At 40.4% G+C, this 114,449-nt stretch overlaps 1 protein-coding gene across 2 annotated transcripts; it reads right to left on the bottom strand.

Annotated features, from left to right (window-relative positions):
* Positions 1–13,731: 13,731 nt before the first annotated feature.
* sema3g (semaphorin 3G) lies at positions 13,732–86,212 on the bottom strand. Of its 2 annotated transcripts, none has more exons than XM_085442890.1 (16): positions 85,866–86,212; positions 64,133–64,293; positions 58,591–58,653; positions 50,481–50,600; positions 41,665–41,755; positions 39,559–39,675; positions 39,229–39,371; positions 37,457–37,571; positions 37,258–37,327; positions 36,991–37,135; positions 27,748–27,979; positions 27,522–27,613; positions 23,876–23,917; positions 23,538–23,763; positions 21,196–21,326; positions 13,732–19,836 (listed from the first exon to the last, which is right to left on the bottom strand). In XM_085442890.1, the coding sequence occupies exons 1-16, from the start codon at positions 85,972–85,974 to the stop codon at positions 19,324–19,326; spliced, it is 2,370 nt and encodes a 789-aa protein (XP_085299016.1). In that variant the 5' UTR covers positions 85,975–86,212; the 3' UTR covers positions 13,732–19,323. The 2 variants fall into 2 exon arrangements, with proteins under 2 accessions (XP_085299016.1, XP_085299017.1); XM_085442891.1 differs by having other exon boundaries at positions 21,196–21,323.
* Positions 86,213–114,449: the final 28,237 nt, after the last annotated feature.

Here is a 114,449-nt window from a genome sequence, read left to right as displayed (position 1 = left end):
TATTTGTGTGTCATCTGCATAGCTGTGATAGTTTATTTTGTTGTTCTTTATAATCTGTGCCAGTGGGAGCATGTAGATGTTAAACAGAAGGGGTCCCAAGATGGAACCTTGGGGAACTCCACATGTGATACTTGTCTGCTCAGATGTGAAGTTACCTATTGATACAAAGTATTTCCTGTTTTCTACGTATGTTTTGAACCAGTTTAGTACAGTTCCTGAAAGACCTGTCCAGTTCTCCAGTCGTTTGAGTAATATGTTGTGGTCAACTGTATCAAATGCTGCACTGAGATCCAGTAAAACTAGGACTGACATTTTTCCACTGTCTGTATTCAGACATATGTCATTAAACACTTTGGTCAGAGCGGTTTCAGTGCTGTGGTTCTGTCTAAAACCTGACTGGAAGGCATCGTAGCAATTATTCTGTTTTAAGAAGTAACTGAGCTGTTGAGAAACTGCTTTTTCAATGATCTTACTTAAAAACGGGAGATTTGAGATCGGCCTGTAGTTGTTCATTTGTGTCTTGTCAAGATTGTCCTTTTTCGGTATAGGTTTGATTACAGCAGTTTTTAGTGATTCTGGAAACACACCTGATAATAAAGAAAAGTTGACGATCTGTAACAGGTCTGACTCTAAAGTCTTTGAGACCTTTTTGAAAAAACTTGTTGGCAGGACATCTAAACAGCAGGAGGAGGAGTTCAGTTGACCTAAGATGTCCTCCAGGTCTTTGCTGTTAATAGGTTGAAACTGTTTCATGGTGTTTAAACAGTTTTTTGGTGGACACAGTACATATCCTGGATCTGCTGTTGATGTACCAATTGCTTGTCTAATTTTTTGGATTTTTTCAGTGAAGAATTTGGCAAAGTCATTGCAGGCCATGGTCGAATGAAGTTCAGCTGCCACTGACACAGGAGGGTTTGTTAGCCTGTCAACTGTAGAAAATAAGACCCGAGCATTATGGCTGTTTTTAGTGATGATGTCAGAGAAGTAGGACCTCCTTGCATTCCTCAGTTGTAAATTATAATTGTGAAGTTTCTCTTTATAAATGTCATAATGAACCTGGAGGTTTGTTTTTCTCCATCTGCGCTCAGCTTTCCTACAATCTCTTTTTTCATTTTTCACCAGTGTGGAGTTTCTCCATGGAGACTTTTTCCTTCCAGAGATAACCTTCACCTTAATGGGAGCAATAGTGTCCATTACATTTACAGTTTTTTACAGTCGCTAACAAGCGCCTACCCATACTTCAGATACTTTTTCTAAACTCTTAACACAGACCCACACCTACAAAACACAATTGGCCAAATGGATAATATCCTTCCCAAAAATACACTTTGTTAAATATATACTAACTCCTCATTTCAAAATTAGAACACATCGTTCTCTGCACACACTAACTGTACAAAAACACTATAAATCTGACTCAAAATGAAATTAGTCTGTCAAAGAATAACACTTGTTTTCACTTCACAAGGTACATGCAGTCAATCAAAGTACACCAGGTTTCAAAATACTGGCTATTATTGACATTACAAAAACTGCATAGACTTTTATGTTTCAGTTTCACAGGTATTTGCATGCGAAACATGCAATCCACCATATTGACACCAGAAATGTCTTGGTTGGTAACTGTATGTCCACATGTACAGTAATGTTCACATTCAAAAGCATTCCAGTAAAAAGCAAACAAGTTTTTGTTTCTTTACTGTTTACCACAGGAGGTACAGTAGAAACACGGTATGATAGGACAGAGAAAGTTTTACAGTATTGCTTACAGTGAACAAAATATCCATGAAACACACAAGAGCATTCTGAACAAAAAAACAACAGCAAAAAGCCAAGATAAAAAGGGGGGGGAGGGGGAGGGGGGCTAAAAAAAGGCAAAAGATTTGCATCTAATCTCTGCGATCTTCAGGGTTAGGCCACATGTTTTCATCAACATCACATCTGATGTTATCCAAGTCGATGCACCTGGGATAAAACCGCCTGGTATGTCGGATCCACCGACATATCATTGCAGAAGCAGAGGTTTTTATACTGTATCTAAGGTTTGGAATATTGTTTTTGCTATTGTGGGATGTTGTGTGTTAACATTCGTAGATACTACAAGAACAGTCCATAGTTTTGTTGGGAGGTATAACTTGTCTGTTAAGAAAATGTAAGCATTGTGGAAATGTGTTCACTGACTGCATATTGGGTGAACACGACATGAAATGTGTGAATGGTATGGCCACAACAGACCGATGCTGTGCTAATTGTGTTTAGAGTTTTGCAAATGTGACAACTGTTTGGACAAACGCTTGTTAGCGACTGTAAAAAACTGTAACATGTTAGCATTGAAGCTATTGACGAGCTCATTGACTGACCCTCTGGGCAGGTCAGGTGTTAATGGGAAGACCTGGTTAAAAATTGCACTACTGTGTTCAGTTATACACCGTTTTGTGATCACTGTTGTTGATATATTTGTGTGGGCTGAGATTTTACTTTCAAAGAAAACACAGTAATGATCAGACAGGCCCACATCAGACACAGTAACCTTTGAAATGCTCAGGCCTTTGGAGATCAGTAGGTCAAGAGTGTGTCCTCTATTATGTGTGGCCTCTGTTACATGCTGAGTCAGCCCAAAGTTGCCCAGAGTGTTACTCAGGTCTTTAGTCCCTTTGTCCTGAGGGTTGTCCACATGAATGTTAAAATCCCCAGCAATAATTACACAGTCAAAATGTACCAGATTTTATAGTTATTCACTCACACACACACACACACACACACACACACACACACACACACACACACACACACACACACACACACACACACACACACACACACACACAAAGAAAAGAAAAGCAACTTTCAGTCATTTACAGGGTATAGCTGAAATAAGCTACCAAGGTCACTAAAAGGCAGTAGGTAGTGCAAGAGTTAAAAGGAGGGAAAAGAAGAAGACAATCAAAATATTCTTTGAAACAAAGCTTGACAATAACACATCACAGAAGAGAAACACTAAGTGGACGGTGTATTAGTGTATGTATCTAAATATGGAATGATATGTTTCAGAAAACCATATAACATAAAAATAGCAATAAGTCAACAACTAGCATGCACTGACACAAAGCTGCACACAAATCTCTGGATGACAAATATCTTTACAAGTACTTATAGGAAGCAACATTTCCTGTTGATCAAGGTGTGACTGTCCCTACAGGAAGGAAACAGCTGAATGACCGCTGCGTTCTATACAAGACACTTCCCTTGACAGACGCACGTATATAAACGTGGATAATGGATTACACTTATATACACAAAGCACATGGCAGTTGAACACACAGCTGAACTTCACTGAAATGTAAAAGAAAACACATCTGCATGGACTGTAAGGCTTTTGAAAGAGGAAAAACAAGGGACAAGAGGAAAACAAGCAGATAAGCTTATTAAATCACTATATGAATCCTTATTTAGATAATTATCCAATATGTTTTGATCAAAACATTACAGCAGTGAACTGTGTACTGAATTATATGCGAGACGGTGGGAAAATAATGCGGGGTTTTTCTTCTTCTTCTCTTCATCACCATATCTGCTCTCTTACCAGGTACAGTTGTTGTAGCAATCAAACACACACACAACTGCCCAGTGCTCTGAGACTGTTCATTACCTTTGACATAATAAGGACAATCTGGAAAGGACAAAATCCTAATGCAGCACTGATCCCAAACAGGAAAAAGAGCAGGAAGTAGACTGAAAGTGTGTGTGACGGTAAACAACCAGTGGTATGTCTGTTATTCACCGGAGTTTCCAGATTTATTCAAACATTTGGCACGAACATGTGTGTTGTTGTACTGTTTACTTCCACTTTAAATAACCAGGTGTTTGTTCTTCTCTGAGATGTGTTTTGCGTAACTACAGTATTACTTTGTCTCCGATCCAATCAGTTTCCAATGCCTAACAGATGACTCTCCTTGCCAACCCACATGAAAACACATTTTCTTTTTATCCGTGCAGCAAACATCTGTTCAAGGGTCAAAAACAAAACAAAAAATCTTGCTAATATCAGGAAATTAAAAAGCCCAAACATCATCATGTATATCTCTTGATGACAGGCTGCGTTATACAGTGATGATACAAAAGCCCTGTCATCTGCTTGGTAAACAGTGCAAATGAAGTGCTAACCTCAGTGATGACTCATAAACGCTGATGTGCTATAAATCATGTTCAGGATCAGGTATGCAAGGGGTGGGTGAATATTCTGAGTCTGGATTCTGGACTATTAATAATCTGTTTTGCTTTAAGTCTACACGTCCAGACATGAACTCAGCGCGGAGCAGGAACGGGCCACAGTGTCACTACACCCCAGATGCAGCCAAGTTAGCGCCTCACCACCACAGAGGTGAAGCAAATTGCTCTGTCTCTCATATTTTCTTTCAATACCAGCAGATAAACTGAAATGGTGCAGTAGTAAATCTATCCTATGCTTCCTTACTCATCTTACCCAGGTCCATAACTTCAAGTCTATCACCACAATCAGGACAACGTTTACACCCTCCCTCTCCTCGCCTTTGCCACTGACCCAGACAGCATATCTACAGCAGCAACTGTTAATGTAAAGTCTTGTGCTTTACTATTGAAGTATTAGACTTTCACCTTTCACCCAAACACAAATCCACTAATCTATTCCTCCTGCCTAGTGACCAGATTTGAATGGATGTTTTATTTTGTTTATTAATAAGTTGAAGTTGTTAGTTAGAATTCACTTGCCTTATTTGTGCTCTTCAGAAGTCATTAAGCCTTTATAATCCATCTGTGCTTCCAGGAACTAAGAAATTCTCACAATTTACAGACATGTAGACTCTTCATAAAGTGTGACTAAGAAAGTGGGTGGAAACGTCAGCATCTAATATGATGTTTTTCATATTCAAAAGAGATGTTGGTCTCAGTGAGATTTCCAGAAGAAGTCAAATTCAACATCAAATAAATGTGTCACAGCGAATTATGATCAACTTGATTCCAGCAGCAGAATGACTCCAGACGTCTCCATATCGGGGATAGTCTTAAAGTCAAGAGGTTTGTCGTGGGTTTCCTGTCACTCATCAAAGACACAAACAAAATGATTCAAAAGATTCTTGCTTCCTTGTGCTTCTCTCCAAGGTCACTAACATAAGACAAAAGAAACTGCTGGGATTGAATTTAACAGTCCTAGTTTATCTTCAAGACAGTAAAATCTGATTTTTTTTTTTTTTTTTTACACCAAACACAACCTTTTACTAAATTCGGAGAGATCTGAGTAATTAAACTGGAGCACATGCTCATGGGAAAGGTTTTCAGTTAGGGATGTGCATTTAATGGAATTTTTTAGCAAGTGATGACAGACTAATCCACAGCATCTATTTCCACAGGAAGTTAAACTTGATATTAGTTATAAATATGGGGGAAAACATTAAAAAAATGTTGCTTGGGATTGAGTTAACAACTTGAACTACATTATTCATTAAACAGAAAATCGATCAACTCTGTGTTTTTCAGCCAGATGTTCCTTGCCCCCTTTTTCTATAGGATACATCTTTGGTGACCCTGCAACAAACCTATTATTTGTCTTATTAACTTTGAAGCTGCAATCAAGTCTTGTCATCTTAAATCTTAAAAAGGAAAAAAAACTTCTCAGCGAACAGATTATGTGTCTGGAGGATTTTTTTTAGAGCTCTGTTCTTTTTCAAATGAAACTTAAGTCCGCACGGATTAAAAAAAAACGATTTCCACACTATTTTAATTAAGCATCCTTTCAAGTTGCATCAGTGACTTCTTTTGTGGTTTTATGAAGTATGCAAGCCTAAGGACGTTCTTTGGTTATGTGAAACATCAAGGAGGGTCAGTGAGAGATAAATGAACCTGGACTGTGTACTGAAAGATAAGTAATATATAGTCCAGCTGAAAGTGGGCCACAGTGTTTAAGTGCATCCAGGGACTGCGTTTCCTGTAACACCGTGGGATAATGACATTAATGAGTGATGGTTCTGTTGTATACAGAGTCCCACTCCCATTCTGCTAAAGGCTTTGACACAAAATAATCTTTTATTTTGAAATGTCTTTTATTTCTTTCCTTCGGGATGACTGAGACCAAACATAAAAGACTGATGCTCAAGCTCGGCTTCATTTCTCATGAGTCTTCCTTCTTCCCTTGGCCATTTCCCTTGTTTGCCCTTGATCATCACTTTCTTTTCAAAAATTTACTATCAAGTGTACCCCACCCATACCCCCACACACATACTATTATGTTTTCCTCCTCCGTTTCCTTTGTGTACTATTTCTCTCCTGCTAGTCCAAACTTGTTGCTTTGATACAATTAGGATGATATGTGCATATCCACAGTCCACTGGTTTACAGTTAAGAAAAAATAGCAGTCATGTATGCATGTTGGGAGAGATCCTGACATGTGGAAGTTAAAGACAATGTGACATTTCATTTGGCTTTGTTCTGTTTTCATAGCTGCTTTAAGTTGAGCTGTAAAAAAGTAGTCTGTTGAGAGCTTCCCTTACAAAAAGAAAAAAGAAAATGAAAAGTGGTTATTCTAAAAATGGGATTTTATCAAAATGTTCAAAAAACGAGTCAGAAAAAATATTAGAAACATCCTTTTAAATTGACACATATGAATGAAAGCTCCCCATTTCACAATAACTACCATGGTAGTAACAGGAAAAAATGTTTTAGAATGAAGACAGATGTCATCCACTTCAGCGTACTACAAACACATGTGGATTTTTAGACTTGTTTTTTTAAAGTGTTGCTGATGTCAAGTCCCCAGGGCAGCCTGGTTTTGCTGCTGATGGGTGATATTTTACTTTAGAGGAAAGTTATACAAAAACCAGAATGTTCCAAAATGAAATATCACTTCACCATCTATCCAGCACAGCCGGCCCCGTCTCTGTGGATTAATCTTCATCAGTCAAAATGGAGCCTCCACATCTATAGCCAGCTCCCTGTAGATTGCTTGAGCATGCCAGTACTTCACACACACACACACACACACACACACACACACACACACACACACACACACACACACCTGTGTCTCTTTATGATTTCCTCTCAGAATGTAATCACTACCAGCCTAATCTAAAGCTCACAAAAGCTTCTCATCTGCTTTTAGCAAAGTGCAATCAGCATACATTTTCTAGTGAGAGCCAATACATCTAATGCAGATAGCTCTGTTTGAAGATATTGTATTATATCCTTACTGCAAAGGTATGTTTTGCACAAAACGCAGAACATAATAAAGAAATAAGTAAGTCAGTAAAATATGGCTCTCCAAAGACAAATACTGGAAAGCTCAACGGTAGTGAATCTGCCCACATGTGAAACATGCTGCTGTTATGAAAGAAGGATAGGACAGCAGGGATGCAGATAATCTGAAATAATACAGGCACCATAGTAAATGTGTACTGATCTTTTCAAAATCTCTTTTTTGTAAACAGGTTGCTAAACTTGGAAGCAAAACGTGGATTCGAGGCAGAAAAAAATCACAATGAAGCCAAAAATTAAAATGAAATTAAATTGTTTAATATATCATTTAATATGATGTTATAGAAATGGTGGCAGTATTGGGCAGGTCATGCTCTGCAGTCAGTCCGGGTGACACTTTCCAGCGCACAGAATTTAAAAGACAGCCTAACCCATTATGATCAGTGAGTTTAGACTGCTCCTGAAACAGCAAAATAAGCTCAACAAGTGGACACTTGTTTGTAGTCCTCCAGACAAAAAAGTGGACCTACTGAGGCCAACATGGTGAGGTGGGAAAACTGAGCTATAAAGTTGTTGTTGAGGTGCTGTGGTAAAGTTAAATCAGAGGCTATAAAGCTGCTTAGCCCAACCTATTTGAACGCAAATGACACCTCAACACCGGACTGTGGCTAAATCCATCCTGGGAAAGTTGAAGAGACAGTATCGCAACATATTTTGGGTCTTAGCAAAAGGAAACAGTGGTGGCAGAAACATGAAGGTTCATCTATTACCGAGATAATATATACCTTTTCTAGAAATGCAGCAAAAGCATAAAACAGCAGTCGTGTGCTGTATTTTCTTTCCAACGTTTACTACTTTTAAAACATGTTTATTGCCCCGGGAGCCGCCAGCCTTCAGCAGCAATCTTTTCACTGGAATAAATGATTGCTCTTGATTATATGAATTTAACCACAGTGGTGTCAAATATTGTTCTATTATATTTGTCTCTCTTTTCCTTTTTATTCTTTTTACTGGTAAAAAGTGATGCATTGCATTAACTGCTCAGCAGTGGGCATGTTATTATTAAGATAATTAAAGTCCTTCCAGTGTGATCCATTATAGCTATTAAATATATCCCTGATCAGCTAATTTAATATCAGTATATAAGTATATAAACATACCCAAAATTTGACTTTAACAGGCCAAGTGTTTTTCCATATGGTCACAGTTTAGTCAGGCATAAGAGGGCTGTGTACAACAGTTTCAAATGAAACATTATATGTGTGCATATGTGAATCAGATCTGTAATGGTGGCCAAGCTGATCCATGTAGATTCTTGCTTCTAAAAAATTCAACTGCGAACTAGAAAAAAAGCTTTAATCCATCTAAGCGAAACAATGCAGTCCGAGCTGATGAAGACATGGAAACTCAGACATTCCTCTTTTTAATCTAAAGTGGCTTCAATCAGTCAGCTTTAAATCATCTGATGGATTTTTATGGCGTGTAATTTATAACAAAGTGTTATCATTCAGATTCACATTATAAATTTTATGGTTACAGGAACTGTGAATAGAGGAAACGAATACAACATGATCAAAAACACTATTTTCAATAGTTAATTGTCTGTGAATATGGGAAACTGTCTGAGCCCTGGTCATTAAAGTTCATTTCATTCCTCATAAACATGTTAATATGTTTGTCAAGACTGTTGATACCAGTGCATGTAATGGTTATTTTCTCTGAGAGAGAAAAAGCTTTAGTATTAGTATGCAGTGCATACACAAAGAAAATTTTAAAAAGTACAAATAACTTATTGTAAGATCTGAAAGACCTGAAAGAATAGAAGTACCAAGGGCTAAGAGAAGAGCTCAAGAAGATGTGGAGGATGAAGGTAACAGTGGTCCCAGTGGTGATTGGAGCACTTGGTGCAGTGACTCCCAAGATAGGCGAGTGGCTCCAGCAGATCCCAGGAACAACATCCGAGATCTCTGTCCAGAAGAGCACAGACCTAGGAACAGCAGAGATACTGCGCAGGACTCTCAAGCTCCCAGGTCTGTGGTAGAGGACCTGAGCTTGAAGGATAAAGACCACCCACAGGAGTGACAGAGGAATTAATTATGTATATAGTTGTTGATGCATCTATTTTCAAATTAAAATTAAGTTTTCTTTTACAAAATATTGTAGAAATGCAAAGTTGCATTTAAGCTAAAAAAAAAAAAAGACACATATCTAGTTCTATACAGTCCAATCGTTTCTGCAAAATTTCTATGTACTAAAAATCTCAGAATATTTCAGATCTCAGTGACCTCAACACTCAAGGTCAGGGGTCAGATTTCAAGATTTCAGAAAATCTTGTGAATGCTAAGATTTTGAAACTGATACCAAAGGTGTATATGCACACATATGTATTCGTACATATGTACACATTTTTAGGAGGCTGAAAGGTACCACTGGCTGCTGCAAGTAGTTTCTTTCTTTTTTTTCCTTTTTTTCACTGAAAAGTAGGACATGAGTGTTATAGTAAAATGCAAATAATGCAAATGGTATCTGGGACATAAACAATCATGTTATGCTCCTAACAGAGCTTCAGCTCTTTGCAAGTACACACAGCATGCTACCACAAAGCTAGCAAAGAACCAAGAACGATGAGCCATTATATTTAAACATCTGTTGGGAGGCACATTGAAATCTGTAGCATTATATAACAGGACAGATTTTGTTATGATTTAAATGTCTAGGATACACCTGAACATGTCACAGACAAAAGAATATAAATATTATTTTACCATTTTAGCACTTGAATTTAATTGTTATTACAGGAGACAGCAACAGCTCCCTCTGAGCTGTAGTCATAACAGGAAGCAAATGTAGGTCATAACTCAACGTAGAGAGATGGGGCTGGCGGTGGCAGTGCAGCAGCATCAATAATGCTGTTGTGGATCAGGATTATTTTAGTTAACTAAAATTAAAGTAAAGTGTAAAACAACAATTTAGTTAACTGATATAAAAAAGACAGTAAAATAAAGTAAAATATAATAAACATATACTGGAAATATCCTTAGCTTTAGCCTTTGCTTAGACTTGATTTATATGTTTAATACTGGGAAGTCTATTGTGTTTGTTACACTTGTACAATAATCAATAGGGGAGAGTGAGGTAAGATGAGCCAGTGGGTAAGTTGAACCACCCCTTGTATCTAGGTAACTGTGTACATGTTTTGTCATGTGACCATAAATCCAGGAAGCACTCATCATTTCCATCCTGCTATATTAAAGAGGAGCACATTGGAGAAGGGGTAAGTCTGTATTACACAAAAAAATGTTTTTTGCTTGTCAAAGTAAAATTTCTGCATATCAGGTAAATTGACTGTAATATTAAAACAAACGTATCTGTGTCTAAAATGATATATTATACATGTTGGTGGGTTTCTAAAATATAATATCATCTGAAGAAGTTTTCTAAAGATTAGCCTAAATTGCTAAGCTAGCCCGTTTTTTTCAAAATGGTGGCTATGGGGCAAAGTGAGCCAAAGGCTATGGGGTAAATTGATCCAATGGTTCAACCTACCCCACCATAAGGCACTGAAATTTATTTAAGGCTCTGACTTATTAAATAGTATTTTAGTTCAGTATACTGAACCCTTTTGTTGTATTTGTCATATGTTAACTATTATAGAAAAGATATCATGCCAAGGACCTACAGACGGAAGACCAGCTGGGGCTCAACACCCCTGGAGGAGATTGAAAGGGCAGCGAGTGTAGTCAAGGGAGGAAAGTCCATAAGATCAGTGGCTAAAGAAAGACAAATTGACAGGTCAACACTCAGGAGATATATTAAAAAGAGGGACACACAGGAGGTCAAATCGGTTGGCTATAGTGGAACAGCTTCAGCAAAGAGAGTCTTCTCTGAGGAGGTGGAGAAGGAGCTAGCAGAGCATATCAAGAAGCTTGCAGAGCAGTTCCAGATTTTTACCAGACCCTGTACATGCATGTGGTTCACGAAGTGACCCCAACCATGCTCGATATGTGTCTCCCACTGATATTCTACCCTTACCCAAAAGTCAGCAGCCCAGGAAACAAACAAATCGAAAGCGTGTGAAGACACGAATCCTGACTGATACACCTGAAAAGCAGGCAATTGAGAGAGAGAGCCCATGAAGAAAGGACAAATAAACTGAAAGGCAAAAAAGAAATAATCCACAAAAAGCAAGGAATGTGGAAGAGGAAACAAACCCAGACAAAAATTGCAGTGGAAAGCAGCTCTGAGGAGAGTGATGTTCCCATCCCATTTGAAGACACTTCTGAGTACACTTCTGACACGCTGAGTTCCAGCGATGAAAGAAGTGAACCAGATGTCTCAGACCTGGTAGTTGGTGACTTTGTCATCGTAAGATTTGCATCCAAATCCAGGAGCCACCATTACATTGGCCTGGTTGACAGCTTTGCAGACAACGAAGTGAGTGCCAGATTTCTCAGAAGAATCCGAGGGATCACTAGCAGTAAGAAACCCACGTTTGTGTTCAAGGAAAATGATGAGGCATCTTTCCCACGCAAGGATGTGCTGAAGAAGCTACCTCAACCTCAACAGGCTGGAGGAACTGCAAGGAGGGAGCAACAGTTCATATTCCCCTGCAACCTTGATCATTGGAATATTGAATAGTTCTTTTGAATAAATGGTTTTGAACTGGTGGTTTGTTTAGAAACCACCAGTTTCCAGGTTTGTTCTCACAGGTTTACAACTGTTAAAATGGTTTTTTTCACAATATGATCAGTTTTACATTTTAAAAACTACATGGTCAGTTTGCCCCAAGATGGCTCAGTTTACCCACTGACTAGGTTCAATTTACCCCTAATCTGGGGCAAGTTGAGCCAAAGGAGCATTTTTTTTTAATAGGTCATTATTTTGGGCAGCGTCATCAGACATAGATTCTGATCATTACATTTGAAAGGAGACATCCTGAAATAAAGGAATATGTTATCATTCTATTTCTGTGTCATTTTTTCTCACATCCAGGGCAACATGAGTAAAAAGTGGCTCATCTTACCTCACTCTCCCCTATATAGTCAATAATAGAGGTTAAACAGCCAAGGTGAATTTGATCATTAGAAAATTTATATCTCTTTTTTCAGTAATAGCTGACCATGTTTATGTCTATCAGTGATACAAAGATGGATGTGGCCAGTGTCATGGCATCCATTGGTTTTGTGGGCTCTCATTTTGAACCCTTGAGCTTGTTATTTCAGTTCACCTTTATTATTTTCAAAACAGGACATCGCTGTATTTGGATAAAATCATTTTAATCTGCCAGTTAATATTCCCCCATGCTAGTTTTCCATAAGTCGCTGTGACATTAAACGTAATATGCAAGACTCAAAACAAAATGTACCTTCCTGACAAAGTTAACTTAACTTTTCAACCTCAGAGATTTCTGCTTGATGTGCCCATAGCCTGGAGGTAAATCTCTGCACAACTAAATGAAATCTCCCATTAAATCACTGGAAACCAAAGCATAAAGCTATTTTCTGCAGGCTGTAAGACTTTTACATGTTAATGAGATGTGTCCAGAATTTGAACATTTTGGAATCCGCAGACAGGAACCTCCTGAGGCTCCTGTTGGTTTCCCTTTGTTGATTTCTTGCACATCAGTAAATCCTCAAACTTACTTCAACAAACCGAGGCCGCTTTACTCTCTTTTACACGTTGACTGACGTCAGAACTGGTATTTTGAAGTTTTATAGCGAGCTGTGTGCACGCTAGAATTTCTCATCTGCACGTCAAACGCACGAGCCAACGTTCACTCGGGCTTGTTTGCTCTGTGGTTGTAGTAATTGACAGGGTGTGAAGTCGTTTAGTGGGTTCAGTTGCAGGTTTGATTTTTATGAGATGGTCTGTTTGCTGAAGCGACAAGCAGCCATTGTTACCCCACATTTCCAGTGATGTTACAGCCCAATTACCCTCCAATCACACGCATGGCCAGAACCAGTAACCGGGCAGTAAAATAGGCAGACACTTGGTCTCTAAGTCTCCAATGACCCACATATGTTTTCCTGCTATTATGAAGACTTTTGAGCGAGTGCACACACACACATACACACACGCACACACTCATGAGCATGTGAAGAGCGTATACAATTGCACTGAGATATTTGTTATAGTATGAAAACCTCTTTTAGCTGTATGTATTTTCTAACTTTAAGGTTGGGTTGAGCTAAAAAACAATGCTTTAGGTCTTAACAATATTAAAATAGAGTCAGTGTCTTGTACTGTGACATTTAGTGCTTCATCGCCAGTGTGCTCCATGGTGCTTGTTGCTGAGTATGAAATAGAGCATGTCTTGGTTTCAGTACAGTAAATGTTGCCGTCTAGATGAGTGATTAGATTTAAGGCATTGCTATTTATCCACATTTATGTCACTGGTCCCATTAGTCTAATCCTCCCACAACACTACAAAGTCAACCAAAGTCAAAGTATGTTCACTGCAGTCTGTGAATAAAGTTAAAGTAAAGCAGCCAGTCATGGATCACCTGATGTTAAAAACTTTTAATTGTGTTAAATAGCTTACAAGTTCATAGCATGCAGGATAGAAAGACATTTAAATAGTATTTAAATATACATTTAAATAAGACTCTTTCTGCCAGAGTCTAAAACCAGCACACTTTTTTAAACCACATAATAATGGGAAACTTCACAAAGCAAAGTATTATTAGCTGAAGAATCCTTACGGTTAAAAACATGCTTCAAGAACCCTTCAGGTTTAAAATGATTATGTGCTAGCTGGACTGCAACTACTGAACTACAGGCTTTTCTATTGTATAACTGATAAACCACATTTTGCATTTTGTTTCTTAATGCACTTTAACTGTGGAGTTTAGAGCATGTGCAGACTTCTGTCAAATTCAGGAGGAGCAGCTACAGCCCCCGGCAAAACTATGGTATCACGGCACAATAATAAATCAGAGATATGACACAGAACTATTTTATTCATTAGCTGAACATTCTGGCTTCATGAATCATACCTCAAACAAATTAATTTCAACTATTTTAATACATGACATTTCTGTTCAAGATCATGTGGAGGGGAAAAAAATGGAATCACTGTTGAGGAAATCATCTCAATTTAGTACCTCCTCAGGCTTTTATGACGCCCCAAAAGGTTTGAGGCATGGAGCTCACTAATGAAAAGCAATACTCTCCATCTGGTTAATTCCAACTTTTTCAAATAACAGCTGAGCTCAGTTTTTCACCTTAAATTTTCAGTCAGATTGAAATCTCAACCCTTTTTTTGTGTCCATAGCACTGAGGTAATGGGCCTTTTCTGATTAAATGACTCTATTATCATCACCAAACCGGCTTTCTGATTAGAATGGTACGAAAATCTGAGTGTACACTTCTGCATTTACTGCTGAAGTAATGATTGCCATCTTCCCCGGGCCTTTTATTTGATAAAGTTTGCTTGTTTTCATCAAGCAGTCATCTTCATATATGTGTCATTGGAACAGCATCAGGGTATCTTTTCCTTGCCTAGTTGGCTGACTTTGTGATTTATCACTGGAGTCACTTACATCCAATCATCTATAGTCCCAAGATTGAGAGAGAGAGAGAGCGAGATAGCCTTTCATTCTCTTTTTAGCTCACTGTAACCTTGTTTCTGTATGGATGTTAGTGCTGGTTTTCCTTTTGGTTTTCTGTATGTAGATCCCATTTAATTTTTATAATTCTGTCACAAACATTACGGCCCATTTGTTAACATTTTTGAACATTTTCCATATTCAGGGCGTACTGCTCTGATTTTCTATCCTGACACTTTGACATCTCCTGTCTACCTGCAAGTTTTCCCCCTAGAACTTTCCCATTTCGGTTGTACTTACTCCAAGTTATAGACACGGTTGACTGGGAACAAACATCTTTAGCTACACTTAGTGTTGGATTCTTCTGGCAATGAGTTTGATTTAACTGACAGCTCTCTTGTTGGGGGCTTGCCTCCTTTCAATCAGCCAGGTGCAACAGCTTCTCTTCCACTACTTGATTTTGAAAAAACCAAATACATTAATTACAATTATTTAATGTGCTTGAGGTATCTTTCATGTTCCACTATTAAACAAAAACAGTTTTGTGACACAGTTTGTTTATTTGCTACAAGGTAAAGGAGTTGAATGAAGATCCTCCACATGCAATGATGCTATAATTTTTTGCCAGAGGGTGTAAACACTGAAACAAGCCTCCTGCCTCAGAAAGGTTCATTTTGACAGATTGTTTCTGCTTAAACACAGGTGTAATTAATAGCATTAGTTATAGCCCATTTCAATTTATATATGTCATGGTGCTATACATAGAATGGGATGAAAAGTTTTGCACTTACATCTATTTGCATGTCAGAATGAAGACTGTGAAAAAGGTGTCTTAAAACACAAGTATCATGATGTTAACTGGTGAATCCCCATCAAATGAAAATGAAATGATCTCGAGAGCATGGGATAGCTATAGAAAGTGAACATCATAAGAACATCATCCTAAGAAGATAAAAATAGAAAATATCACATGCAATAACAAAACACACTTTGTGCAAATCTGAAAAGCACTGAATGGATTTACATTGTTTATGAACCATGCACAAATAACTGCATTTAGTCAGTCACGGCACATTTGTCTGTAAATATGGAGTCCACACTTGTTAAATTTCAATATATAAGTTAAGTAACAGCAAGTTTTAGCATTTATTTTTGGCAATTTCCTCTTCCTGACAGTTACTGTTAGATGGAAATTTGCATGTTTGTACAATTTTACTATGTTTACAATCACGATTACAAATCAACTACACCTTAAAAACATTTTAAAATGTCGCAGTGGTAGTAATTCATGCCTTACTTAGATAAGCAGAAGCTCAAACAAAAGACACCACGGCAAGAAAAGGAAAAAAGTTCACACTAAAATAGGAAGCTTTGAGAAAAAAAACCCTCTTCCATCCTAACAGTGCAGTAGAAGAAGAGTTTATAGAGAAAACACAAGTAATAGGTGTCATTTAATAGGCTTTCTCATACTCTCAAACTAAGAAAATAAACTTCGATGGATTAAAAATGATCATTTGCTGCAAAACTGGGGTTGGAGTTCGGGGGGATCACATTTTAGAAATATTATACAATGATGTATTAAAAAAATAATATTATGGGTTAGGATCTTTAGGAATTCCAAATACAGCCTTCATAAGATGCTTATAGTACCTCTTTAATTAACAACACCCTGACTCTTTTTTCTGCTTTTGTCACTTCTGTCATTTCCTTTCTGTTTTGAAAAGCCATCGACACAGACCACAGAGCTTCCCATTTAACTGTAAATACTGGAAGGACTATAAGAATAAGTACATTGTTGTCGTTATACGTATAGCACACGCTCCCTGTGTTTGTGAAGAATTGCCTTTTGCTAAGCGTACTTGATTACCTGGTCTTTTTATACAGTTCTTTACCAGTCCAAAAACAGTGTTTATGTTGAAGAGATCACTGGCCTTGAGGAATATAACTGGTGTCTCTAGATAATAGTCTGAATAAATATGAGGCTGGTGTTAACAGAGAAGTTATCCCAACACTCATGTCTCACCCAAGTTCAACAAACAGATTTTGTCTTGTTATGAGGGATTTTTACATTTTGTTCATGAATATTTTATCAGAATCAGAATCGCAATACTTTGATAATCCTAACAGAAATTATGTTTTTTACCCAAATATATAATGCTTATATTTCACCTTATTCGGTATTTGTAGTTTTTCAGACAACACTCAATGGTTAGAAACCAAAAGCAAAGCGAAGCCTTAGGAGGACCTGGGGCAGATGGAGATTGAGATCTCGTCATTACTGCTACACCAACACAGGGAGGATAAACGTGAGTGTGAAATTCACTTATTTCCAGACTATGTTTGTTCAGTGTCAATCCCTTCTGTCTTGAGATATGTGCTCTGTTCCATGATGTCAACCATATTTTCTCTTTTCCACCCTCGATTTTAGAAAAGAATTTTTTCTCAGCATTCATAAGTCATATTTTAACGACAAAGCTACTCTTAAAACTAGTGTTTACACTGCAGAAAACTAGAGGAGCCAGCCAATACACTTGACCCCTTTCTATCGTTCCCTCCATTATCAGCGGAGAGCTTCAGCACACAGAGAAACTGTGGGAAAATTAGTTTAGTGGGTGGCTTAAGTGTGAGGCAGGATCCCCCACAGAGAGGTCAAGTTACGTAATTTTGACTTGAATAGCTCCTTTTAACCAGCACTTGAAAAGAAAAAAAGAAGCTATTTAAAGATGTTTATGAGATTGTCACACAGACAAATTGAAAGCATAATGCTGAGTCATTTTGTACAGACACAATAAATGCATAAATTAATTAAGAGGTTATTAAAATAATTGTTATTTGTATGGCAAAATAAATCAGGGTCCTCATTCAGACACGATGCTGACATGTGCCAGTGACTTTAGCTTGATGGAAAGGACTAAAAAGGAGCTTTAGTGAGAGCACTTAGTGCACAGAGACGTATAAAGTTCACAGAGCTAAATATCAGAGACAAGTATCATGCAGGTTCTTTCTAAGAGGTGTTATGGCATGTAACCAAAATCATGAAAAATAAACCACCATTTTGTTTAATGGAAAGTTCAACCCAGTGGAATAAACATAAAGCCATGTGCCTTTAATCTGCTGAACCATCAACAGTCGTCTTATGGTAGCTTCTGGTTTGAGCTTATGCATTTAGCCATTTGAGTGAGACTTCCATTAATGTAAGACTTGGCACAAATGGAGCCAGACAGACCAAGATCAGATACAGCAATTGCCTAAACATGTTTACAAGTTGCACTTTCCTTCTGCAAATATACTGCAAAGTCATTTATGAGCTGAAGTCACACATGAATATGTAATAACAAGCAAGGTAAGAGACACAGGTCATTAAATGTAAAACAAGAAGGAAATGAATCCAGTGAACTGCATCGTATGAAATTCTTGCAAAAAAAAAAAAAGTGTGTGTGTGTGTGTGTGTGTGTGTGTGTGTGTGTGGTGTGTGTGTGTGTGTGTGTGTGTGTGTGTGTGTGTGTGTGTGTATCCTGGTGGGGACCAAAATCTGATATTTATTATACTGGTGGGGACTTTCTGCACCGTGGGGACCAAAATCCAGGTCCCCTTGGGGTTGAAAGCAATTTTCACACTCAAAATGTGGTTTTAGTGTCAGGGTTACAATTAGGTTATGGTTAGGTTTAGGGTAAGGATCAGGGCTAGGCATTCCTTTTTGATGGTTAGGGTTAGGGTAAGGGGCTAGGGAAAGCATTATGTCAATGGGATGTCCCCACGAGGATAGCAAACCAGACATGAGTGTGTGTGTGCTCTTTGCAAAAGAAAATTAACAATTCCATACAAGTAATCACAAACCACCATTGAAGAGTCAATGAGGCTGAAAAGCAGGAAACCAGCTGTAACTAAAATCACCCTGCAGGTACGTGTATGTCACTTAAATCAGAGAATGAGAAGTTTTGCAGGTTTTCTCAGTGAAGACAGAAGTTGATTAAATCAAAACATTTCCTGCCATTTCAGTGACACTAGAAATACGAAAGAACAAAGGTGGGGAAGGCAGACAACTCCTCAGTGACTGGGATTTTAAAAAGCATCCTCAGAGTGTAGTTGAAAAATTGTCTCTGATCTCTTTTTTTAAACTACAGTCAACATCAGGATTAGCAACAACTTGTTTAGTTCAGTTGGAGTCTCTTTTTGTGCCATCCCTCCAGACAGGTGAACACTTCGGTCTATTTTCGGGTGACAGCCAGAAACACACGAGTTATGCACTAACCTCATAATACCCCAAACTTCCCATACACTTTCACATGCAGTTTTTCAGCTCAAGTTGTGCTTCCATCCAACATGACTGTCATTTTTTCAGATTCTTTATACACTAATTTTCTTTACACACTAAAATTCATTTTGTTAAAATGAGCAAAAGAGACACGCTGCTTTGATCTACCATGGTTTTACAAAAAACTATTAGGCTGGTCTTTATGCCTGTCTATTTATCTTGTCCTGAACTAACATTTGTCTTTTTTCCCACTTTCATTTTTGCTCTCATATTCCACTCCTCGCCTTCTTTTTGTCACTCCTCCCACGCCCTTAGATCCCGCGGCGTCCTGTTGCGTTCACCAGAGCTCTTGCTACGAGCCTTCCTGGCGCTCTCCTGTGTTTGGCGGTACTTCTCTATCATGCTTTTGTGTTTCCTCCTCAGCTTGTCATTGCACCACATCCTCTCGCAGTACTCCTCCACGTGCGGCAGATTCGACGGCCCGATGAGCTGCATGATATCCTTGAACCATATGCGCGACTGGCCGATTTGGCTTGATGAACCGCCCCTGCTGTACGCGCTGCAAGGCATCCAGGCTCTGAAAGTCCCTGTAGACCGGTCTTTGATTGAGTCAGAGTTTCCTGTGTGTCCACGCGACATGAGCTCATCCACGGTCTCCCCTTGGAGGACTTCGAGGGTGATGCGGGCCAAAGTCTGCGTGAAGCCGTGCTCTCGAGAGCGGCAGATGTAGACGCCTTCATCTTGGTGGAAAAGGTTACGAAACAGGAGACCCTGATCCGTGGACATCACACGATCATCTAGCTTCACCTAAGTGTGGCAGATAGAAAATATGTGTCTGATATTTGATACAACAACATATTAATGACCTCACTAAGTCAATTCAACCATCACTGCTTTTCACTTGAAGTTTGCTTCAATTTGTCAAGTCATAATGATGCAACGTGATGGAAATAACTTTTCACAGATTTGGTTAAATCTCCACTGACTAATGCAAAGAGCTACATGTGCTAATCAAAAAAGCATGAAAAAGTTAACTGGCACTTTATATATAACTGCAATCAGACCCTTAACCTAACATTTATCTTTTTAATTTATTGCTATATATAGAGAGATTTGTTTGTTGGTTGGTTAATTCTTGATTTCTGTTTAAAGTTTTAGGATTTCTGTCCCTAAAGGAGTTCTGACCAGGATTTGACCTTAAATAGCACATGTTTCTCAGCGCAAATACCACAGAGGCATTGTTCTTTAAAGAACTAAACACTGAAGACTGCCCAACAATGTGTAAACACAGTACAAAGAAATCGGGACAAGAAAGCTTTCAGTCTTCACTTCACATTATGAGAAAAGAGAAAGGGAGAACTGTTTGTATTGTTTTCTCAACTTGGTTTGCAACATCAAAAATATATCATGGGATCAGTCACTGTTTTTATTTTTTATTTTTCTTCCGTTTTCTTTCCTCACATTCTCTAATCTTTCCATACTGCCACCCAAAGTCTCTCTGCCAACCCTATTCATTTCTATATTTTCCTCCATCTACCTCCCAACTCCCCCGTCAGATCCTATCTTTCAACCATCCTTTGATGCCAACAAAAACATGGCAGCCTTGTCAGATAGAGTGGCAGCCAGATGTTTATTTGCAGGGAAATGGAGAAGGGTGGTAATGCTTTAATACTTGCATGGCTGACCACGACACTCAGTTTAGCTTGGAGGAGCATGACCTCAAACAGTTGAATGATTACTGTGGGTTTGGGCATACAGAGCAACATAATTTTCTGACTTAAAAAGAAAAGAAAAAAAGACTGTATTTAAGTCTCAGTGACCAGCAGACAGTGAGTGACACTTTCAGTGGCATATGGTCAAGTTTTGCAGAGAATTCACAGTTTATGGAAGAGAGAGAGAATGATTGGGCATTTTGCTTTGAAATGCAGCTGCTTAATTTCAACCACATGTCAAATGGTTGTCAACTGTATCAACCACGTGCCAAACTCACACTCAAGTCTAACTTTTAAAGGCAATTACTCAGAACATTCTTTGCCAGAAGTTTTATACCACCCCTTGACTGTTTGCCAAAACCTTCCCACCTTCATCCTATTTTGGATGCAGTGACATCGACAGGCCTTTTATTGTGTTGATTCTAACCTGAATGTTGTTCACTGGGAATCTTACCTCTTCCTTGTGGTCATCACGTTGGACCAGCCAGGTGACAGTTGCTTGTGGGGAGCGAGGAACACACTCTAGGAAGGTGCTGTTGTTCTCAGTACCAAAGACCACTCTGTCTTCTGTTACATCAAGGTCTTCTTTTTTTAAAACAGAGAGTGACAAATAGTTTATTAAAGAATGAAATCTATCCAACCATCCATCCGTCCATCCATCCAACATCTTCAGTCTGTCCTGGGTCTAATCATCTCAGCTGGTTTCTTTTGTGGCAGGGGACAGTGACTCTACATTCATTCCCTCCTGAATGACTGAGCTCTTCACCATTATCTGACAATGTGAGCCCAGACCTTTGAAGGGAAGTACCACTACCTATATCCGGGTTACATTCTCCACAAGGACACCTTCTACTGTACAGCATTAACAGAATGAATATAAAAATAAATATAAAGACCTGAATATTAGGTGTGTAGTCACAGACAATATAGTGAATAAAATAAAACTCTGACTGACTTAGTCAAGAGTTTGTCATGTGACTACACATAAACAATGAAGAGATGGAATCTGAAGACGTCTGCCCCTTGAGTACTTATGTAAACAACCTCACACTTGGGCACAAAGAAACTTTGGTTCACCAGGTGGGTGTTAGGGAGGCATCTTTCATCTGTGCACTCCCTTACATTGTGTGCCCTTAGGTAAGAAAACACACTCTTTCTATCCCAATTCTCAATGATGTAATTCCTTTTTCTTGTCTGTCTTCACATTTTCTCACCCTGATCTCCAGTATCAACTCAGCCATTTTCTGCCAAGAACTCAGTATGTTAGCTGATATTTCTACTTCACAAATCCCAAAGCTTACACTATGAGAACTAGTTTTAAATGAATCCTAGGTTGTTTTCTGCATGCACTAACATATTGTAAAACCTTTGTCTCATATACTTGGCAAATATGTCTCAGTCACATGAGTAAAAATAGGACAGCTTACCCTGAGATAGTATAGTATTTTTTGTAGTCAGAGACCAACTGCAAATAGTTGAGATGACCACTTTAATTTACAAGCTGATTGTACAGGTTACCTGGTGGGACCTGTCTTCAAACAATCACAGTCCAGCTTAGACTGGCTGGACTCTTAAATAACTGCAGTCCAATTTATAAACACAGACAGATTGCCAGCAAGTTGCAACCAGTGTGAGTCTGTCTGCACTGGGATGCAGACTGACTCACCTGACTCCACTCATTTGTTTTGCAGTAGGCGACTCGATTCAGCTAGTTGTTATCTGGTTATATTCTTATAAAGTTATAAGCAAAGTTTCCAATTTTCCATTTGAAAACAGATAAAATGTTTGTTTCACATCTGTCAGCTCCTGGTTGGACTCTGCATGTGACTAGTTAATGTTGATTTCTATGCAGGGTAACAAGATTTAATCAGAGTACATGTAACTGACAATTTAACCATTTCAACTAATGCAAACAGCTTGATGACTGACTCTGATAGCTTTTCATTTTATTGCTACACCAAAGTTCCTTTGAAGATGGCAACTGACTGGTCACTGACATGGTAAAGCAACCATTTCAAAGGCAATGAGATCAAATTCATTGGACCAAGAATCATTTTGGTTGAGCTGCGGTCTTCAATCACTGTTTTAATGATCTCCTACTGTAATCGCTATGGTTGTCATCCTGTGGAAGAAGTCTCACAAACATAATCTGACCCAGACAGGCACAGCCACGTTCATTTATTCTTTCAAACTAAAAGAAGCCGGCCTTTGATTTCTAAAGAGATGTGCAGTATACAGGAGACTGACATCTCACTGGTGTCCTTCCTGTCTACTCCTAAATCTCTTAAAATCAGTGAAAAGAGGTCATGCATTTTTCAGCTGATTGCCACTTTGATGTGGAATGATCAGCAACTTCAATGTTTTTCTGGGTTGTCCTACAAAAGTCTGAAATATTGCCATACCTTACACTTCGTTAAGACGCGGTTGTAGCTAACATAGTTTAAAAACCACTCCGTCTCAGGTTTCAGCTCTCCCATGATGGATTGGTTAACCACTAGTCCATGATGTCATGTGGGTTCCTTTTTTAATCATGACAGCTAGCCCTACTAGAATATGAAAATATCAATTTAGTAAGCTTTTGTTTATCCAGTGATTGTAATGCACACTAGATGACAAAAACAAAGACTACTTGATTCAGTGAAGCCCAGTCAATGAAGGGGTATGTGACAGATGATTCAATTGTTTGACTTTCAGAGAAAAGCCTTACAGTGGTTACTTCAAGAAGTCACTGTGGCCAGTCCCACATAATCAACAAAGAAGAAACAAAGAAAGGGGCAGAGTTACAGCCAAGCTTACCACTGAGATTCTGATCCACACACTGCAGTGCAGGGTTTCCATGTCTGATGTCCTGTCTGCGGTAGCGTCGTTTGCTGTTGGGAATGAATCGCGTACAGGACGATCCATCCCATGCACAGTAAGGGTCTCTGGCAAGACAGCATTCAGCACAGGCTTTCCCGTAAGTTTCACAGCGATGGAGCTTCACCTGCGCCACACCTAGTGGAGAGCTTGCATACAAGGCTTGCTGTTTGAAATTATGAGGAGAAAAAAGGAAGTAAGGCATCATGTAGACAACACTGCATGTCAACTGACAGAAGCAGGCACTGAAAGTAGCAGCTACAGTTGGATTAACTCACCCTTTTCACAGATATATCCAGTGACGTAATTGGAGTTGGCACCTGCAATGTTGAAAATAATTAACTTCTGTTGTTGCACTTAGAGGCTTAAAGAAGGGTTGAAATAGAAGAGCAGAATCATAGATTTTACAATTTATGAACCAGCTTTTTGCACAATTCTTGCATACTATCATCTGCAAATAAATCTTAAAAGATAAAGTAAACGAGATGCTGACAAGATGGCGCGGCCACGTCCAGACGCCTTCCTGACCGCTCCGCTCCGACTATCCACTTTTCTTGTTTTTTACTTATTTTTTGCTCTGGTTTACATCCCAAAATCCTCTAGTCTTATAGTATACGACAGCGGATCACTTGTAAACATCGGTGCCAAGGTTGCACATCTAATCTTGGACACTTTTAAACCTGACCCTTCGTGGCCGCCAGAGATTCTACGCGGCGCGGAGAACAACAAAGGACGGGCCGCTCATCCGAGGCGCAGAACAAAGAAGCGCCGGGGAAAACACGCTGGTATTAGGAACAGACTGAGACAGCAGGCGCATCGCGCACCACTGCCCAGTATCCTACTGGCCAATGTACAATCCATGGAGAACAAGCTCGATGACCTAAGAGCAAGGGTCACCTTCCAACGTGACATGAGGGACTGCAACATTCTGTGCTTCACGGAGACATGGCTGACCCCCACCGTGCCGTAACTCCGTCGGATTCATTCTTTGTGCTCCGCGCGGACAGAACGGCAGAGTCGAACAAAACCAAAGGTGGAGGAGTATGTTTCATGGTAAACAGAAAGTGGTGTGATGCCAGGAGCATTTCTACTCTCTCCAGCGGCTGCTCGCCACATCTGGAGTTCCTGAGCAGTAAGTGCCGCCCTTTCTATCTGCCCCGTGAGTTCACCTCAGTCATCGCCACGGCGGTCTACATCCCACCCCAAGCGGACACAGGTATGGCTTTGTCCGAATTACATGATGTGCTGAGCTCGCTTCAAAACAAGGACCCGGGCGCAGCCCTCATTGTAGCAGGAGACTTTAACAAAGCGAACCTCAGACAAGTCATGCCAAACTTTTACCAGCATGTCTCGTGTCCAACGAGAGGGGATCGGAGTTTGGATCACTGCTACACGCCATACAAGCAGGGCTACAAAGCTGTCTCACACCCGGCTTTTGGGAAGTCTGACCACAACGCCATCTTCCTCATTCCCCAGTATAAACAAAGCATACGGAGGGAAGACGTGACCACGAAGGAAGTAAAACGGTGGACTGCCCAATCAGAAGCTACGCTACAGGACGCACTCAACGACGTAGACTGGGACATGTTCAGAGCATGCGCAGTCGACATCAACGAGTTTACGGAAGTAGCAGTATGCTTCGTCAATATGCTAGCGGAGGAGATTATCCCCACTGCGAGAGTCACCACATTCCCAAACCAGAAACCGTGGATGGACAGCTCGATCCGCACTGCAGTAAACGCCAGGACCGCCTCCTACAACGCGGGTCTCGCCACTGGCGATATGAGTGCCTACAAAGCGGCCTCATACGGCGTGCGGCACGCGGTGAGAGATGCCAAACGCAGGTACCGGGAACGTGTGGAGTCCCGCTTCCCCCAGGGCGACACACGGAGTATGTGGCACGGACTACGCACCATTACGGACTACAAAGCCAGGGACACTGCGCCGATCAACGCCGATTCTGCATTCACCAACGAGCTGAATCGGTTCTACGCCTGTTTCGAGGTTAGCCAGGCGGCTAATGCTATCTACCGCCTGACTACCGAGGACAGTGACGTCATCAGCGAGAGACCGGTGACCAGCATCGCGGAGCATGACGTCCGAGCGGCACTGAGGAGAGTGAACACAAGGAAAGCGGCGGGGCCAGACGGCATCACCGGCCGTCTGCTGCGCTGCTGTGCTGACCAGCTAGCAGGTGTGTTCACTTACATCTTCAACGAGTCCCTGGCGAAGTCTGTGGTCCCCACATGCTTCAAAAGATCCACCATCGTCCCTGTGCCCAAGAACAGCAAACCCTCATCCCTGAACGATTACCGGCCAGTTGCACTGACCTCGGTAGTAATGAAGGTGTTTGAGAGGCTGCTGAAGAACATCATCTCCTCCTCCATCCCAGACACCACAGATCCGCTGCAGTTCGCCTACAGATCCAACAGATCCACAGAGGATGCCATCGCCCACGTCCTACACACCACTCTCAGCCACGTGGACAAGAAACAGGGTAACTATGTGCGAATGCTGTTTGTTGATTACAGTTCAGCGTTTAACACAATAGTGCCCTGCAGACTGTTCACAAAGCTGAGGGATCTGGGACTTAACAGCCGTCTGTGTGCATGGGTGTTGGACTTCCTCACTGGCAGAACTCAGGTGGTGAGGGTGGGCAGGTGCTTCTCCAACAGCATCACCATCAACACAGGAGCACCTCAGGGATGTGTCCTCTCGCCACTGCTCTACTCCCTCTACACTTCAGACTGTGTGGCCACCCATGGCTCCAACACCATTGTGAAGTTTGCTGACGACACAGTTGTGTTGGGTGCCATCTCCAACAACGATGAGGCGGCCTACATGGATGAAGTGAAGAATCTGGCATCGTGGTGCCAGGACAACCACCTCCAGCTGAACGTCAGCAAGACCAAGGAGCTGGTGGTGGACTTCAGAAGGGGTCAGCACAGAGACTACAAGCCCATTATCATCAATGGAGCTCCAGTGGAGAGGGTGCAGTCCTTCAAGTATCTTGGTGTCCACATCTCCTCAGACCTGACATGGGCTGCCCACATTCAGGTCCAGACCAAAAAGGCTAGGCAGCACCTGTATCACCTACGACAACTGAGGAAGTTCAGGGTCTCTCCAAAGATCCTCAGGATTTTCTATACAGGCGCTGTGGAGAGCATCCTCACACAGAACATGACATCGTGGTTCGGGAACAGCTGTGTGAAGGACCAAAAAGCTCTCCAGAGAGTGATCCGTACAGCAGAACGCTGCTGCAGGATTGCTCTCCCCCCGCTTCAGGACACCTACACCAGGAGATGCCGGACTAGAGCAGTGCAGATACTGAAGGACCCGTCCCATCCTGGCAACAAACTGTTCCAACTTCTGCAAGCTGGTAGAAGGTTCCGCATCTTCCGGGCAAGGACAGAGAGACTCAAGAGGAGCTTCTATCCCCAAGCCATCCGTGCCCTAAACACACACACCCGCCCTCTCACATCATCTATAATTGACTGAGTCAGGACTCTTCCAGACACTAAACCAAGGCACAATGTACATTTCAATTCCTTTAATTTTAAATATGTTTATATTGTCTATCCTGTAAAATAGTCAGATATCTATTCATATTAATGTACAGAATTCACCTGCTTGCTGCTACTACTGCACATTCACCCAGTGTATATACTATGTGTGTGTATATATATATATATATATAATGTTCTTCCTCTACACCCCCCCCAATTTTTGCACATGTCGAGGAGCGTGTCAGGCTACATTTCACTGTGTGTTATACTTGTATAACTATGCATGTGACAAATAATAAAGAACCTTGAACCCTTGAACCTTGAACCTTGATGATAACACGTTTCTGGAATATGGATGAATCCTACAGTACATTATCACAGAGTGTATATTTAACCGACTCAATGGAATAAGCCTTACTTTAAAGACTTGTAGCTCCTCTAGTGTGACTTCCTCTGTCTCTAGACTGTTTCCATTGTTTAGTGCAATGACCTTCAACACTGTGCCAATATCTGAAAGAGAAGCAGAAAAATTAAAGGGCTACAGAACAGACATAGTGTTGTCTGCTCCAATAATTCAGTGACTGTGCTTGGATGGCTATAATGGACCTGGATGCCTAAAAGTTATGGAATAAAAATGCACCTACCTGTGCCAATAAACATAACATCATACTGCCCATCCTCCGCCTCAACACGATCCACCACTATTTGTTTCAGCTTATAAGGAATGTTGGCCTTTACAAGCACAGGGCGACGAAGGGCTGGATACACCGGCCGCCACATCAACGGGTGGCTGCGGGCAAACTGCAGGACTGAATCGGGGAAGTCCTTTGTGCTGCCAAACTCCCTGCCAGGTTGGTTGATGATTTTACTGGGGCACTGGAGAGATATGAGGGAAATAAGAAAGACATAGAGAAACAAAGGAAAAGAGAGAAAAACTAATGACGATAGCTGAAATTCAGTCCATAGAGAAAATTGTTGTTTGGCTAACTGATGGCACATTTGCAGTGAAGAAAGTGGAAGGAGACATGGACAGGCAAACAGAATCACGACAGAAGGAAGAAATTTAAATTCTCGCCTTTTCCACGTTGACTCTAAATTCCCAGCATTTTCTTGCATACAGGGGGTGTGCTTTCGGTAACAACTGTGGGCTAATTATTGTGTAGAAAACTTCTCAGAAAGCCCTCATTAAGAGTTTTATTGTGCCTGAAAACTTTGGATGAAAGTTCAGAACCACTGTTGCAGCTTTATGTGCGTGGTAGCAGTTTTTTTGCCAAAAAACAAAGAAAAAAATCTAGTCATTTGTGTCAGTGTAACAGTGAGAAAATGAATGTGCTAGGAGATTCTGTAAAAAATTAATAGTGCTGAAAACAGTCCAAATGAAAGCATTTATATGACCTATATGGTCTCTGGGTTTGTTTATTTGATTTAGATCTGCAGCTCTCCATGAAGCAGCTTAAGGTTTTGTGACACACACTGACAGTTTCATTAATCTTCATTGCAACTCTTTTACATTAGATTTATGGGTGAGAAAATGCCAGTCATCAAATACTTGACCCCTCCATCTCTGCTGGTGGTCAAAACCACTGAAAAGCAACGGCTTTTTCTGCGCTTCCAAAGCTGATTTACCTTCTTCAGTCTGTCAGTTCGTTTAGTTTTCTCTTAAGCTTTGATGGCGTTCCTGTCACAGTTAAAGGATGACGCAACCTGCTGTGGCTCTTATTAAGTTCAAGTACTTCAACAATAAGCAAGTACGGCTTGACCTCTTCTTTACAGAGGTCTTTACTTTCAAGATAAAGAAAAGAGGTTCACAAGACTGCAGTCTGGATTTAATATACAAATGGTCACCAAAGACAACAAAAGAGTACTTACTGGCTCGTTTCAATAGTGTTACTTTATTGAAGTGCAAGTGCTGCAACCAGTTTTTTCATCAGTTCAGATTGCTCAATTCAGTTGAGTTTTCATTTCTGGTTGAGTTGAGTTTCATTTGTTTCAGGGTAATTGGAGGTATTATGACACAAACATGTGTAGAGATACCAGTATCCTCAATGCTTTTTACGTCACAGAATAAAGACTATAGACTATCAGATTCTCTGATTATTTGAAGTTTGGCTTCTCTATGCTGACGACAAGTTTGACATTTAAAGAACAAAAAAGGTTGCAGTAGTAACGGTTTTGCCAAAAAATCTTAAACTGAGGTTGAGAAATGGAGAGAAATTAAATAGAGATTAATGAACTTAAACGTAACAGATTCATGAGAGTCCAGTTTCGTATTTGATCACATTATAATGGAAGGTATGGTATTGTTATATTGTATTGCGTGTAATTGTCTTTCCAGACTGCACTTCCATATGGAGGGAATTTAATTACTACTGCTTATCACAACAGTAACTGATCCACACAATAGCTCTGGAATGGCATAGATCCAGTTTCAGAGGGGGGATTTGAGCTGTGCAGGGAGGTTACCCTCAAATATGCACAAACTATCGATGCATAATTTTTCTGAGTATGCTTTCCAAATCACACTGGTTATAATTTATTCCAGAAGATGTGGAATGTATAAGCTAAACCCTTCAAAGAGAATAATAATAACTCACTAACTTCAAATGTTTATCATACAGTTTTAAATATGAATGCATGACATTGTTGTAAATTGTTCTAGCATACCTTCCAAGCACAATTTCAAATATGGAGCAAAATCAACTGGTGGTATTTGTGTACAGTAAAATTGACCTCACACGTAACCCTGAACATGGTTTCTGAACAGAAATAAGTGTACTTAAAATGCATCTGTTTTCGACCTGCTCAGCTTACACGTTGAACATTAAATGCTTGTGCAGCAGAGGAAACTTCACTAATGTGTCTCCATTCATCTGTTTGCACTTCAAGTAAAACCTAAACTGAAAAAGTTCCCAAGTTAATATTCGACCTATCTAAACTTTGCTGCTGCAGCTGAACTGCCTTATGTCTCCATTTAAAGCCCAACAATAAACAATGAGAAGGAAATGATGTATGTTTGACAGGCACCTATTAATTTATACTATTACTGTATATGTTCACGTGTCAAGCATATGTTTTGTAAGTTTAAATCCTAATGAATCACCTGCATTTTCACCCCTTTTTGACCTCGAAGGTAAAAGAAAAACAAAAACAATACTTCATACTAGATAGGTTGGTGTGGGCAGATATGGGCTGATTTAAAGCATTACGAATATAACTTTAATGCCAGAAAGTATGGTTCATCCCATCTGACTTCACTGTTCTGTAAAGATTAAGAATTAAGATAAAGTTCAAGATCAAATCTGAGGCTTTCGTGATGAAAATTTCAGTAAAGATGGCAAAAAAAAAAAAAAAAAATTTCAGAAAACATAAGGTTAATAAATCTATCAAATTCCATATCTGTGCCTTGGTAGGATTACCTCTACAGCTTTGGCAAAACTGTAATAAAAAAGATCCCCCCGTCATTTGGTCTGCTGGAAACAATTCTGGTGAAGTTTAAACACAGGAACATCTCAATCCAAGATAAATATCTTGAGCAGATAAATCAACTAAATCTGAAATTAACTTCCATTTTCCATTCTTTTATGTTTTGACAGGTGACTTAAGAGACGATGATGGGTAGGACGAGGCTTAAATCTGTTTCAATGAAAAATCCATGGAAATAAAAAGGACTTTAATGTTCTGTCGGTGCAAGTGAAAAAGAACAATGTAGGTTATTGTAACTGAGTTTAAGAGGAGAGGGTAACAATTTTAACTGCAGCCAAATATCAAACCAGAAAAAAAAAGCAACCTCACTCTTCCCACCATCTGTGCCTCCTCCGGTCTGCCCTGAGCCATCACCATTTTCTTTCTCCTTCTCTATTTCCTTTTTCCTTCTCTTACTCGCAGATTAAGGCCAAGACATTCCTGTTAATCAAAGAGCCAGTGCGGAGAAACCACAGAGGTGTCTGCTCTGTTCTCACATAATTCATTTTCCTCCTGCCTCCATACTCTCCCATTCGCTATGGTAATGATGCTGCCTACACATGTGTTTGTGTGTATAACAACACTGAGTTACAGCGATGTGGCTGGGAGAACTTGACAGAGCTCTGCTGAGTGTCAGGATGTTAACCAGAAGAAGGGTCTGCACTGCGTACAGTCATCACAGCTGCACCGCCGTATACAGTAGTTTAGTTTACTGACACGGAAACTTTCTACACCCCATTCTTAATGTTGTGATAGCTCCTCTTTCCCCTCGGATTCAGTACACACAGGAGCCGAGCAACTGTTATTACATATATACACACCATTGCAGTCCTTTTTCTTTTTTTTTTGCTAAATAAGTAATGAAAGAAAAAATTGAAGTGTCAAACCACAATCAGATATGTTTCAGCTACTGTACGGGAGGTAATTTGCAAATGTTATGAGTAAGCTTCAGTTAAGTCAGTTAACCAACAGTCAAGTTTTACTATTACTAGTAAAGTTTATATATAAAGTTTTTATATATATATACGTATACATATACATATATATATACATATATATATACATATATATATATGTATATATACATATATATATATATATGTATATATACATATATATATATATGTATATATACATATATATGTATATATACATATATATATATGTATATATACATATATATACAGTGGGGCAAAAAAGTATTTAGTCAGCCACCGATTGTGCAAGTTCCCCCACTTAAAATGATGACAGAGGTCAGTAATTTGCACCAGAGGTACACTTCAACTGTGAGAGACAGAATGTGAAAAAAAAAATCCATGAATTCACATGGTAGGATTTGTAAAGAATTTATTCGTAAATTAGGGTGGAAAATAAGTATTTGGTCACCTCAAACAAGGAAAATCTCTGGCTCTCACAGACCTGTAACGTCTTCTGTAAGAAGCTTTTCTGTCCCCCACTCGTTACCTGTATGAATGGCACCTGTTTGAACTCATCATCTGTATAAAAGACACCTGTCCACAGCCTCAAACAGTCAGACTCCAAACTCCACCATGGCCAAGACCAAAGAGCTTTCGAAGGACACCAGGAAAAGTATTGTAGACCTGCACCAGACTGGGAAGAGTGAATCTACAATAGGCAAGCAGCTTGGTGTGAAAAAATCAACTGTGGGAGCAATCATCAGAAAATGGAAGACATACAAGACCACTGATAATCTCCCTCGATCTGGGGCTCCACGCAAGATCTCATCCCGTGGGGTCAAAATGATCATGAGAACGGTGAGCAAAGATCCCAGGACCACACGGGGGGACCTGGTGAATGACCTGCAGAGAGCTGGGACCAAAGTAACAAAGGTCACCATCAGTAACACACTACAACGGCAGGGAATCAAATCCCGCAGTGCCAGACGTGTTCCGCTGCTGAAGCCAGTGCATGTCCAGGCCCGTCTGAAGTTTGCCAGAGAGCACATGGATGATACAGCAGAGGATTGGGAGAATGTCATGTGGTCAGATGAAACCAAAGTAGAACTTTTTGGTATAAACTCAACTCGTCGTGTTTGGAGGAAGAAGAATACTGAGTTGCATCCCAAGAACACCATACTTACTGTGAAGCATGGGGGTGGAAACATCATGCTATGGGGCTGTTTTTCTGCCAAGGGGACAGGACGACTGATCCGTGTTAAGGACAGAATGAATGGGGCCATGTATCGTGAGATTTTGAGCCAAAACCTCCTTCCATCAGTGAGAACTTTGAAGATGAAACGAGGCTGGGTCTTCCAACATGACAATGATCCAAAACACACCGCCCGGGCAACAAAGGAGTGGCTCCGTAAGAAGCATTTGAAAGTCCTGGAGTGGCCTAGCCAGTCTCCAGACCTCAACCCCATAGAAAATCTGTGGCGGGAGTTGAAAGTCCGTGTTGCTCGGCGACAGCCCCAAAACATCACTGCTCTCGAGAAGATCTGCATGGAGGAATGGGCCAAAATACCAGCTACTGTGTGTGCAAACCTGGTAAAGACCTATAGTAAACGTTTGACCTCTGTTATTGCCAACAAAGGTTATGTTACAAAGTAATGAGTTGTATTTTTGTTATTGACCAAATACTTATTTTCCACCCTGATTTACGAATAAATTCTTTACAAATCCTACCATGTGGATTCATGGATTTTTTTTTTCCACATTCTGTCTCTCACAGTTGAAGTGTACCTCTGGTGCAAATTACTGACCTCTGTCATCATTTTAAGTGGGGGAACTTGCACAATCGGTGGCTGACTAAATACTTTTTTGCCCCACTGTACATACATACATACATACATACATACATATATATATATATATATATATATATATATATATATATATATATATGTATACATACATACATACATACATACACACATATATATATATATATACATATATATATATATATATATATATATATATATATATATATATATATATATAGAGGAGGTACACCAGAGAGATAGAAGGCAGGAGAATAAACCAGCTGTTCTCCACAGAACCAGCAAAGGTGTACTCTCAGTGGCAAGGGAACAATAAGAGAACAGCACCACCAAGGCTGGAGACAGAACAATACTGGAAGAGCATATGGGAGAAGGATGCAACCCATAACGGCAATGCTCAGTGGCTAGAGGATCTGAGGGCAGACCACAGCGACCTCCCTGAACAGGGTCCAGTAACCATCACAGTGGCAGATATCCAAGAAAGGGTCTCCAGTATGAAGAGTTGGACAGCACCAGGGCCCGACATGGTTCACACCTACTGGCTGAAGAAGCTGACTGCACTCCACGAGCGTCTGGCAGCACAAATGAACCAGCTGCTAGTTAACGAAAGACACCCGGAATGGCTAACTGCAGGCCGGACGGTCCTGATCCCCAAGGACCCCAAGAAGGGACCGGTCCCCTCCAACTACCGACCAATAACCTGCCTCAGTACTACATGGAAGCTCCTGTCAGGTATCATATCGGCTAAGATGAACAGGCACATGGGTCAATACATGAGCGGGACACAGAAAGGAATTGGCAAGAATACCAGAGGTGCAAAACACCAGCTACTGGTAGACAGAACAATCAGCCGAGACTGCAAGACCAGACTGACCAACCTGTGCACTGCCTGGATTGATTACAAGAAGGCCTATGACTCAATACCCCACAGCTGGATACTGGAATGCCTAGAATTGTACAAGATCAATGGGACCCTAAGAGCCTTCATCAGGAACTCAATGGGGATGTGGCGTACAACACTAGAGGCCAACTCCAAGCCCATAGCACAAGTTACCATCAAGTGCGGGATCTACCAAGGAGATGCTCTGTCCCCACTGCTGTTCTGCATAGGCCTGAACCCCCTCAGTGAGATCATTAACAAGACTGGCTACGGATACCGACTACGGAACGGAGCAGTTGTCAGCCACCTCCTGTACATGGATGACATCAAGCTGTATGCCAAGAGTGAACGAGACATCGATTCACTGATCCACACTACCAGGCTATACAGCAATGACATTGGAATGTCGTTCGGACTGGAGAAGTGTAGTCGGATGGTAACAAAGAGAGGGAAGGTAGTCAGAACTGAGGGGATTGAACTACCAGAAGGCAACATTGCAGACATAGAGGACAGTTACAAGTACCTGGGGATCCCGCAGGCAAATGGGAACCATGAAGAGGCCGCTAGAAAGGCTGCAACCACCAAGTACCTGCAGAGGGTCAGGCAAGTCCTGAGGAGTCAGCTGAATGGTAAGAACAAGATCCGGGCCATCAACACATACGCCCTGCCCGTGATCAGATACCCTGCTGGGGTAATAAGCTGGCCAAAGGAGGAGATAGAAACCACTGACATAAAGACAAGAAAGCTCCTTACCATGCATGGAGGGTTTCACCCCAAGTCCAGCACCCTGAGGCTGTACGCTAAGCGGAAGGAAGGGGGCCGGGGACTGGTGAGTGTCAGCACCACAGTCCAGGATGAGACAAGGAACATCCAAGAATACATTGGGAAGATGGCCCCAACTGACCGAGTGCTCAGTGAATACCTCAGGCAGCAGAAACCCAAGAAAGAGGAGGGAGACGAGGAACCATCATGGAAGGACAGGCCCCTGCACGGTATGTACCACCGGCAGATAGAGGAGGTGGCTGATATCCAGAAATCCTACCAGTGGCTGGACAAAGCTGGACTGAAAGACAGCACAGAGGCACTAATCATGGCAGCACAAGAACAAGCTCTGAGCACAAGATCCATAGAGGCTGGGGTCTATCACACCAGGCAAGACCCCAGGTGCAGGCTGTGTAAAGATGCCCCAGAGACAATCCAGCACATAACAGCAGGGTGCAAGATGCTAGCAGGCAAGGCATACATGGAACGCCATAACCAAGTGGCCGGCATAGTGTACAGGAACATCTGTGCTGAGTACAACCTGGAAGTCCCGAGGTCAAAATGGGAGATGCCCCCAAGGGTGGTGGAGAATGACCGAGCTAAGATCCTGTGGGACTTCCAGATACAGACGGACAAAATGGTGGTGGCTAACCAACCGGACATAGTGGTGGTAGACAAACAGAAGAAGGCGGCCGTAGTGATCGATGTAGCGGTTCCGAATGACAGCAATATCAGGAAGAAGGAACACGAGAAGCTGGAGAAATACCAAGGGCTCAGAGAAGAGCTCGAGAGGATGTGGAGGGTGAAGGTAACGGTGGTCCCCGTGGTAATCGGAGCACTAGGTGCGGTGACTCCCAAGCTAGGCGAGTGGCTCCAGCAGATCCCGGGAACAACATCGGAAATCTCTGTCCAGAAGAGCGCAGTCCTGGGAACAGCTAAGATACTGCGCAGGACCCTCAAGCTCCCAGGCCTCTGGTAGAGGACCCGAGCTTGAAGGATAAACCGCCCGCAGGGGCGTGCTGGGTGTTTTTTTTTGTTTATATATATATATATATATATATATATATACATACATACATACATACATACATACATACATACATATATATATATATATATACATACATACATATATATACATATATATATATATAAGCCATGAATGGATGTACGTTAATCCATTCATGGCTTCATCCAATTCTCACAAGAAGTCAGCAACAGGGGAAATTTTAAGGTTTGATCTCAGAGTTGAAGGTGTATCACGACTGAAGTGTTATTGGGGCAGTTTGAACTGTTGCTGGCAGAGATGGGATGTCATCTGAGGAGGCAGAGGAGTCATTGACTCATTTGACCCAAACTAATTGACCTGGATGGGGTAAAATACTATGATTTTAATATTTGTATATTTAATAGCTTGCTGCCAAATGCAGTGGTCTGAGTTGTCTGATCTGTTTATTTGGATATGAAAAATCAGAAAAATCTTTCTTGGTTCGCAAATTCGGCCATTGAAATTATGCACTCAGTGTGAATAACAACATTAAGAATGGGTGATTCTAAAAAAAAAACCAAAATGAAGACCTAAGCACACCTGACAATAACAATTAAGTGAGGTGTCTGCATTCAGAAAGTCTTTGCAGTTGGTTTGCCAACACTAGTTATGCAGATTATAGAGACAGATTCTGAATTTCATTAGAAGTTATGAGTGTTTGCTCATAATGTTGGCATCAATAACATGTATTATGTTTTTGGGAAGCACAGCAGGGTCACTGGGATGGTTAATGCTGGGCAGCAACAATGCTCAAGTAACTTTAAAGTTAAAAATGTCCCGTATTCAGTAAATGAAAATAAAATGAACAATAAAAGGTGAATCAAATGGACCATTACGGCAAGGCTGGGATGGTCAATTTGGTAAAGTAAATCCGGTGGGCATCTTTCTTTGCCTTTAGACAACAATTCTGATGGCAAAAGAGCCAAACGGGACAGGCAAAAAAAAAAAAAAAAAAAAGTTAAAAATGATACATTTGGATTGCAATCACTCACCACGCCTGGTCTTGGATAAGGAACCCTGCCTTCATAAGCACCCCATTGGTAGTCAGGACCTTCTTTATGTGCAAAAGGTCCGTTGAAAACTTCTCTGATATCAGTCATGCGGTAAACACACACAGCAAAGCCCTGGAATACATTACTGTAAAGAAGAGAATGTAAAATGTACAGTGTTGGGATATAACATATCCAAAAATCATGTTACTGAGTCGTACAGATGTTGAGTGCACATTATTTTTAAAGCTGAGCTCTATGCGTGTTTACCTGATGGTGCTAAAAATTGCATAGACATCTGGGTTCCTTTCATCCTTGGTCCTCATCAGGAAAACATCCTCTGTTTTATCAAAAGACAGTGTCAGTGTGTGCGTGGGAGTATAAATATGTGCAGATATGATACACTGTAACCAAGTGCAGGATCATATGAAAATTCTTATGTGTGCGTGTGTGCTTTAATGTGTCTCACCAAGTTGGTTGAAGTGAGTATCGATTCCATGAGGTCCTGGTACAGAACAGACAAGTCTGGCTTTGATAAAGGTGCTCCACTTATTGACCAGCACTCTTTGACCGCCGACATCATTCTGGCTCAAGATACAGAAAATCAATCTATAAAGCACAGCTGCGTATTTATTTCCAAACACAAATCATTCATTGTTTTGGCTCTTTACACCACCTCACTGGATGTGAAGTGAAAGATGATGAAAGTGCTGAGTTTCAGCTTCAGCGTCGAATAAGGATTTTCAAGCAAGAGATCTACTCATAGTTCTTCAGTTTATGTGTATGTGTGAATGCGTATAATGGTGATCAGCTTTGGTAAAAAGCTTTTTGGCAAAAATCAGTATAGGAGTGTGGATGACATTTGTCTTGGAAAGAATTGGAGGCCTGACAAGGAAATACTACTTGTATGAGGAAGAAAAAAATAAAGATGGAAAAAGGTGAACACAAGGAGAAAGAAAGTTAGATGGTGAAAGTTTAAGTGGGTTTTTGCCTGAGTGGTTTATCCAAACTTTACTGACACAGTCTATCAAAATCAATGGAAACCCCAGCAGCTGTGTGCGTGTTTTTGTGCTTGTGTGTATTTGTGTGTAATATTTTATGCATGCCTGTATTTGCGTGTGCTGTTACAGTACAGACATGGGTTTATAAGGCAAATCATTGCGTGAAAGAATGTTACGGAGCGTGTAGGGCAGATGGAGATCATTGTTGGGAAATCTGACAGCTGTGTGCATTTTGGAAGGAGAAACATTTCATATACTTCTAAATTTCACGATCAACCTTGGGGAAAGTAAATATTTGATCGCCCCAAAAGAAATTTGTCTTTTCCACAAGGTAGTTTATGACTGACATAATAGGAGGATAAACCCATAAAACCATTACCTTCTGTCCTGGAAAATTAATTCTGCAGACATCTGTATGTGGCCATACACTCAGAAAGTCCCTTGAGTCAAACTTTTTGCTGTACAGTATCTAGCTCAGTGTTTCTGTAGCTTATCAATGACTCAAAATATGAGACCTTTCGTGACTCATCTGGTGCTCCTTTGCAATCTCATCTTCAAGTGAAATATCCCTACAGATGTCTCATTCCGGGGACAGGATATTTGAATGGCCTCGAGGAAGTGCATGTCTAGCTCACCTGAACATCTGGCTTCTCTCATCCACAGCTATCAACAAACCATCTTTCAGTGTTTCAGCATATGTAAGTATCAGTTTTTGTGGATCTCCTGAGTTAATGAAACTTTGTTTCTCTGTCTTTCTGTGGCATTATGATGTGACATGCATGATGCTATATGTATTTTATCAATGCTCAATCCTCTAATAATGCAGTTTCTTGTGTAGTTGTAGATATCTTAAAATATCATCAACAAAGCACTTTATATTTTAAGGTAAAGGCCGTACAATAATAACCAATAGAAAACCCCAACATTTAAATGTCCCCGCTATGAGCAAGCACTTGATGACAGTGGGAAGGAAAAACTCCCTGTTAGCAGGAAGAAACCTCCAGCAAAGCCAGGCTGAAGGTGTGGCGGCCATCTGCCACAACCGGTTAAGGGTGAGGGGAGGAAGATAGGGCAAAAACCCACCGTGGAAGAGAGACAGAGATTAATAATAAACACACACATAGTGAAAAGCCTGGGTCTGTGCACAACGAGCTCAATTGATGTGGCTTTTACAATTTAAATTCTAAACCTTAAAGGAAAGATTTACATCAAATATAAAAAGCATTATGGAGCATCTTACCGCACACACTCGTCCAACTCGTGTGTGTATGGCCCCCTCTGTTTCTCCAGCCTCTGTGGCCTTCTCAGTGAAGAAGAAATACACCTTATCATTGTCTCTGTCATCATTATCCGGGATGAGGTGGGCTGCAATGAACTTGGGATCTGCAAGGTTGAAGATGGAAAAGAGTCGCATGTGGGAGTATGAGTAAATCACTTTGATCTTTATTTCAGCATCTTTATAGTAAAATTTTGCATATTTCTAACAGACTTGCTGTTGTTTGTTTGTACTTCTTGTTGACTTAACATTGTCTTGTATTGTAGAAACGCTCGGGAAAGAGTGAAACATTACCATGAAGGAGTTTCTGGTCAGTCTCTGTCCTCATTGTGGAGCGACCACCCATACTTCTGAATATCACAGAGTCTCTTCCCAGGAAATCTGCTGTCAGTCCTGTATACAGCTCCCCACCTACAGAGAGACAGGAAATGTTTAAAAGAAGGGGGAAAAAGATGATGAGAAGAGGAGAGTTTACAGAAAATGGTTGCAAGTATGTAAAAAGAGGGTAATTAGTAAATAAAAAAGGAAAGGCAGCCAAAAATAATGGGTGAGTTTGAGGTTTAGTTAAATGAAGAATATAGATGCAGGACAGGAAAGAAGAAAATGAACAAACCCAACACAGAACACACAGGGAGTGTAATTTGAAACTTAAGCATCCTCCACTGAGACCATCAGTAGTGGACCAACTTTAACTTTCAGCCACTCTGAAAATTCTTGCAAATGGAGATAAATAACAAAATCCCTCTTCCAGCACATTTTTCACAATATATTTTGGGAAATCCTCAGCTGTTGGAGGTTATCGGTCACAAGACAAGATAGCGACCCCAAATGCCTATAAAACAACCCACTGCAACTATCACATAATGAAGAATTATAAGAGTGAGTTTTTCATAGTGAAGCTGGGTTGTTTTCAAAAACACAACTGTTTTTAATTTTTCCCAGCTGGTGTAGAAACTCAATCTGGTGACAGACTGTTCTCATGTGACCTTGTGGAAAGTGAAAATTAATTCTTCTTATTTTATTTGGCCATGATAATGGTATCAGAAATGCACAGATACTTTTTTACCGTACAGCGAGACACCCATGCAGTCAAACCTATGTGGTAAGACATAATTAAACGTGCAAATATAAACGCACGGACAACATAATGCTTGCTGACAGGTCGTGGGGAATTGAGGTTTGCGCATGTTGGGAAAAGATCCTAAAACTGAGGAGGAGAGATCATTGAGTTGATAACTGATGAAGAGGATTTTCATCAGGTTTTTATTGTTTCATTCTCAGCGTCTCTGTTTCTCTTTATCTTTCTCATCCAGGGCTGCAGAGTGTCGGTCGAAGCTCTGTATGTGTATTTGTTGTTTCTTTCTTTCAGTATTTGGTTATGGCTTTAGGGACACAAAAGAAGAAGCTTTAAGGCGAAGAAGAAAACATGCATAACAAAACCTTGTGGTTTTGACCACTAATGATCACTGAGGCCAGCAGACAAACTGAAAGTCAAATTCAGTCCCGTAACAAGAGTCTGAATTCAGTCTGTCATCAAACACATCCTTGCTGACCCAGAGTGGAGCTGGAGATTTGCTGACTGCATTTTTTAGATTTTACCATTCAAATTGATGATGAATCCTAAACCTTTAACAAATTATGAGCCTCTACCAGCATGTACAGTATGCTTTCGTCTTTATCTGTTACTATTTCTATGACAAATGCTTTTGTGTCTCTTTTTCTGTATGCATGTGACCGCTGCAGTATCACTGCAGATGTCCAAACTACTATTTGGCTCTAATTTGCGGTCTTCCTGCCAATTACAGTGCACTGAGGGATGAATTCTGATGCTGAAAGCGCCCAGCTGTGGAGCCAGAAAGGGATGTATACGTGCACACACACACTATATATATTTCCACCCTTAGTGGATCCTGGGATTGTGTGTCATTGGCATAAATCAGCGTTATTTCACAAGCCCCAGTAAATACCTCGTGACATTTAGAGAGAAACACCCAGAACTTTTCAACCTTGTCCGGGGGGTGGGGGGTTAAATAGTCAGATGCGGCAAATGAATTAACAGCTGTGCCACAGAGGCTTATGAAATTGATATTTTGTTGTGCAACCCCTTTGACGGAAAATGATGACGGCTAGAACACCCCCTACTGGGTCTTTAACCTACTCTCTCTTTTTTGGCATGTTTACCTTTACTCTGACAGCAGAGAGGCAGACAGTAAACAGGAAAAGGAAAAGGGGAATTGACACGTGCCAGAGCAGTCTGTGTTTTAAATGTTTGGAATATGTCAGCGTTATTGCTGTACGACAAAACATCTAATGAATCTTAAACGGGTGCCCTCGCCATATGGCTTCATAAACCACTCAGGAAGCTGTTTAGAAATGTAGGCCAAACAATACGGGACATACCACTGAAGGTGCTGGCGAAGGGGAAGCTGGGGTCATGTGGAACTCTTCCTCTTCCATTTTCCACATTTAGAGGGTCCATTGTGAACACGTGCTGGGGAAGGAAGACACTCAGTTAGTGTTTAATTCCTTAAGTATAGCTGATATAATGTATCAGTGTTTATTTTTTCTGATTCTGAGGAAAAGCTCAGCAGGTATGTCTCCATAGCAGAGCAAATTGGATCTTGTATAAAGGGTTAATTTTTTAATAACTGAAAGGCCATTGTTCTTCCCCTCTGTTCCATTGTCGACACAAATAAAAGAGACCATGGGCTGGTTTTAGTTTCACCGGGTGTTACATTTATTTGTCCTTTCAGCGAACCCGGCGACTGTCTGAGACCGACGGCGCTGTCTGAGATAAGAGGAAATGCAGGATCAGAGCAGTTGCCAGGGTTCAGAGAAATTTCCCACCCTGTTCCCAGTGCAGATTATTCCTCAGAGCTGTGGATTTCGAAGAGCCAGGAGGGTAATAAGTGTGTGTGTGTGTGTGTGTGTGTGTGTGTGTGGGGGGGGAGTCCGTAAAACACTTATTAAATCGACTTAAAATACAAACTTTGTCAACAATTTAAAAAAAGTGCTTCAATCCTGAGATCATAAATCTCAGTCAACACATACTCTGCAGGGAAAAAACAAGCAAAAATATACAGCCAAATTCATGACATGTAAATATAAACAGTTTTTTGAGTCTGTGGCCAGATGATAGACTGAACCGTACACCATGTTCATTCAAACCTTTCCTATTTCATTTATTTTCATAACAGCAGCATATCTTGCTGCACAGCAACTGCTGTTTTCAGCACCACCAACAATAGTCTGAAACAAGGCGACAAGAGTCTGCAGCCACATCAGCTCCTTCACTCACTCCAAAAACAGTCTGTGCTGGAAAAATGTAGGAAGTATGAATGTGACATCACTCTATATTGCATGTTGGGACAATGGCTGAACTTTGTGATGAAATCAAGTTGTTATCTGACCCACTACAGATTTACTGCTTACCTTTGTTTTGTTTGGCTAAAAAGTCTGTTAATTCAGTCAAAATCAAAGCCTGTCTCCAAAAAGGCAGAAGCAAAGCATCGTGTGTGCACCGTGACAACACCCCAAGGTATCTGATGGAGCACATTTGATGCAAATGACCTGGGGTTTGATGGGATTTTGGGGGTTTCATGACATGCTGAAAATGAGCCACACTTACATAGCTGTCACTTACCTTTCTGTGCTTTTGTCAAAATTAAAGCTAAACACAGGTAAAGTGATTCCCCCCCCCCAACCTGGCAGTATAATTTGAGTATGCTGAATAGAAATGGATGGAGACATGATTTTACAGGTTCGTCCTTCAGTGCGTCCAGGTGAAGAATATATTTTAGGTTTTATAATCCAGTTCTTGCCTGCCAAGTTAACATAAATTCACATTCCCCGCTGACGTCCATTTTACGTGAAACTGCATTTAAATTCTACTTTTCTTACTCTGGCAGAGCGGAGTAAGGAAGCAATTAAAAAAGCCTCACACAGAAGGCTTCTTTGTCCTTTACCCTTTTGTAAAGTTCACCTGACAAATACTGGCCATACTGTATCTTTGGATTGTGTGATGTGTCCACTTAAAAAAGGGTCATTGTGGACAAAAGGCCTTGTGTTTTTCTGTCTTTGAATTTCCACTTCAGTGACACCAGTGTACCAGTCTGTGTTTGCCAGAGACGCCTGCATGTGATCAATTCCAAATGCAGTCAACTTCCAGGGAAAAAAAGGGGAATAGAAGGTGACAAGAGCAGCAGTAGGACCTCTGGTTTAATGCAAGTGCATGTTACTGATTTAAGTGTCCTTACAGTGAACTTTGTCCGTCTCAGTCTTTGTTCCTGTAATAAACAATGGAGCATTGTTACAAGGTGGGCGAGGCTTTGACTGAGCAGAGATCACAGGGGAGATGATGACATTGAAGTAGGCTTGATAAAAATACTGTAAGAAACACAGTGGACAGCAAATACGCCCACACACAGTGTGTCACCCGGGCAGTAATAAGTGCCAAATATCACGGACACGTCAAATTTCTTCACACTTCAAATTTAATGCACAAACTTTTTCATTTAATCTACATGTAGATTTTTGGTTTGAATGACTTTTAAAGGTGTTGAAGGGCAGGCATATGCACAGAATTCACACTTCATCAGTTTTTTAGATTACGAGGAGAAGTTAAAAGTAATCTGATTCATGTCTTGCCCTGTATGAGAATAGAACTCTTTAATTCTTCCAGTACTACACAAGCGGGATTTATGAGGGCTTCATTTGTCATTTTGACCAGATTTTATCCACACCGTGACAATTTTTATTCAAAAACTTTCATATGTCAATAACTTTATAGCAAAAGAGCAGAACCTTTTGTGTAAATGTATTGTTTAATTAGTTCATTATGTCATACAGTAAACCCTTTCCTCCACCACTTTGACTCTTTCTGTGTTGCATTTTTTCTCATTTCCAGCTGCTTTCTGCTCTTCGTCTCCTCTCATGCATGCACAGGTCGTTTAGCTCATTCATTAGTCATCCTTATCCTTTCGGCACCTCTTCACTCACATGTGTGCACATATGTGTGTGTGTGTGTGTTTGAGTGTGCGTGTGTGTTTTGCATTTCTATATGCAGTCTTTCCGCTGTGCACTTGTGCAGCAAATACGAGTCGGTGCGGCTTTCGGGGTGTTTGCATGTGTGCGTCTGTGTTATCTCATTGTGATCCAAAGGAATGGCGCAGCTGCCTGTTCAGCTGATTAGACTGTCAGAGTCACTTTGCCCATACTTTGCCAAAACAAATACACAGAAGTGCCGTGATACAGGGAGAGAGAAACATCCAGGCCACTTTACACACAGCTGTGCCAAGCAAAACACATCGGACCCCCGCTACAAGACCAGCAAGACAAGTGACTACTGACACAGGCACACACTTCCATTTGTGTAATTTAACATGCGGAAAACTTCATTTATTTAGTTTATTCATTAACCTCCATCCAGCGGATTATTTAACCTTTAAATTAAAACTAATACTGAAAACAATGTTCACCCTTAATCAGCGGACTAAAAGAGAGACTACAGATTCAATGTTAAAGACTGACCCACCTTCTTATAAATGAGGTGCTGGGATTCACAAGACAGTGAACACAACTTTGCTATTAGCAGTATATCCAGGTGTTTTCTGTTCCAGCTGTTTTGGTGGTTTGACCACTTAGGGGGCTAATATTTTGTGAGTAATGTTAGCAGTAATATGGATATGTGCGTTTTCATTGCTGACAGCAACTACAGTAAACCAGAATTCAATGAATGACAAAGTTGCATTCATAAATATAGGGCCCGACTTGTCTAGTAAAAACAACTCTATTGCTCTTATTGTTGGGAATGTGAAACCAACTACTGGTTACAACCAAGGGGCAACGTCTGAAGCTGAAAAATGAAGTGTTGAAATAAGCGCAGTTCCTCTACTTGCCATTTGAGGCTGGCTCCAAAACCCCCATAAACTCACATGTTAAGATGTCCAACTTTCAGCATTAAAAAGGATCGTTACAGCCTGCCTTAAACAAAAGGTCTGTACTACTGGATTTGGTCATTTCTTCATATAGTATAGATCTCTGTATCTTCCAGTGCATACACAGGTCGCTTAGCTCCTTCTGTTCTGTGGCTTCAGTGGTTATGAGAGTTTCTGCCTTTGTAATGACTCTGAAATGGGTGACATTTTTCTGTGATGCAATCATTGACAAGTGTCTCAATTAGCATCTCACAGGCTTCAACACTACTTAAAGTGATTAAACTGGACCTGTTCACGGTGTTTGTGTGCTGTTGAAACCTTTTGGAGGATTTTAATTTTGATTCAACTTCTAGGTTGGTGACTGCATCTACACTGTTACTTATCATTTAACTTTTACAAGACATTTCAGACTGAACGCCTTCAACCTCCCATATTTTTACAATCCTTTCTTTGTCAGGTTGACGACACAAATGGGTGTGTTTTCTCCACCAGTTAAATGAATGGATAGTGTCTCTTTGGGATTTTTCATTCTGATCCTAATCCTAAGAATAAAATAATAGGCTGCATGCAAAAATAACAGACAGGAACAAAAATTTGACTTTCAGTTTGAATTAGATCATCTGTCCCATTAAGATAAACAAAGGAAAAAAAAATCCCATTTTGTCCTTGATTGTTATAAATGTTTTGAAGAAGTGACGCCACATTAAAACATAAAATCATCTGTCCTGGACATTGAATCATCAAGTTTATTTGACTTGTCCGGGGTTTATTATTTAACATCAGATAAAATTTTGCGACACGGAGCTGTATAAAACACTTAACGTCTAAAAGTGTTTGGTCTCGCTTCAAACATCTTGGACAACTAGCAGACCTCATGTGACACCATGTTGTACTTGGCTATGTCCCCTCTGTCCAGTCAAATAATGACTGGGCTTCCTCTCTCACTATTCAACTCTCCCTCTGGGGGAAGTAAGCATGGGAATCACACTCTCCCATTTCATCTTTTGTTGCCTTTCATTCCTCTTCTGTTTTCGAATTTATCTTTTCTGGTTTTATTTGCTTTTGAAAATTACTGAATATTCGTCAGCCAAAGAGAAACAGTCTGAGAATGGAGGGAGATTAGAAGACAAGCGGGGAAGATAAAGCAAAAAAAAAAATAAAGACACAAGGATAGACGGAACGAGAGCTATTGTCTACAATTATAGCAATTATTACAGTTAAAGTTGATGTAAACTACCAATTAAAATGAGACAAATGGGGCAAAATGAGCAGAAAAAGCACAGGCAGTAAATTTAGCTTTCACTTAAAGAGCTCTAGTGAAGAGTCTGATCCAAAGGCAACACACATGAGAAGACTAGAACAGGTGATTTACAAGGAATCAATTTTTCATCATGCTTTCAAGCTTTTTAGTTCACTTGCAGTGCTGTTACACTGACAGGCATTTACTATTTTTCCCAACGGACATGAAAAATAACTCTTTTTAGGCCATGATGGCGAGCGGAAATGATTTAGCAAATTCCTTACTAAGCAAGTTTATTTTTTTAAGCTCCACAAAACACAAATCTTAAGTAAAAGTCAGCTTTAACTGAAAAATGGACCTTCAGGATCAATGAAGCTTGCTTTAACTCCCTGTATCTGCACATATACATTGAACTTTTTTATGTTTGAATGTTTGCTTGTGTTTCTGTCTCCCTGTCCACATATTTATGTTTTAGCTGGTGTTATTTGTTTTGATGGCTTCTATGTGTGCGTATAAGTGTGTGCCCGTGTCTGTGTGTGTGTGTGGTCTTGTATCTTTATGTCGTCACTGTAACATGTTGGTTTATTTTCACATCTATGACGCTGCCCAGGCAAGCTGTGTCACTCACCGGGGGGGACTTCAGTTTATGTTAGTCTTTAAGTGTGGGGGAGTAAGGGAGAGAGAGAAGGGGGAGACAAAGACACACAGACCTGAGACAAAAATTAGAGGTTCATTTAATGGGGATTATGATGCTCTTAACTGATGATAATTCACTAAATCATGGGTCATTTTTCTGAAGCAAGGAACGCGACACACGAGTTCTTCTTGAATGGCCCGATGAAACTTAATCTCATTGCACATGAGCATTAAAAATGCTTTTAGTGGTTTTTAAATGTTGTCTAAGACACGCCTGACCTCCAAGAAATATGAACATTACTGACACGGCCAATCATGAGGTTACACTGGTGGGATCGTTGACCAGAATGTTTCCAAATCCAATTCTTTGTTTTCATCTTTGAATAAAAGTATGAAATACAGTTGGGCTTGGCTAACACCAAAAGGCAATAACAGCATGTCCAATACTAATAGATTTAGTCAAAACACTGTCTGACAGTGCATTTTATTCCACTGAGAGCCAGCTGTTGTAAAATGAATCAAATATTTTCTCACAACATGTTGAAATTTTTGCGTAAAACATTGTTGACAGTCAGGCAACAAAGTGGCACCAAGAAAAAGAGAAGGGGGAGAGAATGGGGTGCCACTGGAGCGATAGAAAGAGTATGTATGTGCCCCCTAACTGAGATGAAACACCTATGAGGTCAAAGGTCATCCCACCCAGAGTCCAGGAACTGAGAGCCTGCCGCCTCAGTTCCTGGGAGAGGTCAAGCACTCAAATGGGTGTGTTTTCTCCACCAGTTTACAATTGGTTATATAAATGGACAGGCTCTCTTTGGTGCTGTCCATTCAGCCGGACTCGCTGACTACCTGACAGGAAACACTTGTAGTCTGAGTGGTGGTTTTAGACAGACACGCAAGCTGGAGAGCAGCTGGCGTCATGATATATTTTAGGAGAGAAGAAGTGATTTGTTTTTTGACATCCATACGACTGTTGCAGGCTGTTCCGCTCATTAAATACACACCTGGGCAGACACACATACGTGTGCAAACACAACTATCCTATCACAAAGTGCATCCCGTGGGGCAAATAAAACAGAAGGAGCAATGATTGCAAAGACAGGTGCACCACCTTCATCATCTTAAACTGGATAGCAACAGATGATTCAATGCACTTTAACAAAAAAAATGACACCTACAGTCCCTGTAGTTTCGTAACTGGCTATCTGAATCATTCCTGCAGGAAAAAAAACCCATAACCGCTTACTAAGAAGTGCTGAGTTCAAGTGTGTTGCTTAGTTGCACTGGGGGCAGAAACTCCTGCACTTCCCAGGAGGCTGCAGTATAAAACATGTGGCCTACATTTCTGCTCTGCTCCCAAATGCATCGCAACCCTTAACAAGGATTCTGCTGAACTGTTTCTACCTCCAGTGTTTGTTTCCCCAGTTTTGAGCCACGCAGACCACAGTATATTGTCTCTGAGCTAAATTATTTAACATGAACAGAGAAATATGTATTCCATTTTCCATGATGTGCCATAAAACCCAGAGTTCAAAAACCACACTCGGGATGACAGATCAGGGGGGAGGAAGAAAATGACACCGCTAAGGAGAACACACGCTGTGTCAAGCACCTAAATCCATAACAGAAAAGGAAAAATGCACTTCCTGTGCTTTATATGCACACACAAGCCACACACACAAATCAACACACATTCTACAAGGTTGGCACTCTCCCATCCCACTGTCTCATTTCCCTAACAGAGCGCTTTGCCAACATCCACCTCCCCCCTTCCCTAAAGACTGACCCTCTCCTGCTGGGCCCTACAGGGCAGCACACTGGGCAAGGATCTGTTCAAGTGCCGTTAAAGAGAGTCTGTCTTAATAGCTCCATTCATACATTCTTGTCCTTTAAGTGGCTCCAAGTCTGAGAGTCTGCAGAGGTTTCCACTCAGCTGAGCATCTGAGAGCCAGCCTGTGCATTTGAAAAGATGTATAGAGGGTTTAATGCTGCGGCTGAGTGGCCTGCAGAAAAACTCATGGTAGAGCTGCCTGTAGAGAATTAACATTGAACCTCAGGGATCTGTGCACAGACCCCAGTCAGTCTGAACTGTGTTTTTCTGAAAAGCCACATTGGCACCAACCCCATTTGCTCCATTAGACTGATTTCCTCCACAGCTTTGAGGCCACCCAGTCGTTCCTTGTATCATCTCATACATATACACTATTTCTTTTGTATGGTGCCATGCTTTTCTACTGAGAAGTAGTAAGGCCACCTACCTTTCATTATCATGTCAACTGTAAATTTTTGATTAACTGGCCTTTAGTCAGTGTTCATTTACTTAGTATTGACAAATTAATTTCAAATGAACATTTTAAGAGTCACTGGACAATATGTTTGATGACCAATGGAAAAGTGTGCAGAAAGTAACACCCATCTTTTTGAACTCTCTTACTATTTGGCTTGGTGGTTTGATTGTATATTACTGTCTTTCAGCAGTCTCAAAATATACATCATCGACAGTCATTTCCAGGAAAATTCAGGCCAATTGTATCTTTATATGTCCGACTTAAGCCTTGATTATACTTTCTGTACTTGTGAGTCTGCTGGGGTCTTCTTGGGTCCAAATGATATAAATTTCATCATCACACGGTGCGCAAAATGGTTGGTGGACCTCCACATGCCTGCCAATTTTTGTGTGGCCACAGACTCGTCCACTGAGGCTTTACATTTCATTGCAACAGCTACGTATGCACCCCAGGCAGAAGACTTTTAGTGGACGTCAAAGAAAACGTAAAAAGTAGAGCTGAAATGTAGGTCAGTGTAATGAAATATATTGATCCATGCCCGCTGCATGTGCATATAAACAAATTAGCGATCAGTAAAGTGTTTTTGTATGTGTATTTTAAAAAGAGAGAGAAGCAATAAAAGTTCTCAGCGTAACCTGCCAGAGTGCGTTACAGCATTCAGTGCTGTGATTGGTCAGTTATGTGGAGGTGAGAAGTCAGGCTCTTATTAAATTGTGATGTGAAATATATATTCAGAGTTTCTAAAGTTGCAGCTCAAACTGCTAATAACTACACAGTGCATAAAAAGCATGTATAATTTACAGTTCCCAAAAATGCAGAGTGAGTGCAGTTCACACTAAAATAGGAGTTTCCCACAACCGTGACAGCTGCACACCACAGAGCTTTCATCAGCAACCCCAGCTGATATATGTGTTTGCATGTCTGTGTTTTGAGGGGTTTGTGGCTGTATTTAGGTAACTGATTGTCAGTGCATGTTTTTCTATTTTCTGCTGAATGGTGGATGCAGTCAGATAATCAGCTGCCCAAGACAATCTGCAGATGTCCAGAGTTCTATAAGAAGCAGTAGCAGCCCACAGCCACCACCACCACCCGCAGCCCATCTTAAACCCTTCTTACCTCTCCTCTGTGCCCGACATAGATGAAGGCACACATGGGCTGGAAGGCACCAGTGCCACAAGCCAGGAGGTGCGTACGATTGTAGGGCTGCAGCAGGCGAACAAAGTTGGCACACTCTGTCTGCAAAGCACACAAACACACAGTCAGGTTAAAAATCTGTATTTCAAATATGTTAACAAACTGCAGACAAGCTGAGGGTACCAAAGAGAAACCAACAAGCTTATTGATACCAAATGTTGTCCTGAGCCCTGAGAAAGATGAAATGTGATAGCCTCCATCCAGGAGTGGTATCTGTGATTTTTGGATGTTCGCCAAAGCGATGATAAAGAAGGAAATTCATCATATTCAGGTCAAAGGAACTCATGAAACCCAAGAAAATCCTGGGAGCCCGTGTTAAAATGTGGTAGATAATTCTGGTGGTTTGGTATAAAACGTTTGCGGTTATGTAGAGGATAAGATGAAGAGTTCAGCAATAAATCTAAATTCAACTTTTGACAACAGCAACAAGAAAGAGAAGAGAAAAAATATAGAATCAGGAAGAGATCAAATCGGAAAGGAAGACTAGAAGCTGCTCCTGCTTTATCAGGCAGTCTGTAACTGAAGGAAATTCAGAAGAAATTCAAGTTAAAGGTCCTAAAAACAGAGATTGGTGACACATGACAGGAACAATAGAAGTAGTGACTAAGGAAATGAGTATTAAGACCTTTTTATGATACACAGAGTTGCAGAGGAAGCAGAGGGCATGACTACTTCCTCTTTCCTTTGTGTAACAAAGCAGCAGACAAAACGGGTGTCAGCCTGAGGAAAGAAAGGATCGGGCAGCGATCACTCGCAGGTCAAAGTCATCTGCACAATCAGTGCCTAAAGTGTGTGTGTGTGTGTGTCTGTGTCTGCATAAGCGTGCTTGACTGAGAGTTAGATACTAGAGTGTTGGTGAAGGTTTTTGTGTGTTGTGTGTCTATCTGCGTGTGCCATCTTGATCTCCACATGTGTGCATTTGCTAGTCTTTGTGTTTTTACAAGTGCATGTGTCGAGTAAATCTGCCATGCTGTGCATTTGGCCCCTGTCCCTCTCGATGCTGCAGTTGGACCTGAAACCGCCTCTGATCGTTTCCCCGAGTGCTTCGTTGCAGACCTGATGTAAACCATGTCACTGCAATAAGAGAAACAGTTTACATCATTATATTACTCTCCTCCACTGGATAATTTCTGTGTTTCAAACAAAACCAGGCAAGTGAAAAACAGAAAACGCATTTATATTAAAAATGTTTTCAGCAAATCTAAATGTACTACTGGTTTTTCGATGTACAAGCGTCTAGATTTCAAACATTCTGTTTCCAGTGAGGATGATGGGATATCATTGAGCCAGTTTGGCATAGCTTTTAAAGGTTTTCGGACACCGCGTCCCCTCAGTTATTTATCCTAAATTAGTGTTGTTTTACTTGCTTATAATTTATCTCCAGCCTGTTGGAATCGTCTTCTAAAGGGACAAAATTAAGACGTAAATTTAATTTTGTGGTTGTAAGAAGACAAACAGCACAGCCCACGTAGCCTATTGGAAATGAGTAGAAACCTTCCCCTCCTGCGTTTCTGTGCTTGTACTCGGGCAGTCATCTGAAGATCTGTGTGGCCCTGAGAAAAGAGCGAATTGAAATGTTGAAAAGAGGAAATATGTCTCTCCCACTCTGGGACGTTTGGTTTCACAGTTCTGTGTGGGCTTACTGGGATTAAGTGGCAATAAAGGGAGTGGTGTTTAACAGAAAATGAAGATGTTTGATTACTAAATCTGGTTTTGTCTCACTGGGAGATCTCGGGGAGTAGTCGTAACAACGGCCAGGGCTGAAATTTACCACATAAAAAGTCATGGTTAGGGCAAGATGGTGAAAACAAAAGCATGTAATGTGCTCGTATTAACCTTTAATTAACAAGAGAAGGTTGCCGCCCTCCAAAATGTGTTCTCAGCAACAGTGCTTCCACACTTAAAGATCTGAAATTACCCACAGAAACCACATTTGTGTAACCTGGTATTTGGAAAGAAGAATGTACAGCATTTTAGACAGTGACCTTTTAATCTTTTGCTCTGAGACAAAAGTATCATTAACATAAGCAAATAAGATCCCTGCCAAATCTCTGGCAGAGCTTTGCAATTTGCAGCACTAAACCTCTTTTCCCACTGAATAAGGTTATTAATTTGGATCATACAGGAGTAAAGCAGTTTACTTTCATTAATAGTACAAGATTTCAAAGTGACAGTGAAACATTTGCAGGGTGCTACTGGAAAGAGAAACCTTTTCTTAGTTTTATTTGACATCTACCTTCCTACTTGTAGTGTGCACAATATACTATATTTAACATATTTTGCTATATTTAACATATTTTTCAGTCAATTTGAAGTAAAAAAACAGAAGTTGAAGAAACAAAGAAAGGTGAATGGAGACCAACTATGTTTAAACTAACTAAAAGATAGAATTGCAATCAGAAATGTATCTCCTGGGCTTATTGTGGCATGTACTTTGCTATTATGTTTAATCCTGGAAGGTCAGTTATGCACTGTGTGGTCGTCCAGGGTTATTTTTTTGCCAATAATACCTCATTTTGGAAGAGGGGATCACATTTGAGGAGGACTGCTTGAAAGTTTGAGGCACCAGTGAGATGCTGATTGGAGAAATTTAATTTTGCAGTCACTGGTCCATTAATTACCCGTGTCCTTGGAACACAAAGCTACAGCTAACATGGAGCAAACCACAGAGAAAGCTCCAGCAGCAGCCAAATATGTTTGAGGATGACTGACCCGGGTAGGGAGAGGCAGGTTTGGACATGGAGAGCAGTTTCCAGTATAAACAGCCAATGTTCAACAGAAAGAAATCTGTTATTCTGTAATACTAACAGGAAGTGAGGACCAACACATTTGTACACACGCACACGCACGCACACACATGCACACAAATATGCGCATGTATAACGCTACAGTGAACAGGACCTCCTACATAAATACAGACACACAAAAACACTGTGCAGGCAGTTCAAAGCTGGACAGCTGAATGGTGTGTTCAAGTCTTTGGTCTCAGTTGCTGTTTGATCCTCAAAGAAACGACTTTTCTCGATTGAGCAATGAAAGCACTCAGTCAAGACACGAAACTCCTGTGTGGAGACCTTTGTGGCTTCTTGGAGAACTTAAAAGTCATTCTGAACAGTTACAGACATTTGGTGCATCTTATTGAGATTTATATTAACACAAACAATGAAACGCAATTTTGCAGAAGCTCCAATCTGGAGGCCAAAGGCTTTGATGTTATCATAGCTTGGGAGTCTGAGCGCATTATTTATCAAACGTTTATTTATTTTTTAAAACCCAGAATTCTTTATGCTTGGGATCTTGACATAATCAGGTCTTTCTACAAGAAATGTTGGAATACTGACACTATCAGGGCTGCCATTAAAGAAAAAAAGCAGAGCAGTGAGTGCACAATTGATTTTTGGAGCCTACATAAAGAATTCATGCTTCAAATATGCACGCTCAGATGTCAACTTTGCAATCCTAACACCCGTGTTCTTGATCTCAGTGATTTAATCCCTGGAAAGCTTTGTTTGTGCACCATAGGAACAACACTGTGACAATTCCTGGCAGCGATGAATTGATTTGATCATCAACCCAGCGGCAAGTGGAGGAAAATTTAAAACAAGACACTACATGTTTAGCAGAAGCTGCTGTCCGCCTCCCTTCCCTTCTGCCTGGTATTTATTTGTGTGAGCTGTGATTAATGGTGGTGAAGGCCATGAGGTTGTGATTCTGGGAGGAAACACTATCAGTAACAACATGTTTTAGGTGGTAGGCACGTGTCAGTAGAACAGTATGGAGACAGACTTTCATTAAGGAGATAAGATAAACACATTTATTTATTTCCACCGAGTTTCAGTGTCATGATGTCAGGATGTGGATGCTGAAGATATTCATTCTACTGCAATGTGCTGAGAAGGAAAACTGCATTTCATTGCTTTTTTTACTTTGTGTAACAAGGATTATTCCAAAGATTAAAATACATTCTCTATAAATTATGAACTGTATTTTTAACCTGATTTTCCTCAGTGTGATTGGACCTTTCTCCCTAAATCACCAAACAGCCACACACTAAAGTCCAAAGACCTTTCACCTTTCAACCTTTATCGCTTTCTGACAATAACCGTATAAGTTGTAACACATGCGCCTGTGTGTGTGTGTGTTCAGTGTGTATGTCTTTTGCTTTGTAGATTATATAGGACGCCGCAGTAATCCATCTCATTTGACACCAAAAAAAGCCCAGAAACACACAGTAAAGGAGATATGTGAAGGAATGCATAAAGGTGGCGGTGCAGTTTAACAAAAACTGTCAAATATCTCATTTATTTCCCGTGTAGGGAAACACACAATCAATACGGCTCCTTTGGTACCAGTAAGGTAAAGTTTCACACAGCTGGTTTTCAGACCTGTGTAATAATGGATCGTGACATCACTTCTCCACTAAAGAGAGTACAGTAGCGCACACACATCCAGCACCGTATGAGCGGCCTGTAGAGGAAACACCTAATAAAGGTGATATAAGACACCATGACACACCTGCCACTTCAAACACAGAGACTACACATACTTACAGACACACACATAATATCTAACCACTTCCAGATGGAGGGGCTGTCAAACTCCTTGCCATAAGCACAAAAGGGTACAAAAATTGCTGTGCTTTTATAACTCTTACACTATGTGTTCATTTTGGCGTGTGTTTGTGTGTTTGTGTGTGTCTGAGTGTGTGTGTTAACCAACAGTACCATTTGCTTCTCCAACTGGAACCAAATGCAACGATGTCTCATTAAATCAACCACACTCTAATAAACTTGCCTCCTTCCTTCCTCCAGTCCTTTCTTTCCTACTTCCTTACATCCTTCCTTCCAAAAAAGCACTGAGTTGATCTAAAGTTGCTTAGAACTTATGACATGATGCCATTTGGATAATAAGCTTTCTTGCTTGAAATAATCTTTTCTTTATTTCAATCAAATTCAGTTTGATATATTATTGTTAATTTCCTCTGTCATCATTTTTCTTTTGTATTTAAAGATGATTGTTAGCAGCTCATGTGTCCTGCTGCCAGTCAGATTTTTAAATCCAATAAACTTTGCCAGGATCAGCTCTGAAACCAGTTTATGACTTCTATCATCGTAACTTATGGATGGGGGAAAAGGCACGGTCAGGATCCTGTTTCTTGACTTTTCCAGTGCCTTTAATACCATCCGGCCCTGTATGCTTCAGGAAAAACTGAACAGGATGGAGGTGGACCCCTGCCTGGTGGCTTGGATCTCCGACTACCTCACCGACAGACCACAGTACGTCAGGCTGAAGGACATCACGTCTGACACAGTGGTCAGCAGCACAGGAGCACCACAGGGAACTGTGCTGTCCCCTCTTCTCTTCACCCTGTACACCTCTGACTTCTGCTACAACTCTGAATTATGCCACATTCAGAAGTTTGCAGACGACACAGCCATCATGGGGTGTATCTGGGATGATCAGGAAGAGGAGTACAGAAGTCTGGTGAGGAACTTTGTCGCATGGAGTCACACAAACCACCTGCAACTCAACACCTCAAAGACTAAGGAACTGGTTGTGGACTTCGGGAGGTCTAGAGCAGGTCCACTGCCGGTTCAGATAGAGGGGGAGGAGGTGGAGGTGGTCAACAAGTACAAGTACCTCGGGCTGTGGGTGGACAATAAACTGGACTGGTCATGCAACACAGAGCACCTGTATAAAAAAGCCCAAAGCCGACTGTACTTCCTCAGGAGGCTGAGGTCTTTTAACATCTGCAGGAAGCTCCTGAGGATGTTTTACCAGTCGGTGGTTGCTGGAGTACTTTTCTATGCTGTGGTGTGCTGGGGGAGCAGCACAGCAAAGAAGGACTCATCCAGGCTGGAGAAACTGATCAGGAGGGCTAGCTCTGTGGTCGGCATGAAGCTGGACACTCTGGTGACAGTGGCAGAGAAAAGGACATTAAAGAAACTGATGGACATTATGGACAATGCCAGGCATCCTCTGCACACGGCCATTAACAACCAGAAGAGTCTGTTCAGTGACAGGTTGCTTCTCCCAAAGACAAGAACTAACAGACTTAAAAACTCCTTTGTCCCACACGCCATCAGACTGTTTAACTCCTCTCTGGAGGGGAGAGGGAGGGGAAACAGGAGGACAAAGGAGGGAACAACTAAGCTGTAGTGCCTCTTCACCTCACTGTGCAATACCTTTTGTGCAATACTTTTGTAAATAGTCAACAGTGCAATAGACTCAATACTTGAAATGTGCAATTCACTTGTATTTTTATTTTTATTCCTATTTATTCTATTTATCCCCTTCGTATATTTTATTTATATTGTCTCTGTATTTATATATATGTGTGTGTGTATAACTCTGTAACTTCTGTCGGTGCTGTGCTTTTTTGGAAATCGAATTTCCCAGAGGAACCCACCCGAGGGATTAATAAAGTTCTATCTTATCTTATCTTATCTTATCTTATGACTTCCTTCCTTTCAATTTAAAAAAATCAAATGTTTAGTTGAGCAGAAACACGGAGAGACAGACAACTGTTCACACTCACAGTCACAATGTGAACAATCTAAAATCACCAGCTAATCTAACCCTTTGAACTGCATGTCTGTGGACTGTGGAGATCCCATTTTTCTATGTTAAAATGTATTGACTCTTCTTATTAAAGATGTGTTACATTCAGTCACATATTTCATGTTTATATTTATGCAATAATGCTTTAGTTTAGGATCATTTTCAAAATAAATAGATTTCATAATGGACATTTTCCTAATATTAATAACATACTGATATGTTTTCATTTTTAAACCCAATGTTAAACCCGAGTGCTACATTTCCTTGACTGTAGGTAGTTGACTATAGGTTTAAACACATATATGTGGATGAGAAATGTCCTTCCAGCTTTGGGCTTCTGTGTCAGCGCCCAGATAGTAAATCACTATGTTTTTCCCTCCTCCTTCTCCTCCTACCTCTCTATATTCCTACTTCCCTGGCATCCTTCACTGAAGTCTTTATTAAGAGCTCTAATGAACAACAAAAATCTTTTCCCTCAACTTCCCTCTGATGTAGACTTCAATACAGAGAAACTTGTTTGGTTCCTAACTCATTAAAATGCTTACTTTTAATAGTTTACTATCTTTTAAGGCAAAATATGACTTGCCTTAAGGCAGGAAACTGCAGTGTCAGCACAACACAACATGGCACCAAACTGTCAAGCTATCCCATTTACTGCACACTTAGTAGCCCTAGAGGAACGCTTTGCTCCTCCCTTCATAACACACCATTTGAGGACTGCTGTTAATGAAAAGCATTGTAAATATTTTGCATCCTAGTTTTCAAACCTAATAAAATCTTGTTTTAAACTAAACAAAATGTAAACCCAACTGAACTCTGAATGCAGGATTTGGATCGTGAGCCTTCAGAATCATTTGGAGCCTAAAGTCAAACTTGGGAAGCTGGAGAGAGCCATCCCTCTGTCATAGTGGAGGCAGTTTATTGAATAAAGAGCTTCTGAGCACCATGAGCCAACTCAGGCACATTTATGGAGAGGTTCTGATGAGATTTTTGGCAGCAATGCACAGTCAGAGTCCAAGTTTCTGGAAACAAGGATAAGACTCTAAAGGTGGACATCAAAACTTTATAGGGAATAACCAGCAGCTTGGAAGACGTGCACAGGTCAGGTAATCCCTGAAGAATGGAAACGTGAGAGGAATTAAAGGGAAGGTGAGGCAGGACTGGGCATGAAAGTGTCAAGACCATGAATGCTCTAAACTCTAGCTCTTTGGGTATGTTTGAACCACGCTGATGGACGTAGCCAAACTGACAACACCCATTTAAAGCCAGCCAGGCAACAGAGACGCCCCCAAGTGTCCATTTGAAGAACAAAAGTGGAAACAAAGGAGACAGAAAAAACACTGGATGTAGTCGTGCCTTTTGAAGCGCTCATTTTGACAAAAAATAAGTTTGCCATTAAATCACCATATTGCAATGAAAATTAAAATAGCCATGTTAAAACAAGCAGATATTAACAATGTTAAAAAGCTACCTGTGGGTCCTTCCCTGTCTGAATGCAGTCTTCTCTGTTGCCAGGTAATGGAGGCCAGAAGATCTATGAGAAAACGGGGACACAGAAAAATTAGTTTGATGATTAATGACCTCATAACTATCAAATACTGTAATGCAAAGAACCGCCTTACTCAGCCATACTGCCAAATGTCATTTTTTCTTGGAGCGACTTTGGTGGGATAGAACAGAAATATCAGTCATTGAGTCGTTAAATGCAAATTATCTTCCTCAAAAATTCAACTTTTGTAGCAGTTAGAAGCAAATTGAGGAGAAAAGCTCATCCACAAATGATGAAACAAGGCTTTCCAGTGGGCAGCCAAAGATGTTAGGCGTTAACTTTTGGCTTGTAAAGCTGAAACCCTGTGTGTGACAAGGCAAAAATGTACTTTCCACTCCAACACCAGAAGCCAGAGCCACACACTGAATCATAACTATCACAAGAAATAAATGAAAAACATCAAAAACTGAGCTATATAAAGTTTTTCTTTCAAGCCACGCAGATGATTTGGTTTGAATTTTCCCCAAGTTTTTGATATGACAGTGAAAGAAGGTCCTTTTGAGGCCCTCACAGTAAAACAAACGCATTTATAATGATCAACAGCAATGTCTTCTTAGTGACGATGCAAGGCCAAAGGCTTGTGGAAAGAAATGCTTCTGATGAATGATGTAATGCTCTGTGTGTCATTGTCCCTCTCCTCTACTTCCACAGCGCTGAACAATCTTTAGACCACAATGTAAGTCTTTTGGTTGAAATTTTCCATTCGCTTGGTCCGAAGAGCAAATCTTGCATGTACTGTACATAGGCTACACTAACATACTACACAGATGTCTGAAAGATTTCAAGACTTTCTTTTTCTGTGCCAAGACAGGAAATTAGATTTCTGGCTATAGATAAGCAGGGAGAAAAGTGTTCAGCCACCTTAAGAGTATCATTTCAACACCATCTGGAGCTATAATAAAACACAAGTTCTCACAGCATAGATTAGGAAACTCCCAGAGTCTTCCTCTCAGTCTGCAAATTGGATAATCCAATGAGGTGAATCTCAGAGAAGCATGAGGTAAAATTTGGACTTTAAACAATGGGGCTAGTTTTCACACTGCCACTGAAGAGAAAAGCCCAAGTCGGTTTGAGCTGAGCTTAAGTGGGGTGTGTAAAGTCATAGTGTTTGTGTACTACCACGAGTTTCTCTGAGACAATAAGTCTTTGTCTGATCTAACAGGAAACTGCCTTAGCGGGATGTTAGCAACCGGAGGGGAAAACAAATGGTCCCGACTTGCTTCAGCATGTCTGATTGCGCTCAGCGCGTGGATGAACAGCATGTGCACATGCACTGAGTGCCACTGCGAAAGTCACTGTTATCAAAGAGCATTATGTTGATGGATGTTTATCATAATGAAAAACTAAATTGATGCACATTGTTTAGCACTGGGATCCATAAAGAAAGCCTTTTGGTCTCCTAGATGAAGGTTTAGCGCTTTGTAAACTAGCCGTCCATCCCAACTACCTCCTGGAGCTGTTCCGAAATAGTGTGCTTCATTTAGTTTAAACAAATCCAGCCAGTGTGTACACTGCAGCTGAACGTAGATGGAAACTGTTTAGTTGAGCAGAAACATGAATTCTCACCACAGCCGTGTGAGTGGTGACACGCTTCATCCAATTCTTTTCCAGCTTCCTAATCAAGAATGTATTGGAGACAAATCTTAGTATGAAATGGACACTATTGCTGATTCATTTGTCATTTACAACTCCACAAGCTGGCTTGCAATGGTAGAAATCAACTGGAAACAATGTATTCTGTGGATCAGGCTAAAGTTTGGCTTGATTATGGTCTGTTTCAACATTTTTTAATATATACACAGTCAAGAGGGTCTTAAAGTGCTCCTTAATTTTGAGACCATAAATGCCAGATGTATGCATTTTATTGTTTTATTCATCAAACACAACACGTTTTATGTGCTGTATGTAGCTTTTTTTTGCATTTATGCACAAAATAATCTGACATCTCTGCATAGCAACACAGAGCCAAGGCAAGATGTAAATGGAAACTTGATTTAAATACTAAAAGAAAACATTACGAGTCCTTTAAAACCTGCTCAGTATTTAAATCGTCTCTCTAAGAAGATTTAAATACTGATTTAAATGTCAACACAACCACCACTTTTATCAACACATCACGTTTTACGCTGTGCTCTTTTCGGGCCAAAGAGATCACTCTTTGGGTTAGATGCCATCTCCACAATCTCCAAGGAAACACACAATATACACTGTAGTGTGTAACCAAAAACTCAGCAAAGTAAACCAGTTGTCTAAACTTGCTGAAAAACAATGTTTTTGACAGCCAGCCACATTTTCAAGCCAGAAAAGCAAGAGTGAAGATTTCATATACATTTTTCAAAGACGGGATATCAAATACCAATCAAACGTGTTTATCTTTTCGCATGGAGCAAGTGGAATATTTATTCGATCACGTGAAACATTTAGATGTACTAAATCATTATTTGTTTTAGTTTTCCCTTGGTAATTATCATTACGGAAATTTTTCCACTTTCCTGATGTGATTCAAACCGTAGTGGAGCCAGTTCTGGGCTGACACATGCAACATGGACCGAGTTAATGCCATCTGATTTTTATTCGACTAAAGCCTTGAGTTTAGAATTAAATCACCCTGCATTACTGCACTGCTGGTCAGATTTATAGAGGGCACCAAACTGGGATTATATAACAGATATATACTGTAGACTTTTATGGGCAAAGATTAAGTTGAAAAGCTACAATATGCAGTACTATGAAAAAGTCTTCCTTGTAATTTCTTTAGGTAGTCTTCATGAATAGTTTCAAAGCTCTTCTTTGGATGTTTCTGCTTTTTGTTCTGTTCTTTGTCAAGATGATCCCACACTGCTTCAACACTGTTGAGGTCCGGGCTCTGGGGAGGCCCTTAACTGGTAGTGTTCCACTGTGTGTTTTTCTATCCAGGTATGCTTTTACTGCATTGGCAATGTGTTTCCCAATGGTTTTGCATGGTGGATCAAACTCTGATGCCACTTTTCTGTTTTAATATTTCCATCAATTTTGATAAGATCTCCAAAATCACTGAAATGGAGCCCCAAACCATGCCAGAGCCTTCACAGTGTTTTACAGATGGTTATAGACACTTACTGTTGTACCTCTTTCCTGACCTCCGACTGAGGATGACTTGAACGAAAACGTTCAAATTTGGATTCATCGCTCTATAAGACCTGTTGGCACTGATTTTCAATCTGCCTGTTGTGTAGTTTGGCATACCTCAGCCTTTTCTCCCAGTTTCCCTTCCTTAAGAATGACTTCTTGACAGCCACCCTTCCACTGAGACCATGTCTGATGAAGCTTAAGTAAACAGTAGATGGACCACCAGATGGGCCAGACATAGCTCCCATATTCTGTTTCAGGTCCTTGGAGGTATTTTTTTCCCTTTTTGTTAAGGGCGTGACTTTCATACCGTTCATCTGCTGTAGATCTTTTTTGGTCCTCCACTTGTCCAGGATACTTTAGATTTAAGAAAATACTGTACACTGTGCTGAAAGACGGCAAGTTTCAGCTAATAGCTCTCCTTGAATCTCGTTGTTGGAGCAGTTGACTGAGTTCTTCTCACATTTAAGTAAAATTTGTAAGATCACTATTCAGACCAAACTTTTAATTGTAACTTTTGGATTTTTTCACCATATTTGGGAAGATCTTTGCACACTCATGCATGCTGAGGGAAACATTTGGCAGGTTAAATGAGAAAGGGGTGCATATTAAACTGACTAGCTAAACTAAGAAGGATGTGATTTTACAGCATGATGTAAAATCATGTTGTAAAAAGGGATAAGCTGTGGGACATGCTGTGCTTCTGGAGTTAGGCATACTTTCTCTTAGCGATGCTCCCTCATGTGAGGACAAACTAAAGTTGAAGTTAAACAAAATTTCTTTCTTCGAGTGCTGGTTTATGGATGATTTGGCAGATGTCCTTAATCTTGTAAAAATTTCTTTTACTGAACTCACAATGGCCGGCTCCTTTAGAAACATGGTTGTTAAACCTCACACCGCTCACAGCGCACTTTGTCGGCAAACACCGTGTGTGATCACGAGCCAAGACAGAGAGCTGTGAGAGAATGCGAGAGAGGGATGGAAAATTAAGAGGTAGATACGGTGAGCGACATCTGGCTTCCTGCGTACTTAAATTCCCCATTCACCCATTCACTTCATGTCATCAGTCTCTCTGACCCATGTACACGCACCGCTGTTCTTAGCTAAGTGCTGTAGCACACCGGGGACTTTGGTTTGAAAGGGTTGTTTTTGTTCACTATGTACTAGAAACCAGTTTAATGGAACACAGAGTAAACTGGACATCCTAGTGGAAATTTAAATATTGATGCAAATTTGCAGTACATTCTTGCTCCAAAGTAACACAGTTAGATGAAATTATATCCTGTTTGAACCTAAACTCACACATTTCCCTGATGACAAATTCTTCTAATAAAAACTGTCTGAAACCTTATAGGATGCAGCTGAAAGGTATAATAACAAATCACAGCAAAACCCCATATGGATTTACTGTTCCAGAGCATAAATACTAATAAAACCTAGATTACACTCTAGTATGAAATGCATTTTTTTTCAATAATTTTTAACATATTCAGTCTGTTTGACTTAAACTAATCAGTGATTGTTCTCAACTTAATCTAGACTGTGAATTAGATACTTTCTTTTAATATAAAAAAAGATAAATTTTCAATTTTAATTATGATAAAGGCAATAGAACATCTCTTCTTTTTGTTTTGGTCAGACTCTCAGTCTGTGATAAATCTGCAGTGAGGTTCCTGGTTTATAATTTACCTTTCAATTCTCTTTGCTGTTACAGTGTTTAACAAACCTTAATGACAAACCGGTGCTGAAATTAAAAGCAAAGCAGACAGAAATACGATGTTTGATTTATGGGTAGCTGCATTTTTACAGGTGTTCCTTTACTGGGAAGGGTAGAAATGAAGTGTAGTTTAGAGGATACCTGTATATAACACAAGAAGTGCAAAAGGTAATGTAAAAGTAAAGAAAACAGCGAAAACCCCAATAATCTTATGACTCCCTATAAGCACTTTAGCAACAGTGGGAAGAAAGAACTCCCTTTTAACAGGAAGAAAACTCCAGTGGAATCAGGCTCACTGAGTTGAGGGTGATGGGAGGAAGACTTTTCAGTTTGATGCAATACCAGTAATATTAAATGAAATGTCTGTTGCCATATTTGTAGCTGATTTGTAACAGAACACTTAAACAGATGTTCTACAAGGAAGGAATTCTGATAAAATGTTAAATCCTCCATCTGTCTCTTCAAGTCATAAATCATCTTTCTACAGGGTGAAACCACTTGAAGCACAGTGTCCACAACCTAAATCAAAATAAAATGACAAATGTAGACTGTGCAGTAAAAAAAACTTTTACTGTGCATCAATCATCGAAGCAGAGCTCTGCATACTCAGAAAAAATATATAAAACACATAATTTTTACCTCTTTCGATTCACTGCTAACAGGTCCCAGCGTGAGAGAGTACAGGACGTCTTTCCCGCCCAGGAATAAACGGTCACGGTATTCATCCAGGAAGACAGCGGTAACAGAGAGGTGGCCATGATGACCGCTGAAGATGGATGACCTGTTGGTGGACAGCAGGTCTGCAAAGAGAGCAAGGCATTAGTGACAGCAGAAAACATGGAGGAGTGCAGACTAAAAAATAGAACAAAGGCTGTAATATTTTTGGGTGCGCTATTGTCACGGCCCTGCTATTGTGCATTCTGAAAAAATGCACTTTTTGCATTATATTTGCTGTATTTTGTATGGGATTCAAAACTTTAGTGTCAATTCATTTCACTGAAATCAAATTACTTCACTGAAGTAGTTCTTGTAGTTAAAACACAGCACTAAAACAATAAGAGGAAATGTTAAATATTAACATGATGCAGTACTGCAGAAATTCATGATACTAAAAGTAAAAGTACCATGGTAACGAATATGGAGCGATTTGGCAGCAGCTTCAAAGAGGTTCTTGCAATAACTCTGCAGGCTAGGTGCAGACTGAGGTGAACTCGAGTTCAGCTAGACACAGGGTGTCTTCTCTTCACACACACATACACTGCATATTGATGCACGTATACGCCACAAAAACCAAACACAAAACCCAACTGCCTGGAAGTCTCTGACAACTTTGACATCTTCTACTCTCTCACCCAAACACGTCTTATTTTTTCCCACTTTTTCTTTGTTTCTGTTCATCTTTATCGCCCGCCACCTTACTTTCTTTCTGTCTAGGTATGAAAATGAGGAGAGAAATGTGTGTGTGTGTGTGTGTGTGTGTGTGTGTGTGTGTGTGTGTGTGTGTGTGTGTGTGTGTGTGTGTGTGTGTGTGTGTGTGTGAACACGTCGCTGGTATGTCAGACTCTCAGCGGAGGAGTCAGCTCGGGCTGAATCGACTTTTCGTTTGTCTCTCATCACTCATCTGTCACATCGGTTATTTCTCTCCTCATTTTCACTCAGCACAATACACACTGACTAGCATGCACAAACACAGAGAGTGAGAGGGGGAGCCCAAGTCACTCGCCACTCAGCGTGAGTACTGACTGAGTGAGGCAGGAGGGTCCTATGTACCAGTGATACCTTGTCCATCACTGGGGCCATGTACACACAATGGAGCTGTTTTTATAAGAAATCAGCATTTTTCCACATACATAAGCATGAACACTTTTCAGCAGTGCTGCAAGTATGCTTTACTTTCTCAGGTATTATTTCATCACTTATCCACCATTTATTTGTTTTAGCTCACACTCTCATAAAGGCCTTCCAAAGAGGTTTCCACTGATATTGACATTCATTTCATCCTGTGTCTTTGCTGAACAGCCAAAAGTTTGGCTGATTAATGAGAAAATTGCCAAGCAATAGCAATATAAGGTAGGGAGAGAGGAAGTTAGACAAAGTTAGAGAAAGAAAGAAATAATTGGTAAGAGAAGGAATGCAGACATTGAAGAGTTCAGCAACTGGTAAGAGTCTGAAAATAATTAGAAGGCAGACAGACAAAGAGAGCAGTACGACTGATTGATTTCTTGAAACTGGCAGGGCTGAAAAAAATATGCTGGAGAGACAGAAGGAAAGATAACCGACAGTAGCTGAAGCTCAGCAGTCTCTTCCACCCTCTGCAACTTTTACATCTGCCACACAGAGATCCTCCGCACTGTTGCTTTGCTTATTTTCACAAACCAAGCATTTCCAGGGACAGCTTCAACTCAGAGATGAAGCTGTTAAGCTTCTTAACAAGCATAACCCCAGAGCCACGTGGCTGCTGCACTTGAACTGGACTTTATAATTAAAGAATTTATGTAAGGCTTTATGTTATAAAATTGTGTATTTTCTAATCAGGGGCAGAATTAATTTATAGCCTGGCTGCTGACAACATTACTATCTCTTATAGACAGAGAATAGCATTTATCAGTCTTGTGTTTTCTCAAAAGTCCGACATGTTTTGCATCATTAAATCCAAACTCTTCTTTTTTCTTCTTTCTCAATATGAAGTGCGTGCAGTTCTGAGCCATTTGTTTTCCACAGCACAATCGGATTCATTCTGTTTCCACCTACATGCACACAAACCCACTCAGACTGAAAGCAGCCTTTCTCCCTCCCGTTGTTTCTCATAAATTACTCGATTGTATACACAAATCTTCCTCAAACCAAAGCAAAAATGCAGCGACATAAATACCAGAGCGCACATACACAGAGACACCAGCAAGCACACCCAAACAGAGAGGAAAGGTGAGCTGACAGCTTCCATCTGTAGCTTGTTATCACTCTAGCAGCTCATCACCTCAGTGTGGAAATCACGCCAGTGTCTCACCTCTCACCAACCTCTCCCCCTCTCTCTTCCCTGCTCTCTATCCAGCTTCACCTCACCTCTTCTGCGTCTCCACCACACTCAGTCTCTTGTCTATCCATCTTTAATGTCCTTACTTGAAGTCATTTTTGAATAATAGAGTCTTAAGTTTCATCTCTTGTTTCTTTCTGTCTTCCTGTCCCTTTTGCTACTTGATCTTTATTCCTTGTCTCTCTTCTTTTTATCCATCTTTTTGTGCAGTCTATATATACATCCACAAATTCATGACAGCATCCATAGTGAAACATCTGTCTTCAATGTGCATTATTTCCCTAAAAGCAGTCAGCCAGTGCTGCACTGACAAACAGCAGATGTGCCAAAGCAAAGCGACACGCAAATGAGCATCTGGTTTCACTGTGTCAACCCTCACGCAGTCTCACCCGCTGCAAAGATGTGTTTGCAATAATTTATTATTGATTTGTTTACATTTCACTCTTCTGCACAATCGGTCTAAGGCATGCCCTGGTGTTTGTCAAATCTACACGTCAGACGTGTGGACTTTGCAATCTCATTCACTGCTCCTGTTTTGCATACTACTCTTTGATCCAGGAGCCTGTGCAGTGAAGGAAAGAGCATGAAAAGGAGGAGAAGTGAGGTAAAATTGAGGGCACCACCACTGCCTGAATAGATTTTAATTTGGTTCTTAACTAGGAGGTATCACATGTTCTGCTGAGAAAACTTATCTGCAACTGTTTTTTCCATCATGTTAAGCAGTATGGCCTCTCCGTGTGGAGTTTGCATTACCTGCGTGGGTGTCTCTCTGATGTCCAAAGGCATGCACGTTTGGCTATCTGGGGGCTCTAAATTACATGTAGAAGTGAAAATTGTGTGTCCAGATTGGATCCTACTTCATGTCCAATACACGCTGGAGAATGGATGGATGAACTATGACTAGACCACTAATAATGCTGCCAACTTGCAGACTCCCTCAGAGCAGTGGTCGGATTTTGCGGTCAGACTGAGGTTGAAAGGCTGAAACACAAAAAGTAACTGGACCTGGACAATCAAATGAAATGAATGAAACCAAGAAGTTAAAAAAGTTGGGGAGATTAATGACACACTATTAAGCAATTTTTCTTTTAAGGTTAAAAAAAGACACTAAAATTCGGTAATTGTGGATTAGGAGTACATGCAGTATTGTGCAAAAGTCTTAAGATGTCACTTTCACATACTGCTCTTCTGCTATATTTGAACTTTTAGGTCTGGAACTTCTTCTTTTGTCCCCTTTGTTTAAGGAAACCACACTGAGATATGCCAAAAGAGCCATGAAATCTTTGGGAATCAGCTTGTTGGTGCAAAAATACTGTTTTACGCCTGTCCAACTCTGTTATCTTTGTCATGTTTCATTAATTTTAATGATGAAAAGGGAACAGAATTTGTGATAGTGATGTGGCAGGCTAGTAAAAGCAAAGGGTCTAAAGATACAATTTAAAATTTGTTCTTTGCTAACTTGTCTCTTATGTGCAGACACAACACACAACACGGAGGGTACATCCCATGGGTTGTATGCTTTAATGATTCAAAAGTAAGTGCTAAATGGCTTTACAAACCAGAAATGTTTCTCTGAAAATAGGCAAGTTAATGATGAGACTGAAAATGAGTGAGCTGTGATCTTGAGCGGTGTCTTAAGACTTCTGTGCAGCACTGTATGTTGCTGTGTGGGTCACTGATGTCTGGTGCCACAAAGTTTGCTTAAAATTTTAAAATATTGCCAAACAAGTGAATAACAATGAAAAGAAGCTTTCATGTGCAGCAAATATGCCTTTTTTCAATGAGTACCTGTACAACTTATTATCACACACACCATATTTAAAGAGTGTCTATGCAAAGTCGCAATATTTAGGAGGGATTATTAACACAAAATCTCAATGGTAAACCTAAGAGTCAGTGTTTTATTGCCAGCAACACACACTTCTGTCTGCACTGTCCGCCAGTCTGCTGCTGTCATTTTCATGGCTCCATTTAGTGATGAAGAATAAATGTAAGAAGCTGGTTTGAACTGAGAATTTTATTAATGGACTATCGGAAACAAAAGAAAAAGTGGGTTAGATAACAAAGTGAAGAAAATATAATATACAAATTGGGCACAAGCAAAGTATAGGTACAAGCTATGTTACGATATATATATAAAAAAAAACACCCAGCACGCCCATGCGGGCGGTTTTATCCTTCAAGCTCGGGTCCTCTACCAGAGGCCTGGGAGCTTGAGGGTCCTGCGCAGTATCTTAGCTGTTCCCAGGACTGCGCTCTTCTGGACAGAGATCTCCGATGTTGTTCCCGGGATCTGCTGGAGCCACTCGCCTAGCTTGGGAGTCACCGCACCTAGTGCTCCGATTACCACGGGGACCACCGTTACCTTCACCCTCCACATCCTCTCGAGCTCTTCTCTGAGCCCTTGGTATTTCTCCAGCTTCTCGTGTTCCTTCTTCCTGATATTGCTGTCATTCGGAACTGCTACATCGATCACTACGGCCGTCTTCTTCTGTTTGTCTACCACCACTATGTCCGGTTGGTTAGCCACCACCATTTTGTCCGTCTGTATCTGGAAGTCCCACAGGATCTTAGCTCGGTCATTCTCCACCACCCTTGGGGGCATCTCCCATTTTGACCTCGGGACTTCCAGGTTATACTCGGCACAGATGTTCCTGTACACTATGCCGGCCACTTGGTTATGGCGTTCCATGTATGCCTTGCCTGCTAGCATCTTGCACCCTGCTGTTATGTGCTGGATTGTCTCTGGGGCATCTTTACACAGCCTGCACCTGGGGTCTTGCCTGGTGTGATAGACCCCAGCCTCTATGGATCTTGTGCTCAGAGCTTGTTCTTGTGCTGCCATGATTAGTGCCTCTGTGCTGTCTTTCAGTCCAGCTTTGTCCAGCCACTGGTAGGATTTCTGGATATCAGCCACCTCCTCTATCTGCCGGTGGTACATACCGTGCAAGGGCCTGTCCTTCCATGATGGTTCCTTGTCTCCCTCCTCTTTCTTGGGTTTCTGTTGCCTGAGGTATTCACTGAGCACTCGGTCAGTTGGGGCCATCTTCCCAATGTATTCTTGGATGTTCCTTGTCTCATCCTGGACTGTGGTGCTGACACTCACCAGTCCCCGGCCCCCTTCCTTCCGCTTAGCGTACAGCCTCAGGGTGCTGGACTTGGGGTGAAACCCTCCATGCATGGTAAGGAGCTTTCTTGTCTTTATGTCAGTGGCTTCTATCTCCTCCTTTGGCCAGCCTATTACCCCAGCAGGGTACCTGATCACGGGCAGGGCGTACGTGTTGATGGCCCGGATCTTGTTCTTACCATTCAGCTGACTCCTCAGGACTTGCCTGACCCTCTGCAGGTACTTGGTGGTTGCAGCTTTTCTAGCGGCCTCTTCATGGTTCCCATTCGCCTGCGGGATCCCCAGGTACTTGTAACTGTCCTCTATGTCTGCAATGTTGCCTTCTGGTAGTTCAATCCCCTCAGTTCTGACTACCTTCCCTCTCTTTGATACCATCCGACTACACTTCTCCAGTCCGAACGACATTCCAATGTCATTGCTGTATAGCCTGGTAGTGTGGATCAGTGAATCGATGTCTCGTTCACTCTTGGCATACAGCTTGATGTCATCCATGTACAGGAGGTGGCTGACAACTGCTCCGTTCCGTAGTCGGTATCCGTAGCCAGTCTTGTTAATGATCTCACTGAGGGGGTTCAGGCCTATGCAGAACAGCAGTGGGGACAGAGCATCTCCCTGGTAGATCCCGCACTTGATGGTGACTTGTGCTATGGGCTTGGAGTTGGCCTCTAGTGTTGTACGCCACATCCCCATTGAGTTCCTGATGAAGGTTCTTAGGGTCCCATTGATCTTGTACAATTCTAGGCATTCCAGTATCCAGCTGTGGGGCATTGAGTCATAGGCCTTCTTGTAATCAATCCAGGCAGTGCACAGGTTGGTCAGTCTGGTCTTGCAGTCTCGGCTGATTGTTCTGTCTACCAGTAGCTGGTGTTTTGCGCCTCTGGTATTCTTGCCAATTCCTTTCTGTGTCCCGCTCATGTATTGACCCATGTGCCTGTTCAACTTAGCCGATATGATGCCTGACAGGAGCTTCCATGTAGTACTGAGGCAGGTTATTGGTCGGTAGTTGGAGGGGACCGGTCCCTTCTTGGGGTCCTTGGGGATCAGGACCGTCCGGCCTTCAGTTAGCCATTCCGGGTGTCTCTCGTTAACTAGCAGTTGGTTCATTTGTGCTGCCAGACGCTCGTGGAGTGCAGTCAGCTTCTTCAGCCAGTAGGCGTGAACCATGTCGGGCCCTGGTGCTGTCCAACTCTTCATACTGGAGACCCTTTCTTGGATATCTGCCACTGTGATGGTTACTGGACCCTGTTCAGGGAGGTCGCTGTGGTCTGCCCTCAGATCCTCCAGCCACTGAGCATTGCCGTTATGGGTTGCGTCCTTCTCCCATATGCTCTTCCAGTATTGCTCCGTCTCCAGCCTTGGTGGTGCTGTTCTCTTATTGTTCCCTTGCCACTGAGAGTACACCTTTGCTGGTTCTGTGGAGAACAGCTGGTTTATTCTCCTGCCTTCGATCTCTCTGGTGTACCTCCTCAAGCGGCTGGCCAAGGCTGTGAGTCTTTGCTTGGCAGTTTCCAAGGCCTCAGGTATGGACAGCTTGCTGTATTTCTTAGGCACCTTATTTGTCGCACCTTTCTGCAACTCCGTTAGTTGGCTAACCTCCCTCCGTGCTACTTTGATCTTGCCCTCTAGCCTCCTTCTCCATGGAGGGTACTGCCCCTTGTGGCTGTTCAACTTGTAGCCAAGCATCTCACTGATCACTGCTGCCGTATTGTAGATCAGCTTGTTAGTGTCGGTAATCGTGGTTGTAGGTATTGCCCGTAGTGCTGCATTAACATCATCTAGCAGACCTTCTGAGGGTACTTCACGTAATCTTGGTAACCTGCTACGGGGGATCCAGGTTTCAAGCTTGGCCATGATCCTATTTTTCAGGTCAGTTCCTCTCGCACTCATATATATATATATATATATATATATATATATATATATATATATATATATATTAGGGGTGCAACGATATTCGTATCGATATTGAACCGTTCGATACAGTGCTTTCGGTTCGGTACGCATATGTATCGAACAATACAAAATTTGTAATTTATTTTATCAACTTTCCTTCTGACGATGCTGTCTGTGTTGAGCGCTCAGTGAATCTGCGTTCGACTGCTCCGCCTAGGGTCGACAGTGCAGCCTAGGCGGAGTAGTCGAACGCAGATTCACTGAGCGCTCAACACAGACAGCATCGTCAGAAGGAGGAGCGCAGGGCAAGCTAGCGAGACAGAAGTTAAGCTCTCCTTACAACATGGACCTCCCCCACCCTCATTCAGATCTGGCCTTTGGAATTATTTTGGTTTTCATGTGACGTATGACCCTGAAGGTAAGCGAGTCATGGACTAAAGTAAAACAGTATGTTGGATGTGCCATGCAATGCTCAATTACATGGGTGGGAACTAGTGTGTTAGCGCAGTTAGCTCGTTAACGTGTTGGCCGTCTAGCCCCATGCACGGGGCGATCGGCGGTAGCTCGTTAACGGAGATTTGCCGTGTTGTGGCGTTAAGGTCATTTCAACGAGATTAACCTGAAAGCACTAGTGGGAACACAACGAATATGACTGCACATTTACGCCGACATCATCCTAGTGCAAAGACAAGTGGAAGCAGAAAAAAACCAAGCAAGCATGCTACTAACTTTAGCCGAGTCATTTAGACAGCTGTTAGCACATGATTCTCCTTATGCTGCTGAGAATATAGCCCAGAAGAAGCGGATAGTATAGCTTTTATTTTGGAAAGAGCCATTTCTCTGTAATAAACTCTCTTTTCCAAAGATGAGTGATTCCTCAATCAGATACAGGGCTTGCAATATCGCTAGCCCGACGTCCCGGAGCTAGCGATTTTTTTCAGTCGGGCTACCAAAATCTATCTCTTCCCTGCCCGTCGGGCTATTGTAGGAAAAATATATGTCAATGCATTTGCATTCTTTCAGAAATGTAGCTGGGTAAATATGTCATTGGCATCGGTGAGCCACTGTCAATATGTGACATATTGAAGTCGCGTTTGAATTTGCGCTTGTTTTTTTGCTTTCACTTTGCAATCGTGCAAACTGTGTATAGAGAGCGACAGTACTGATCTGTGAGTGATGATAATTTGTGCACCAATTCCTCTGACCTCGTCTTATTAATCGTTAGCTTACTATGCAAACATGACAAGTGAAATCTCCCGCAGCAAGCTTAAACATGTGAGAGGTTGATCGCGCAGAGAATCGCTGAGCTTATGTGAGTGCATGTGTAAAAGCATTTCAGTTCTGCTGAGCCAAATAAGACAGGTCGGGGTGAAGAAGTGACAGCCAAAGAAAAGCTTACCACAAAACGGAGAAGTTATGACAAATCAGACTATAAGGCAAAAAGAAAGTGCAGCTTTAAGGTTTCATGGACAAAAGAATTTCTGTGGCTGCAATATGATGAGCTAAATAACCAGGGCTGCACATAAGTGGTCCGCAGGTGCGCATTCGCTGTCAAAATAAAAAACACGCACAAGGGTTAGGGTTAAATTTAAAAACTGTACTTTTGAGTTAAAATATATATTTATAATTTTAATAAATGACAAATAAAAAATGCATGAACATTTTTTTTGTATCGAAAAAATATCGAACCGTGACACCAAAGTATCGAACCGAACCGTGAATTTTGTGTATCGTTGCACCCCTAATATATATATATATATATATATATATATATATATGTATGCACATGCATACATGTCTGATAGTGTCAGTGTTATTGTTGGCTCGGCAGGAGAAAAGAACACATCTGATGCCTATTAGACCCCCTGAGCTACAAAATACGCGCTAGTAGGGCACACATGCATGCCATAATGAACCAATAAGGTCAAACTATCCTTGTTCAAACCACATCTGTGCACATCTGAGATGACAAAACTTACTGTCAGACGCTTTCTCTAAATATTGCTCTTTGATGTTTTATTTTCACGAGCTCTGATACCAAAAAACGCACACACCCACATCCACAAACAGAGGCTCATTACACTGCTGACAGACTTCCCAGGGTATCATTAGATCTTGGCTGTATATTATTGCAGAGTGCCAAATATCTCTGGAATCCGCTGCGTGCACAAAAAGTCATCTCACAATGCTTCTCCTTCTCTCACCTCACCCACTCCTCCTGGGCTTCATCCTCCTCTCAAGGATATCAGATTCCCTCTCATCCTTTACATTTTTCCTCCTCATTTTTACAAGAGCTGGAAAATTCCTCAGAATTATGGACCTCTTCCTGACTTATGTCCTCGCTTTTTTTATTTCCTTCTTGACAGCATATGCAAAGAAAAAAAAATGCACAATGTAATTCTGCTACATTTACTGTTAACTACTTACCTATTGCATTTGACGCTTCATCACAGACTTTACTTTTCTCTGGGTTGATTTGTTTACATTATGGCATGCTTGAATTAGGTATACTGTTCCACAGAGTTTCACCTTTCCTTTTTCTCTCACTTTTTCTTTCACTTTTCTATCACTTTCAGCTCAGATTGCCTCGCATTTATTGATAATCTGAACATTTCTTTCAAAAATTTGTCTCAAAAAACTTATGAAGCAACTTAAGGCAACTTTTGTTGTGATTCGGTACTATATAAATAAAACTGAACCGAGTTGAACCGCAAAATTACTCAAAGCATTCAGAAAAAAGAAGACTAAAACCAAGAGTCACTCTCTGCTGGTCATTAGAAGGAATATGTCTCTTCGTTTGCCGCACTTTTTGTAGGTCAGTGATGTCCATCTATTATATACAGTCTATAACACTTCCTAAAATATAACCCATTTATCTAAAGCCTATTAGCAAACTGACACAATAAACAGATTAAAATGGTAAACACAAGCTTCAAATCTTCATCTTCACATTGTTTGAAAGGATCCATGTTAGTCTGTTTGTGCTAACAACCAAACTAAATGTGAGTTTTATTCAGAGTAAAGAATAACTTTCAGACCTTTGCTGAAAGTTATTCTTTTTTTAGTGAGGTAATCAACCTCTTCCCATTCTACAGATTATCTGTTTTCTATAAATGAGTTATAAAAAAAATGTATCCTCAAGAACAAAACTGAGCATAGCACTGAATTTCAGTTCACAAATACTGCAATCTGATATTAAGATTTTTTTTAATAACAGCTGTGATTGTAGCCTCTGTCACATTCTCACACAAAAAACACTTTTCTATACTCATGTATGTAAATTGTGTCCTGTAAGATAATTATTTTGGGGGGGGGGGGGGTTCTACTCATTTTGCTGAAACTGGAGAAGAAATCTAACTAAATATGTAATTTTTTCATGCAGCTTGCACAGATCACCCATGTGCTATCTATCAATTTTGTTACGCAATTATTTTGAAAGTATTAATTTGCAGCTATTAATTCCCACATTACATTTCCCCAGGATTTATCCTGCAGATAACTCATGACAAAATAAATCCTGGGATTTCCTGCCAACCTGTTACTGCTCCTCACTGCAGATGTCATTCTACCCTCACAGCTCACATTTTAATGCAGCCAGTCCTTTATGACATGTGATAAAAACTGAGATGAATTTCAGAAAGGGAGCACAATCTTACGTGGGATTTTCAGTTTCTTTATTTTCTTACTTCCTGAATCTTCCTTCTGTCACAAAATTCTGACACACGCGTGCACGCACGCACACACACACATGCACGCACGCACGCACACACACGTACGCACACACACGTACGCACGCACAAGTAGTCAAAGCATCTTCTCCCTAAGTCGTCTCAGGATGCTTGTCAGTATTCCTGTTATTCGATCTTCCCTCTTGGTCCAATCAAAACACAGCGTAGGGTGTTACCTCATCACCCTCAATTCCCATCAGGTCACCCCCCTCTTCCCTTATTTCATCATCTCTACCTCCTCTCTTTCTCTCCTTATCTTTCATCCTCTCTGACAGCCAGATGCTTTCTTTTTATCCAGCTTTCTATTTTGTCCTCTTTCATCTTTTCTTCCTACTCCCGTTTTTAATCCACTCTAACTCCATTAATCAATTTTACCACACACTTACATCCAAACTGATCCCTCATAAACTCCATATCTCCTGGCCTCAGCTTTCCTCCATTCTTTTCATCATCCTTGCTTCTAACCTCTCTTAATCTCGCTCTTTCTCCCATTGTTTCAGAAATCCTTCTGTCTTTTCCTGTCAGGCTCTTATTTAATATCACTTCATCAGTCCTACATCACACTTAACTGTGTGAGAGAGAAAAAAACAATGCTGCATCTTTCTAGATTTTCTCCTCAGACTCAGCTTTTTAATTTACAGTTTTGCTCCCAGCCATTGCTCCCTCGATGCCTCCAAATCTGTATGAAATTCTGTGATGTCACTTGTTTTTGCAAAAACAATTCAACCAGATTACAGCTGGCCTCACCCACGCTTTATCTAAATGCAACAAAATGAAGACAAATATGCATTTAATTCCTCATTCCTAAATCAAATCCACTGATTAAATGATTTTAGGACTACTGAAGTAGCTCTGCTGTAATCTGCTGCTGCGCTAATGAAGATGAACGATGTCGCTGCGCTGCAGATCATTTCTAAAACATACAAAATATTTCAAATTCAGTTTTGAAATGTAATAAAAAAAACAAAAACAACAAACTGATTGATTTGTTCTGTTGTAGCAAAACGAATCAGGATTCAATTAAAGACAGAACGCTTAAAATCGGACAGCTGGTTGCAATACACGTTTGGCTGTCACAGTAGCAAACACAAAGATGCATTCACGCATAGAGCCTTCCTCTGGTATAAGTTAACGGCCATGTTTGTATGTTTGCAGTCGCTGTTTAATAGATCCATCAGTCCACAGTGGAGTCCTTTGTGCTGTGTTCTTCTTGTCAGCAGCTCTTGTGGAACTAATTGACTGCTACAAGCTTGAGTTTGTTTGTTTCGGTGGCAGGGGTGAAGCATCTCCCTACATGTGGCTTGTAATGCCCCTCGCCCAGCATTAGAGAGGGCTCTGACCTGTTTATCTGCCATTTCACTTTGGCTTGGAGCCAAAACACTGAATGGTAGCACACTACAATGACGTGAGTGGGCAAGAGGAACCCTCTTTGTCTCTTAAAGGGTTTTTGTGTCCTTTTTTTGTTTGCTTCATTTCTGCTGGAAGACTCAGCTGTACCACATTTCTATCTGAAATGCTTACTACTCCCTTTATGTCTCCAGAGAAAGAATACATAAGCAATGATAAATTCATTTATCTTCTCAGATCAAGAAAATGAGTGGCTGAATGATGTTTGTTCCTCAAGCTGGAACAGCAGGACTTTGTATGAAAAACACTGGCAAGGCATCTGTCATTTCAGCACCACAGCCCTGCATGCTCTTGGCAGATGATGACATGCTGGAGGAGGCCAAGTTCAACATTAGTCCAAGTGAGTACAAAGTTTTCTGTGTGATTTATGTAAAGCTTTTAAAAACTTTGGGTGGACTAACAGTACAGACGATCGTGTAAAATATGTGGACTTTCATTTTAAACCTATATTTCTTTGTTGGCCATAACACAATTATTATTATTTTTTACCTAGGCTGACCATGGACTTCTTGTGATTACAGCATCTTGTTCACTGATTTCAGTTCAGGTTACAGGTTCCAAAAGAGTCTCGCTTGCTCATGCATGCGGCTTGGTGAAATCACCATTTTATTAAAGTGACGGTAACAAACCAACTGGAATGACTTTTACCAGCATAGTTTTATGTTCAAATCACATCACATCTCTGTGTGTGCCAATATCAGTCTCCACATCAATCTCATCCTCATATAATAGCAACTTGACAATCACAAGGTCCTAAATGGCATCATAATTTCATCATGTTGCCTTAAAAAAGACAAAAAACTAACACCTTTGATGATAAAATAGTTAAGAAAATGTTTAACGAGGTCATAAATCACATAAGATGTAGGGTAATTTTCTCATAGGTTTCTACGCAGTCTATTTCTTGCAACCAGACGTGCTGCCCCCTGTTGGTCATTAGAAAGGTTGTAGAGTCTCAACATACTGAAGCGATCGTGGCTCACAGAGAGATCATGGCTCAAGAGTTGGGAGTTTGCCTTGTAATCGGAAGGTTGCCGGTTCGAGCCCCGGCTCGGACAGTCTCGGTCGTTGTGTCCTTGGGCAAGACACTTCACCCCCTACTGGTGGTGGGCAGAGGGCCCGGTGGTGCCAGTGTCCGGCAGCCTCGCCTCCCCCAGCCTCGCCTCTGTCAGTGCGCCCCAGGGTGGCTGTGGCTACAATGTAGCTTGCCATCACCAGCGTGTGGATGACTGGATGTGTAAAGCGCTTTGGGGTCCTTAGGGACTAGAAAAGCACTATACAAATACAGACCATTTACCAAGAAGGGTGTAGTGTATTTTCAATGTCTTCTAACTTTCCTTTGACTACTTTTCCAAGCCTACCTTGAGAGCCTGGACTTGGATGTTTTATGACACTTTTTTGGTCATAGTTTTACCATTTTTCTTTTCACTTTAGTGTAGATAACATGATCTGCAGCTCCACTGATGCTGTCTTCAAGAAGCTGTCAATGATGCTAAGTGCTAATTTGGCAAACAAGCGTGAAAATGTAAGAGACTTCCTAAAAAGCTTTCAGAAAACTCCCTCCTTACTTCTAAGTCTGATTGTTATCAGGAAACAAGACCCAAACTAGATTCAGAGTAGAGAAGACCTATTGTGAAAACCATGGAGGGGGGCGGCTGTGTGTCTTTTGGGTGTGGCAGAGTGTGGAAAGACTAGATAAATAGTTTGTCAGGACTTGAGTCCCCCTCGCTCAAGACAACATAAACCCGGCACTGAGGACACTGAGATTGGTTTTGGCTAGCCTCTTAGCACACATGCACACTCACACATACAGCCATTTACACACACACAACTCTTCTTAACGTGTTAGTCAAACAATTGTGGGCAGCCAGAAAGGCTTCACAAAAGACAGGGATACAGGATACTCCCACTATATGCACAAGACTCACCAGCGCACACACACACACCCTGTAATTCCTGTGTGTAAGTGGCATACTTAGTAATCTACATGACAGATAGTCAAAGCCACATTGTTGGGACTTGAACCCTCAACCTTTGCTTCTCAAAGGGACCAGTGTCTTTCAGTCGTCAGGTTAGCTCCTGTCTTCTCTTTATCCTTCTATCTGTCATGCTTACACCGCTCTCATTTTTCTCTCTCAACCCTTTCAACCTCCTGTCGTTTCCTTTCCGTTTCATTCTCCTAGCCCCTCTCCGTCTTTTATCATCCATTTATCTCTCTCTACTACCATGACCTCTTTTTATCTACCCTCCTCTGGCATTTCCATCTTGTAAAATGCCCCCCCAACTCACCCCAATTCACCATCCTTTTTTCGCTTTCTTTTACAGTCTCTCTATCAAAAATCCCTCATTGGTTTTCTCTCAACATTCACAAATCTTTCATTGATTACCTCTCTCCTTTTCCGTCTCTGATCTTAAAATTTCATTGATGTTTCTTTGCTTTCATGAGCATTCCCCCTCTTCAGTTCATCATTCACCTCACTGATTACTGGGGGCGCATGTGTTAATTCAGAGTTCAGCTTTAGACAGTCGAGCCTTGTAAGGCCTGAGCGCACTGACCTTTTAGGGCATCAATGCAGTGTTTATCTGAACATGTTTTGCACCAGCATTAAGCCATTTAAATCCAACACTGGTTTATCAGTACAGCCTTGAACTTTAAGTGCTATGCTGGGGGGTTATATTTATCTCCTAAGGATAATGAGTAGGTGCTTATCCACAGAACTGCCATGAGTATATCTTAAAATATGCTACAGCTATGTAAACCTAAAATAACTTTATTATTGCTGTCATCTTTCAGAGACTCGCAGAAAAGTGATGGTTGAACATTTGACAGAATAAGGATGTCTTACTTCATATCAGCTATTCTTCATATTTTCCTAATTGTAAGCAAATTCAGTGAAATGACAAATTGACAAAATTAACACTTACACTGTCTGGCACGAAATCACTGAAATAAAAATGCTCCCTTATGTTGATAAAGGTATAGCACGTATTGCAAATAGGAGAAACGTGCTACTAAAGTCTGGTCAGTGATATAAAGGGATATATTTTAACCCAAAGCATTTTCCCCTAAAATTTTACCAAGACGTTTTGGTGCCTACAGTAAACCTGCCAACATATCAGTCTGCAACAAGATTGCTTAATTGCGTGATTATGTCCCTCGTCACTCTGTATACCTGTTAATGTGGATGTTTGTTGGTTGTTTATTCTTCTTTGTCAGCAAAATTGTGGTGGACTTCTGAAATGATGATGCATTTATAAGATTCTAAGTTTATTGGAAATGTGATGAGGAGGGGTTTCTGACTAAGTGTCAGGAATGTGTTGGACCAACACAGATGCACATCATAGACATAGCCTCCTCCTCCTGGTGTCTTTATCTTTCTTGTCTTATACTGTGCCATTTTTTTCTTGATCCTTTCCTCTCACGCATACACTATTTTTCCATCCTCGCATCTGCGCTCTGAAACCTGGCTCTGCGTTGATATCAACACATGTCTCACACATTTACTGTCAATTCTTATTTCCCTCGTCACTAATTTCTCCATCTGTGTCTTGTCAGTGATTTTGGCTGGTCACCGTCTGAGGCTTGTCACACGAGGCCACACAAGTGACACTTTGAGAGACACAAATGTGGACATCAGATGCATTAGCTCTCTGATTGAGACACTCTCATACAGTTAACTCTGCACACGCACACATAGTCTAGTAGTTCAGTACATGCAGATGTTTACTTTTAAAAGCAGTACATCTATGTATTTAGCAAGGACAAGGCTACGCACGCGTGCACATTACACACTTCATACACACATAAAACACGCACACTCACACATTAGTGCTTTGTATTTATCTCGCAGACACTCTTCACCCCTCATATCATGCCTGTGGTGTTAGAAACATGCAATGTGTTTCTTCTGTCAGCAGGTCTACATACCAGACAGGAAAGGTCTCATTATGTCTCTGTAGCCTCAAAAACAATTATGGCTGATATTCCCGAATGGAACAAAGTACTATTGTGCCTCTTTTATATTTTATATAAAGCACCTGTGAGTTTAAAACACAAACACACATTTCCACCATGACTAGATTTACAGTAATTATATATTATCAAAACATGCATACAGTTTTGAACTACAGTGACATGTGCAGGCAATGTGTTCACTATGTTCTGAAAGCTCAGCTTTGCATACATGCATTTGTGCTTAAATGTTAATCCACACCCTTCAACCAATCACATTTGCAAATAATTTCACAGTGTCAGACGTGTAAATCTTTGAGGCAACTTCTACATCACTCTTATGATTTAAGCTGTAAGTACCTTGTTTTAGTTGATAAGCTTATATCACGACTAACAAATGTGAAAGCTTAGCTTTCGGTTACATATACCAAAACAATGTTTTAAAACAACATTTGCTTTTTGATTGCTGGAGGCTGTCTGTGGGATAACATGAACAGCCCACTCTGACCCATTTGAACAAACATGGACAACAGTTACATGCTGTTTTGATAGGATGTTTAATGTGCTGTGTGCTTTTTTTGGTAATTGCAGGGTTAGGAACAGTTTACTGCTTATAGTAACTGGGCAGTTCATTAGGTACACCTTGCCAATACCCAGTTGTACCTGCTGTTGACTTCAGAACTGCGTTAATTCTTCATTCGCACAGATTTAACAAAGTGCTGGAAACATTTCTGAGAGACTTTACTGAATAATTATAGGATAGCGTCACACAGTAGCTTCAGATTTACTGGCCACTACATCCCAAAGATGTAGCTGGATTGAGCTCTGGTTACTTTGGAAGTCAATTGAGTACAGTGAACTCACTCAATGTTGAAGAAATCAGGTTGAATTTATCTCAGCAACAACAGAAACAGAGGCTGACTTTGACTTTCAGCACTCGTGATTAGTAGCACATGAGCTTGTCCATTTCAACTTTTCATTAAGACACTAAACACCACTGTTTCAAAGTAACAAGGCAAAAAGAGAAACTCAAAGAAAAGTCCTTGAATTTTCCTGCTGTGTACCGAACTCTTGCCTGAATCCTGGTTTCAGAATTCTATACATAGGTGACTTTTACAGCTTCTTCTATCAAGTTGTTAAATTAAAACTCTGCTGTCTGCCACATCCTGCAGTTATGAAGGCTGTGTGTCTGAGGAAATTACGCACATGGTTTGTTGGCCTAGCAAGTGATGGTGCAGCTGCTTTGATGGGCTGATAGAGAGAAGCAGACACACATCAGAGTGAAAAGAACAGTCCTGCACTGCATCATTCACAAGTTAGAGACTGCAATCTATGAGGCTGCAATACATTCAACAGAACTGAGTCATTTTCACATGTTCTTCTTTTTTCCTTACTATAATGACTGTACGGTAGCGTATTTATGTGTCTGTTTGTACCCTATCTCCTCATTAATCTGTGTGCCAATCCAAATAAAACTTTGCATGAACATCATCCCATATGCAGCAGCAGATCTCAGTAAATGTAGGATTTGCCTCCTTCTGTGTTGAAAGGTTTGCAGATGTGGGTAAACAAGGGGTGATGCGCTCCAGTTGGTGCACCACAGGACAGCTGTGAACTGTGAAACAGCAGCAGTTCAAAGTTCATCTTTAAATTTAAACCTCTAAATGACCTCGTCTATGCATGTTTACAATACCTGATACTCACTTAGATGTTTCTTAGCATTTTGTTAGCACAAGGACAATAATCATACCCTCCATACTTAAATGTTCCATGATTGGAATGGAAAGTAGAAGTTGTGGACCCTCATATGATCCATTTAAATATCACTGGTATAATGCTGCCACTATAAAAAAGTAATTGCAACACATAAACACATGCATAATAAGATCCAGTGGATCATTCTTGGACAAAAACTCACATACAAGGCTTAAAAAAACAACGCAGCACTTTGATTTTGACCCAAAAGCTTAGAGAGCTTTTGAAATGCTTCTTTAGATGCATCTTTTTCTAACTAAGGTGTATTGTACAGCTGAAATCAATAAAGGATCACTACTTTCACTTGGATCAGAACCCTATTTAAAGTCTGTTTCTTGCCATTCCTGCATTTTTTCCAGTTTTATTAAGCTATCTGGACTATTGTTCATGTACGGTAAACTTTAAATATTTGCTATTGAGCCTGCAGGCTAAAGGCTCTCTTGACTGTACGTTAGCATTTTACACAGGCATTTTAGATTTAAACACATGTCAGCTATTACTAAAGCACAAAAAAACCTCTAAAATATTCTTGACTGCCTAGTGCAAACATATATACATTGTAGTTTAAAAAAAAAAAAAAAAAAAAAAAAAAGCTCATTGGCTTGTGTACTAAACCCTCCAGTCTCATTCCTTTGTTTAGCTTTTTTTCTTTGCTGGACTTTCAATCCAGTCAGAGGACTGGGAGCACTTCAGCTGAATGTGACAAAGGCATTAGGGAAGACTACAATAAATGAGGAGGGTGGGAGAAACTGATGCAGACCAGAGGGAAAAGACCCAAAAGATGAAAGGATGGGAGACGGTTTACATTCCATCTGTTCGGACCATCTCCATCTGACTTGATGACAGATTACACTCCTCCACCTAAGAACAACTAACACCAGTCTGCATGTAAGCATCCAGGCAAAGCCAACTAGGAAAACAAACTCATTAATTCACAGGCTGTAAGCAAAAACAAACAGGACCCTTCACACAGAGAGCTAATGCAATCTGATCAGAATGGGACGCTGATGTGAACGTTTGTGTTTTCAAGTGCACCCCCTGCCTTACGCCAGACAAAGTGAATATTGTGTTAGACACGGTGTGTGTGTGTCTAAAGTCAGTGTGGGATAGTGTGTGAGCACACAAGACCCAGAGAATTCGAACGAATAAAAGAATCGGGCCAGCTGAAGGGAGAGGAGAACAAATGAAAGACATACACAGACAGAAAGAGAAAGAAGCTTGATGGGAGATTTGTATAGATGCTTTGCTGGGAGGGCAGGGAGCCCAGCCAACACATCACACATTACAGACCTCAACGCTGCAGCGTCAGCTCACAGATACATGAACACACACATTTTTACTTTTGCACAATCACGTTTTCAGAAAATATAAACTACAATAAATTCTTAAAATATAGTTTTTCTAATGAAACAAGTCACAAGGCCATTCAAATGAAAAAGGAAAATTAATGAAAGATTTGCATGTGCTAATGAAAACATTTGAAACTGGGTGCACTTTGCAACAGTCATTAAAATGCTATTGACGCTATAGCCATGTGTTATGTAGAAAAGATGTTTTATCATTAATTTAACTGAATTGTTAAATTCAACAAACCTTTGAATACATTTTTCAAACTATGGTGTTTGAAAAAAAACTAAGAAGACAAGAGGGATCCAAGTACTTTAATGGTTCCTATGAGGTAAAAATGGCCTTCTTCCTGCTTGAACTTCTACTAACTAAGTGATTGAAATGAGATAATGACAGCTTTTCCTGTTGCTAAATTACCTCTACATCCTCCTGGGAATACAAACACCCTCTGGGCTTTTGGGGGTTGCAATGGCATATGCAGCTGATAGAGCACAAGAGAGCAATATAGAGGGGACGGATAGATGTGAGGCAGGGGAGAGATTAGACTAAAGAGTGAAATGATGAGACACATGTAGAGGTTATGAGAGATTTGCTTGTAAAAAACAGATGAGGAGGGGAGAGACTTGAATCAATGGGGAAATTATGTAAAATAGGGTAAAGTGATGGGTCAAATCTGAGGTCATGATGAAAGGAAGCAAGAAGCTCCATAATGTTAATCTCGTAAGCAGAGACCTCTCCACACTCCATGTGATGCTCATAAAATGAGAAGTGAGTGTCTTTCGATGGCAAGCTATGAAGAAAAATGGCTCAATATGGATCTGCTTATTGCACCACCAAAGTGAAAATATGGGATTTGCAAACTAGGCTTTGCATGAGCAAATACAGTGAGTCACAATCGTGAGCTTTTTCCATTTCTAGTGTTTGCCTGGGGCCTGACTTTATTTGCGCCGTAACAGAAGTATCTCCTCCCTGCCTCTTCTCCTAAAATGCTAAACAAATTCAGATTTTCATGCCATTTATTAACTTCTGCTCCTCTTGTTGCCCTTTAACCTCAATATTAAAAACCACTTCCATTTTCTCTCCCTATTTTCTATGAGCCTCTCTCGCTCTCTTTCTTCCACTTGTATTTATTTTCAGTCCAGGCAACAGGAAGACAAGCAAGCTCAGTTGGTGACTTTTCCCCTGAAAAAATGAACAGAAGGAAATCCTGTGTGATATCTATCGCTGATGATGATTACAGAATCATTCAAGCCTGAGTGAAACGAAACAATGACAATAGTTTGGCAAAAACCCAGTCAAGCATCACCTAACCACTCATACACTTTACTGCCTCATTATCATTAAACTTGGGTGAGTCATAGACAACAACCGGGCTTAGATTAGAGCCAGGAAAGGAAGAGATCATGTGTGGGAACAAGCCAAAAGATATGGCAATGCTAAGGAAAAATATTTGGTAAACAAGTAAAAAATCTATCATCAAGCAAGCAATTAGTACAGTCATTTGTTGGAGAATTGTGATTACGGCAGCGAAACAGCTTGCACACAATGACGCACAAAATCCACCTGTGAGGACGACTGCAGTAAAAACGAAACAAACAACAAAAAAGACCAAGTCTTGCTAAATTCTCCAGTGCTTATAACAATTTAGCAGCAAAAATGTTAATTATCAAACATCCTCGTTTTAGGTACCTATTCCGTCGCAGTTGCCCTCCCTAATAAACTTTTATAGTGAGACGATCGCCGCGGTGTGTCTGACCGCAGAAAGACGAGCCTCAGCCAAATTCTCTCCTCTTGCTGCGCACCCGGCTTGTACTGCGAGCTGTTTCAACCTGCGAACCAGCAAATGCATACATGTGCGTCTCCTAAAGCGCATTAACTCCCTGAAACAGTAGCCCAAAAAAAAAAAAGCAATTTAGCTCTTCCAGCTCAGACCACCACGGAGACGATAAGTGGTTTGAGGAGAAAATGCGCAAAATACAAGAAGCGGTTATTGGAGCGTCTCCAAGTATCAGATAAATATTTCACAACCAAGACTTTTCTCCCGAAAAAAACAAACAACAGGAAAAAACCAAGCGCATAAAATAGTGATGGAGAGCTTTTGCCCATAGATAGATAGATAGATAGATTACCTTTGTGGGACAGTCTCAGCCGTGGCACGTTTAATTTGGTGGCAGAGACGGTGGCGACAAGTAGCGCAACAATAATCATGATAGAGCAAGGTGAAAATATCTTCATCATCCCGAGGAGATGTCCTCCAGCCTTAAGCTGAAGCTGTACACAGGAGCTGTCAAACACAATATTCCCACAGAATTTAAAAGGGGAAAATCCGACGGATCCTTCTTCTCACGATGCCAGCATTTGACTTGGAAGTGTAATTCCCCCCCCAGCACGTAAATGGCTCTCTGACACACCAGCTTAGTGACTGAGCCTGGGCTGGTGAGAAGATTTACTGACTCAGCTTCAGCAGTTCACTTCCAACAGCTGCCCCGCAGAAGTCTGTTACAGCCACGGAGAGAGAAATACCACGCCTCAACAGAAGGGAGAGAGGGAGAGCTGTAGTAGCGAGAAGTGACCTGCCCCTTCTTTACGCATAACAGAGCACTCTCCAAACAGACGCACCTGGAAGATGACTTATAGTACAAATTTATCATCATCTGCTAGTGATGGCACTCTAACAGCTTGAACACACAGCTGAGTAAAACTTCTGGAGACAACAATAAAATCTTAACCCCCACTTTAATTCCACCCACATTCTGTAAATATTTCTCAATTGCAGCACATAACAAACACAGAAAGGTTACTGCAGCATGTAGCAAAAACTAAGGACTCACAAGCTGGACTGTATGCTGATGTGCTCAAGGCAAACTCCTGATAAACTCCAGAACATTCCTTTCACAAAAATAAAAAGCTCCCAATTTCTAAAAGTAGCAAAAGCTATTTTTGTGTATGTTGTGTGAGCTGTGGTTTCACAGGACAGAAGGAGGAAGACGTCCCTCTTTCAAGGGACTGAAGATGTCAAAAGACCCACAAATTTATGAACTATGAATGAATCAAAAAGATCTCCCCTTCTACATTTCTTTCCTCCACAACACTTTTAACCAAGTTCTCTGTTTTAACCTCTTAAGCACCATTGTGATGATTTTAATTAAGTTGTGGAGTTCAAACACCCCCTCCTCCTATGTGCATCTATTCACAAGCAAACTTTCAAGTGAACACAGAGGTCACGGCAGAGTGAGAAAGAGCCATTCAAGGTGTCTGTGTTACTGCAACCCCGGGTCTTTTGGAAATGCTTGTTTGCAGCATGGAAAGAGTCCCACACACTGTGTGCTCATAAAACTGAGCCACCTCTTAGCTCTTGTCAACATCACTGTGGAGCCCACAAATATTCATATGTCTTTAAAATTAATTGTTTGTTCCTTTTTAGTACTTGGGAGGTTTTTAAACTTTCCAAACAACACCTACTGTCTTATTTTTGAATATATGCTGAAAGTGCACTTAAAACCACAATGCAATATCTTTCAAGAACTGGAGAGATACCTAACTGTGTACTGCACACTGTCCAGAACTATTATTCAATCAGTCTGTACTGCAAAGAACAGAAACATGCACGGTAATTACCATTGCTTTAAAAGTCTCTCGTGAAGTAACACAAACATTAATCTATCACTGGGCAAATTATCAAAATAACTTGCAAAATGACGGCAGATAAATGAGACCATAAGGCTGACAAGGGGTAGCCTCCATCTTATTCTAGCGGTATCGTGCTTCGTGAAATTGAGGTCATATTTCGAGTAAATACTGATGTTCACTGATGGAAAAAAGATGTTTCTACTTCTCCTTCTCTTTGGGCACTTTTCGGTATCTTTTAGTACACAAACATGTTTGGAGGGATTTTTTCCATTTGACATTCTTTGGTTTTCTGTTGCCAGAAATGCTGCAACAGTATCTGTGCATTCTCATGTTTGTACCTTTAAACAATATAACAGATGTATTTAAATCAAAGAGAAAAAAAAATCAGGTATAATGGTATACATGCAGAAATGCAACTTGCACATGATGATCTATGTTGAAGTAAGTCAGTAGAAGCTGCCAAGGATGATGCTGTGTTTGTTTTCTGCTTTCAGCCACCATTAATATGACGTCAGTTTGAGGCTGTGTTCTCTGTTTTAATGATTAAAAGGTGGCCGAAATCAGATTGCATTTAAAACATGGTTCAGAAATCCTAACATATAAAGTTTATTCACATTAATCCAAAGATGATCAGTTCAACCTTGAAGTTCAAAAGTTTGTTGCATTTATGATGTTTTCATGTATTAATCATTAACTGGAGCAGATATTGCTTTTTTTAGGCACTCTTTAATAAAATGCATCAGTCAAAACAATAACAGTGTAAACTTAATTGACTTATTCTAACTTAAAACAAAGGATTGCTTGAATTGTATGCAGAGAAGATTTTTTGGTGTAACAACGAGGCACTGCTAACTAACTGTGCAGACAAACGATTCACATGACAATGAAAGCAAGCTGACAAAGATTACACGAATGCATTTCTTAGGTTTACAAAATTGCTAATGAGAAGGACAATTAAAATTTACAAACAGATTTTACAAATTGGTGACCGATTGTGATTGAAGTCATTGTGACTGGCAGTTTTGTTGAAGTGCTCAACAAAAGTCCTCGGGGGCTCGTGATTGGACAAAGGTCCTCAAATGTAGTTTCTTTCAGAAGGACAAACAGACGTGGGAAAGTAACACAAGAGGCCACAAGCGGGGCGAGTGTTTAAGAGCTGAATTAATTAATTTGTAAAAGCAGCAGCAGCAGCCCTCTTTCCATCCTGGTGAATGAGTGTTCTCCGTTTTTGTCAGAAGGAGTGGGAACGACCTGAGAGCAGAAATGGCAGAGAGGACTACAAGGAGCTGAAATGATTAAACTAAATCAATTTCCTTTGCTCTGCTTTACTTGTCTTTTCTCTAACGCTGCCCGTGAATTCCTCAGTGTCATTACCAATCACAGACGACACTGGTGTGGTTTTCAAACATGTTGCTTTCTCTTTACAAAAATCTCACAATGGATCTCCTTGGTTCTCAGTCTCACCAAAACTCTTTAACAACATAATTCATTCTGAAAGGTGCGCCATTCCTACTGTATGAGTGAAAGACTTTCTTTGCACCTCACAAAATCCTCCGGGGGCTACATTATGCTCTTCGTGCTGTCAGTACAGATGAAACCCGAGACCATTTACTATCATCCTGACATTGCGTCGCACTGACAAATCACACTGCTGCTCCTTGAGTGGTGATTAGGAATGGCAGAGCAGAAGTTCATGAATTCACAATGTGGGAGGTTGGGCAGAGAGAGTGGATGGAGAAGTTGGAGGCACAAGGCAAAGAGACAGCTGGTGTTTTTGTTTTTATGCCACGGGGTTCGTAAATGTTTCATCTTTTGTGGTGAAAAAGAAATACAAAGAACGGAGCTCACGTTTATCGAGGCAAAGTGATGAACAATATGGTTTAGGAAAGGCACAGTGAGTGGAGATGTTAAGAAAGCAGTGATCAGTAGTGACAGGAGCAGAGGGAGAGAGTGTTGATATCCATGACCAGTCAATTGTAGTCTATGTCAAATGTATAGAATGGGAAGCTCAGAGGTACTGTGCAGTCCAAGGACAGTGAACACAGCACTGTCAAAAAGTATGACACACTGAAATGAAATATCATTTAAACTGGACCTTTCCAGTCGCACCGGCCACTTAAAGTGCTGTACAGTACACCACATTCAACCATTCGCACAGCACTTCAATCACCTCATCAATGTGTCAGTCACACCTACAGCTATTTTTCATTTAACCTATTCACACATATGTTTCTGCACTGTGGGAGGAAAACAGAGACCCTGGAGGAAAATACATGCAGGTAAAAAGGCCTGTTTTGTTGTGAGGTGATGTTACAGCATTGTGCTGCTGCATTTTGTTTAAAAAAAATATATACTATATAGTACACAACGTATGTGGAGGTTAAAACACATTTAAGACTTTATTGCTACTGCTGTGATGAAGCAAGTGTTAGAAGCTATGATTACGTACTGCTCAAAAGACTTGATCCATCCCTCATTATCCTCATTACTTTATATTTTACTTCCAATGAGACAAACTTCCTCGTTATGTTTAAAGTGGTCTTGAGAAACAGTTCTCCCGGATTTCTGAAGGAACTTTTTCTTTGGATATTGACTGATTCTTCACTCATTTTCAGTCCAGTCCTTGTACCTGACCATTTTCAGAGGAATGTTTTCTTGTTTGTTAAGCCACTTAATGACCTAAGAATCATTCAAGCTTAAGAAATGGCACCTAAGTCAAAGAATGAACTGGCGTTGTGTGTGTTGTCTGTAAAAACAAGCACTTGTAGCTAACAGCCTATTACAAAAGCACAACATTTGTTCCAATTTCTTTAACTAAATCTACAAACACACAGAGACACACACACACGCACAAAGCTACAGTAAGAAGTCGTTTTTTGTGTGTGGTATGGGGTTGCCTGTTTGTAACAAAAACCATTCTTACGGAAAGATCACCAGGGAGAAAAGACTGAGGTATCCCAAATCGACTGAAAATCAGTGCCAGCAGATCTTATAAATCCAAATTTTTAATTTCAATATTATTGAAGGGATCATCCTGACAGAGAAAGGAACAGAAGACAGCCAACATCCAAAGATTAACTTTGAATGTGCTTCGAGAAGCCTGGAGAACAATTCCTGAAGACTACTTAAAGAAATTATAACAAAGCTTGCCGAACAGAGTTCAGGCTGTGATAAAGATTCAAGGTGTTCATACCAAACTTTTAAAATTCATACAAACCTAAGATTTTGCTGTATCTATTTACTTGGAGCAGCATGTACCACTCAGTGGTACAAGCTCAAGAAAACTTTAAATATAAAAGAGTGAGCAGTTTATTTTGGCACATAATACATTATACAAAATGGAAATGACCTAAAATTGGCAAACCTTAACATGAAGAGCTGCTGATATGAGTGTAAATAGTAATTGTGGGAAAACTGAAATGAGAGACGAATATGAGTGAGTCAGTTTGACCAAATTTGGAAGTCTGTTTTGTAACAGGCTACAGCATGTTACTTCTTTTTTTCCCCACTTTTCCACAGGGGAAGCAGGAAGGAAAGATCAGCACAAGCCAACATTATTAAGCACATGTTACTCTTACTCACCTTTCACTTTAGACAAACAAAAACCAACCTGCATAACTGTAAGCCGGGACCACACTTTCCAGTCAGGTGTTTCTCAAAACAGCCAGCTGATCTGGAACAAGATATGTATGAGCTGTGAGCAAGCACAAGAATTAACAGCAATCAAACACTGAGGGCTTTCCACGAGACTGAGAGAAAGAAATCCATTGAGAAAAATACTCCCAACAGCTGCAGCATCTGTGAGAAGGGGGAGCGCAGCGTTTCCACACAGCCCTGAAATGTTTCGCCACATTCTTCAAAATACAGCTCTCTGTCATTATTTTGTGGCTTTCTTTGGCTATGGCTGTATTTGTTTATGTTTCTTAAGTTTGTTGGAGTGTTTATTAATTTACTTTTTAAAAAGCAATATTTTCATCTAATGCTATATTATGTGGCTTTCCCAGCCAGTGTACAGAATACCAAGTGTATGTAACATCATCTCACTAAAATCAAAGGTTGGGTCCTGGCATTCATGTGCATGCTGTCGAACATCCTACACTGAAAAAAAGGAATCGTCCATCTCTTGGGATTATGTAAGCATGTTGCATGTGTTTATGTATTCAACACAATTGCCTCATGCTTTAAAGTTAAGTGTAACTATATAGTGTAGAAACTACATGATATACAGAGAGGGTAAATGAAATTATTCATATCATGTTCAAGTGAAGTAAGTCAATAATATAGCAATGTTAAATCTCACGATAAAACACGTGATTTCATCTCACGCGCTTTGGATCATGGTTTGAGGAAGGCATCCATCTCGGTCAAGGCGAGCAGTCACCTCTACTTTTTTCGGTATAACTATCTTTATCCGGGTTGCAGGGGAGCTGGGGCATGACCCAGAAGTGATAGTTTAAGGGTACACCCTGGACAGCTCACCAGTCTATCACACAGAGACAAACAACCATTTGCACTCACGTTCATGGGCAATTTGGAATCACCAAGTAACCTAACTCAAATAACTACATGACTTTAACAAAAGTAGGAAAGCCATGATTTCGAGACTTGATGCAGAATTTCCTGTACGTTTTTGTCGTTGACAGGTAAAGATTAGACAATAAATAGCGATAGCATACACGTGGTGTGTGTGTAGCTGTCTGCCTCTTATAACTCCAGTGATTTTTCTGCAGTTTGAAATCTCATGTAATCTTTTGAATTTCAAGAGTCCAGCAACTAACCACACTTACCAGATTGTATCATGTAGGATGGTAGTTGTTGTAAATCCATTCAATTTTTATGTTAACCAGACTCTAGACTTCATTGAACATTATGTAATATGAAGACAACATGTAGTATTTTAGTGATCAAGTAGTATCAGGGTAAACGTTACTGAATAGTGTTGGAATAAAATGCTAAAATGGTGAATGATTAAAATATTCCAAGAGCTCAACTTACTTTATCTAAACATGTTTCAATCATGTTTTATCAACACTAAATGAACAGGTTTACTGAATATAATTAAGTTGTGTTGAGTTAACTAAGTTTTTTAAGTTTCTGCCAAAGCAAAACAATTGTGTGCAACCAATGTCCACTATTGAATTAAGCAAGTCCAACATGGTCTTTTTTTCAGTGTAACATTGTTTGACACAAAGCCGTCCTGAGTGGATAAAGGCAGCAGATGAAATGACGGGAGTTGCTGAGGAACATCAGTTATCTAGGCAATATTTGGCCGGTGGTTTAAATATTGTGACTGATCAAGATATGAAAAGAGTAATGCTGCTCATAGTTTTTCCCTGGATGCCATGGACTCGGCATCAGAGACGACAATTTGCAGCATTGTTTGCTTGTGTTCTGCTTTGCTAATTTCATCTGGCTCAAATCACAGGGCAGAAGATATAATCATGAACATCTGCGCTCCTTCAGCAAGCCAGCAGACTGGACGGCTATTTAGGCGTAGTTTCAATTAGAAGGCTAACGAGCCAACAATGATTCTGTTTTAGTTTTCTCTCAAATCTTTTCTCTCGTTGTACTTTTTCATCCACCTTTAAATACACACAGCTACACAGCAACAGAAGAGCGGGCCTTCTGCACATATGGGCTGTTAATAAAAGGGTGACATTTGGGAACTGTCTGCACACACACAGAGACCATGCGGGGCACCTTTAGGACCTATATGTGCCCCCAGTCTCAATTTAGACTGATTAGAGCCTGACCTCAGCAGTGAACTGACACACACACGCAGAGGGAGAGCTCCTGCCTGTCCTGATTAAGCTGTGACCCTGCCACTGACCACTGGACACTAAACACTCCCAGACCAGGATAAAACACAGCTGACATACTGGGGAGACCACATGGGGACTTCCATTATGCAGAAAAAAACGTTTTTTTAAAAAAAGCTTAAGCTGTGGAACTGCATGAGGAACTCATTTAAAGCTCCTTGTCCTGCTCAAAATGTGGGTAATTTCACTTTACTGCAGCGTGGAAAAGTCAAAAGTTTCCTGCTATAATGATATTTAGATTTTTCATATGCCCAGGGAGTGTTTTCTCACATATAATTAAATGTATTGGAAAACACCGCCGCGTCTGTTATCAGTTATTTTGCCTTCAAGTCCTTTCAGAAGATACTTTTTGTTTGAAACGTATGTCAGTTAACGACAGTTTTAGTGATTATAATGATCTTATCCACATTTTTCTCCCTTCAGTGTGGTTGCATTCAGTGTTTTGCTGCTTTGGATGTCGTGCTAAAAAAATAAATCAATAAAAAAAAAATCCACGCAAAACATGAAACACTTTAATTGCATCGTTTCCATGTCATATATATTTTTTCTAGAAGAGCCCGGGTGTGAGTGAGATCATTTTCATACAGATGTCACAGATGTGCGTAATGATTGCTGCAGCTGGGATGTTATTTAGTCTGAGAATAAATGTCTGACAAATCCCAGGCTGTAAACATATATATATATATATATATATATATATATATATATATATATATATATATATATATATATATATATATATATATATATATATGCCAGACGCTCGTGAAGAAGCTGACTGCACTCCACGAGCGTCTGGCAGCACAAATGAACCAGCTGCTAGTTAACGAAAGACACCCGGAATGGCTAACTGAAGGCCGGACGGTCCTGATCCCCAAGGACCCCAAGAAGGGACCGGTCCCCTCCAACTACCGACCAATAACCTGCCTCAGTACTACATGGAAGCTCCTGTCAGGTATCATATCAGCTAAGATGAACAGGCACATGGGTCAATACATGAGCGGGACACAGAAAGGAATTGGCAAGAATACCAGAGGTGCAAAACACCAGCTACTGGTAGACAGAACAATCAGCCGAGACTGCAAGACCAGACTGACCAACCTGTGCACTGCCTGGATTGATTACAAGAAGGCCTATGACTCAATGCCCCACAGCTGGATACTGGAATGCCTAGAATTGTACAAGATCAATGGGACCCTAAGAGCCTTCATCAGGAACTCAATGGGGACGTGGCGTACAACACTAGAGGCCAACTCCAAGCCCATAGCACAAGTTACCATCAAGTGCGGGATCTACCAAGGAGATGCTCTGTCCCCACTGCTGTTCTGCATAGGCCTGAACCCCCTCAGTGAGATCATTAACAAGACTGGCTACGGATACCGACTACGGAACGGAGCAGTTGTCAGCCACCTCCTGTACATGGATGACATCAAGCTGTATGCCAAGAGTGAACGAGACATCGATTCACTGATCCACACTACCAGGCTATACAGCAATGACATTGGAATGTCGTTCGGACTGGAGAAGTGTAGTCGGATGGTAACAAAGAGAGGGAAGGTAGTCAGAACTGAGGGGATTGAACTACCAGAAGGCAACATTGCAGACATAGAGGACAGTTACAAGTACTTGGGGATCCCACAGGCGAATGGGAACCATGAAGAGGCCGCTAGAAAGGCTGCAACCACCAAGTACCTGCAGAGGGTCAGGCAAGTCCTGAGGAGTCAGCTGAATGGTAGAGGACCCGAGCTTGAAGGATAAACCGCCCGCAGGGGCGTGCTGGGTGTTTTTATATATATATATATATATAAAACAGGGTCCTGCGCAGTATCTTAGCTGTTCCCAGGACTGCGCTCTTCTGGACAGAGATTTCCAATGTTGTTCCCGGGATCTGCTGGAGCCACTCGCCTAGCTTGGGAGTCACTGCACCGAGTGCTCCGATTACCACGGGGACCACCATTACCTTCACCCTCCACATCCTCTCGAGCTCTTCTCTGAGCCCTTGGTATTTCTCCAGCTTCTCGTGTTCCTTCTTCCTGATATTGCTGTCATTCGGAACCGCTACATCGATCACTACGGCCGTCTTCTTCTGTTTGTCTACCACCACTATGTCCGGTTGGTTAGCCACCACCATTTTGTCCGTCTGTATCTGGAAGTCCCACAGGATCTTAGCTCGGTCATTCTCCACCACCCTTGGGGGCATCTCCCATTTTGACCTCGGGACTTCCAGGTTATACTCGGCACAGATGTTCCTGTACACTATGCCGGCTACTTGGTTATGGCGTTCCATGTATGCCTTGCCTGCTAGCATCTTGCACCCTGCTGTTATGTGCTGGATTGTCTCTGGGGCATCTTTACACAGCCTGCACCTGGGGTCTTGCCTGGTGTGATAGACCCCAGCCTCTATGGATCTTGTGCTCAGAGCTTGTTCTTGTGCTGCCATGATTAGTGCCTCTGTGCTGTCTTTCAGTCCAGCTTTGTCCAGCCACTGGTAGGATTTCTGGATATCAGCCACCTCCTCTATCTGCCGGTGGTACATACCGTGCAGGGGCCTGTCCTTCCATGATGGTTCCTCGTCTCCATCCTCTTTCTTGGGTTTCTGCTGCCTGAGGTATTCACTGAGCACTCGGTCAGTTGGGGCCATCTTCCCAATGTATTCTTGGATGTTCCTTGTCTCATCCTGGACCTTCCTCTTAGTGTACAGCCTCAGGGTGCTGGACTTGGGGTGAAACCCTCCATGCATGGTAAGGAGCTTTCTTGTCTTTATGTCAGTGGCTTCTATCTCCTCCTTTGGCTAGCCTATTACCCCAGCAGGGTACCTGATCACGGGCAGGGCGTACGTGTTGATGGCCCGGATCTTGTTCTTACCATTCAGCTGATTCCTCAGGAATTGCCTGACCCTCTAATATATATATATATATATATATTAGGGGTGCAACGATATTCGTATCGATATTGAACCGTTCGATACAGTGCTTTCGGTTCGGTACGCATATGTATCGAACAATACAACATTTGTAATTTATTTTATCAACTTTCCTTCTGACGATGCTGTCTGTGTTGAGCGCTCAGTGAATCTGCGTTCGACTACTCTGCCTAGGCTGCACTGTCGAGCGCAGATCCACTGAGCGCTCAACACAGACAGCATAGTCAGGAGGAAGAGCGCAGGGCAAGCTAGCGAGACAGAAGTTAAGCTCTCCTTGCAAGATGGACCTCCCCCACCCTCATTCAGATCTGGCGTTTGGAATTATTTTGGTTTTCATGTGACGTATGACCCTGAAGGTAAGCGAGTCATGGACTAAAGTAAAACAGTATGTTGGATGTGCCATGCAATGCTTAATTACATTGGTGTGAACTAGTGTGTTAGCGCAGTTAGCTCGTTAACGTGTTGGCCGTCTAGCCCCATGCACGGGGCGATCGGCGGTAGCTCGTTAACGGAGATTTGCCGTGTTGTGGCGTTAAGGTCATTTCAACGAGATTAACCTGAAAGCACTAGTGGGAACACAACGAATATGACTGCACATTTACGCCGACATCATCCTAGTGCAAAGACAAAAACAACAAGCATGCTACTAACTTTAGCCGAGTCATTTAGACAGCTGTTAGCACGTGATTCTCCTTATATGTTTAATATGCTGCTGAGAATATAGCCCAGAAGAAGCGGATAGTATAGCTTTTATTTTGGAAAGAGACATTTCTCTGTAATAAACTCTCTTTTCCAAAGATGAGTGATTCCTCAATCAGATACAGGGCTTGCAAAATCGCTAGCCCGACGTCCCGGAGCTAGCGATCTTTCCAGTCGGGCTACAAAAATCTCTCTGCCCTGCCCGTCGGGCTATTGTAGGAAAAATATATGTCAATGCTTTTGCATTCTTTCAGAAATGTAGCTGGGTAATTATGTCATTGGCATCGGTGAGCCACTGTCAATATGTGACATATTGAAATCGCGTTTGAATTTGCGCTTGTTTTTTTGCTTTCACTTTGCAATGACAGCACTGATCTGTGAGTGATGATAATTTGTGCACCAATTCCTCTGACATCGTCTTATTAATCGTTAGCTTACTATGCAAACATGACAAGTGAAATCTCCCGCAGCAAGCTTAAACATGTGAGAGGTTGATCGCGCAGAGAATCGCTGAGCTTATGTGAGTCGTGTGTAAAAGTAGCAGTATATATATTTTAGTTCTGCTGAGCCAAATAAGACAGGTCAGGGTGAAGAAGTGACAGCCAAAGAAAAGCTTACCACAAAACGGAGAAGTTATGACAAATGAGACTATAAGGCAAAAAGAAAGTGCAGCTTTATGGTTTCATGGACAAAAGAATTTCTGTGGCTGCAATATGACGAGCTAAATAACCAGGGCTGCACATAAGTGGTCCGCAGGTGCGCATTCGCTGTCAAAATAAAAAACGCGCACAAGGGTTAGGGTTAAATTTAAAAACTGTACTTTTGAGTTAAAATATATATTTATAATTTTAATAAATGACAAATTAAAAAGGCATGAACATTTTTTTGTATCGAAAAAATATCGAACCGTGACACCAAAATATCGAACCGAACCGAACCGTGAATTTTGTGTATCGTTGCACCCCTAATATATATATATATATATATATATATATATATACATTGCACCCCTAATATATATATATATATATATATTAGGGGTGCAACGATACACAAAATTCACGGTTCGGTTCGGTTCGATACTTTGGTGTCACGGTTCGACATTTTTTCGATACAAAAAAATGACCTGTCTTATTAGAAAAATAAGCTGAGTTGCTGTATTTGAATGTGTTGTTGCCAATAATGTGCGGATCAGTTCGGATTTGAATTATTTCTTTAGTAGAGCATGTGTACATATTTCCATGTGTGCATGTTTCCATGCGTGCATGTTTTTGGCTTTTCAGGCTAAATTTTTTTTTTTACAGTTGAGTAGCTCTTCTTTGTTCTCAGAGAAAGTTATCTCTGTTTAATTTATAATTTACTCCAGGTTGCTCCCAGAAGCTGCATCCTGTAGTGGGAGGAATGAAGTCAGGTCATGCACGAGGAATAACATCTGCACTCTGCTACCAAACACTTCTACACACACTCTCTCATGTGTCTGTGTCCTTACCTTGACATATCCTTCATTCTTATCACTGACTCTGAGTCGTACTTTCATGTACTCTGTTGCAAGGTCGTCTTCCAAAATGTCTCACCCAAAACTAAAGCCGAGTGGATTTTTGTTGTTATTGCCCCCAGGCTCGGGAATAGTCTGCCATACTTTATGGTAATAAGAAAATCTGTGAAACAACAGACAATTTTAAATCAATCAAATCTGAGGTGCCTCACGGTTTTGTCAAGTCCACTGTGAACGTTTTCCTTCTGCACTTTCATTTGAATTCTTTCTACTGTTAAAATTTATTTCTGTATATCTTTAAGTATTTTTATTTAAGTGCCTTTATAATTTTATCACATATGTGTATCTTTTAATTACTGGAACTTTTTTTAAGTTCTTAAGCTGTAATTACTGGTGACTGGTAAGTTACTTGTGTTGGACACAAGTTCAACCAGAAAATGTAACAGCATTCACAGGGAGATGAGGAAATGAACGTAACTTACAGGGAAATCAAAGGATTTCTAATCAGTCTTTTTTAAAACATGTAGATGTTAATAATAGTTACATGTGTGATGATGTCCATGCAAAGTGTCATTCATTGGCCCACACGTTAAGGAGGAGACCATCACCCTACTTCATAGCACTTGACCATCAGTACATCATTATAGTGGGATTTTTTATTCCTTTTACTTGCTTTGCAATGACTGCAGGTGATTGCTCATCATGATCTGTTATTACATGTGATTTACATGTCTGTATTCACGTCTGTATTCAATATCAGTTGCTTGTTTACTTGTTATACTGTTACATGTTGTATTTGTTCTCATTTCTGCTGCCCTCTTGGACAGATTAATCTCAATGAGACTTTTACCTGAATAAAAAAAGAAAAACATTTTTATCATGTTATTTGTTGTGTGCGGGTTTTATGTTTTCTAAGTAGGTTTTTGGACCTGGAATGCAAATATGCCTGCCTGCAAAGCACTTAGGGTTAGCTCCTCTTGTTTTAAATGGGCTAAATAAGTAAAAGTGACTCGACTTGGCTTAAAGAAGTGATAGCATACTAAAAAAAATCCTCACTTAGCGTCTCTGTGAGGAAAAATTGGCCCTTGTAAGCACAGAGTAAACAGACCCAGAGATAGTTTTATCCTGGGTGAAATCCCAATTGAGCAACTTTCCTGTCGTCACCCTCATCCCCCTCATCTGAATCATCCACCCCTCTGCTCCTTTTTTCCCTCCCTGGGGGAACCCTCAGCCGGTTTCCAGGTGAGTGCATAAAACAGCCTGCAAGGAGACAAACTACCACTGACTTTCTTATCAAAAGAAATACTAGCATAAATTATATTTAATAGTGTGTTGGAACAAGTTTTCCTGTAGCTCACATTCCTTAATACACATGTATTCAAAAGTATCTCCTGCAGATACCAGGCATGCATTATGCATGACAGTATCTGATAAGCACTGTAGGAAAATAATGACTGCAGCCCGCCATTTATCTTGTTCTGCGATGTAGATAGAGAGACCATATATTAACTATGAGTGAGGAAAATAATATGGTTTTAATTCATTCTTCTTTTTTATTTAATTCATAGAGCTTTAGTAGTATTATTGTTTTCTTATCAGTGCTTCTCCAGCCTCACAACTCACAGAGTGGAGACAGTTTTTTAAGGAAAATGTTTTACATTGTTTATTTATAAGATTATTTCTTGACAGCCAACACTTCAGTGCACATTTTTTTCCTGTCCGTCATCAAAAAAATCACCATTAAATTAAATCAAACAATGTGGTGATGTGCAACCACTCTGTGGGGACAGAGTGATGACTATTGTGTGGTTACCACAGCATGCCAAGGTCAAGACCCTGCACTGAAGCTCACGATAACCAAGATTAGCATGGTGGTGTCATGAACACACAAACACACACACAGACAGACATTGGCCGTGGCTTGTAACCTTTTGACCCACTGATCCGCATTCACAGATGTTTATTTATTGATTCCGCTCATCCTTAACAGCATCCATCATCACTGTCAGAGTGGAGGAGAAGTGTGTGTTTGGGTGTGAGGGTGAGGGTGCCATATTGAGTGCTGAGAGATGTGCTGGGGGATGATATTTAGATGTATTAAAATAAAAAAGAAAGATTCAGGGTTACGCTGTGTTGTTTGTTTGTTATTGAATGTTAAGGTTTCTAGAATGAGGACATTTCTGAAAAGTCAGGAAGGTTTCACTGACTGGAATTCTTGAATTTGAAACTGGCTTGGAATTTTTTATGTTTTATGACAAAGCATGTAATTGTGATAGCTGCAGAGGTTAGAGAATAATTGACATTAAAGAAGCTCATCACATGATCTAAAGTGTATGTGTTCACTATGTTATGTGTTTTAAAATCTTGTTTCAGGAAAACCAGACTGGCTCCTGTAAACAGTTCTTTTTTCCATGACATCAGTTGGTTAAATTATTGCCAGTAAAGATTTACTTTTATTATTTTTTTCTTCATCAGTGTTAATTTGGATAAGTGATTTGGGGGAAATGTGCAGGATTTGTTCAATAACACGCATACTTGACCACTGTCAGCATGCTTGTTAACATCCGACCACAGCTGTCAGTGTCAAAAACAGTATGACATTTCAATTTGAAGCGGTTAGATGTTGTGTTGTGTGATTTCCTTGCACAGTTGTTAATGGATGCTGATGACACTTTCCAACCTTTGATGTGTTTCTGCCTGTCATATTTCCAAAGCTAACAGCTTTTCCAGTCAACTGCTGCCTTACTGGAATAATATTTTTTCAGCTTACTTATCATATTTTCCAAATTTTAACCTTCAGTCAGTGAGCACACGCTCTGGAAGCAGCACAGAGCCAGAGGTTGCCGGCCAACTTAATCAAACTTGTGGAGGGTACTGGCAAAGGAAAACATTTGATTTAGAACAAACTATCACTTTCGATTAAATGAAAATCGTAAGCCAAATTTTGAGCATTTCTTTTCAAATATATCATTTTTCTTGGAGATGATAAACAGCAGCCCCGCTCCTGCTGCCGTCTCACTCCAGGCCATAAAGGTGGGCTGTTTTATGTTCTGTAACCCTCGCTGCGTAATGGTTTTCAAACCTCTGAAACAAGGAAAAACAAGGTGCCACCTTAAAATTTATGAGACATTAAATCCCTTTACATTAAATCTCAGTCAATCCATCATCATTAAGGCTTATCAAAATAATCACCAAGCCTGTAAAACAGCTTAACTAGTGCTTCAGCTGAGGTGTGAGGAAGAGGTGTGTGTGTGTGTGTGTGTGTGTGTGTGTGTGTGTGAGAGAGAGAGAGAGAGAGAGAGAGGGAGAGAGAGAGGGAGAGAGAGTTTATGTGAGTTCATGTGTGTGACTCTCTGTCTCTTTGTTCCAGTTTGGATCTCATTGACAGAACAGGTATTTCTCTTTGTATAAATACAAGTGAAAATGTGCTTCAGCAAATTTTCATTATAACAAACTGTGTCCAGTGTGCAGGATAGGAAAACATCAATTACATGTGTGAATAATTACACAGCTGGGTACTAAATACTATAATTTGGTGTCTAATAGCATTTAAGTCTTGATCAAAACTTCCCAGTTTAAGAGACAAATAGAAAGATTTGTTCTTTTCATTTATACTTTAAGATTTTGCTGTTAAACCCATAAATACCAGAGCTAATTGTAATAAATAGCTATTCAATAGCTAACATAATTTAAAGATATATTTTCATGCACTTTTCTTAAAACTATGTATTAGTTTTTCTCTTTTTTACCAAAGTAGAGTTTATGAAAAGGGTCATTTAGTCACCTTGTGCCCTCAGAAATTTCTCGTTTTCATTGTTTTCATCTATCTTCATTGCTGAGAATGAATGAAACAGTAGCATAAATGCTTGTCCTCTACTTTGTATATTTTTATTTTGGATCCAGAAAATAATTAGACAGTGTTTAGAAAAAAAAATGTTTCACTTTCTCACCCTCCTCTGACTTTTTTCTTTTTCAGTTTTAAACATATACCTAAGAGTCTTTCTGCTTCGCTGATGCTCAGTCGTGCAGCTCAGTCTTTATATTCATCTTAAAAGCCAACTCCGCCTTTCCCTGTTGACAGACCGGACCGAGCCAGCCGCTGATTCAGAGCGTGCCCAGTGGAGCCCGATTAAAGCCCCCAGTGGTTTCTGGCTGGCAGATCACAGTTTAACTAAAAACTAAAATGGACAGCTCACAGCTCACAAAGCTTAGCTCACTGGAACTCAAATCAAAGCCTTCCTTTTTGGACAAACTTGGACAAATTTTGTTGTGTATTTTGGCACTTTTCGGCACAGAGATTCACAATAATGGCAGAAGATGTGTTTATAGTCATAATGAATAAAAACTGGCAGTATAATTTATTTCCTCTGCAGCGCAAGTATTGGATAAACCTAGTGTGACCTTTCCCAGAGGCTGGCTTTGATCGCCACAGTGTGTTCATGCATCTGTTTGACAGTGATGGATTAGGGAAGGTCAAGTTAAACACAGGCCAAAGAGAACATAAAAAAAACTCTGTTTTTCAGACTTTCATGTTCTTGTAAAAGTCCTTTGAGAAATCTGCAGCTCGTCTGCTATCAGCTCCATCGTTTTACATTTACTAACACACCCAAATAAACAAACCAACAGTGTTCCTTTGCCCTAAGAGGTATATATAAAGCACTCAAATGGATAAGTAGTACCTTGCTATTAGGCACCAAGTAAAACTGTAACTGGGTAAACACAAGACCTCTCATTTACTGCATAGTGGCCATTTTAGGATAACTTGGGCTTACATCCTCTTGGTTTAATTGTCATCATATCTAAGCAGTCTAAGCATTTTTAAAATATGCTGCTTTCACTCTATGACTGCTGATATACTGTTTCAGTGATCTTGTTAGTTTACATTAAAACAATTAAAGCTAACAATTAATGTCAAAACAATATCTGCTTGATCTGTATTAAGGCATGCTACAATATAAGGATTTTTGTTGCTTGTGACACCTACACTGAAGGTGTAAACACATCCAGTCAATGAAATGACGACCAGGAACTGAATGACCATAGAAGCAAACAAAGTCAAAAACATTTAGTTATTTATTTGTTTTGCTACCTCTATTATGAGGTAGTGATGAAAAACTTGGACAATTTATTATTCATCAAACTTTTCAACAAAATTTGGATCAAATATCACAGAAACGAAAAAATAGTTGTGTGTCCTGTGAAGTCATTTTTACTTTTCACTCTCTCCCCGTCTCTGTAGACACTGGTTTAATTATATTTTAGTATTTCAGCATTACATTTCATTTGCATTGCTTTCTTTGTACCTGGATGGCTGAAATCCATATCGACCAATGAGGTGTTTCCCAAATTTCCAAGCGTTTTCACTGCCCCTGGTGGGTCACTTCAGTACTGCAGGTGGATCCAAAAAAGTTTTAAAAAAAGATTGATTTTTGTAATATGTTGTAATATTTTTAGTATTCCAGCTTTCTTTTCCTCTTCACATTACAAAGAGGATAATCCATAAAACTGGTTACAGAGGTCATACAAATCCACTATTCTTAAAATAGAATACTACACTAAAATTCGCTGATCTGGTCCATTTTCTCACTGTGCAAATTATGTATAAAGCAATAAACAATCTACTTCCTTACAATATTGCTAAAAGTGAACAGCGATAAAATTTGAGAAGGGAATTAAATTTAAAACATCCCTGAATCCGTACAACACTAAAAAGCTTTTACATCTCTGTGTGTGGAGTGAAGCTGTGGGATAGACTAAGTGAAGAACTGAATCAATGTCTCAGCATGACTCAGTTTAAATAGCGGTTCAAAAATATGGTTTTTGCAAAGTACAGGGAGGAGGCAGGGCTTTGATCGGGTGTTCTCTCACCCACTACTTTCACACTAGGGATGCGTATGGGTGCTTGTATTACTGGGGTTATCATGTTAGTTACTAAATAGTAGAAAGGGGGTGTGAATAAATAAGTTTATCCTTCTTCCTACTCCTTTTTGAACATGCAAGTAATTTATAATTATTATTTCTTTGTTTTCCTTTGTTTGTTTCTCTTTTTTTCTCTGTTGTTGTTAAACTATTTTTAACATGTTCAAAATAAAGTTACAGTACAATACAATCCCTCCAGATCTTCTATTTAGCAAACGTTTGCGCTCAAATTACAAGTGAACTCAGCACATTTAATTATTTTTTTAATCATTGTAATAGCTTTACCATAGAATTAAAGGGACTGCACAGTACAGCTAGTCTTGGTCTTTCCCTCCTGTCAGTTTTCAGAGGTGAAACACCACCCACAGAAGATCGATGTGTATCAAAGTCATAAACTTTTTAGTTGGAGTTAAAGAGCTCAATAAATACATCACAATTTTTCAAGGTCTGACATCAACAGGTCTCACTCTGTGCATCAAAAGAGTTCCTCCTCAGTCAGCACAGCGGTGCATTAAACACAGGGACATCAGTTTCAGCTATGCTGCCTTTCTGTTGCCTAGCTGCCTCCATCCTCACATCTCCGCTTTAATTAACCGTGCTGTGCACTCTGGTTTGAATAAATACACCGAGCGATCGAAGTAAAGTGAGGTTTCACATGGTTGACTTTAACAGAAAATCTGTGTTATACATCAAACTGCAGCAAACTGACAAGCATAGATGAAGATGAAAGTGATTAGCAGGGACCTTTTTGCCAGATGGATCCTGAATGTAATTAACCAAGTGGCCATTCCAGGTGATTCATTCCCATGTTTACCATTGGCTGGACTTGAAAAAAAAATGCAAATATAAACTGTTCACACACTTTTTTGTGTTATTCTGTGTATGTCTGAAGTCTGCACGAAAAGGATAGAGTCCAAAGTTAGCATGACTGTTCAAGGCACAACTGCCAAAATAACAGGAAATAATATGTGGTTGAAATAAAGCAGAATTTATCCATGACTTTTGAAATGTTAACTGATGCTATGGCGTGGTACAGAGGCTGACAAACTTTATTATTCTCAAATATTATATTTTACACTTAAACCTTTACCATTTTCTTCTTCTCTCAGCACTTTTATGTCAAGCTTTCTGTACTCTAATTTGTTGGTACAGAGGTCTAAAGTTGATCTTTTTTCTCTTGCTGTCTCTTTTTAATTTGCTAAAGTTATTTCTCTTTTGGTCTTTGTCACTGGCAGCCTCCTTATGACCCTATTAATCTCCAACTTCCCTGCTCTGCTTTCATCACACGCTCATTCAGTGTCTGATGTCTTCAGTGCTTCCTTCCTTCCTCTGTCTGTCTGTCCCACTTTTCATCTCCTCTCTCTTTTATCTCTCCACTTTCCTTTTTTCTTCTCTTATTAGTCTTTCTCAGTGAATCCCCCTCCCTCCTCAAGCTCTGATGGCAACACAAAAACACACATGCAAACACAGATTTGCTTTATAACACTATACACATAAGGAACGTTTACAGAACACATCAATCTGCACTTGTCCACAGGAGTGTCTATAAAAAAGCTGCTTCAATTCATTTTTATTTTTTTTTCTTTTTGCTGCTGCTAAACAGCTTCACTTTACGGTGCTGGTGTGTGAGTGTGTAAGGAGAAAGCATGTAAATGCATACGAGGAGATATATCTTTCTTGTTATTTTGTGATGGGCTTGTCTTTATTGTTTCATTTAATACTAAAAATGTTCTTTATATAAATGTATGTTTTTGTCATCCACATGACAACACACATTGATTTTTTTCACTTCCTTCATTGCTCATTTATTTCTCTGGGTTCAACCAGCCATACAATTAATGTGTAAAGGATACAGTTAGGTTAGGCATAGGTTAAGAAAACCCGAGTTACCTTCAGGTTTTGTGTGTGTGTGTGTGTGTGTGTGTGTGTGTGTGTGTGTGTGTGTGTGTGTGTGTGTGTGTGCATGTTTGCATGTGTGTGTGTGTGCTTGCATGTGTGTGTGTGCTTGCATGTGTTTGACTCATAGGAACTCTGCTCTATATGTGAGCTGGTAAAACAGAAATACACTCCCTTTAAGAGAACATAAACCTTCTGTGATTTACAGTCAGTGTCCAGTCCAATTACCTTTACATATCCCCACATCACTCTCTTTGTGTTGCTCACACTCCCACAAAGGCACTCTACAAATTTTACTGCACCTCACGCTACACCTGAGAAATGAGGGTCACAAGGTTTATGGCTTCATGTGAAGGGGAGCAGCGAGATGAATGGTGCAGAAAAAAGACTGAAAGTGAAAGAAAGGATTTGAGAGAACAGGAATTATGTGAAATATGAAATGCAAACATGCAAAACAGGATAGAAGAGCAGAAGTATTTATGAGGAGAACTGACTGGAGGAAAAGGGGAAAGTTAATAAAATGGAAATACATCAAATGAACAGTAAAGGATGGGGTTGAAATGCATACATGCAGCTGCATGAAGTGTGATATTTCCCCTTCGTTCCAAGACACACAGAGTACTGGTGGCATTGCTGCTGTGGAAGTGGAACTGACTGCTCTCTTTGGCTTGCGGATTCTTTTAATGCCAAAAATTTGGTTTGCGTTGCCAAAAAGGAAAAAAAAGAAAAGAAAATTAAAATTTCAAAAAGTGTGAGCGTGACTGTGTAGAAAGAACACATATAATTCAAAACTTCTGACTTTGGTCCTGGATGGTTATTGATCTTTTTATTTTGTCCACTTTTATCCAATAATTTCATTCACCTTTCAGATTTCCAGTGCAAACAAGATTCTGCTGAGAGGCACTTCAGAAGTGGCAGACTTCATTTGCTAACACAAAGTCTCACAGAAAGTAACTTTCTGTGAGACTTTGTGAGCAAAATAAATATATCATCTTTCAGCTGGAAACTCTAAAGTTATAAATAAATCAGTAATTTGAAAAAAACAATGTGGACATATCTATGAAGATTTCCAGTGTCAATGACTCTCATTTTTACTACCTCTTTCAGTTTGATTTAATTGTCCTTCCTATGTTAATAGTAAAATTAGAAATTGGATTCTTCTTCTTCAGCTGTTATCCTCAGCTGCCTCCATCTCTCTCTATCTCTGCCACTCTCTTCTGTCACACCATCTCTGCATGTCCTCCTTCACTACATCCATCAGTTGCCTCTGTGGTCATCCTCTTTTCCGCCTCCTGGGCACCTCCGTCTTTAAGATCCTTTGTCCAGCATATCCACTATCCCTCCTCTGCATATGTCCAATCCATCTCATCCTTGGGTCTCTAATTTCATCTCAAACCGCTCATCATGAGCTGCACCTCTGATACTCATGCCTAATCCTACCCCCAACTAAACATGCCATAGCTGACATAGAAACCAGTGAGAAAAAAGACAAGCTGGACCACGAATGCGAAGCACTTGTCCTTTTGACGGCAGGATCTGATAGAGAGTGTCTTTAAAACCTCAGTTGATGGTTTTAAACCACCATAAACACAGGAAAATGTGTTTTAGTAACTGGTTTAAACAAAATAAGCTCCTCTCTTATATTTAATGTTGATGGCTTTAACCACATAAACATAAATGTGCTTTTAATAGCAGGCTTTAACTTTATAAATATGGGTTTGTTTTTCTGCGGCCTCGACTCTTCTTCTGATTCTGCCACCACTGATGAAGTACAGACTACCCCTTTAATCCCTCGCAGCCCCCCTCCCACGTACCTTACCTTTAAGTCTGGCTTTTAAAGTGTGGCAAACATAACTCAGAGCCCAGAGTCTTAATGTTTTTCTCTTGTGAATGAAACCTCTTTAATCCCCCCTAGAAGGTCATGGGATGAAGGGGTTGCGGAGCTGAACTCATCTGGCATATATTTTATTTCCACATGTACAAACATGAAATGCACATCAAATACAAATGTCTCTCCCTGTGCACATGACACCCACCATGGAAACCAGGTTTGCTACAAATTGTGTTTACGTGCAGCCAGACTGCATTAATGATTTACATTTAGTGGTTTTATGTTCGTTTGGAGCATCACTTCAGCCAATGTTATTGAAAATATTTTCATAAACGCTGCATTGTTTGCAGACTATTTTGCAGCCAGGTATCTGGTTTTTATAAGTGTTGGAAGATTACTTCTGAAATATAATAGTTTATTACTAGTTACTGTTCTAAAATTAGGTAACGTTAAGTGCTTTAATGACAGCATCAAAGTAATGTAAGTAATCACATTGGATCATTTTTTGATTACTTTTTCTAACAAATGTTTATAACTGGGAAGCAGAATCCTTCCAAAAACATTAATTTAAATCAGACAGTGTAAACCTCACAACAATACTCAACATTAAATCCTAATAAACTTTAATCAAAGCAGAAATAGATGTTTTGAACACACATAAATACCATGGTGGGACAGAGGGTACATTATTTGATGAGACTTGTTGTGTCAAATTAACAAACCTTTTAATCTGACATAGATTGAGTCACACTCTGACTTCATCTATATGCCTTTTCTAATTAAAGTGGGAAAATGTTTTGAAACTTCTGCAGTGAAATGTGTTTAAAGGTTTGATGCAAATATACAATATAATTTCCCCTGAGGCAAAATTTAGATTTCTGCAGGGCTCCAATGTAAATGGGTGACGTCACTGCTCACATTTATGCTTGTCCTGGTACATTAAGTGTTAATTACCATGTGGACGTGTCCTGGTGCTTCATATGCAGTGCCAAAAAAATGTCAAAAATAAAATAAAATGCTGGGACTTTTTCCCTCCTTGGTCCGCTCTTTGTTATGGTCAGTTTGTCCCTCTAATTTTTTCCACTCCTTTGTTCATTCCCTCATGTCCATTTCCATACTTTCAGCAGTCTCACTCCAGGAATTTTGCTGACATTTGTGAGTCCTTATATCGATGCTATGATTATTATTCTTTATACTGAGGTGATGATTGTTATTTCCTCAGTGATAAATTCAAAAAGTGAACAGGCCAATCACAACAGTTGTGGGCTGCGTCGACCTGTTGCTCCATTTCTTAGGAGGTGCGTGCCAGGTTACGCTTCAGTGCACACCTTAGTACATACTTTATTAGGCACCTATCAACTAACCAATAAGATACTGTTAACTTTTTAAATATAAGTTTAGCATTTTATTTCTATTAATTATATTTCTGTTCCTGTTTTTGATGTGCAACAACTCCTTTGTCATAGGGGAGTTTCTGACTCTCCAGCTGCTAAATGTTACACTATATAAACAGGCAAATCAACTAACTGTTTGTCTGTTCCTTGAAAATGAGCCAAAGAATAAAAATTCCATCCCTATTTGCATAAACATGAGAGGTTTTGGACAGTACAGCTAAACAATGACATAAGACTCATTAAAAACCAATAGAGTCAGATATGATTAATCATTCAAAATACTATATGACTAATATAATCGCATAGTCTCATAACACTGTAAGAAATGTAGATTTAGTAAGTAACTAGGTAAAATGTATTTAAAGTACATTTAAACACAGCTTCCGCTACCAAAGTGCTGTACATGTACATGCAGTCATATTAAAAAAGTCAAAGGTCCACACAGAATACAACAATAGCAGGCCATTCGTAACGACAACAGCAAGATGCAAACAGCTGCAAAACAAAATTCAGACACAAACAGAAAAAGATGAATTAGGTGGTGCACACAGCTGTGAAACTGACAGCAGTTCTGTTTTGATGCAGAACGAATAATAAACTCAGACTGTAAATAGTCACCAGTGAGGTCAAGTGTCTGGAACTCAGTCCTCTGTTTCATCGACATGTGATGGGTTACATATACACAATGTTCTCTGCAACAAAGACAAATAGCAACAAAAAAATTGCATGAAATAATTTTAATTTTCAAGACGCAACAAAATTTTGGTTTCTGTTGATGCTCTCAGATGCGCATTTAACATATGCATATGCAATCGTGCATAAAGACCAGTTTGTCTTTGTACTTCTTTATCTATATATGTATGAGGACATGACATTACATTTCACTGAGCCTTACTCTACACGTAACAAAAACTGCTTGCCTAACTACAACCCTAACCATAACCACTGACATAACCTTACTCTAACCTTAAACAAAGTCTCCACCTTAATATTTAATCATTTATGCTGTGGGAACTTGCTTTAAGCCCCTGACACATACCCACAATGTGTGAGCATATTAAGGTCCCCACAAAATGAGCAATGCAGGACTTGAGCCACACAAAAACATGCACACACTCACACTCACACACACACATTCAAACCCCTCTTTAGCCCTCAGGCTAATTTCCTATTTCCATGCGGCGCCTTGTCGTAATCCTTGATTTGACTGCTGAAATGACTCCCCAAAGTTAAACCATACACACACAAACACGATCCTGCACACACAAATACACAGACAAAGTGTTTAACCTTCCCACCAGCAGCCCTGAGGAACCCCCAAAGGTCTGTACAATCTCTGCACACAGAAGCAGATGTGTTTGGGTAACATGGGCAGGGTGATTTCAGAGTTTACCTTTCTTTGTTATCTTTGTTATCAATCAGTCTTTGATTGTAAGTCACTAATTGTTTTATATATATTTTTAAACGCAGTATAATTTTGAAGATATGCCGTATTATTAGAAAATACCAATCCTCAAGAAATGAATAGAGCTTTATTCATTCATCAGCCTGATTGATGGTTCAGCTTCTCACTGCTACTGTAAGGAAAAAGATAGAAATTCAAAAAAAAAAAAAAAAAAGCAACAAATTCTGTATTTGCATGAAACTTATCCTTCACTGACACTTGCAGTGCACAGTCATTTGATGCAAGGCTCCCCAGTGTTCATAGATTATACGCCATTCCTCTTGTTTGGCCATGAATCAGACTGTCCTTGGTCTTGTGTTGGCAGTTTCCTTTTGAAAATGCCAAAGAATAAAGTGTTTTCTTGGCAGTAACCATCATGGATCAGTAGATGATGCGAGCCCAAAAAACTAAATGTGGGGCAAAGGATTTGTTTGTGTGGAAACATGTGTTTGACTCTTCATTCTGAGTAGTCTGAAAGTAGTCTGACATTTTGATAAATCTAACAAGCATGCAAGTCACACATTTAGCATGAAAGGACATATTTTATTTGAGTGAAATCTAAACTCCTTTGATAAGTATAAATTTTATTCCTATGGTCTTATTTGACAGTCTGCTTATACTCATCTGCTCCTATTGTCTTTTATGTAAACTGTTTGAGGTGTTGCTACAACTGTTGCGTGATTCCAGCTGCTTTGCTCTCAGGGAATCACCTTTGAGTTTTAGTACCGGTGCATCCATCACTTAACGGGTCTTTGTCAGCAGCATGTTTCTTATGAGATTCACATGATCTGTGTCACTTTATGGCACCGCCCTTTGTGATGACTTGTATTTTTCACTGGGAGGTGGAAAAACGTGAAAAAGCGTTCATGTGCAGCGTTTGCTCTCACTTGAGCCTTTTCTGCTTTCTTTGCCAATACTGAATGAAAGGCCTCTCAGTGTTGACTCCTGAGAAACAGATCCAATTAAAAATGTCTGATATTATCTCGTTATGATGGATTAGGAAAAAGGAAATATATTTTTTGAAGCTCCATGTAAAGTGGGACACCAAATCACTCATGCCAGATGCACGAGAGTGTCAGACTGAATTTATTTCAGTATATTATTTCCCAGCTGTGAATGCAAGTCTTTAAAAACTGTGCTTGTGTATATGTTAATTGGCACGAAGAATATTGTGGCTTCTGCTAAATAAAGATGCTTTGAATAAGCTATAACAGCAAAACCTGCCTTTTCACTATTTGCGCTGAATGAAAGGTTTTTCTCTTTCATTCTGTTTTGGCAGAGGCATGAGCAGCTCTGCAGAGGGACATTTCCACGCACCGCACATGAAACAGCAAATGAAAGAAACTGCACCATTCAGCAGACAGATTCAAATAAATTTGATTTGGCCAAAAGCTTCAAAGAGCAAAAGGCTGCCTGTTGCTAAGCACAGACAGATACAGAGCCACACAAATACGTAGACATCAAGACACACATGCAGAGTATTACTTCCTGATGTGATAAGTCTTAATCACAAGTCAATGGAGCAGACAGGGAGGCAGCTTGGTGTGCACAGTGGCAGGTCTGACACACACACACTCACTCACACACACACAATTCATTCCACAAACTTAGTCCAGTGGTGGGGACTCCCTGGGGACTTGCAGATTAGCCATGGCCACAGCCACTAATCCCTTCACATACCTACACTCACCCCACACAGAATTTCTGTCTCTGTCTCTCTTTTTTCTTTTTTACTTCCATATTTGGGTGGAACTACTGAGGACTGAGTATGCTGGAAAAAACTGTGCAGTGCAGCCTGAAGTGACCGTTTTTCAAGATGTGGTTCGGCTCAGAGACAGAAAAAGTAAAGACAACGTCAAGAATAAACTTTTACATTTAAAAATCTGATTTTAATCTGATTAGATATTAAATGTTTTTATCCAACCATATTATTATGGTTATTAACTCTGCTTACTGCGCCACATCTGTCACCATTTAAACTAACCACAGGCAGGTTTATGGCTTTGCAGTTGGCAGCCCAAATGATCATGGTTGTTTGCCCCTGTATGCTCTGATATGACCCTAAATAGTTGATATGACCCTATCAACTATTTTTGTCCTCTAGGCACAAAATTAACTTGGTGTGATTATCCACACTCAGTTCAAATGAAGCTTGATTGTCCAGTCTCATAAGGTAAAATCCTGCATTTGGATAAGCCACAAACAGATCGCCTGCTTATTCAGACTTATTAAGACCTCAATTCTTTCCTTGCTTCCTTCATATCTTTCAAACTGTGTAATCAAAGGGAACTGTTGTAAATAAAAGCTTCACTCTCAATTGGTTTCCTCTGCCTAAATAAAGCTATACTGACCACAGTCCTTAATGAGCACTGTCAGACTGAACCCAACAATGGTTTATAACAAGCTGCTTGAACAAATGACCTAAAGGGTCCACCTCAATCACCTCCTGGGGACGCTGGTTTCAGCTCATTAATGCAGAGCTTCATTCATTCAAAAATGCATTTCCTGTGGTCACAATGCAGGTAGGATTTTTTTTGCCACCCCAGAATAACTGGAAGAATTTGGAGCCACAAAGTAACATTAGCATTAATTGAAAGTCATGTTTGTAATCCTTTCATTACTGATGATTCACCTTTCCCTCACTTGTAGCTCTGCTTCAGTCCCTCTATTCCAGAGGGAAGATATTGTGCCATTTAACTGCTAAAAGTTAGTTGGTAACTGCTGAGCAGGTGCTCTTTCTCGTGTTTGCTAAAGCTTCTTTTTTCCTTAAAAAACACAACTGCCTGCTAAATGCAGCATTTTTAAAGGTTCCATGTCTGAAATGAGCTAAAGAACAGGAGATGGGACACATTCAGAGATGGTTTAGTGACGTAGCAGTGGATCTGCGGAACATTCAGCTGTTATGCATGCATGCACACACAAAGCAAACCAAGCTTCAGTCAATACGTCTGCCCTGCCCTGGTGCTGCCCAGTGCAGTGTCATTGAACAGGTCACTGAAAGGTGAAAGGCTTAAATTCAAAAAGGACACATGGAGAAAAAAAGAAATGAGGAATCGAGAAAGTTAGCATTAGAGCTGAGGGGGTTGTTCTCCAGAGATTTACTGAAACCACTCTGCTCTACCTTTAACCCCTGTGTTTGCTCTGCCATCAGAAGGAATCCATGTGAAGAAAAGAAGAAAATCTTTAGATGAGCTTGGAAATTTTGCTCAATTACTCATCCACGTGTCTATCTAATCTCAAAAGCACTGCAGCAATGCGTGCAAAGGGAAAATGAAAGAAAGTTTCAAATGAAATTAAGACAGACTGTGTTTTATATCCATTGCAAACTGAGGATGCTACATCTGCTTAAAAATGTTACTTGTGGGGCAATTTTTATATTCTTGCCCTACAATACAGACACTTTATTTAAAAATATGAAATAATGGCCAACACGATTAAGTACCTGCACAGTTTGTGGCTGTGTAACAATACATAGATCTGCATGCTGAAATGGCAGATTGCCTCCAGAACGCTTAATTATTTACAAGAAGAAAAATGGCAACCTCTGCAATTCACTGCATAAACGACGAAGCCTTTTAACTGCACTTCATTCAGGTGAGATGGCTTAACAACATATAATCACTCCCCAGCTACAACTTTACCACAAGTATCTGATGGTTTCAC

This window comes from Copadichromis virginalis, linkage group LG20 (assembly GCF_057382275.1).
Source record: "Copadichromis virginalis isolate Kocher_CV1m ecotype Utaka linkage group LG20, C_Virginalis_male_GT1.1, whole genome shotgun sequence".
NCBI classification, from domain to species: domain Eukaryota; kingdom Metazoa; phylum Chordata; class Actinopteri; order Cichliformes; family Cichlidae; genus Copadichromis; species Copadichromis virginalis.
Note: the sequence above shows the minus strand (reverse complement) of the source record. Positions and strands in the feature narration are given on the sequence as shown.

What these genes read in the sequence shown, in the direction of transcription:
- sema3g (XM_085442890.1), bottom strand. Translation starts at nt 85,974, where the DNA reads ATGATGAAGATATTTTCACCTTGCTCTATCATGATTATTGTTGCGCTA. An exon ending in GCTGAGACTGTCCCACAAAG is followed by an intron (nt 64,294 to 85,865) that starts GTAATCTATCTA and finishes CTCTCTTTGCAG; the next exon opens with ACCTGCTGTCCACCAACAGG. An exon ending in TACTCACTTCAACCAACTTG is followed by an intron (nt 37,328 to 37,456) that starts GTGAGACACATT and finishes TTGATAAAACAG; the next exon opens with AGGATGTTTTCCTGATGAGG.